Source organism: Coffea arabica, chromosome 1e, assembly GCF_036785885.1.
Source record: "Coffea arabica cultivar ET-39 chromosome 1e, Coffea Arabica ET-39 HiFi, whole genome shotgun sequence".
In the NCBI taxonomy this organism is placed as follows: domain Eukaryota; kingdom Viridiplantae; phylum Streptophyta; class Magnoliopsida; order Gentianales; family Rubiaceae; genus Coffea; species Coffea arabica.
The window spans coordinates 46270052-46375329 of NC_092311.1; the positions used below are offsets into that span (position 1 = coordinate 46270052).

A 105278-nucleotide genomic window follows, 5' to 3' on the forward strand; every position below is an offset into this window, starting at 1 on the left:
TACAATCTTAATTTTTTCTTGATCAAATCTTTACAAGGAGTTATAATAATTTATTTGAGAGTCATGGGAATTATAATGTTGGGAGTTACAATACATTTTGAGTGGAGTTATTAAACAATTCTTTGAATAGGAGTTGCAAATGAATTACTTGGTCAAATGAAGAGTTATTGAATCATTATAAGCCATTTAAATATGAATCATTTTTTAGGTTACAAATTCTACCAATTAACTACAATTTAATATGAAAAAAACTGGTTATACATTAAACTTGGACTTGCAACCTTTTTTCTAAAGGTTTTTGTAGCCTATAAATAGTGAAATTCTTTGGAGAATTTTTGATACACTTCTCTTAACAAAAGATTATTTTAAATATTATTTTCCCTACACTCATTTCTTTCTTTCTCATTTCGTTTTTCTTTGGGCAAAGTAAAATATGGGGAAGCTTCTGCTTCTCTTGGTTGTGCAGATCAAAGGGAAGCAACAACTATAGAGTTGGACCGTTGTATTCTGGAGGCGGTGCGCTAGGCCTTCTGCATCGATAAAAAAAATACCGTAGGGACGCATATTGTTTTAAAAAGAGCATTCTACTCGCCTCAACCCTACCGGACTTCTTAATAGCTGTCAAATTCAAGGTGGTGAGGTTGAAGATCAGAAGTGGTTCGTGTACTCTCCTCTCAACTCACGCCAAATTAATTTTTATGGTACAAATTATTTACATTTTTTAATGAAATATTGAGGTATGAAATTTTTGTTAATTTCTTTGTTAAATTTTATTAGAGAAATTATTGTTACTTATATGATCTATTTTGGTCGAGTACCAACAATGAGTTCAACAGCTTGAGAGGATTGAATCGATCGCTACTCTGACTACACTAATTTTTAGTGAATTCAATGAGTTACCTTGGGGACATATCCTCTTCGAATGATGATCATATATATATATATATATATATATATACACGCACACACATACGTGTTTGTAAATAAACTCACGGACTTTAAATACTCGCGAGTTCAAAGTAAAATTGGTATTAATTAGTTGCCTTTTCTCACCATTTTGTAACTTTTGAAGATCTTATTACAAGAACCAGAAAATTTTGGCACTTTCGGAGGGATTAGGATAGGGCTACAAACAAGTTAAACTACTTGAGGGTTGCGGATGCTCAACTCCGCACTTACTTGGCGTTGGTCCAAGTTCAAGCAGCTGCAGCTTCTAAGTAAACATTGCCATATCATAAATCTCAGAAAAATGTGTGTCCTCTAAACTTTGTAATCAGGTATTGATGCATGCGTGTACTTGGTATTCCAATGACAATTACAAGATTTGCAGGATAGTCAGTCCAGTTAGATATCGGGGATGTTATTTTGCTAAATCTAATCAAGTCGAGCTAATTGTAAAATGTTTGAGTCTCTGGTGTAAGCTAGAGTTTGTCTTAGTCCATCTTGAGACAATTTACTGGGGTTTCCGTAGGTCTTTCAATTCAGGAACAAGTGCAACGTACGTAAATCATATTTAACAAATAAATAAGAGTGGCTAGAATTAAGTTTTGCACGTAAATGTTAATTACCAAATGAACAAATGCCTAGAATTGTAGATAAATTTTACTCGTAAATCTTATTAACCAAATAAACAATTGCATGGAATTAATTCTGATTAGAACATGCCCAACTTCCATTGGCCAGGAAAAGGCAGCCTGACATTGGCAACCCAAGAAAGATGGTGAACAACACATAGTGGTAAGCTTGAAAAGAGGATGAAAATCCCCAAAAAATAAAATCTCTAAGGTACAGTAGTACTAGCTATTCTATAGTACTATGTTTTAGCAGCTCTTGACCATGGTTTTAGTACGTGACCAATCAGCATTAGCTCTTGAATCTCTTCCGTCCACCAATTTCTCAGCCAATATCCTTTCCAGCTCGCTTGGCCTGCAAGGAATAGTTAATGCACCTTCTACGTCGAAGCCATATTCTTCAGCAGCTTGTTCCAAGAGTCTCAAAAATGTTGGATGTGTTAGATAACTCAAGGGGACAACAAATCTCTTCAGCTCATCATCATCCACAGCCATGACAGCAAAATGCCCTTCCTTAACATCATCAGGGACATTTGTTGAATCATTAACTTCTTCGAATTCGTCAGCTCGAGAAGCTAACTTCTTGCCTAATGAAAGACTCTTCTGTAGCTTCTCTGCGACTATCTTGAGCTTCACAATGCCATTCTTTTTCTTGCCATTTGTTCTAGTCATTTTCGCCATGACTCTTTTCTTTTCCTTTTGTTTTGCTTGAAGTTTGAACAAGTCTTGGTGCTTTTTCTGCGCAAATTAAACCTGCATATTTATAGTGGAAGAGATCGGGACAAAGATAAGGTCAGGTCATGTTTGTCGGGTTAAGATTAAAGAGATCGGGACATGGGAAGGACTAAATGAGAGTCGTGTAATTATGGGAGACCGCTGCATGTGCATGAAGTTTCGACTCAAGCATGAAAGGTCGCTTTTAGCTAGCCATTCCTGCCTTCCAATCATTCATATCTGTGCAGTTTTCTTAGCTTGCTTCGTCTAGGCTTTATATACTCAGGAAAACTTGCTCAATCTCATTAAAAACCCTGTAAGGGAAAGTTGCATACTCTAAGTTAGTGCCTAATACGGATTGTACAGATTGCGGAATTGATTCCCATTAAATCGTTTGTGATGTCCCGTCTAACAGCTGTAATGTGCCAAATATATCCCATCAACCAATGACCAGCTTGTTTTAGATTTTCATTTTGCTATTCATATCCAATGAGTAGAAATTACTTTTTGGATTAATCTTTCTTATATTACCAGTTTATACCCTAATGAAGTCTTAATGAGCATGTCACGTAATCAAAATTTCAAATTGAATTCTAAAAATTATGTACGTGTGACATGTATCTATATCTATATACTATCAGGTATAAAAAATTAATCTTACCTTTAATTACTTGCACCTCTTACTTTCTTTCTGAAACTAGTGTAGCACATAAAATCTAAGATAGAAAAGTACCAATGAAAATGTAGTTGCATAATATGCACTAATTTGTAAAATAAACTGAGTACTGCTTTGTCTACATCAAAAAAAAAAGGGAACTTGACATGAAATTAAGCATTTTAGTTGTCTACTCATGAAGTTTTTTGTGCTTTCACAGGCATTTTAATTGTCCACTCATGAAGTTTTTGTACTTTCACCATGTGTATGTGGTTTGTGCATGGTTAATATAGAAGGGTGGTTGGCTTCTCCTGTGCAGTTTTGTACCCTCTACATCTGCTGCCACATGATATATGGAGAACTTTCCGGAACCGTTGATGAGTAGTATCTCTCGAATTCAGAGATCATGTGGCACATCTATGATAGAACAGATCAGCCTCAAGCATGTTAGTTTGCTCCTCTCTTTCAGCAGCTTATTTCTGTCTTTACCCCACTTGCATAACAAGCATGGCATACTTCATACACGGACGGCTAACTTTCACAAGAATATGCATCTATAATTGTACTGGCTATGCCCGTGACATCTGACTAGATCCTTCCAATGGAAATCCAGCTGCATGTGTAATTAACCTACTAGATTTCTCGTACTCGAAATCAATAGAAGATGAGTAGAATGCCTGATCAATTGCATTGAAGTCTGTAATTAATGTTGGACATTAGTAAATGCATTGGCTTAATTTGATTTGATCATTTTTGTTTGTAATTTTGATTTCTTGATCACCTCAAATGGGTATGATTAACTAAGTAGCCATGAGCAAAAAGGGCTTTTTCTTTATTTTGCCAACGATTGTTTAGTAATTTTATCTCTGCAAACAATCTTGTAAGTATTAATTACGTACCAATGCAAGGACTCAGCAGTTTTCAGCTCTCAATGGCATAATACCTCATAAATTTAGGGTCACGCAATTTGTAGTTAGAATTTGAAGAATAAGAAGTAAAACACACCAGCCTACTGCAGATGTGATGATATTTGGCTATTTGCACATTTGCAACGACAATGGTGTAAAAATTTACATAAACCCTTGTACTTCCACATGTAAGAGATGAACAAACTGCTGTCCACAAAAAATTCTATCATATCCAGACTATTAGTTAGTTTGAATCGTAAAAAGTTTGCATGAACTGTACAAAATTCGTTCGATATCTAGTAATGATCGTTTGTTTCAATCGCATTGACTTTTTTTTTTTTTAAATTTCGTGTCAGTTTGGACTTTCTCTACATGCAAAGGAAGACCATTTTTTCTTTTTGATCAACAAACATTTAAGGGTCGCTAAAGCTGTAAATTTCAAACCAGGTACGTACCTTGGACTGAAATCTTGAACTGATGGATTTACGTACCTCAGAGTGCAGCAATATTGAATTAATAAAAAAAAAAAAAATATCGTTACTGCTGCATGATTAGAAAGGGAAGAGGGAACAGTGAAAATTAAGGGAGTACAATTCTATCATGGTATGCAATGTCGGCTAAAGAAATGGCTTGTCATAACTTGAAATCTCTTAGAATTACAATTTATACCCCCAATGAAATGTGAAATAAATCCTACTATATATTATCCTGGTTGCTATGATAATTTCGCATAGAATAATAAATGAAGAGAACTAATAATGTATCAACAAACAAGTTCTAACAGTTTAGAACTCTTAATTAAGTTGCAATTTGATTTTTCTTGATCCACAACATTTTACCTAGTATCATTTGGATATCTTGACTAGGAGTTACTATTTCTTTAGAAGGATTTGAAAAGTTTTGCTTGTTAATTTAAGGCCCCACTGAAAAATATTTCTTGCTAGAGATATTTTCTTGAGGCCTTTGCAGTTGAAACCAGACAAGTTTATTAGCGTCTTATCCTTGTTTGTTATGTTGAACAGTCATTTCCCGAACCATCCCACATCTTAATAATCTATAATATTTTAAGCTAGCCTGGCATGTCCATGCTCCTTTCCTTACTTCACTATCGACTTCATTATTACTTGCATATGGTTCAAATTAATTCTTCACCCATGGTGATGAAAACAATATACAGCCGCTAGCTTTGGACTTCAAACCTGCATATATATTATCCACTTAAACCTGAAATTATTACAATTTATTTACTTCAAACAGTCAGTTCAATGAAGAAAAAAAGAATGTATATATATATATATATATATGTTGAACGGTTGATACTGCATGACTAAAAAAGAGCTAGCGAATAAGGAAAAGCCAAAGACATTAATTTGCAACATGGCATGAAACCACAACAATGAGAAGATATTGTTACGTCCAGTTGAAACCAGACAAGTTTAATTGCTAAGGAGTTTTTTTAATCCTTGTTAATTTGTGAAGATGAATAGTCCTTCCCAGAACCATCCCAGTTCTTATGCGAGAAAGATCAAAAAGGTCAGCAGGAGAATGATCGCTCTGCAAGTTTATTGAATCTCTGACTACATTATACATGGCTCATCTATGATCTACCCCACTGCGAGGCAGGAGTCTCTTCGTTTTTTCTTTTGGGAGCTGGCATTCAAAGTACATAAACGAAGAAAGCGCATAAATTCAGGGCCCATAATTCAGTTGCCACGTGAAACTGTTCTCATCCCTTCATAGTCTTTGAGCATTTTAGTCTGCTTCTCGTAGATAAGAGCTCAGGAAAAAAAAAAAAAAGGTTCCACCTAATATATGTATATATATATTAATATTATAAGCTGGAGGAAAAAAACCCCAAAAGTTCATGATCAAATGCTTGATGTGGAAAGCACATTTTCTGTAGGGAAAATATTTTCTGGACGAAAGTATTTTGCAATAAGCAGTCAGAAACAAAATTAATGAGAAATGGTCCACATTATTCTAATGAGTTGAATAGAGCTAATTAATGTGTAACTTGTCCCACGTATTACTAACTAATATGGTATTGAAGTATTGATGGTTCTGCAGACAGCAGCCCCAATCGAGTAGGAAAAGAGAGTTGATTAGGTTTCTGTTGCTTCACTTTCATTTGCTTAAAATTTGGGTGGGGAAGAATGCCACAGGGTTATTCCACATTACCTGCATCAGATATTTATTCAATTGCAATTAGGAATAGGCTTTGTTATTACTATGTTGTAGAGTATTTGCTCAAAAAAAAAAAGGAAGAATTGTAGAGTACTTAATTAATACATGTGGGCTGACGTTAAGTAAATCTTTTTTATTAAAGAGGTCTTGATTTAGTGGTTAAAATTGAGACTCCAAATCTTAGAGGTCCTGATTTCTAACCCCTTTCCAACTTCAAAAATCTCATTTCTTCCTTACTAGAAAAAGATTAAAATAAAAAAAGTCCTTTCTATCCCATTGGGCCCAAGAGTGCTGAATTGAACAACAACATGTGTTACATGAATTTTTTGTCAGATTTTTAATCCATTATATCTTAATATGTATGCATGTTGGTATGGTTCCATTCACCGCCTTATATGGTTTTGATTAAAAAGGGAAAAAAAAAACAAAGATTTTTCTTTGGGGATAATTTTAGTATTAAGAGGACTTACATGAAAATAAGGTTAACAACGATGGATAATGGTTAGTTAATAGAGCTAATCCACAAGGACCACAGCCACCTTTTCTATGGTGTCTAGTCACTGGTGTTTACGCTTAAAATGAGCATTATGACTACATATCCGCAATTCGACACTGTATTACTAGTTAGAATTTCCTTTTTCGGATTCAATAATGTTTTAGCAAATTTTGGTTCAAGTCATTTTCACGAGTAAATAATCACATTGTTGTGGGGTTTTTTTTTTTTGGCCTGTTACTCTGCTAGAGACGTGTTCTTGAAGGCTGACTATGATCTTCTCCTAAATATGCTCTACAGGTTATGAAAAAGAGTTCGAGAACAATCCAAACAGAAAATAGAGCAAAAGTACTTAAACAAAGAAGGTTGTATTGGCATTTCGGGCAAATAGTGGTTTCTTCTCCTAACCTTTGAATTTCGTTCTCTGGCAAAGTTTGATCAATCCTGGACTAGTCTTGACATCAATGTCTTAGCAATTTTAAAGTCCATAAAATTTTTGAAATAAGTGCACAATCAAGAAGAAAAAGATAATAGCATTTGCTTACAAATTCAAATTATGTACAGGGAGAACTAATTTTTAAACAGTAAAAATTATCAAGGATCAATTTTCAAGTTTCAATTGTTGTGAATCAATGTACTTCTCAAAACAATTATGGGCTCAAAGATGAAAATGGAATTGAAAAAAAGGAAAAAAAAAAATAGAGACTGCAAAGTTGAGAGCGAAAGTGGGAGAGACAAAATGGAGAGAGACTAATTTGAAAGTGAATCACTTTTGAAATATTTTCTTATACTATATAAGAATGAGTTTAGATCGAAGGGGTTTTGAATTTCAACTGGAAGGATAGGGGCATTATGGGATTGTGAGGCTGTTTGGAATGTAGTTATAGTGCAAAGTACAATTTATGGTAGAGTTTGTTTTCTTGTACTTCCGAAAATGGCCTTTTGTTTTGTAAATGCTATATGGTTCAATTTATGTTTTTGAAAATATTTGGACATTTCTGAAATGTGTGGGTATCGTGGTTGTCTTTATAGTAGTGACTAGGGGAAAAAGCCCACGTCACGCGCGGGAGTTTAGTACCTGTAATTAAAGATAGTTAATAATTATTATTTGGTATTTTGTAGTATAAGAATTGAAGTATGATAATTTTATTATGTGATATTAAACAGAAAAATTATAAATTACATATTGAGTCAAAAAAATATAATATGCAATGAAATGTAATTATAAGATACGATCAAGCACTTTGCGTTTAATCTAATAGAATAAAAGATCTACTTATATTTGCTCATGCACTTTAGGAATATTAAAATTTGTTATTTAGTTTGAATTTGATCTTGATATGAGGGCAATTCACCACATTATCTAGTCATATAAGTGAGATTTGAACAATTAGCATACTTGAAAAAATCACTGCCAGTGGAATTTTGGTTCTTGCAAGCCAAATTCTTGAATTTATATTGATTCCAAGGACATATCATCATGAAACCTCCACATTGACCAATCAATCAATTATGATTTATTTTATGATTTAGGACATATAGCAAAACATCTCCTTCTCGATAGGGGTTACAATCACAAAACATCAATTTTTGACCTAGTTGCAAAAATATACAATAACTAACACGCTAATCTAGATAAATAATTACCTAAAAAAATACTAAAACATCTTAATCCACTCAATTCAAGAAAACAATTAAAAGTAATGAAGTACATACTTTTAAGTAGATAGTTAAACATATGGCATATCAAATGAAGTGAAAAATTGCCTAAATGGAATCATCAATAAAGTAGCAAACAGTTTGAAAATTACCGTAACTAATAGTTAAAACAACAAAAGAAATAGATGCAATCTATAAATGGAAAAATTTATGATGATAAACTTATTTTAAACCACAAATAACAATTAACAAATGTGATCTCCTTCCTATCAAGTCTATCTAACATGGACAATTGAATTAAAACACTAAAAAAAGTATTGCACATACAGCTTGCAAGATCACAGATTTCTTACAACCAAAAAAGTAGATTAGCTACAGAAAATATACCTATTGAGAAAGATGTTGCCAAATGGGAAAGAGGAGTAGCTAATACAGCAATATCCGAATTCAATAGACTACATGATTGTAGTGGAACAAAGTTATAAGTAAATGAAATGAATTTGAATAGATGGGGGTTACTATGGTAACGGCTAAGAAACCAAACTTCTCTACTAATCGACATTAATTGTGTCTTAACATCTATATATCATAAGTTTGCAAATAACTGATGAGAAAGGCTTTAAGAAATTAAGAGACTTGGATGTTAATACAATTAAATAATTAAAAGGGTTTTTATGTAATTCCACTAAAACACAAGTTGAATTCAATTGTACCCAATGTTCAATCGGATGTCGAACACTGTCATAGGTTAAACTTACCCCTAGCTTTAAATGTCTGAGAGGACATTTAAGTAATTATAAAAAAAAACCAAATTAGCTATAATGATTCATATTCAATACTCCAATTGCACTTTATAATACTCTCATATTCCCAAAATAGCCCCACCATTGCGGTTGAAATCTTTGTCCTAAATTCATTCTTATATAGTATAAGGATACAAGTTATAATAGTCTTTGTGTTGCTGTAATGACCTAAACGACCTCAATTATCTATTAGTCTTTGTTCCTTCTGCGTTTTTTTCCTTTGTTTTTTTTTTTTTTTGTAGATATCCTTATCAATCTGTGTCCTTCTATTTCACAAAACGTAAGTGTATAGGATATTTATGAGTAAGAGAGATGTGAATATATATAATTAATAGAAATCATTAGGATATTTATATTGGATTCCCATAATCATAATATAACACTCAACTGGTTCAACTTCTTCTTCTTTACTATCACTTTAATAGTATCAAAGTTGAGGAGCTTATCAATTAGATTATAGTCCTTCCTGATTAGTTCCTTTAAAACATTTCCTTTAATTATCAAAACTTGTTTCTTTATAACCCCCTCTTTCCTTCCATTCCTTTCACTTTAATACCCAACTATTGACATGACAAAATTCAAATGCAAAATTTCTACCTATAGCTTCTAATTCCAATTTAGGGGAGTAATTTATTCTAATTTTGGCTTCACTGTTTCTAGACTTCAAATGTAAATCTATGATTAATTAATTTTCGCTCCAAACTTCATATTTACTATTTCTTTAGTCTTAGCATAACTATTATCAACTTTATTCAAATGAAGAACAATATTTGGAAACTTACTCAAGTTGTCAAAAATCCAACTACTCGCTCACAATTGGAGCACTATTATTCAAGTGATTGAAACATGAAAAATCACAGTACTCAGAAGATGCAAAATGCTGTCCAAAATTGCTCTTCGCCAATGGTTAGGTAATGTACAAAAATCCCAACCATACAAAATAAACTCTATCTTTTATTATTCCTACTTTGATCACTATTAGCCCAATCATTGACATGTATGATTTCAGCTTATATATTTATATCATTATTCCTTGTTTCTCATTTTCAAACAAATGCTTTATGTTAGTTTTAAGAAAAAATAAAGGTTATAATGTAGTGAAAAAAAATCTTAATTTATACAAGTAACTAACTTGAATTTGTGATAATTTGTAAAATATATATGCTTCTATCAAGTAGGATAAATTATATTTTTATTTTTTTAATTAATTCTTTCTTCATTTGCTTTATTCATGGATTTATCCATATTTTTTTAATTCATTCAATATCATTAAGGAATATGTGATTATACCATGGAAAACTCATTTATCTTCATTATGCAATAAATATTATGTGCTAATTGAGAAAGTTTTGGCCAATGAGTTGTCTGGTCAAATTTTATACGTAACATTTTCTTCTAATACATTTTCGCTATACAGGGACAAAATGTTGAAGCGCTAATTTATTGTATAGATATAGAATTTTTTGACACCTATAAAATATACTACATCTCTAATGCAAAAGTTCAACCCATTTTGACCATAAGTTCCACCCAAAAAAAATGAAATATTCATGGATCATTAACACCACAACTATTGTCCAACAATTGTAAGAAATTAACAGACCACTCTCATTTCAGATGCCTCCATCTCCCACCTTAATAGAAATTACAAAATATGTACGATCCAAATTTTCTTTCAAAAACTAACAAGTATGCCTCTTAAATAACGCTATTAACAAATTCATATGTTCAAACTTTCCTACAATTGCTATTCACATTCAATCACAACCTATAATAGCAGATCTACATACCAGACAAATCATCATTGTTGATCAACTGTTTGACTAACACCTTTCCAATTAATAAAATGCACTATAATTATATTCTCATTAACAATTTTACACAATTATCAACTAATAGCACTAACTCTTTGACATGTATATGACAACAATGAGAACCAACCAATAGTTGACATTGCTCTCTCCCCTACACAAGCATCCTACGACATTAAATATTACAAATATTACAAAAATTACAAATATTCAAGATGGATTATTACACTCAGAAATAGCTTCTAATAAAATATTCAAAAATTTTGCAACTCTTAACCTATCTATAAGATTAGAGACAACCCAAGGAAAGACACTCCTACAATAGAGTATTGCCATCTACAATAAAAAGTTAAATTTAACAGGCTACTACTTTAACTTCATGCAAATACGAGAGGCACTATGAAGGAGATTTATGAATTCCGCTTTTATCTAATATTCCATTTTTATATAGTTTAATATACAGTTACACTTAATCTTCTAATAGTAATAGTTCTCTTTTTCTTATTACAAATTACACTTCTATACTATTACACCAAACAAAAACTATAAGGTATCTTAAACCATAGGTGCTAAATTCCTGTGTGATACATGGGCTCTCCCTCTAGTTTTTCTAAAGAAAAGTTACTTTGGCAAAAGACTCTTTGTTTTTTTTTAAAAAAAAAAAATAAGGTCATACAATTATGGGACCCATGCAAGAGATTACAAAAGATTTTGATTGTACTTGTCCGCTTTTATTATCTCTTATTACATTTTGCCACTTTTCTAGTTGGATTGAAATCTATCATAAAACAAAAGTTCAAAATGAAAACAAACAATCATCATGGAAACATATCTTTACGAGTAATTAATTCCACAGTACGTAAGTACGATTGGGATATCATTTCATTAGTTAAATAATTATTAGTTAGACATATGTTAAGTAAATGATTTGATTACATTGAGATAGCTAGTATACTATCCTAACATCGGTATAAAATTCCTCAACCTTTGTCACATTAAATCTAATTAGAAAAAGGAAAGTAAAAAAAAAAACATATCTTGAGAAAAAAATACCAGATTTATAGCCTTAGTCCATATCATGCAAATGGATTAGATACCAAGCCGAGTATCTATTAGATTTTACCCTATCCATTATTATTTGTTAGCCTCCTACCTATTGTTAGCACTTAAGAAAATCATATCATGAGAACAGATAAAAGACAAAACAGATCCGATGTTCTTGGTGGTTTGGTACGCTTTCAAAACATATCCATATATTCTTGTATTGAGAAAACTCAAAATCCTAAGTACTTTTTTTGTGCACAAACACTAAAGGATCTCAAATTAACAAAAGAACAAACGGGTTTAGTTGCCTTATAAAGGGAAAGTAGCCCTTGTTTCTAAAATACCTTGTATTTGGACTCTCTTCATTAGTACGAGAATGACCCGCCTCATCCTATCAGGTCGGACTCGCTCCACGAGAAGAACCTGCCACATCCCTATACGATGACTTGTAGGAATATTGTTGCTCTCTCCATGTTTAGCCATCCCATCCCTATGGAAGGGGCGAAGGACTCGCCATACAACCGCTTGTAGGAATACTGCTATCCTCTCCATGTCTACCAGCTCCAAAAGGAGAACTCGCCACATCCCTATGGGTGGGGGAGGACTTGCCATTTGACTTCTTGTAGGACTTGTAGGAATATTGTTGCCCTCTCCATGTCTAACCGGGCCATGTAAATTACAAAATGTAATAATAATAATAATAATAATTTGTAAAATCCATGCCAGCTATTGTCACTGAAGTAATAATCTGTTATATATTTTAAACAATACCTATTTGGTGAATCATGAGTTTGTGTTGCCCCAGCACCATGAACAAGAGGTTCCCTGTAATAAAGAATATCCACAAAATAAAAAACAATTTACAATTGACAGTCACAATCGACAAATGTAGTACGTCTTAGACAAAGTACTCATCTGCCAACCTCTTTATCCATTATCATCATCAAAGAAATACCATATCATGCATGCCAAGTTAATGGCGGTTTCCACAAGAAAAGTCCAATATGTGCAATTGATAGTTTATGTTCCCTTTGTCCCGCCCCAGTTATAGTGAAACTGATAGCCGTTGCATTTAAATTTGTTGCAGAAAAAATTTAAAAAAATGTTCATAATAAAATATGGAATGCATATTTAGTGTTAGTTCCTGGTCGCGCTTAGGATTTTTTTTTAAATTTTTTTTTGGCAAACCCGATAAACATGTAAGTAATCTTTCCAAAAGGTCACTTACATATATATATAACAAGCCAAATATTATGGAGTAACTGTCCAAATTCAAATGGGATGTACTTGCCCCATCTGTCTGCTAACGTGTCTTTCTCCTGCTCTTATACATTTTCAGAGAGGCCACACGTTGGGAAGCTCTATCACCAGTAGTTGTAGAGGAACCGTACGAGATCAACGAGCATATTAATACTACCATGTGTCGCGCCCCATTTTTTACAAGATGGAAAAAGAAAGTGTTTTATAAAAAGATGTGATTTATTAATAATAAATGAAAAAGGACCTAGAATGGGACTTAAAAGTATGCGACAATTTGGGTCCAAAATTTAGTCTAAAAGGGTTTTTAAGAAAAAAATAGGAGTCGCCACTTGGTATGGAGTTTTGGTGTACCAAGTCACCCAAAAATAAAGTAAAATAAAATAAAACCCTTTTTGACAACTCCAGGTCTTTGAAAACAAGAGAAAATGGGTTCGGGAGTCACGGTTGAAGAAAGGGAAGGCAAAGGTTCAATTGACTCAAACCTAAGGCACCCTTTCAACCTAGTCTAAGCTAGTTGCGAGGTTTAGTCAAAATTTTCCTAATCTAACCCTTAATTTTATCATATTTGGATGTTTCCTATATGGATGCAAATCTAAATATATCGAAAGGGACAAAATGTTCATTCAAGGGGTTTAATTGAACCAATCGCATTAATTGCGAAGGCCAAAATGATTCCTTGAAAGTGTCACGAATATGCAAATGATGAAATTAAAATAAAAGAAAAGAAATTAAATTATATACATATATATAAGTGATCAAAGAAAAGGAGAATGCAACATAAAGGGTACGGGAGGCAAAACTCGTGACATAATTTTCTTATACATGGATTAATAGGGTACTTAAACTAGAAAGTTATAATCACCCATTTCCCATGTTTGAAAAAATAATTATCCTAACATGAACAAGCAAATGAACTAGCTTAAATGAGATGCAATTCTAAATGACATGATTAGCACCTATAGCGGGTAGGGGATAATATAATAGGGAATATCATGCAAATGAGAAAAGATCCTAAAAATGAAAATATGCATGAAAATGTAGTGAATAGCATACAAAGATGAATCTAGCGCAAGATGACCTAAATGGTCTAGCATTGGACTAGCCCATTTCTAAAAGTCCTTACTAGCGTTGGACTAGCAAGTAAGCGGAGGGAGAAACCACAACTAGCGTTGGACTAGTGTGGTGACGTCATGCATTAACAATTCATAGTGAAACAAATAAAACATAAATTAAAACAAATAAACACATAAGAGCACGTAGCACATAACACGTAAACATAATATCTAGATGCCAAAATCCTAAGAAAAGCGGATAAAACACATAACACATAAACCACATAAACACGCAACCTATCTATTACATCGGGGAGCGCCTAACTACAATCTAGAAGGGAAAAATATAATAAAACAAATCTAATTATCCTATCTATTACATTTTTGAGGTATTTAAATACCTCTCGAATCATTATAAAAAACTAACTAACATATATAAGAAAATTTGAATGAATATTTAAATCAAATAAATAAAGCATATAAAAATATAAACACATAGGAACACATAAGAGCACATAAGAGCACATAAGAGCACGTAATTGATATTGAAATAATAAAAATAGGGGTACCTCCCGTTTGAAGTGGTAACTAAATGGAGTCAAATTGTCCTATTTATACTCACAATGAACAAAAGAGTCATGGCACCAATTTAATTGAAAAAATCAATAATAATAAAAGTACTAAGCTCACGCTAATATGTCAAACATAAAGAAATTTAAAACATCTAAAAATTACAGGTTGAATATGTTCAAAAGTAACATAATTAGTTATTGAAGAAAATAAACAATCATAATAAAGAGAGCCAAAATTTGCCAAGGACTGAATTGCAAAAATTGAAAACTTTTGGGGGACAAAAATTATATTTTTCAAAGTTCAGGGGTCAAAATTAAATAAAAGATAAAATTCAGGGACCAAAGTGAAATTAATTTAAGGACCGAGTTGAAAGGAATTTAAAATGTTCTGGGCCGCAGTGAAAACTACTCCAAAGATTAGGGGCCAAAGTGCAAAATTCGGTTTCTGATTTGGGAGAAGAAAGGCCATCGGGCCGTTATTTTTATTTATTTGGGCCGGATACTACCTAAGTCCAACCGAAACCCAAAAGAAACGAGCAGGCCAGCCCGTCTTTTTATCCCTCAAGCCCAACCAAAAAAGAAGCATGAGTCTGACCTTCTAGCCCAACCGAAATTAAGAAACAAGCCTACTAAAAATTTTAGCCCAACCCACCTTCTTTTTTTTCTTTCCTTTCTTTTCTTTTTCTTCTTCTCTTTTCTTTCTTTCTTCTTCCTCCACTTCTTCTTCTACCATCCCGGTTCTTCTTTTTCTTGCCTGGCCGGCTGAAGCTCCTCGCCACCGCCAACCATGGCTGACATGGCGGCTGCCGGCGCCGCCACCACCGGTCGCCGGCGAATTTTTTCCGATCACAAAAATTATCAAAATACACACCCCAACTCGATTTTTCGCGTAGAATCCAATTCCGGAGTTAGTTTTTACAAAAAATGAGCCGAAAGTGGTCAAAATGCCAAGAAATCAGTTCAGTTTTTATTCTTTTAAAACCCTCAAATCTTCACCAAAAATCATAAAAATTATACCAAAACCCTCCTTATAACTTCCACAATACAACTATAATCTTAGTTTGACAAGTAAACAACAACAAAAGGATGCATTAAATCAAAACAGCCCCAAAAATGAAGAAAATTATTCTAATGTCTTTAAAGCTCAAAACTCCAAAAAAATTAGATAAGCACACATTTCCAAGCCCGGTGCTAGCTAACGGTCATCCGTTTTGACAACAACATGCAGAATATTCAGCTTTTTAATCCGTTTTTCCATTTCGGCATTTTATCAAGCATTTGGCATGCATTCACAGCATCGTTTCTTTTTTCTTAATTTCATCCAGGCTTGTCCCAAAAAAACTTCAACAACACCACAATAGCAACAAAATCAGTGAAAGAAAGAGACAAATAGGTAGCCAAACATGCATTTAATCTAATTAGTTAAAAAAAGGAAAAGCTGGAAAGAATACCTCAATGAGGTTGTGGTCCTTTGACTAAAATTTCGAGGAAGCTCCAGGCTCTTTGTCCAACCGGCGGCTGCCTCCTTGTTTCTGAATTGTGTGTTGAGTTTGCTGGAAAAAAGAGAGGGAGCCGAGAGGGAGAACCCAGGGAGTTTTCTTTTCTTGTTGTGGCTTGTCTCCTATGGCAGCCAAAGAGAGCCGAGAGATACTTGTAGCCAAAATGGAGCTTGTGTGCTCAATCTTTCGAAATGATGACTTCTGCCAATGAAAAGAAAGGTGCATGGCAATTGAGTGTGGAATGGGTTAATAGTTGTTTTGGTAGAGAAAATGATTATGATGATTTTTTTTCTTTTTGTTGTTTGTTGTGTTTTTTTTTTTTTTTTGTTTGGTTTGTTTTTCTTTTCTTTTCTCTCTTTTTTTTTCAAGCAAACCTGCAAAAATGAGAAAAATGCACATTAAAATGTTAGAAAATAAATAATTCATTAAATAGAAAAATCTTGAAAAAATATTAAAAATTGACAAAAATTTGGTGTCTACACCATGTAAGCACTTGTTCGCTTTTCACATGTTGAAATAGTTGTTGTGGAATTGTTATTCAAGTTTTATGACTAAACAACTAACAGGGAAACTTAAAATAATAATAACAAGGGCAAAATGCTCTAATGACCCTCAAACAATTACGAAATTTAATTTTTGATCCTCAAACTATTAATTGATAAGTTTTAGCTCTCCAATTAATTAAAACATATAATTCAAGCCATTCCATCAACTTGAATCGTTATATCTATCCCTAAAAAGGTAGAGGAAAGAAAACACATAAACAAAACATAAACCACAAAATTCAGCAATAGCAAGTTGTTAGGTCCTAGTACTAACTTAATCGGTTCCGTTTGATAAAACTGAATCTGAATTTTGAAGTCTGAAATCTGAATACTGAAACAATTAATTTACTGAATTTTAAGCACTGAAAAGAAATATATGAATCTCTGAATTTTAATACTAAATCTATTTATACTGTTTAATAAACATTTATAACTGCATGCTTAATAAGTTAAATTTGACAATTTTACCCTTATATCTTTTCATCCAAGAAAGAAATAGAACCTATGATTTAATTAGTTTAAAATTTTTAGGTATAAAAATGACAATATTTATTTTTAAATCAAATTAATATAAAAGATGAAATATATTATATGAGGAGTATGGAGAAGATGTGAAAGTCATTAAAAAGGGAGAAAAGAGAAATAGAAAATCATTAGATAGAGAATATTACGTTATTTAATTAGATAAGAATTTTGAATATAATTAACAAACAATGGTAGATTTGGTAGATAAGATAAGATAGTTGAAGTAATTCTATTGATTCTTATCAGAATTAAACATTCAATTAGAATTCTTGTGCTACAAAAAATACACACAAGTTCAGCACTACTTAACAAGTTCAGCAAATGAATTTTCATTTATCAAACACTCAAAACATCTGAATGTCTGAAAAAGTTCAGATTCAGCACTTTTTTATGTTATCAAACAAAATCTGACATGATATCTTAGTACCTTGAGAACGGCATTGGTGAAAAACAAACATGGCTCTCTCATATGATCTTCGTAGTCATATAGAAAAAAACAAGTTTCTGACTAGCTCTAACTTGGTGTAGTATGAATCCACAATTCCATGGGGCATATACATCTCTGGCTCATATAATTGTTCAATTTCCCACGCTTTAGCCATTTCTACACAAGCCAATACCAATTAAACACTGAAATCAATTATACCTTTTCATTTCACTTATAGATAAACAAGAAGAAATAAGACATACCATATACCGCTCACAAGATAAAATAAAGAAAAAATCTAAATAAAAATTTATCAAATGAATAAGGAAAGTAGGAAGAGCAAAAGTTTTTGGAATTCACCAACCACCACGTACGGCTAAAATGTTGAATCAATCAAATTTTACTGGTCAAAGTATTGTTGTGTCGTTCTGTTACGTAGAGTAGTAAAGGTGTAGGAGAAAATCAAATCAATCAGGAGCTGCTAGACTTGAGAAAGCAACTTGAGAAAGAGAGGCAATATTATTGAAGATTCAAGAGAATGAATAAAAATAATGCTAATTTTCAGATTGTTCTACCCCCTTGTTGCTCGTCCCTTTTATACAAGAATTACAAGTATTCCTACCACCGCCTTTCTAGTGCTGCAATTCAGCTCTAACTGATTTGATTCTTGCTAACTTTCATTAGGCTACAATCACTACTACTTTACTATTTTTTTTTTTGGGAGGATATTATACAACGCCATTAATAAAGTAATATAACTAGTGCAAAACGGGAAAAAAAAAAAAGAAACAATAAGAACTGAGATGTGTGCATAATAATTACAAGGATAAAAGGAGTAAGAGGATGATCGTCGTTAAAAGGATTGATCCAAAGATGTGAAGTAACTGCAACTTGTTCGGAGATATTGAGATTTTCTAGAGTGAACAACCTCATTTTTATACTAAAACTTAACTGACAAAGAAAAATACAGTTTTGGTTTAGATCCGTATGACTTTAGTTTAATATTGGAAAATAAGTTATTCGAAACATTGATGAAATATTGATTTTAACCTGTCAAACTTCATTAAATATTTGTTTGGATTGGTTTAAACTAGTGGAAAGTGAGAATGACAAGGGAAATATAATATAGAGTTTTTTTTTTTGGGGGCTAGAATGTAGAGTTATACTGGTTTAAATTTTTTTAGTTTTTAACTTTTCCTAACCAAACGTAGAAACTTAATCTTCAAAGGAGTTAGCAAACCAATGTGTCAAGATTTACTCAAGAATCATAAAATCGGCGTAATACTTATTTATCAACATAAATAAGTATACCATCACTCGGTATTAACTTAAATAAGTTGGTTACAATGTTATGCTCACCTACACACACACACACAAAAACAATAATGTTATGCTCATCTTTTCTATACATGGTTGGAAAACGTGGTTGATTAAGTGGTGATAAGTTATTTTATGCAAAACATTTTTTTAATCCGTAGAAACTTTGTAGTTCCCATAATTTTTAATAGCATTTAGTACCATTTTTTGAGTGGAAAGCTTCTCTTTTGATAAGCCATAGTTACAGTGAAGAAAATATCAAATCTGTTGCATTGTCCAGTTCTATTATTTAAAAAATAATTATTTTTTTCTTTTTTTTTTTTGAACTTTTTTAAGTGAGAAGTCTTGAATTCAAAACCTCTACTTATAATCTCACTCACCTTAGTACATTACCACCCAATCCAACACTCCGTCCCTCCCTCCCTCTCCCTTGGTGTTTGTTGGTTAAAGAGTGGAGGTGCTTTTGTCAACTGAATGGAACTTGGAAATTTGAGAAATTTGGAGCTCAGTTTTCAAAAAGCCAATTGCTAGTACTCACGCGATTTTGCATTGGACACATAAATAAGCTTCCCTTGATTCTTAATTTAGATCTTGAAACTGACACTTTCTACATATGTACCACCCCAAAATGTTCCGAGATGAAACGAAGGAGGTATTTGAGAACTGGGCAGTCACTTTGTTTTGTGGATCCCTTGGGGAAGTTTTCGAGTCTTTTCCATTGACGGTGAAAAAAAGTAGATGTAAATTAACTCTTCAGGCCAAACAACCTTATGCAATGCTTATGTTTCACGCTCCTGCAATTTGCAAAGAACTGTGCCTTGTGCAGATACATGCCATTAACGAACAGCAGTGAACGTGAGAATGAACGGTATCAACATGGGTTCTACATATGAATAAACGGAAGGAATTGCAACACCAGCTAATATGTCGCAACATTTATCTGCATTGATTGCAGAACTTCCAATATACACTGCTACATGAGTTCCCTAAATTTGACTCTGCTACATCATGATGCGAAGTAAAAGCTGTACATGGAGTGCTTATTCCTGTACAAATACTAATGCGACATCAAAACTGGGACAATGATACAACATCAAAACTGGTTAACTCGGCCTCTTGCACGATGAGACTAACCTATGGCCTAACGGACAGGTCCATGTCATTAACATCTACGAACTGAGTGCTCAATGAAGCACAGAGTCACAACTCACAAGTCAGGAACACTACCCAGAAAATTGGTTGTTGGCCGTCAATGGGTTCATTTATGTTACTTCTGATGCATGACGCAGTCACATTACAGACAAAGTAGGCTGTAGAAAACAAGAGGTATAAATGCATTATCAAGCTGTGCTGTATAGGCCTCCAACAGCCCGCTAGTGGTCACTGCAACAAGTAGAGAAAACCAGTGCTGCACAACACAAACACGGAGAAGTATGATAAACCAAATGGACTATTATAGTTCTCTGAAATAAAAAAACTCAAATCATCATGATCCATTCAACTTTCTATAGAAACAGCTAAAGGAAAGTGGTCATGAACTGAAGCTGATGAGGACTATGGAAACATTAGATAATTCTTAATCATCATCATATGTGAGAGAGAGAGAGAGAGTGAGACCTGACTAAAAATGTACCCAGTTGTAGCTAAAAGGGGAAGCAGCACAGAACATGCGACCAAGACAGAAGTTATACCAGCTGCAGTTCCTTCAATTGTTTTCTCTGACAAGGAGAGAATATAATACCCTAGTTTACAGATAAAAGAAGAATAAAAAAATGAAAAAATTTGAATGAGCACTTACTGCCAGTTTTGCTCCATCGTAGAACCCCATACTTGTGGCCAACCATTGAAGCCTAAAGGGAATTTTAAGTAACATAGTCAGGAACAAAACATTCTAGCAGGCTTGCCAGAATGTCAGAGGTAAAAAAGTTCCATAGTCAAATGTCGAACAGCAAGTTTAGCAAATGAATTTGAAAAAAAAATGGAGAGAGAGAGGATAGATGCCAAACAATTTATGTCAAGGATTTAACCTCATAACTCGATCTTGCACTTGAACATTCTAAACCAATAATTTAGGTTCATTTTTTATTTTTTTTGGGGTTGTGGGCAGCGTTGAGTGGGGAAGCAAGTGAATGTTACTCCATTTAGTCAAGAAATGTACCCTTATTCAACCATTTATTATGTGAAGCATTGCTTTATATTAGAAAAATGCCTGCCTACAAATGCCCTTACGTGAAAGCTTGCTCTACTTCTACAAATTCATGGCCTACTCTCAAATGAACCCCAATTTCATGTATAAATCTATATCAACTGGCAAAAACTTATAATAGCAAGAAGTGGGTTGCTCAAATTAAGTACCACAAACTCATTAAGAGAATATAAAAAAATCTTATGTGGATATAGCAAGAAGTAGGTTGCTCAAATTAAGTACCACAAACTCGTTAGGAGAATGTAAAAACATCATATATGGATATTGTTTGAAGAACATTTTGAGGCAAACAAATTTGCACAATGTGCAATCAATTAAAAAATTTTCAGCATTGAATCAAGCATTGTCATGACCGAGTAACAATTGAAGTAAACAAAAGCAACAAACAGTTGACAAAAATCAGAAACTGAACCAGTCTCACCATTGTATCTCCGATTCCGAGGCTCAAAATTCCAGCAAAAGGGGCAAGAGGTCGATCATTAAAGCCAGAAGACAACCAAATAGGAAGAGCACAGCCCAACAATAGCGAAAAATGGCTGAAGGGAACAATGAAAACATGATTGAAACTTCAGAAGAATTATTTGCAACACAGCTTGCAAACGTAGGAATCATTTCAAAAATAAAACCTGATAACAAGAATCTCTGAGTCACGGTGATCCGTAAAAGCATTCATGAATTGATGCACAAGTTGTCCTAGAGGCCAAATTCTCCATACCTGCCTAGAGAAAATGGTTAATTGCAGACATAAAAAGAAGTTATCCAATAATGGAAAACCACAAAAGTCTAGCATGTTAAAAGCTGGAGCATTGTGGAAACCGATTGAGAATTTTATTGTCAGGGGAAAAAGGCTCAAAATAAGTAAGACCCCTGATCAAGATTAAATGTCAGATAAAACTCCAAGCAAGCCCCGCAATTTCAATAACTTTTTCTTGAGCCCTCAAACTTTGATTTGTTTCAGTTAAGCATTGTGTCTTTCAGCATTTTCAATTCTTTATAATCTAAGGCAATGACTTATTATGACTGGAAAAAACAAAGGCATAAAATGATACTTATTGAGAGAAGTTTGAAGATAAAGTGAAACATACTTTAGCATACTCAGAGAACTAAAATGAAAAGTAATCATAAACTTACTGTAGTCCGAAAGCAGTGGAAGAATATTTTATTTAATCATTCTAACACAATTTCCAAAGTCTAAAGCAGAAAGACTGTATGTTCTGGTATTCACCATATTAATTGTTAATAATTCTGAACTACTACAAGTGATCATTGAGCATCAAAAATTCGCACCAAGGTGTTACTGGTAACAGTCACCATTTCTTGTTCAAAGAAGAATTTAGAAGCAAACATGTAGTTTCAGAGTGGAACTTACTCGTATGATTTCCAATATCAAGAAAACTGCCAAAGCTGCACCGAATGCCAGGTCAAGAAACTCCGGCTGCATGTCATTATATGGTCAACACAAATTTCAATATAATCTTGATATGCTAAAAGATCACTTGAAAATACAAGTATACCTTGTTGTTTTGATCTCACCTGAAGTATAAGAGCAGGCACAAAGATAACAACTGCCATCAGATGGTAGTATTTCCGAAGAAGAATCCTCTCAGTCTTACTATTCTTTGATATATCATAAAACCGTGTAACTGATGCATATATTAGAGCTATCCAATAGGTACATAATGACAGTGTCTTAAGTGGTTCTGAGAATACAAAGTCAAGCACCCTAGCATGAATCAGAATAAGCAAAGTCAACATGTTAAACTCAGATGCGAAAGTACACTTACAACACAACAATAATACTAAGATAAACAACTATTATCTGACAGAGTCCATTATGAAGCTTTGTCTCAAATAATAGGTATATTCCTCCGTATGTCCATGTATCAAGGAGTAACAAATTACATATTACACTCACATTTCAAGAGTGAGGCCATTAATGAGATCTCATTTCCAAGTTTTGCTGATAAACTAATGAGATTAGTATTACCAGTCACAAAGCGAATGAATTTCCAAGTATTACCAGTCAATTTGCTTTCATGGTTAGTGAACATCCAAGTGATTGATTTAAAACACCACTAATGGAATCCTTAACTTTCCTTGATCAAGTTCACTTGTATTGCCTGATCAAGTCGTAATTTGTACTTCAAAGGCTTTTTCAGATTTCAGGTTCACCCAACCAGGGGAAAGTAACTACATGCTACTCAATTTATAACTTTCTGAATAAATATGTTTCTTCAAATACATTACGCAATGTACTAACACACAATATCTAATGCATTTCCATTGACTAACTAGCAGTATTCAGTTACTAAAGATAAAGCTCCCTACTTTTCTGAAAAAAGATATGATGCACACAATCATCACACACCTTCTACTTAAATTTCCTTCCCTTAAGTGCACGAATAGAGATCCAAAAATGGAACAGCCACCAAGGTAGTGGCTCTTTCATCAAAGTTAAACTTTAAGTATATCCAACTCTCATAGAAATTCCTCCAGCTAACAAATTTCTGATCTACTAAACCTGAAATGCACTAGAGGAATGGGAGAGATGGCAGAGGCTTAATTGGAAAATAAGTGGGCAATTTAAACACCCATCCCTACAGAAGACAATCTGATGACCATTTACCAGGAAACTAGCTCCACAGGAACAACCCAAAAATTACCTATCTGCCTCCGTAATAAGTGAATGAAGAAAAAACTAAACTACCAATATGACATGGAAACAAGTTGCAGAAGGTAGTACCAGAACAAAGGATGCATGTGAAAATCTTGAACAAACTGCATCCATAAAGGAATAGCCACAATCAACAGAAATGCAAGGGAAGCATAAAAGATGAAGGACTTCTTCATCTCATGGTTTGCTCTCTCCCTAGAAATGTCCACAAACTTGAAATGTCCAGAGATTTGAAAAATCAGTTTCAAAAACAGAGGAAAGAGGAGGAGGCCAACTGTCATGCCCTGCATCAGATACAAAAGTTCTCACCACAAGGTAAATATCATTTATAATGCATATCTCTGCTCCAAAGGAAAGAGTAATTTGGCAGTGCTTTACCTGAATAATGGTACTTATCTCACTTCTTTTGACAACATATTGCACAGGAAGATATCCTAAGGATGCCCAATACCCAAAAATCTGTTCAGTCAGAGAATTGCTTCTTGTAAGCAAAAATAAGGAAAATGAAGAAAATAAAGTTATATAATCTGGCTATTTTTGAGAAGCAAAAAAATCAAACTTACCTTTGCAACAGTGTTTTGAAGCATGTCTCCAAAATAGATAACAAGGCCAGAAGTAACCAAAAGTGCTTCTCCTAAATATAGAGATAACAATCCCACCACTCAGAAGATCAGGCAATCAAGCATATTAGAAAATCAGAGAATTATAGCATCCAATTCTAATTCAAAGTTGTTAAATGAGTACCTTCTGAAAACAAATTAGATTAAGCGCAGACAATGTTGCTAAAGAACAGCTAGAATATCCTATAATTAAGAACACCTATCATTCTCGAACAGTGTATCGGATTAATACTGAAACTCATTTCTGTACTGAAAGCGAATTAGACACCAACAATATAGAGACAACTACCAAGTTGAAACACAAAGAAACATTGATATTTGTGCCATTACTAGCATTTTAAATGGTGATTATAGTTTTCCTAAAGGTAAGGCTAGTAAACACTTTTGTTGAAGGTGAAAAAATATAGATTACATGTTTATAGCTGGTTGTGCAGTTCATCAGCTAAAGGTCAAAGATAAGCTTTTTATATCTCATAGAAGACACACATTCCTGTAAAATCTTAAAATAGCCTAATGAATCACAAAAGTAGCAGTATTAATACCTATATAGTCTTCTCAGTTATTTTTGTTTATTAAGAAAAGGGCTATTTTGCACCCTTCAATTATACCTGAATTTCCAATGTGGTCCCTACACTTTAAAGTGCGACACTCTAGTCCCCAAAATATAAAATCTTTCCCACCTTAGTCTGTGAAGTATATAATTTGTCTGCTCAAGAATAAAATCTGTCCCAACTAAAGTATAAAAAGCATTATGCTCTAGAGACTGTAGTTGAATAAATTTTAAGGGGTTAAAGTATCCTGCGGTAAAGATTAGGGACCAAAGCCGGAATTTGGGTATAGTTGAAGGGTGCAAGGTGGAATTAAACATTAAGAGAAAGGCTGCATCCAATTAACAAATCAATACTTCACAGTAACATAACCTACCAATGGAAACGCAAGCTGGAAATGTTCGAAGAATTCTCTGAATTAGTTTTGATGCCACTAGTCCGTGAAAGACCACCCACAATAACATAAATACCATCTGCCACCCTGTGTAGATAACGCAGGGCGAGGGAAGGAGTGCCACCAAGAGAAGAAAACAAAAGATCAACAGAAACAAAGTATCTATCAGCATGGATTTTTATCACTTAAATCAGGATAATCCAAGCTAAAAGAATGTATACAGTTCTTCCAGCACCCTAAACTTCATAAGACATTCTCAAAGACCTATCAGACACCTACCAAACTGATACTTAGCTGAGAAGGCAATGCAGCAGATTCCTGCACACAAGGCTATGCAGCTTAAGCTAAACTTTTTATTCCAATTACTGCAACTATCAACAGAAGGAACACCATTGTCTTGTCTCTGAAGAATAACATCGAAGCAAACTAGCACACTGAAGCAACTGGCAAAGGTAGCCCAGTATTGCAATTGTAGATTTTCAAGGTCTGTATAAGGTAGAAGAAAAAACCAGTTAATCACGTTATAGGTCTTCTATGCTAATGCAAAAGACAAAGTATACAAATAATGATGGCAAAAAATGATTCTGTGATTCTTGTTCATTGTGGTAGTTTTCTGTTTTAATACCTTGCATCCTGAGAAATTCAAATCCACCGAATTCATACATCAGTTTTGCAATATTACTGGAAAGAAATTATCCTGAGACTCAATGTGATGGTTTCGATTTCTTGTCAAATAAATGCTAATCCTCCTAATGTTACCGTACTCATTTTTTTCTTAGTATAATCCTATTCTTGCCCCAAATTATGGATAATCACAAAGTATAATGTGAATGCTGGTGTTTCTTCAGCTATCTAACTAAGATTGAGTTTTAACTTTGTGCTACAAAGACAACCCTAAACATAACAAAGCTAGGCTGACCTGTTTTCTACAATCCTAAGGTTGCAAGCTTTAAGTTTCTTTAAGCGATATATAACAAGAAATAGATAATGCTAAAGCCAAGAAACTTCTAAAAGCTAATAAAGACCATCCAAATTTACCCTACTATTATAAAAGTCTTCCCTGATCCAAAGTCAAAATAAGTAAGATCAGGTAATAAGGGTAGTATACAGAGATAAGAAGATGGGAAATTGCACCCATAAAGAACAGCAGTTTCTTGAAAATTCGTCTGTGGAAATCACTTATTTGCTTTTCAAAATGTAGACAACCTTAGCAAGTAGCTAGCAAAGTTGACACTACACAGGATTTTTCCAATTTTTTGGCGATTGACCATTTTGTTACTCAAATTTCCATATCTGGTTCCTAATCCAAATCCGTTCATGTTTGAAATATCAAAATTTTAATTTATTCCAGAAACGTCACAAAGCTTAGGTCTTGTGTATGCAACATTATAGTATACCTGCAACTCCAACCTCATTTAAAGATAACCCTCTAAGCATTTGTATCAACCTTGACAGCATTAATCCCGGAAGTGTCACTGCCCCCAGCAGTATCCCAGACGATACACCTGGCCTACACAACAATCAATTTCACCCAAACCAATAAATGCAATGCAAAATCACCTCTAAAGTCCAACTTGAATATTAAAAAAATGTGGATTACAATTTATTTCACAATTACAAAATTCTGGAGCTTCAAGATTCTGAAGTAAGCCCCCCTATTTCAGCTAACAATTGTTAGGAGAAAAAACACAGAAATGGAATAATCTAACAGTTAAATATTGCAGAATCCAGTTAAAACCCTAATTCCGCAATTTCTGCCATTTGTGAATGGACTGATGCATAAAATACCTGGTTTTGAAGAACCGAGAAAAGGGATCATGATCATGATCATGATCGGCGGAGATTTCCAGGGATAGGGCAAAAAGAGAAAGAATACCCAGAGCAATGGATTCAGCCAGGAGAGAAATGGGCGCGGCGTAGAGGATCCTAGCTATGTAAAGCACCAACACCCCTCTTTCGCCGTTCATCCACTGCAAAGCCGCCGGCACCGCCATTCCTCCCAGCTCCTCCTCCAGGCCAATGTTTCGTTTTTCCGGCTGAAGGTGGGAAATTCCGTTTACCGGGAAATTTTTTTTTTTTTGGAAGAATTCTGGGAAGAAATTTAAAAGCCGCGTTTTTAAGGTGAAACAAATGGACTAGTAGACGATGGGGACTTGGCGCGCAGGAGGTTTATCTATGCCGTTGCCGTTAACAGTACGTTAAGGTTGGCCCACCGTTTTGGTTGGTTCGTTTCCCAATGCAGTCAATGATTTCGGAATATTCCGAATCAGAGGCTTCTGCTTCTACGAGCAATTTACATTTAGAACAATAAATACTAATAAAAACACTACAACAATAATATGTAAAAATTTAAAAAAATTAAGCACAAATTTCAATGAATGAGAAGATTTATTGTATTTTTATATATTGCTATATTAATGCGCACATTTATATTTGTTCTAGTAGTGTACTAGTGTCTATACTGAACTATATAACGTGGCAATCTTGATCCAATGACCTTCGATTGGAGCTGCTCGAGTAGAATTAGATTGAAATAGCTTAATAAGGTGAGTAAATGTTTTAAACATAAGTGTATAATTTATGAGAAATAGATGAATACATACATAATTTTAGGAAAAAACTAAACTCTTCAATTAGTCTATATTTGTAAATGGATAATATTAAAAAAAAAAGTAGGATCCCACTATTTGTTATCTTATTTTTATTCTCTTTTATCTGGTAAATTTCACGACTCTAATATTTTCTAAAGCAATATCGCAACCTTGCGTTGCATTGTTTGTTTGGATTACCATTTTTCTTCAAAAAAAATTTTCATTTTTCGTGAATATATTTTTTAATGACTTTTATATACCATATATATCAAATCGCTATAGTACATTTTTCTATAAAAACTCTAGAAAATAGCAATTCAAAGGGACTAAATATCTATAAATATAAGATCATATGCTAATTCTGCATTGACATTCTCCTGATTTCCACCTCTAGATTAAAAAGGGTGCACTACTGCACACTCACCCTTTACATTTAATAGAAACCATATATTAGTAACAATTAATAGAAGGTAAAGTTTCAATCTTGACATCCCACCCTATAAAGGGCTTTAAAACCTTTTTTGCGGTGTCCAACGACCCAACAGCCATTGGTTTCGTCTCCTGTTTCTAGATTTGCTCGAATAGATTTTTTTTTGTTTTTGTCAAGGTCAACTTCTGTATGTATAATTTGCTCGAATAGTTGAATTTGCTCATTTCCAAATTATATTCTGTCTAGAGCACTATTATCTTTGGAGGAAGATATGTTGCAATTACTATATACAAATTAAAAGTGGGTAATTCGATGGTGGTTCAGTTTAGTTCGATGGTAATTCAGTTCCCATCGATTTTTTAATAGACCTAGTTGGACCCTCCTCCTTAGAACAGGTTAGAGTAGGAATATGAGTAAGTGTAAGATAAACAAGTGACTATTGATAAAAAAAAATGGAATTAGAAGTGGCTAATGAGAAATAACTTGTACTTTAGGAAGACTAATGTCTATGACTTTGCAACCTATATATCAATCAACGATGTGATTATTATTAGCAAAGGGAAGGCAAAGAAAAGATGTTATTATTGTTACCCATGAAACGCCAATCTTGGTTGTATTCGCTGTGTAGTTAGGCCTGTTCTCTTCAATGTGCCTCACCACAATTGAGCGGATTAGCATCTTAATTGGCGCCCCAATCGGGGTTCTTATTCTGCGTACAATTTCGAGTTTTCAAGAAAATATGAAAGAGGGAATGGTGTCAATGAATTCAAGAGATCCACAGACCATGCCAAATGGAATTCTATGAATAAGATGCAAAGGGAAGAGAATTTCTCAAGATCAAATGTATTACATTGGCTACTTGTTTAATTAACCAGCCTCCCCTGGCAACCTGAATGCTTGTAAAATATTCACGCACTCCATTTTCGCCCCTTCAATTGCTTGTAAAATATTCAATTTGTTCCATTCCATAATGTTAATGTCAAACCAAATTAGGTTCCAAAATCTTTTTGAAACACTAATTAACTCTCATTCCTTCACGTATATAATTTTCTGGTGGTTTTGAACGAAAAGAAGAGTAATCAAACAGTTGGGAATTTTTACTTTTATATAAATTGAGTTAATTAAAGCCCGACTTTGCAGCAATATGGTATGTGCTTTCACTAAACTAAGTCAAGAATCTTGATTTACTTGAGTATTTGCCTATTCACACATAGGACACCATTCTTTGTCAACACCAATTGTGTGGAATAAATTTTTACAATGATTGAGAATGTATTGGATCAGTGGCTAAACTTGAGAATTGAGGATTTACAGTTTGGTCTCAAATGTCCCCTTCTCCCTTTCTGTTCTTTAAATTCCATCATTCCTCTACTAAAATAATTTTAAAAAATTAACAATGGCGTAAGTACCAAATTAACATGCTCAAATGATTTTGACTTGGCTCAACTGCTTAGAATTGTTTCTGAATAAAAATATCAGGGGGCCTATGATGTCCGTTCACGTTGAATAAAAAAGCATTTTCGTCTCAAATCCTCAATGGTCTGCCACGGCTGAAGTTTCGATCAACTTTCATATATGGTACATTGCATTATTCCACAAAGAGATCTTCCACACATGAAGCAACTTTTTCTATAGTTGGCAATATATATTGAGTCCCTCCTCCGGAAAGAAGGCTTCTTCGGTCATACCAATCTTGATTATGTCCATAGACTCGATTTAGTATATTTAGTATGAGATTTTCTAACCCTATAACTTCTACGTAAGAAAGCCAAGTACACCCTAAACATCCTCGCTAACTCTCTTCCATGCTCTTTCTTCTTCCTTTCTTCTTTCTTCCTAAAGACAATTGATCAAGCTCAAAAAAATGGCAATTTCTCCCCAAAAGCCTCATGCAATCTTGGTTAGTTATCCTCTACAAGGCCATGTAATCCCATCGGTCCATTTGGCCATCAAGCTTGCTTCAAGAGGTTTCACCATCACCTTCATCAACACTCAATCCATACATAACAACATTACATCAGGAGATAAAAACATTAATGGCCAAGGAGATATCTTTGCTGAAGTACGAAAATCGGGACTCGATATTCGTTACACCACCGTGCCCGACGGCCTTCCTCTAGGGTTCGATAGGTCACTCAATCATGACCAGTTCATGGCTGCTTTGTTGCATGTCTTCTCAGCTCATGTTGAAGAGGAAGTTCAAAAGATTGTCAAGTCTGGACCTCCTGTTAGTTATTTGATCGCTGATACGTTCTTTGTATGGCCTGGCATGTTGGCTAAGAAATATGGACTTGTATACATTTCTCTTTGGACAGAGGCGGCTTTAGTTTTTTCATTGTATTATCATTTGGATCTTTTGAGGCTCAATGGCCACTTTGGTTGCATAGGTACGTCAATTTTCCTGTCATCTGGATCTTTTTGGGATCTACAAACTACCAAGATTTAAAAAGAAAGAAAGAAAAAAATTACCAACTTCACTATGTCAGATAAAATGAAAACAAAATAATATTCTGAACCAAGTCAAACTTTTTCTTTTTGGCCTGATCACACTTTGATACTCCTCCAGTGACTGACTTATAAGAATATAGCGGAAATTCAATTTATTTATAGCTACTTGTTGATGGTTGAATATTTGTTTTGTCTTTTTTTTTCCTACTAGACATGCGTGAAGACCCCATTGACTACATTCCTGGTGTAAAACCATTAGAACCCCTGGATATGCCATCATATCTCCAAGAAATGTACCCAACATCAGTATGTCACAAAATTATCTATAAGGCATTCAAGGATGCACAAGATGCAGATTTTGTACTATGTAACACAGTTGAAGAACTCGAGCCCGAGACCATATCTGCTCTACAGGAGAAACTTCCAATTTTTCCAGTCGGACCCATATTTCCATCAGGGTTCACCAAGAGTTGTGTGGCCACGAGCCTGTGGTCCGAGTCAGACTGCTCCCATTGGCTAGACACCAAACCTCCTGGCTCAGTTTTGTATGTTTCATTCGGTAGCTATGCTCACGTCCAAAAAAGGGATTTGTTGGAAATAGCAAAGGGTATACAAGAAAGCAATATTAGTTTTGTTTGGGTGCTTCGACCTGATATTGTTAGCTCGGAGGATCGTAATCCGTTGCCTGATGGATTCAGAGCTGCGACCAGTGACCGAGCGATGGTCATACCTTGGTGTTGTCAAATAAATGTGTTAAGGCACCCTGCAATTGGAGGGTTCTTGACTCATTGTGGTTGGAATTCAATTTTGGAAAGCATTTGGTGTGAAGTTCCATTATTATGTTTTCCTTTGTATACTGACCAGTTTACTAATCGGAAACTAGTGGTGGATGATTGGAAGATTGGAGCTAATCTTTATGATAGAGTATCTGTTACTCAGGTTGAAGTTTCGCAGAAGATCAACCGTTTGATGAGTAAGAAATCAGGGGATGAGTTCAGAAATGCAATCAAGGTAGTGAAAAAGACATTACAAAAAGCATTAAAAGAAGATGGATCGTCAGAGAAAAATATGGACCGATTTATCAGAGATTTGAAGATCACTCTTGAGAAGAAAAACCAAACGCAGAAGGTTGTTAATTAGTTCCCGAGTCTTTTTAAGTAGTTTAAAAATATAAACTAGGTTTCTTGATAGTTCGTACTTCTATACTGCAGGTTGTATGATATTTATCAATTCATGAAAACAATAACGCATACATTCTATTGCGTAGGATTATGTTGTCCGTGTATCTATATACCTGTAACAAATTAATGCTCAATCAATATTCAATGAAAATGAAAGCTCAATCAACATAGTTATTAGCCAAAAAAGTTCATCTCGGACATTCCAAAAATAGAAAATATGTTGTATACTTCATTGTTTGTAATCAAATAGATCTAGGGGTGTTATCAAGCTGAATCGAGCTCGAGTAGCACCATGCTTGAGATCGAACTCGATCACTATCAGTGCTACTTGAGCTCGAATTCGAACGAGTATATAAATTTGAGTTTGAACTCGACTCGACACAATGAAAATTAAGCATAAACTCGACTCGTTTGAGTTCGAGTAAACTGCAAACCTTATCAAGCTCGAGCTCGAGTTTTTCTTTTCTTTTTTTAATTTTTTACATTTTAGATTTGTGAGAACTATTTTGTCATCCATCACTTTTTTAATTGAACATTACTTCATGTAAATTTATTAAAATACGAATCCATAATAGTCATTCAATAATTATAATATATAATATATAAATAATATAAATACTCGATAAAACTCGTCAAGTGCTTAAGTAGTTACTACTGATGCTCGAACTCGACTCGTTATACAGAAGTGAGTATCTTGAACTCGGTCAGCCAAGCTTTTGACGATGCAAGTTGCTTGACTCTATGTCCCGAAACTTACCCAAAAAAAAAAAAGAAAAAGAATAAGTGTCTCGAAAGATGAACCATGTATTGGAGTTTGGAATATACAGTATGGATAAGAATATCTCCAGTCTGAAAGAGAAATCTGTTGTGTCATCTGGATTCCCCACCACTTAATTTAATTTACGCGATAAGCTTCTCCTGCAATTTGATAAATTAGACATCTCTTTACGTTACTGAACACATTTTGTCTCATCTTTGGCCTCCCTTCAACCTCCGTTTGCAACTCTACTACTCAATCTAGCTCATTCACAAAAAAAAGGTTCATTGTTAAGAAAAGATTTAAAAATGGATTGTATACAACAGAAGCCTCATGCCATCTTAGTATGCTTTCCACTACAAGGCCATCTTAATCCAGCAGTCCAGTTAGCGATCAAGCTAGCATCAAAAGGTTTCACCATAACCTTCATCAACACTCAATCCATACATCACCAAATCACATCCAACACTCAAAAGGACAACGATGAAGACATCTTTTCTGATGCAAGGAAATCAGGACTTGATATTCATTACACCACCGTGTCCGATGGTCTTCCTCTAGAGTTTGATAGGTCACTCAACCATGATCAGTTCATGGCTGCAATGTTCCATGTCTTCTCTGCTCACATAGACGAAGCTGTTCAAAGACTTATGGAATCAGGACCTCCAGTGAGTTGCCTGATTGCTGATTCATTCCTTGTGCAGCTTGGGCGTGTTGCAAAGAAACATGGACTTCTGTATGCTTCTTTCTGGACACAACCAGCTACAGTTTTCACCATTTACTATCATCTGGATCTTTTGAGATTAAATGGTCACTTCGATTGCATTGGTAGTCTCTCTCCCCCTCTCCCTATAAGCGTATTATTACTTGTGCAAAATTCAATCGCATCAAAAAGTATATTCCGCCAAGACTTAAGCTTTCTTGTGATCAGACAGGCGCGAGGATGCAATAGACTACATACCAGGGGTTCAATCCATTGAGCCTAAGGATTTGACGTCATATCTTCAAGAAGAAGAGACAAACACAATCTGTCAACAGATCACTTTCAAGGCAATCCACGATGCAAAGAAAGCAGATTTTGTGTTAAGCAACAATGTACACGAACTAGAACTCCAAGCCATGACAGATCTCCGGAAAAAAGTGCCTTTTTACGCTATAGGACCCCTATTGGAATTCACCAAATGCCGTGTGGCAGTGGCCACAAGCCTTTGGTCCAAGTCTGACTGCACTCAGTGGCTCGATACCAAGCCTACTGGCTCAGTTTTGTACATTTCCTTTGGAAGCTATGCTCATGTTACAAAGAATGAACTACAGGAGATAGCTGACGGTGTTAAACTAAGCCAAGTAACTTTTGTTTGGGTGCTTCGTCCTGATATTGTAAGCTCTAATGATTCTGATCCATTGCCTAAAGGGTTCAGGGAAGAAACTGGCGACCGTGGGATGATCATACCCTGGTGCTTCCAGAACCAAGTTTTGAGTCACCCTGCAATTGGGGGATTCTTCACTCAGTGTGGTTGGAGCTCAATTTTGGAAAGCATTTGGTATGCAGTACCTTTAATGTGTTTTCCACTCATCGCTGATCAACCCACTAATCGCAAACTAGTGGTTGATTGGAAGATTGGAATCAATCTTTGCGACAAAAGCCAGATCACTAAGCTTGAAGTATCAGAGAAGATTAACATTCTTATGAAATCAGGCAACCATGAGCTCAAAAACATAATCAAGGAACTAAGAAGGACAATGGAACACGCACTGTCAAGAGAAGGATCATCGGAAAGAAACATGGATCAGTTCATCAATGATTTTCATCAAGCTATTCAGAAGAAAACTCAGATTCAATCATCCAACTGCATTTCTTGACTGTCTAATCACCAATGTGATATGTATACAAGAAAAAAGGATGATTGGTTGGTGGCAGTTGCTGCCAGTGTTCAAGTAGAAGCATATTCAAAAATGGTATCGCTTTGTTAGCTTGGGTCACTGTTTTATTTCAGTTGATAGATAGCATCCAACAATTTAGCTGGACACCTCGAATGCAACCATAACTTAAGGTTTGACTTGGATTATGCTGTGATATTAAGGCTGCATTAGATCCTTTTCTTTGGGTTATGTGTAGCTCGTGTTCGTTACAGATTGAGCCAAAAAGATGATTCATCACACTTATCATGCCAATTGCCAATTGCCAATTGACAACCCGCATTTTGAGTAACATGTGTATAAAATTATGGAGTTACCATGTCAATGATTTTCTCTGAAGATGAATGTAGATGTAGGTCTCGCTGTACAAAAAGCACAACTGGAGTGGACAGAATTTATAGAAGCTCAGAACAGTGGAAGTGGGGAGTACATTGAGCAAACCTATCAATCAACTACTGTAGAAAGCTGGAAACCACCAAGCAGAGGAGTCGTAAAGATCAATGCAGATGCTGCCTTCTCAACAGGTCTGGACAGAAATGGAACGGGAATTGTTGCTAGAGATTGGAAAGGAAGACTACTGAAAGCATGCGTAAGATCTGAGGCATAATCAAGCGAACCACTGGTGGAGGAAGCTGCAGCACTCAAAATGGGAATGATGATGGCCTCAGAAGCACAATGGAAGGAAGTGGAATTCCAATCAGATTGCAAAGCGATTGTGGACATGATCATGGAGGAAAAGGGGGCTCGTGCGGACAGCAGGAACACTCTTCTGGGCGGGTATAGATGGGGGGAGCCAAGAATAGTCACCATTCATGGAAGCCAACCCAATGCAGTCCAAGACACATGCCATTGATGCCAAAGGAAGTCAAGCGATAAAGAAGTTCCAAAAGTTTACCAGAAATGAAAAAAGAGTTCCAAAAAGTTCCAAACTCCCAGTTTTCAAGGTTTCAACTAAAATTTGAGAGAGGAATCTCAAACTTGACATGCCATCTCCTGTGTACCGCATTCCTAAGAATTAAGTCTCACCATTTGCTGAAGCCATGGCGCAATGATTTAATAATTCAGGCAAGCGGCCTAAAATGAATTACTATATTTCAGCCATGGAATTTCAGAAGACGAAATCGCCAAAAACAATGATGGATACTTCGCATTCTGAATTCTATATATCTTCATTTTTACCTCATACAAAATTGTCTAAAGACGGAAGTATGCCCAGATAGGGCATACGATTTATCTCGGATTGTTCGTTTCTCGATTACACCGGAAAAATCTACGACCAGGGAACTTCTTTCTAACACAAAATTGTAGCAACGCGAATACAAGAATACGATATCCAGCACACATCAGAAACAGAACGAGTAAATTTTCCCACTTTGAGCTACTGCTGGTAGATATGTCATATACGTTTCGAAGTGCTTGGTAACCAGAGATAGTCCGCACCTGCCCAACTGCATAGGAACTTCCAATATACTCATTCTCCAAGAGCCCCTGAAGCCAAAGAAACAGAACTTTTGAAGTCAAATAAAGAATTGGATTAACATCAATTTGTTTCCGACTACAAATTTTTTTCAATTCTTATAATCAGACAGGAGGACTGGGGGAGGAAGTAAAGTTGAACATTCTTTCACCTAGAAAGGAGGACTTGGAAGTGCACCTAAGGTTTATCAATCGTAATTGATGATACAACTTTGGGCATATCAGAATGATATCAACTTGCCTGGATAGAATAAGTATGGAACGACACATAGGATATGGGATACATCCATATTGGCCTGGGCAAAGCACTGCGAATTCTGAAATAGCCCGCTGAGAGCATCATTATCACCTGCAGCAGAATCAGTAGCATTTATCATATGGGAAAAAAGCCAGAGAATCAACTTGGGCGAATATAAGCGCAAATCAGTTCAAAGGCTCATGTACGGGTCTAAGAATGACAAGATACAAGCAACCATGCCCTAGAAATGTTCTCGATAACTGGGTCTATTGGGTATTTTGAACAGCTGCAATTTAGTAATGTGCACAATGGTGCTCATTTGTGTTGAACTGATACTCAGAAATGGTTTAAGGTGTTAAAGGAACTAGTGGAAAAATAACTTCCAGAAAAAAGGGTAGAGCAGAACTCACATGTACTGACACCAATGTTAAGATGCTCCAGTAGACCTCTTGGCAAATGGAAACAATCAGCAGTACCATTCCTTCATTTACTAACAGGCACATGAAGAAGTTTAGCACAAAATACATCAAGAAACTGAATTCATCCCGTAGGCCTACAAGGAAGTAGAAGACGAGACTTGAGGAAATGGAGATGAGGAACAAGAATGGGATGCCGGAAAAGAGCTGCCCAAGTAAGAAGACAAATGTCCCAGAATGTAAATTCGATTCTTCACAGGCATATATCTGCATAACATACAAAGAAATAGTGCAGATGAGTGATGAGCCAAAAAATTACAGGTAAAAGATATGCAATGCTCAGGCATAAGAGATGATGAACCGAAGAATTCTACATGCCAATGTCGTCCAGAACTATAACATTGATCACCATATTATCAACAGCTGCACCAACTGTATTGCATGCATATAAATGTTACCAAATGTATTGGCTCTTGGATTTGGCCCCTTGAATCAGGGGACACAGTAAATGCTGATCATGCTCACCTTCTGACTGATAATGATGTCATGCAGCTTGATTCTGTAAATATAACACAAGTCATTTTTCTCCACTTCTATTGAAGTCTAGTGCATTTGGTTTCTATTTCAATGTCTTATTATCATGGCTGTCTATGCATCCTATCGATTGCCTTAAAGAGCGTAAGTATCTTACTCAAAATCTATTTCCCTGAAGGTATAATGCAGTCAGTGCTATTAAACATCAATATCCAGCAGTGAATTCACGGGGGTGGATGATGACATATATATGGGTGGTAATGGCAGAAATAGGCGTTGATTGGGATGGGGTGTGGGGTGTCTGGGGGGAGATGATGCATGAGAATGGTTGGGAGCATCTTGCTTTCATGAGGACAAGAATGGAACGGAATTTTTGGGAGCAAGTAGACTGTCATGGTGAATCCCTCTTGCTGAAAGGTGATCAATCTCACCACCAGCAACAACACTTAAAAACTTATCCGAGTGAAGAGTACTGAACATAGTTAAGATAATCAAGCAGACAACTTCACAGAACAAGTGCATTGGCTTTGCACCCACACTAGCATTAAGAGGAGCAACCCCATTACCTTAATTTCTTTCAGGTGTGCAGGTACTCCAGCAACACTTAGAAGTGAATTAAACGACACAAACACAAATATCGCTGCAACTCTTGTCTGCAATTTCAGAAAAAAAAAAAAAAAGCTAAACAATCCTTCTCACATGTGGAATAAAAATAGCACTAGTAAAAAGCATTTTGTGATACAAATGTTTTCCTACATATAAAGAGAGAATAACAAATGGAGGAGAAAAAGGAGGACCAAAAATAATTTTTATTATTTGCTTTAGTCCAGCCACAAGTCAACGCCATGCAATAGCCATTCCCTCTTTTGTTAGGTGAAATGTCACAACATTAATTTTTGGAAATAAGTTTCACAGATGTTTGTCCTTAGATGCATGCAGGTAGAATTGTCTATTCTTGATGAACTGAAAGAACATGGCTAGGGAAGCAAAAGTAGCAAGAGATCCCACATCCTTGAAAAGCCAAAAACATCAGTAATTGAAGCTTCTGCATCACAAATCATACAGTTTGTAACGTACTCATGAAACAAAAACTAACAACAGGTCACTTGTTTGAATATAAGAACTGAGTTGTATACTAAACAGACCAATTCTAAATAAATATTACAAGCATAAAACTTGATTGTATCAGTAAATACAAGAAAAACCAAGAAAGAGAAAAGGAATAACAGGTTAACTTGATAAAATAAGATTAATCCTCAGAGAATGCGTCTTATGCATGTCAAGCCATTCGCCAATTAAGAAAGATTGAACAAAAGAAGGAGGCTATGCAGAAATTCTCAAACTTACCACAACAGACGACAAGGAATGACCCAATCCAGAAAACACAGTACCAATACAGAGTGTAAGAAGCATATAAAGTATCAGTCGGAACCAATAGTATTTCCACTCTCTTGACATAATTAACAATGATCTCCATGTCAATACTGCAATTCGTGTGGGATTGCTTGCCTTTCCCTTGCTTTTGAGAGATGGGCCTTCCTGTAACATAAGCATGAAAAACCCACTCTAGAAATTTGCTTGGTGGAAGTATTACATATAATGCACCTGATGAAAAATTATAGCTCAAGCAAAATCTAGTGAAATGAAAAAACAGTAGCACGTTAGGAAGCAGTGAAGTGATGAGTTTTTATAATAACCTACTACTTGTTTCTGTAGATTGTAGGATTATGCCCTCAACAGAAAAATCTGCAATTTATCCTGACTTTGGGTCACAATTTGCAATGTGTTGATCATATAGGCAGACTAAGTACATGTGACACTAAATTTATCGTATGTGAAACAAAGAAATGTACTTTTGCCAAGACACATCTTCATCACTCTTTTAATAAACGATTTTGTGGAAGCGCTCAAGAAGTTCCAGCCTTCAACAACCAAAATAAGTTCTTAAATTAAAGATCTTTAGCCTTTGCTGGAAGCAGAAATTAAGGGTTGCATGCACTAAGAAATTTACTACCAAGACTATTAGCAAAGCACTTTTCTACATCACAGTTACCTCATGTTGCTGATTGAGAAACCAAAAATAAAAAAGGAATAATATTGATGCATTATTTCTGAAGTACTCTGTTTTCCTCTTCTTCTCTTTTTCTTTCAGTTTTTCTTTTCCAAAAGGATAGTGGAAGGAACATACTGGCAGAAGTAGAAGCTAAAACTAAGGTTTAAATTGCTTAGGAAAAATTTGACATTCATTCATCAGACCTTCTCAGTAAGCTTTACTATCATAGTCTCCGCAGCAGCAGCATCAGCGGATGATTTATAAGTTGTTTCAAGAGTACGTATTGCAACAGCAGTGTCCATATTCACAGACGAAAGATCTCCATGGTCGTCCTGTACAAATTATCTAAGCCATTTATTCCAATTAATACCAAAAAAGTAAAGAAATGCTCCGATATGTATCTGAACTGTGATAACTTGATACATGATGAAAATGCATGTATTTGTTTAATATAACCATATCTAAATAATGTATATATTGTAGAAATGTAGGCCTACTTCCATACTGGATACATCATAGTCTAATAGTTAAAAGTCACAAAACAGATGAAACAGTATCACATCAAATTTCAGAACAAACGAGAATCAAATACCATGAAATTATTTTGTCCCTCGATTTTGTATGCATCACTTATCCATGAAGAAGTTCCTATCCATGGATATCTTTCCTTAATGCATTAGCATAAATTTCATGAAAAGTAATCCAAGCAGTAGACTTAGAATTTTGCAAGGTCAAAAGGATGTACCTGCCAATTTTTGCACATTGCAATGATTCTGTCAAAGTCAGTATTTATTGCTCGAAGAAAATGATCAGAAGGACTTTGCATAATTGGGCAAGGAAATCCAGCATTTGAAAAATGCTTCACCAACAAATTATAAATTAGTCATGGAAAAATATATAGCCATGGCAGATTTAAAAGAAATAAGATTTACAGATGAAAACATAAACAAAAGTAATAATTTTCCCTTCCCAACACCAAATCCCAGACCAGTAAACAAAGGAGATTAATATTTCATTTATTCCATTGGGACATTTTAGTAAACTTAATACTCTGAACTTATCATAAAGATATTTTTACAGTATAATATCATCTAAACTTGATTATTAGTGAACATCCACTGTAACATGTGATTCAGATACTCACTAGTAGATGTTATATGAGGCAAAAAAGGTAACTAGTTTACAAGTTTACAATACTACTTTTTGCCCCAGAAGAATCCTGAACTATAGGATATGAAACAAGAATTTTCCCCACTCTCCTCCCTCTAAAACTTCCTAAAAAAATTCCCTAGCTCCCAAAATGTATCTTCACACAAATCCAGCATCCCCAACCTCCAAATCCTAGATTTGCCAGTGCATAGTCTCAATCCACTAAGTTGGAAAAGCATTTGTTGTTACTATCAGAGGCTTTCTGATTTAAATTTCATAAATTGTCTCAGGTTGTTGACAATTCAAAGTCAAATGAGTTCTTTGCTGATATGAAATTTGCTTGTGACAGTTAAGATCATTTCAAGAGTTCTGTATCGAAAAACTCCTATTATGATATAATTCTTTACACGTAATATATGAGACAAAAGAGGAGAAGGATCATGTATCAAGATGAATCACCTGCAGACAAGCCAAAGTTTCCCCAAAGAACAATGTGTTTCCATTTGAAAGGAGACAAATTCTGTCAAAAAGGCCAAACACTTCTGTGCTGCTTTGATAAATGGTAAATATCAGGGTGCATCCAGTGCTAGCTAGTTTCTTCAGTGTAACCATCATCAGGAGTGCAGAGACACTGACAATAGAAAAATTAACCAGCAGTTAGGAACAATGCATGGTGGAGTCCAACAGAGCAATTAAATGAATGAGCTTTTGATGAGTAGGATACTACTGGGGGGTGCGGTGGGGTGGGGGAATTTATTGCTAGTGCAACTCAATTCAAAATTGAGCTGCTTATGATTTTCATTAAAACTTCATTCAAATTGAGATAATTGTGAGGTACCTGTCAAGATGATAAAGAGGCTCATCAATAAATAAGACATGAGGTCTCATTACAAGCTCCCTTGCAATGCTAACACGCCTTCTCTCGCCACGAGGAAGACCCTTCATATAGCAGTGACCACCTATCAGTTTGTTTGCATAATCTCCCAATGACATAGCAAGGATGGCATCCTCCACCACACTCTTTTTCTGACAAAAAAAACCAGGAAGCTGGAGCAATGCTGAGTAGTAGAGGAACTCACGCACTGTCAAGGATCCAATTAAGGTGGTTTCTCTCTCAACATATCCCTGTGAATAGGCAAAAGTCAAAACTGTATCTAGTCAAACCACACATATAGAACTAGTGAAAGATGTATATCCATATTATACCAATTTGACTTTTAACTTGCACCGAAACGTAATTAATCTATTTTTAACTAGTTCTGATGAAAAACAAGTTGGTTACCTGTAATGACTTGACCTAACACATAATCCAATTCCCCAGAGAGTTAGCAGATTGTATCAGTATATTTTTCAGAGAAAATTGCAAGGGTATTTTTTTGTTCTTTCCTTTCATACTTCCTTTTAGCATACATGTCATGTGAGGATGACAGCTTACTTTAAAATTAACCAGATTAATGTAAAAGATAACTAAGAGAGAGATACAAGTTGGGATGGTTTACCCATGTTCGATAGATACATAAGTGCAAAAGTACAGATATCACACTAAATGCATATTGTGTCACTGCCAGAGGAAGGAGACACCCAATATTACTCTAAAACAAGCTGAAAGAAAAGCAACCCAGCCTGTGATTTGTCACAGATTTTGCTAAGAAACATGGAGATAGACTACTTATATGATGAAAACCAAATAATGGAAAATGCCACATAGCATAATTGAAAACTTACATAGGATGCATATGGCAAGTGCCATTTTGACCCATTCACAAACACCTCACCATACATTCTAGCTGAATCAGGAAGTCGTCCTGAAGAAGAAACAAACTCTTGAGATCATATTTGCTCAGAAAATATAATGTGACAACATGTAACATTACATGTTAAAAGTAAAAGCTCTTTGAATCCAAAGCAATCAACCTGCAAGGGCTCTCAAGAGAGTTGATTTTCCTGACTTTGCTGGACCCATGATAACGGTCATTGTTCCTGGTAATGCATAACCATTTGAGCTCTTTATGACCTTATCAGAATACTTCCTCTTTCCCTTTATGGTAACAGTCAAGTCCTTCCATGCAAGTGAAGCCCCTGAGATCTTTCTAGCAACTACTGCACGCTCTGGTAGTGGTGGGGATGGCAAAGATCCACTATTAAGCTTTGAGAGGGATGGGGAGGCTGGAGTAGTCGCAGCATTAATGGAATCACCTCCTTCATCCACCCGAACCTCAATATCAGTATCATCCCAATCTGGTGAATCCTCAAAAGATATTGGTTGTCTAAGAGAACCAGGTTTTCGCAGGTAGAAGAAATTGCTCGAGGGAACTCTACTAGCTGGACTACTAGCTGAAGATGATGAAGACCTATAATGATCTGATTGAGACTGTATTTCTTCCATCTTAAGATTCTCTATATCAGTTTAACTGGACTAAATTGCATCATCAGCACATAAAACATATTTCAAAAAATCATTACATTCTCCTGCAACTGCCTTGAATCCCTGACAAGTGCTTCACGAGCAATAAGCAACCAAAACTGCAATAATATACCATCATAAACTTAGGAACAAAAGGGAAAGAAACTTAAGTAGCAAGAGAAATTACGAAAAGATCTCATTTTCAAAGTCTGTAGTCACTCATAAAAACTATAAAACTAATACACCGAGAAAGAAATAAACTATAGTAAGCAATTAGAGCACTAGTTTCTTCCTATTAATGGAAAGATAAGCAGGCTATTGCCCCCCCCCCCCCCGCGCCGCGGGGTTGAAGGCAGTAGTAACTGTTAATCTGTAAGGAAAGAATCCTTTACCAAACAAGCAGCAAGTTAAGCAAATTTTAGCTCATCTGAGGCCCCAGAATCATAAAGCTGAGAACTTTTATCCTCTTTTCTATTCAACTAAGCAACTAAACTCATTGAACTCATAACCCCATCAACCCAAAGGTTCAAATGCGATAACTAGAAAAACGACTCAACAGAATAGCAATACAAATGAAAAGGACAAGCCTATTGATAAATACAACAGAGGCCCTGAAGCTGGAAGCTAGAAGCAATGATCTTTTATCAAAAACAGTAGTTCAAGAACACCCCACAAGCAGTGATAGAGATAGACATAAAAGAGGATGAAAAAGAATAAAATTAAAAGGCTTAAGGGATGAGACAGAAGGAGAAAACAAACCTGGATCTGAGTTAGATAAAGTAAAGGGCAAAGAATTCAAGAACTGAAGTGAAGACCGCTGAAGAGGGAAGAGTGAGGAGGCAGTGCGAAGACTGCGGAAAAAGGATGCCTCAAGTCTGGAGCGAAGAGTGATGAGGACAGTACTACTCAAGTGTTAAAAGTATATTAATTTACTTACCGTCGCATTCACTGAGAATTGATTGTTTTATTCGCTTCCGAAGTTCAAACAATTAATTAAATCAATGGTTTGCCTTTTTAGCCTTTTGCTAGGTGCTTTACTTTCAAATGTCTTGTTTATCTTTATGCAAATTAACTCCACTGAAATTTTCTTTCCATTTTTGGTAAGCTTTAATTCCCTTAGTCTTTATATCCGTACCTATGTAACAAAGGAACCAAATTGTAGAGATAGTTTTCTTTTCTTTTTCTATTGAAGAAACAAAATTAAGAATTTCATAATCCACAGGTCAGTTTTCCAACCAAGCCCTTCATTTTTCCATTTTTGTTCTTTTTTTTTCTCCTTTTAGAAAATTTTTTGTTTGTTTGTGTTTTTTACAAAGTCTCTTCGCGTAATTTGCTCTTACTAGTTATTGTGCTTGCATGATTGGTGGTATCAGGCATATAGCCAAATGACAACTCATCAAAATTGAAAATACAGGAGTGTAAAATATGGTCAAAAGAACTTAACTTTATCCCTTTTGTCTTTATATTTCTCTTACATCAGTCTACTTTTGTTTGGAATTTGTATGTACAGAAATTGTCTATTGGAGATATATAATAATTTTAATGGTTAATGAGAATCTTTCACATAAAAATTAATCCAGCCAAAAGCTTTCTTAATGCTCGTATTACTTAAATTTGAACCACTTGCTGCTTGCTTCTACAGCTTATGACTTGTTCTTGCTCTTTCTAAGCAATTATTACACGGTTGGATTAATCTTTCTTACACTGTTAGAATTGAATGAATGATAACTATGTAAAATTTGAATTTGAAAATCAACTTTTACACACATGTCATGAAGATTTACTCTTCCAGTTTTGTAGCACCTACTTTTTTTTTTTTTTTGGCCACAGGAATGTGAAATTGTCTTTCTGGGACTTGAACAATGACACAAATGTGGGTTTTTATGTGAAAGAAGTGAAAACCATAAAAAGGGTATCCTTCTGAATTGGAGCTTGTTTATTAAAGATCGCCTAATCACTAGAATATCAATGCCAATTCATGATTTGGATCAATTTTGGAAATCTGCTTAGCTAACAAACGTTTACAACCCTGATTAGGAATTTTGTAATTTATGCCTTTATTTTGTTATATACCACTTCAAGAAATGGTCCTACCTGGACAAGTGCGACCAGCTGAGATAATTCTAGGGGTGTTCACGAATCGACCCGATTGCGAGCTGCTCGAGTACGAGCTCGAGTCAAGCTCGAGCTAATTAAGTCGAACTCGAGCTCGAGCTCGAGCTCAAAAACATTAAGCTCGTTGGCTCGCGAGCGGCTCCCGAGCTCAATTATATATATTTTTTATTTTAATAGTAAAATTACACATATATCCCTAATATTTTATTATTTATTAAAAAATTATTATTTTATTCATTGTTAAAAATAAATAATTATTTTTTATTTTTTAGAAATAAATTTATTATTATTATTTTTTTATTTTTTAAGCTCGAGCCCGAGCTTGACACTTTGAGCTCGTCGAGCTCGAGCTCGAGTTTGAGTTTCACAAAATTAACTACAGGCTCGGCTCGATTAGGCCAAATCTCGACTCGACTCGGCTCGGCTCGTTTGCATCCCTAGATAATTCATTACGTCGAGCTCGAGCTCGAGTTTGAGTTTCACAAAATTAACTACAGGCTCGGCTCGATTAGGCCAAATCTCGACTCGACTCGGCTCGGCTCGTTTGCACCCCTAGATAATTCATTACTTAGCTTTGGAAATTTTCAGTTTATACCAATCTTTTTTGAGAGAGAGCAGTCTGATTCTCAATCATTCCCAAAAAGACCCAGACTCAGTTTGTGATCATCATATCTCACACCATACATATCCCATCATGGCAGAGAAATCTTTTCTGTTTTTCAACCTAAAATAGGCATTGAAGCAAATTACAGAAATTGGGTTTCGGTCACCAAGAAAATTTTCACGAAAATATGAGGCATGCATACCATGGCATGAAGATTAGAAAGTCTTGTGCAATTCACAAAGTTTCATAGAATAGCATAATATCACATTGATGGTAAATCTATCCCTGTGATTACTTTTCTTGTGTGTTAACTTTTTCTTCCTTTTAGGTAGGTGTTGGGCATCATTTTAAATACTACTAATTCTCAGGACTCATTTGTCCTTCCAAGGCAGCCGAGCTGGTCTTACTAAGGGTTAGTACACCCGAGATCCAGTGTTCGAGGCTTGTAATCAAAATGGAAAATAATCCAACAATCCGAATAAGGGTTGAGGCCTGAAGTGGGGCTAGGTCCTTTTGTTTGTGGAAAAAAATAATAATAATTCTCAGGACTCATTTAATTTTGCCTTTTAAGATTGAAATGAATTTGACATGATAGATGGGGTACGTATTTATTTAGTGCTTAATACAAGTGAATATTGTGTCATGACTTGGCTAATCATGATAACATCAAAATGGCCACAGCAAACATCCATCATTACTAGTGTGCTTTACTACTTTTGACGTGCATTTCCTACCTTCAGGCTTCAATTTGAAGCTGTTCTGATTGTCTGTGATCGACTAAGTACTCGGGCCGACAGCAATACACTGTCTTTCTTGACCTTTAAGCCACAATCATGTCTTCTTAACCATCTGCGTGTATTAGTAATAGAATATGAAAGTAAAAGATATATACTGACTGACGGTATATACATCACTACATCAATAACAATGATAGTATATACACACATATTTAATACTACTGTCATAGAAAAATTAGTACAGCGGTAATCTAATTTTTGTTCCATTTAGGGTGTGTATTTTTTTTCTCTAGGTTACATTTGACTTGTAATTATGGAGTCAATATGACAATTTACAATTCATCAAAACTATATCTAACCTACACTTGGTGGGATAAACGCAAACACATAGTTAAACTAAATTCACAAGTCGTGAGATTTAAATCTAGTATTTTTATCTCATATTTCACGGAATGTTTCGTACTTTTCCAACAAAAATCATGTCCCAATTATCACACTTTTTTTTTTTGGTGAAAATGGATTTGAAGATCACATTCCCTTCTTCTCCACAAAAATTGTTTCCCTATCACCGGAGAAATCATTTCTCCATGGAGGAGGTCTTGTTCAAGTAACGAGCTACTACCAGCTCCGTGGTCCAGAGATTTGTGTTTATGATCCACGAGTCTGTAATCCATGGCCCACAGAGATTGTCCGTCTTAGTATTCATTAGCTGGGCCTACGAAAATTAGCACTTTGTCGGCCCACTTAGTAGAGTACCCGGAATATCTCACGAGGTCTATCTTTGCTCCAAAGAGGGAGGGTAACCTCTCGGTCCTCTCCCAATTCTTTCACAGCCTTGTACTTTCCTGTTCACCACCAAGGGCATTTATGATACTACAATATGAATAGACTAAATATTTTCGGCAAAATTTTATTTATAATTTTTTGATATTACAACAAGTAACTCATGATAGTGGAATAAGACTTAAATTATTATACATGTTATAGGAAAATTACGAATAATAACTCATAATTAGTGGAATGAACATAAACAAGTTAATAAACTAAACTTGCATTTAACAAAAACATTGAAAATTATAATTTGGTAGAGAAATACTTTCTATTCGTAAGAAATTTAAAAAGGAAAAAGGACTTTTTTTTTTTGTTTTTAACAAAGAGAAGGGTCAAAACCTCTAAGTTTTGAGATCTCAAACTTTAGCCACCAAATCTAGCGACACGAAGAGGACATTTAGTTCTTCTTTTGAGTTTATATCTTTTAATTAGATCAGATGATAAAGTTCATATTGGCAATGGTCGTATAATAATTAATCAATGCACATATTAATAGTGACTATGGTTCAGGTTTATGCAACGCTCGAAAAATCTCCAAAAGAGTAATTGATATAATTGTATCCCTATCCAAAGAAGGCACCAAAAGATAGCATCATATAGAAATTGTACAGCTAAAAATAAATTGGTTCCACAGGGAACGCATGCTTTGCATGCACATTTTATCTCACCCTAGGCAAAAACTTACTATCAAAAGATTGGAAGATCAAGCTGTTAATTAAGTTTTTTCTCTTTTTTTTTTCTTTCTTTTTTCTTTGTAATTAATCTTTTACACACTTAGCTATTAGTACATGATTAGGCTGTCTCATTCTTAACAACTGGCAGCCAATCTCTTTTCATTATGATACTTTCTCATTTAATCCCTCTCAACTAGTGTATTTAAATCCTGAATCCTGTTTTATCATCTTTGATTTTGTTAATGATGCTTTGCTTGTTATGTTAAAGTTGTTCATATGTTTGGACGGACCAAACCACATGGATTCCGGATATTTGGTCATTGTGAAAATTATTCCAACATGTAAAATTACACCACTTATATAAGATATGTACAAAAGATGAATAACCACAAGTTAATAGAAATAAAGGTTTTTTTGAGGATCCCATTTTAGAAAAAAAAAATTCATTATGCCCTATCTAGGTGGGTTTAATAAAACTGAAATTTGAAATTTGAAATTTGAAATCTAAATTTATTAAGTTATAGAATTGTTAAATATCAAATTTGATGCATTTGAGTGCATATCACATTAAATGATAAGCGAATAATTTATCACTTATTTTTTAGAGCAAATTTTGTCTAGAAAATTCAATGTCATTTAATTAATTCAGATGTTCAATTTTTACTTATTAAACGCGTCTGAACACGTTAAGATTTAAATTCATTAAATTTAAATACTGAATTGAATTATCAAACAGGACTTTAGTGTAATAGATTGTAATTCCCCAGATAAACAAAAGAGAGATTAAATCCAAATGAAAACAAAATTAGATTTTCTCTCCAAGAAGGAGTAACAAATACTAGGGCAAAGAAAACAAATTCAAAATAAGATTAGGATTATTAACTAATTACTTTATTAAGGTACTACTATTAAATCAAGGGAAAAAAGTCCCAATGGCTCTCAAACTATTAGTCGGGTGAACTTTTGGCTCCCAACAATTAAAAGTAAATTTTTGGCCCCGATCTATTCAAAGTGCAAAATGTTGGATCTTCTGTCAAGTTTAGTAGTTAATACTGACGAAACCAGAACCACATGAGACGCACGCCAAAATATGAAGGGCGTTTTTGTCTGCGATGAGTTGTGTTCCACTGGATAAATATAGGAGTTATTCCTGAACAAAGAAATGTATGAAGAAAAACTCCATTGCAGCCAAAGAGCTTGCTGAACAAAAAATGTGAGGGATCATCAATCTCCTTTTCCTCTTTGTGTAGGTATGAGAAAGTGACGAGGATCATAGCTTTATGGACCTCAAGGAATTTTGGGCACAGATTTGCGGTGTGCACAGATGGTGCCTGCAGATTTTGACAGTGGATCGATGAGGAGATGCGACAAGGAGATGGTATATCTCGCAGGTTGAGAATGTATTGTCAAGTGGATCTATGGTGTTGAGAATGTGCATGGATGGTAGCTCCAAGTGGATGGTGTATCTCACGGGCTGACAGTGAATATATAGTTTTGTCAAGTGGTTGACTAATTAGGCTGTTGAAGAACCAAATTTCGTGATTGTTGTGATGGGCTCTTAAAAAATTGAGAACTTTACTGCTTGATATATAGGGGAGGATTATCTATTGGAGCTGCAATGTCGATTACCAGTGTGGCTCTTACTCTTGTTTATGAAGATTATTGGAACTTCCCTGGTCATGTCTTAGGTAGAAATAGAGCATTTTCAAAATGATTCCATCGTAATTTTCCTTACAATTGGAGGTTCTGTGATTCTTATGCAGGTAATAGGGTCTGATTTTATTGCTTATATAGGCTTAGTTTGGGAGTTTAGGATAGAAAAGAAAAGAAGGGAAAGCTTAAGTTATGAGAGAAGAGAAGAGAAGAGATTGTTGTGTTGTTTGGGAGTTTTGAGAATTAATGGAATGATTTTGGATATGAAAGTCATTAAATATTTGTTCAAGGCATTTTTAAGGACAAAATAGGCATTTTAGAAAAATTAACAAGCTTTCTCCAAACTTTCTCTCCATTTCTTTTCAATTTGGGAGGAAACATTTTTGTCACTATTCATCCTCCCATTTCCTTTCTTTTCTTTCCTACTTAAAACTATCAAACAAAGGAAAATCAGTCTTTCTCTTCTTTTCCCTTCTTTTCTATCCAAATCATTCACTCCCAAATGAAGCTAAGCTCAGGACAAAGAACCATAAGGGATTTTTTGTGAAGAATTAAAAACTTGTTTTTGATGGGAAAGAATTAGCGCAAAATAATTCCCATGTTCAGGACTATGGGGTCACTGATGGGAATGTGTTGCATTTGGTCCTTAGGCTATCAGATCTCCAGGCAATTACTGTTAGAACTATGTGTTGGAAGAGTTTGAGTTCCATGTTGAAAGAAAGAAAAATGTGGGCTATGTGAAATAATAGATTGCTAAAAGGGTGAATGAATTTCTTGAACTCAAAATAATGGTAGAGAGAGAGATATAGTTGTAAAAGCAAATAATTAGGTCAAAGTCATTTCTACTCCATTTTATCGATTGGAACATAGTTTGTGGTGGACAAAAATGTCCTTAGTATTTCAGTTTGCGCTGTTGAACTTGACAAAGGCCCAATATTTTGCACTTTAGATAGATTCGAGGTCAAAAATTTACTTTTAATTGTTGGGGGCAAAAGTTCACTCGACAAATTATTTGAGGGCCATTCGAACTTTTTTCGTTGAATCAATAATCGATGGTCCAAAAGGGGTGGGTAAATCCGGAAGTATACTAGTAAGGATGAAATCTACTACAGTATATATTTAGCGAACGAAATTACTCTGTCCACTTCTCGCTTGTTATCTTGAACTCGAAGGCTCTCTATCTCGTTGCTGCCGCCTCCGATCAAAAACCGATAACACAAAGAGGGAAATCCGAAGACGATGAGTCATCAAGCTGAGTCATCTGACTCGTGAGTCCGCTTGTTCTTCTTCCTCTTCTTAACGCTATTAAAATTGTTCCTCATGTTCCTTAATTCTGGAAACCCTGGAGGGGTTTTGTATTTTTATTTTTATTTTGCGCTCGGATTTTGATGGGTTTTGTGTTTAATTTTCTCTCAGGAAAGGCGGGAAGAAGGACTTCTCCACGGCGATTTTGGAGCGGAAGAAGGCCCCTAATCGGCTCATCGTTGACGAAGCGGTCAACGATGATAACTCCGTCGTCGCCCTCCACCCTAATACCATGGAAAAGCTCCAGCTTTTCCGTGGCGACACTATTTTGATTAAGGTCTTCTTCAATTTTTCCCCTTTTTCTCTTCGTGGTTTACGTTTCTAGGGGTTTTGAGTTTTCTTTTCTTTTTTTTTTTGGCTTATTTTAGCTTGTAGAAATTGTAAGCAGCCAAATTTTGTCAGAATTTTGGTATATATTTGTAGTTACGTGCGTAAAAACTGGATTATATAGCTCTGCGTGTTGATTGATAAATCATATTTGATTATGTAAACCAAGAATGACGTTGATCATTGCCTTTTAAACAAAAAGGGAAAGTCTGCAAATTTTCTGCTGGGTGTATAACATTATTCCTAGTGTTTATGGTCATCTTTTGAAGTATATCTGTGCTTGTTTACTAAAGCTGCTTAGCTCCAAATGGCCATGATTATACTGTTTGGTATGATCGTGGCTAGAATTTGGAAGGTCTGTACAATTGTTTGTCATTCTCCTTTTTTCTTTTTACACTAAAGTCCATCTTCAACCGTGTTGATGAATAACAATCTATGTTGCCTTCTACTATCTTGTATGAGGTTGAAGTATTGGTCGAGCTTTACATGTTTGATTGTTTCATGAGAGCTTAAAATTGATATTTTTCTGCTCCTCTTTGGTCTCCAGGGTAAGAAAAGGAAAGATACCGTCTGCATTGCTCTTGCTGATGAGACATGTGAGGAGCCTAAGATTAGGATGAACAAGGTTGTCAGGGCAAATTTGAGAGTTAGACTTGCAGATGTTGTATCCGTGCACCAGTGCCCGGATGTCAAGTATGGGAAGCGTGTTCACATTTTGCCCTTGGATGATACCATAGAAGGTGTTACTGGAGATCTGTTTGATGCATTTCTAAAACGTAAGTTCTTATTGCTCATTAATTTGCTTGTCTCATGCTACTCATGGTAATCTCTTGCATCTGGAAAATGAAGATTAAAGTAATCGGTTTGATTTTATTTTACCATCCAAATTTAAGTAATTGGTTTGATTCCATTAGTCATGCAGTCTTTTGTTTATCTCACGAGAAACTTTGCCTTTTGTGACTAAATTGTGAACATATTCTGTCTGCAGCTTACTTTCTGGAGGCATATCGTCCAGTCAGGAAAGGAGATCATTTTCTTGTTAGAGGAGGGATGAGGAGTGTGGAATTCAAGGTTATTGAGACTGATCCAGGGGAATACTGTGTTGTTGCCCCTGACACTGAGATATTTTGTGAGGGTGAACCCGTGAGGAGGGAGGATGAGGACAGACTAGATGAGGTTGGTTATGATGATGTAGGTGGTGTCAGAAAACAGATGGCTCAGATCCGTGAATTGGTTGAGCTGCCACTAAGGCACCCTCAACTTTTCAAATCCATTGGGGTGAAGCCGCCAAAAGGAATCTTACTTTATGGCCCCCCAGGTTCTGGAAAGACCCTAATAGCAAGGGCTGTTGCTAATGAAACGGGGGCTTTCTTCTTCTGTATTAATGGACCTGAAATTATGTCCAAATTAGCTGGAGAGAGTGAAAGCAATCTTAGGAAGGCATTTGAGGAGGCTGAGAAGAATGCTCCATCTATCATTTTCATTGATGAAATTGACTCCATTGCTCCTAAGCGAGAGAAAACACATGGTGAAGTTGAAAGGAGGATTGTGTCACAATTATTGACTTTGATGGATGGCCTGAAATCCCGATCACATGTTATTGTTATTGGGGCAACAAATCGCCCCAACAGCATTGATCCTGCCCTTAGAAGATTTGGTAGGTTTGACAGGGAAATAGACATTGGTGTTCCTGATGAGGTTGGACGCCTTGAAGTTCTTCGCATACATACCAAGAACATGAAACTTGCTGAGGATGTAAGGCCGACTTATTATTTAAGATGGTCTTGCTAATTAATGAAAGAAATGAGCAAAAGAGAAACTAATAGGGTTGACAAAAATATTTCTTCTGTGCAGGTTGATTTGGAAAGAATTGCTAAAGACACCCATGGTTATGTTGGTGCTGACCTTGCTGCCCTTTGCACTGAAGCTGCCCTTCAATGCATCAGGGAAAAGATGGATGTCATTGACTTGGAAGATGACACCATTGATGCTGAAATATTGAACTCCATGGCTGTAACAAATGAACACTTCCAGACAGCACTTGGTACCAGCAATCCATCTGCTTTGCGTGAGACAGTAAGTGATTTTTAGTTGTAAACTTTTTGTTTGTAACATGTTAATCGGTTCTGATATGCATTCCTCTTGGTGTGTCTTTTTGCTGAAAACTTCAAATTTGTTGTGTTGATGAGCAGGTGGTTGAAGTTCCTAATGTTTCTTGGGAAGACATTGGTGGCCTTGAAAATGTCAAGCGTGAACTTCAAGAGGTATGGGAGTTACTAGAAACTGCCTTAATTTTTTATTGGATTGTCAACTGCATCTGGTAATCTTTGTCAAGGTTGTACACGCCTAACTTCTCTCTTCATCTTTTAGACTGTCCAATATCCAGTGGAACATCCGGAGAAGTTCGAGAAGTTTGGCATGTCCCCTTCAAAAGGTGTCCTTTTCTATGGCCCTCCTGGATGTGGGAAAACTCTTTTGGCCAAGGCAATTGCAAATGAATGCCAAGCCAATTTCATTAGTGTCAAAGGCCCTGAATTGCTTACAATGTGGTTTGGAGAAAGTGAAGCCAATGTACGTGAAATCTTTGACAAGGCTAGACAGTCTGCGCCATGTGTTCTCTTCTTTGATGAGCTTGACTCCATTGCTACCCAGGTACCCCTCTCTCTCTCTCACGTGTAGAGTGAAGTAAACCTACCCATTGCTATTAATATATTTCAAAATTAGAGTGTGTGTGAATTGCGATGAACTTTGTCCAATTATATTTGTAATTATATCCAGAGTTTAATTTCCAATTTGCCATTGATTAAATTATGAAATTTTGTTGCTATAAAGGTGCTTGTGAGATATTGAAAGGTGTCATTTATTTTTCATTGGAGTGAACTATAATGAAATTTTGGGATAACTTCAAAATAGGATCTTTTATTTTTTAATTTGTTTAAATGATGGTCATCTTTGTGAAGCTTTACCTATGTTGCTATAACGCAAAAAGATTATGTAAAAGCAATGAATGGAAGAAGATAGCCTAGATCCTGCAATTTTGCCTTGTTTACATATTTTGAAATGAATACCTTACAAAGCACCTTCCTGATCATGTTAACAGAGAGGAAGCAGTGTGGGAGATGCTGGTGGTGCAGCTGACCGAGTTCTTAACCAGCTTTTGACTGAAATGGATGGCATGTCAGCTAAGAAAACTGTTTTTATCATCGGTGCCACTAACAGGCCTGACATAATAGACCCTGCACTTCTCCGGCCTGGCCGTCTTGATCAGCTAATTTATATCCCTCTACCAGATGAAGATTCTCGTCTCCAAATTTTTAAGGCCTGCCTCAGGAAATCACCAGTCTCCAAAGATGTTGATTTGAGAGCTCTTGCCAAATATACTCAAGGATTTAGTGGGGCTGATATTACAGAAATATGCCAGCGGGCTTGCAAGTATGCCATACGAGAGAATATTGAGAAAGTATGTGTTTTTACCCTCTTCTATTTGCAGTTTTAACTTATGAGCTAATGACCTGCTTGCATTTATCTTCTTCTTTTGAATACCCTAAGATTTGTTATTTTTGTTATTTTTTATTGGTCAATGTGTGTTAGACGTGTAACAAGTAAGGTAAATGCTCTCTGTTCTCTGTATAATACAGATGCTCTGCTGTAAATGGACCATCAAATGCTAAAACTGCTGTTGAGGAATACTTTCCAAAGAAGAATTTTTTTCCGTTCTTATTTAGGACTTTACGAGAATCTCTAGGATTCAACTAAATGAAGATAATAATTCAAATCCTTGTGAGCAGGACGTTACTTCCAACCTAAGGCACGAGGGTTATTAATCTCATATGAAGATTTATTTGTGGAACTTGTGAAGGATAGAACCATATAAAGCTGAATGTGTGCATGTGTGTGTTTTTGTGTCTTTCTTTTTATGTAGCTAGTCTTTTAGAGATTTCAATTAGAATTAATAATGTTCACAATTTGCTCTCTTGATGGTCATGTTGTGTGATTGCCTTTTCTTTGGTTCTCTTGCGTCCTACTTTATCAAGGAGGATTTTAAGCACCAAGCCTTATGGTTCCCCGGGTGATGGTATTGTAGTTTGTCCTTTGGGATTTTTACCCTTTTACTAGATTTCATTTCTTTGATCTTAAATCATTGTAAACCCAAGGTTTTGCCTGAGTCTTGATGAATCAATTTGTAATGTTTTGTGGACACTGCTTGAAATGTTAATCTTAGAAGTCAGGTTTGTTTTTGGTGGTTTCCAACCTTGTCATAATCTATTTTGGCCTTTCTTAGCATCTCTAAATTTGTTTTTGCTTATTGATGATGATTTGATGTTGCATATTTTCTATTGCAGGACATTGAGAGAGAGAAGAGGAGAAGGGAGAATCCTGATTCAATGGACGAGGATGTTGAGGAAGAGGTTGCAGAAATTAAGGCTGCACACTTTGAGGAGTCCATGAAGTTTGCTCGCAGAAGTGTGAGTGATGCTGACATACGGAAATACCAAGCATTTGCTCAGACCCTACAGCAGTCTCGAGGATTTGGAAGTGAATTCCGATTTGCAGCGTCTGGAACTGAGAATACCGGATCTGACCCATTTGCAACCTCTGCTGGTGGTGCTGACGAAGATGACTTGTATAGTTAGCCATATAGATATCCTGCACTTGCTTTTGCAAGTGATGCTATCCCCTCTCTTCATGCAATTCTGGTTACACAAGAGGAGGTGATCCTCGCTTATACATTGTGTTTTAATGTATTTTAAAGGTAGAACTTGAGGAGTTTGTGGGATTCTGGGTTGACATTGACAGTTGGGGTCTCAACCCCTCCGAGGATTACTGTTCCTTCAAGCTTAACTTATTTTGTTTGGGAGATTCTAGAATTAAAATCTTTATCTTCCTAGACTTTTTTTTTTTTTTGAAGGATTTATCTTCCTAGACTTGAGTACTTTAGTTGACCTAATATCGAATAAGAGTCAGTAGTGGCTCTGAGGGGACTAACACCCCAAATGGAAATCGGGAGCGTGACTGGTGTGAAAAATATTATGCTCTCCCATTTTGTTTTATGGAGGACGCATTTGTCTGTGCGTCGTCATTCTTTTCCCTCGAGTGCGAGTAGGAGAGGGTTCTACTCTGGTGGGATTTTAATCTGTTTTCGAGTTGGAAACCGATACTTTTTTGGTGGCCTTCTTGACTGACTTTTCAGGATGTGAATCCGTGCCACGAAGTTGTTATTTTGTGATGGAGCTTTGTGCCGTTTCGGTGGAGCAGGATTCCAAGTGGAGAGAGTCGTCGTGTAGGTTAGGTTAAAGAATATGTACGTGTCTATTTAGGATGGTTTTTCCCCAGAGAAAGGCGACAATCCATTGGAAATTGGCTACAATATTTGGGTGAACTGCTGCATTTTTACCCCATCTTCTTCATCCTTTCTTCATGGCTCCCTTCTTTTCATGGTATAGCTTCTTCTCCCTCTGCTCTCCCAAATCACCAGATCTCCAAATTCAACCCGAGTGCTTGATAAATATGTAGTAATCCTCAAATCTCCAAAGTCAACCTCCATGTTTGTTATATACGTGGTCCCAAAAAGAAAAGTAAAAATATCTAACTAGAAATTATTTGAGAACAATTGTTATGAGGCTTTTGATGAGAAAGATTAGCCAACTTGGGAGAGAGTGACGGAGAGAGAACCCCATCCTGTTCTTGTTTTTTTGGCCTCTCTATTGGTGATCGATGTTGCTTAGATTAATAGAAGTTAAAACTTAATTAGGAGTCTTACAACTGAATGTTAGTGTGTGCAATATAGGTGTTACACTTATGACCCGGATTTTACTTGGAAACAATTGGCGTACTGGTTGGAAATCGGCTACTTTCTGGTTTATGTGAAGCAAAGACGGCAAAGATGGTTTGAACCTTTCTTCAAAAAGTTGATTTATGTGATCTGCACTGGGTGCGGCTGCACTCAGAATTGCATGGTTGCAGGGCATGATCCTCAGTAGCCCCGTCCTTTGGACCCTTTAAAAGTGGACTCTATGCTGCCAACGTATAAAGGATATTGCTTTATCAGCGATTTTTCATTAGGAAGTCTTCCCATTGCCGGGGTGATGATGAAAACTTTGTAAATGGTGTTGTGGAGTAGCCAAGCGGAGCTAATCTGTCTTCCTTCTTTAGCACTGCACCATGTATTTTACTGTGTTGGTGTCATCTTGTCGGCATTTCAGATGCTAGGACTGGCTTCATCTGGATTCTACTTAATGCATTCACGGTTTGCCTTGCCCCTTCGCGTAACATGGCAGATATACGGGGGTAATATTGTGGTCCTACGACTCCTACCATCCTGGCGCAGCTGTATATGTGGCCTTTAATCAGATAATCAAATCACCATAAATCTGAGTTATGATCATTAACAGATATTTTAGGTCAAAGGTCATTTCAAATTGTTTGATATAAACAAAACTGAAACAGAAGTCTGAACTCAGTGTTCTTTTCCACTTCCATTCAAAGGCACACGTTTCCTGCAGGAACTAAAAGTTCAGTAGGTTTGTTTTGTACATAAAGAATAAATCTTCATCTTTGCTTTGCCTGGCTGGAAGCCCGGAATGGAATAAGCCGTATGCTTGATGTTTGCAAATTGTAACTATCCAGAGGATATAGTCTGCAGACTCTAAATAAACAATGAGAAATCTAGAGCAAAATTTAGCAGTCCTGTTTATAAAGGTTTGATAATTTGATTAAGCATTGAAGCTCTTCAGTGATATAATCTAGTTTGAGTTTGCATATCTCAGAGCACATAGCTTACATGCACACACCACAAACTCAGATACAGATTCGAATCATATACAATACATAGTTTGAATCCCTGTAGGCAGAAGCAAAACTGCGCATATATAATCTATATTTCCCAGTTCATAAATTCCCCGACTTCAAAACAACCATTCCTGAATCCCACCTCCATTGCAACTCGTTCAAGGCTGAAAAGGGTTCCTGGTGAAGCACGGCAATCCAAAAGGGTAACTGTTTGCGTACCGACTTGGCGCTGATGAATGCCTAAGTCCCTTTGGCATGCAGTGTTTTACTACCCTTCCATAGGGAAGCCCTTTTCTGTGATGCAACGGGGGCGGCTTCATATTGACATAGCCTCCTTCCGGCCTTCTTGTTTCTCCATATATCATCGTGCTCGGACCGCTATACGGAAAGTTTCTTGCTGTTGCATCATTAGGAGTAGGCAACAATAACAGCAGAAATATGATCGCAATGCAGAATGCATTAGTACCAGCCATCTCTAAGGTTGGATAGAAGTTTTGCAATGAATTGGTAAATTTTGTGCTGCAGAAAAGAAGTGAAGAGGTCCTTAAATAGGCTGGTGAGTAAGACTTGAGGAAGGCAGATGCTGAGATGCACAGCTCAGCTGAAGTAAGAAGAGTACGTGGAGTTATCACTATTCAGCATTCATGCAGGCGGGGGGATTCAGTCTTCAGGACACAAAGTGTGGTCATGATGAGTTGGTGTGGTGGGTGCTCTTTTTGAACTGTGAAAGTCCCTCTGTTGAAGGCCAGGATGCCCGTGATTTCCCGTCAATGCACCCAAGTCAGATACCTCTTAGTACATGATATTTCCTCGTTTATAAGTTAGCAAATTGAGTCGTCTGAATTTGAGCTACTATACTTTATGAAAACAATACATCTGACCCTGTTCAAGATTCTGGGGTTTCTTTTCTCATCTTGTAAAATTCGTTCGTTCATCTGCTATCAGTTAGATAGATGTATCTACAGTATAATAAATGATTCGTTCCCAAGAGGAAACAGAAATTGCTAAATGTCTGACCGACGAACACAAAATTGATGCTTCAATGATTTTCCTACAACTCCACGTATTGTTACTTATCTTTAATGAGCATATTTGGTTAGAAATATTTTTAACTCTTCGGAAAGTTTGTATTTAAAACCTATTAGCTACCACGAAAGCGTTTTTAAGTGCAGCTAGGCCGTCCTGGCGGGCAACGTTTAAAAGAGCATTTATGGAGCTTCAATAGGAGAAACTGAATTGGTTTACTCTTATAAAGATCAAACACTGCCCTGGCCACTAGCATTAATTATTGTCTATTAACATCTTTTTAACCTTTTTGAAGACCTTGGAAGAGCTAACGTAAGTTTCTAATGATAATGCTTAGTCTGGGAGTTTAGGATAGAAAAGAAAAGATGAGAAATATTAAGCTACGACAGAAAAGAAGAGAAGAGAAAATAAGGGAAGAGATTTGAAATGATTCTAGACATGTATGCAATTACAATTTTATTCAATAACTATCTAAGGACAGAATTGATATTTTCATAAGATTTATCAAGCTTCTGCCAGCTTTCCTTCATTTTCCCCCCATATTTGGACAGACCGATGGAAACTTTATTTAACTGTAGCTACAAAACTCTCCTTCCAAATCAATCGATTTAAACTCTCCTTTCAAATCAGTTGGTTTCTCTTCTTTTGGATCCTCAAAAATCTTCCAAATAACAGAAACCTTCCTCTTTCTCTCACTTCCCTTCCTAAACAACAAAAATCTCCCAAGTTACATTGCCGTTTGACGAAAAAAAAAATGAAAATCTCTCAAGTAATGGTCTGTTTGATAACATAAAAAAGTGCTGAATCTGAACTTTTTCAGACATTCAGATGTTTGACTGTTTGATAAACGAAAATCCATTTGCTGAATTTGTTAAGTAGTGCTGAACTTGTATGTATTTTTTTCAGCACAAGAATCCTAATTGAATGCTTAATTCTGATAAGAATCAATAGAATTACTTCAACTACCTGATCTTATCTACCAAATCTACCCTTGTTTGTTAATTATGTTCAAAATTCTTATCTAATTAAACAACCTAATATTCTCTATCTAATGATTTTCTATTTTTCTTGTCTCCCTTTTTAATGACTTTCACATCTTTTCCATACTTCTCATATAATATATTTCATCTTTTATATTAATTTGATTTAAAAATAAATATTGTCATTTTCATACCTAAAAATTTTAAGCTAATTGAATCATAGGTTCTATTTTTTCTTTTGGATGAAAAGATATAAGGACAAAATTATCAAATGTAACTTATTAAGCATTCAGTTATAAATATTTATAAAAAAGGTATAAATAGGTTTAGCATTAAAATTCATATATTCATATATTTCTTTTCAGTGTTTAAAATTCAGTAAATTAATTATTTCAATATTTAAATTTCAGAATTCAGACTCCAAAAAAATTCAGATTTAATTTTATAAAACGAAACCTAAAGGTCATTGAGCAAAATAAAAATGTAACCATAGTCGACTTTCCTAAGTCAACCCCACAAGCACAACCACCCCAACTTGTGGAAGGGTGGAAGCCCATGAACAAGACCTGACATGCAAGGCTTTTTCTCTTCTTTAAAGTTCACACGTGTTCCTCTTCAATACAACTTGGACAGGAGATCAAACAATTATGCCGCGTGGCAAAAATCCAACAATGCCAAGCTGAAATTTTTGAATGATCATAATAAGGTTTGCCACAACCACCTTAACTGGTACAATACAAGTGTATTGCAAGTTTGCAACTTTGTAATATTAGTGTACGGTGGCTGGGAAGGTGAAACGGAACAGGTTTTGGTATAACAATAGATAGGATTTTGGTAATGATTTGGGCGGCAAATCAATAAGTGTACAGACTTCCTCTTAACTAACCCTTTCCCCTTTCCACCCTTCTCAGTTTTACTTTTATGCATTATGTTTTGGAAGTTGTAGTCTTGGCTAAACTAGTAAAAAAAATTACTGGTCCGCCAGAGTTCTATCCGGATAGAATTTTAAGCTATCCACCAAAAATTTTTAATGCATAATTTACCACATGCGCCTAGCAACAAAGAGATACAGGTAAGCATAAATTCGGAAGCAGAGCTTGAGTATTTACTTCTCATATCAAAGTGAGCAAGGGTAAAATTTCATTCTCAAGTGTGTGTTGTATCTGATAGAAAAGGGGGTGAATTTTGGAAATTAGAAAATTAAACATTGTAGAAAAGGAATACCAGTGGTTAAGGAAAACAAAAGCACACTTGGAGATTTTGATAATAATACAGGGATTTGTAATTTTGTCTTGGAAAGTGCTAAAAAGGCAAATTAAAATTTTTGGTAAAACTGAGGGCATTATGCAAATCATATACTGCTAGTCTTTCTTGATACTCCAAATCCTGATATCAACAGCCGAAGGCTGAAGGCAGAATTCCTAAACCATTCCAAGATAAGGCACTTGATTGACACACCGGGGAGAAAAGGAACCATTCCAAAATGGAGCTCAGGTTGCATAGTACGGTTGTATCAGTTGCTTCCTTCGACAGTAAAGATAGTAAATTTTCTCCTTAATGTCCTTTCTTTTCTTTAAAATCCCATCTGGATAAGTTGAGAATTTTGTAGCATATGCTGGGAGATACTAGTTTGTTTTTTAATTGTGACTTTCTACTTACCTTCTGCCTACTACTGCCATCTGTTGAACTTATCCATTGTTACCCATTGCTGCTGGCGGCGGTAGTTGAGTGAGTTGTTGTATAATATGAGCGTACTGTCTAGTTAAAAATGGAATCTTTGATGCATGTGCTGTAAATGGGATTCTTGAGTTCATTATAGATTGCAGTAAAAACTTCACCCGAACTTATAATTAGTGGGATTTATTTATTTATTTGGTAATAACTGGGATTGATTTAAACTTTTAGGATACGCCATTTATGGGTAGATAAGGAAGTTAGATATGGTGCCTTTTGTTAGGTTTTTTCAAGCAAGTGTTGAATTTGAGCGCAATTTGAGGTTTGGTTTCTGGTTTCTAATTGGTTGAATCACCAGCGTCAAGTAGTTGCAACTTATTTAAGGATAGAAGGGGATATCTATTGTGCACAGTTCTAAACAATAAACAGATTAGATGGCTAGTTAATTTCACAGCATTAAAATGGGGCAAGAGGTTTGCAGTTTGTTGTTGTTGGGTGGTGAACAACACTTCAAGAGGGTTGCTGATATATTATGAATTCAAGATATAGTTAGATGCACATTGTGGTAGGTTTTCTCTTATATACCTTTTAATGACTGTATATGTTTGTTGATCCTTGAAAGTTGCTGGGGAGCAGAGCTGAAGAAGAAATGTGAAAATGCTGTCAATAAAGATCGACACTTAATGAGGTGTAGTTTGTTGGAGGAAACTGTCCCCTGTTTAATACTCTTGATTAGTAAGATGAAAATTGAAGCGTGGTAGAAGGATATGGTCATATTTAATGGTGAGGCATAAAGTTTCAATTGATAGTTGGAGACTGAAGTGTCTGTAATGAATAATGAAACAGTTTGGATGTCCATTTCCTTATCATAATTTGGTTTGCAATGAAAGGGAGGATTAAAAAATAACTGACAATGATGTAATGCCATGTCTTGATTTAATGAGAAAACCTTTTCTTGTGCTGTTTTGAGCTAATAATATCTAACTTGTCTAGGATTACTGAATGGTCACAGTTAAACAAGTCTCTCTAATGGTTAAAGATTTCTAGTTCTATGCATGCTCACCATTCTCTGATAAAAAGACGGTACCTAGATCTACGAAATCCCAATTTCTATAGGTTGAACCGAAGACAATCAAATTTAAGAATAAAATGAAAACTGGGAAGACAAGCTGGGATGGAGCTCTGTGCTTTATGCGAGAGATAAAGGTTTGCTAGTGTCCACAAAATTGCTTTTTCTATGATTCCTTTAAACGCCACCAAAATGACAGAGTGCTGACTGAGTATGAATCTTTGACTTTGGTGTTGTGAAATACACAGAGATGACGATAACTTCAAGACGATCATTCTATCTTTAGTGCAAACCTTGTTTTCTTCTATTTAACTCAGAGAATGTCTGATACTTGGTGCTACGTCCTTGCTGATGAGACCAGGTAAACAGATGCATGTTCGACTACCCTCAATTGCTAGACCATAAATGTGAACTTGGACACATAAGACAATTTGATACATGCTATTCAAAATGTGCTTTGATGATGTATTGCCAGTTGGTGTCACAAACATGCATTTGAAAGTTCTATATCTTTGTTAATTCTATGCAATACTCACAACATGAACTTGCTCATTCTGATGTGTCTGTCAGCTCACAGCTCATTTATAGTTGGCTAGAAAAACTGGATTGATCTCTGCGCTTCTGATCTTGCTGGTGCAATGAACTCCGCTTGACTGTGGATAATACCTCTACTGCTATATTGTGAAAAATTGATGTCTTTGAGGTTTGGTTAGAGTTGCTAAGGTGTCCCTCTCGTGACAGATTTCCTGCATTTTTTTTCTTTTCATTTTTAACTTTATGGATCTCTGTTTTACAAGATTTTGCACTATATCTTGTCAACTGCTCAAAATCATCAGTGGCTGTTGCTGACCTGACTTTTGATATTATAAGCAGCGAGACAAATCAAACGCAATAGCTGTAAAGTGCTCCAGAGAAGTATTTATTCTCCTTCAGTGTTGAAGTTAAACCAACTAGAGTGCAGAACATGCAGAATATTCTGTGCTCTACCAGAAACAGCTGCTTCTATTGCAGTTGCTGCTACCATTGTAGGTACGGCAGCTACTCTTCTTAAAAGAAGAACGGAAGCTTCTGAAACAACTGAGGTGTGTATGACAACTAATCGCAGTTCTTATGAGACTTTTAAGAGGCCATGTTGCGCATAGCACTAATCTAACCTGAGAAGTAGAATATCTATTAAGAACTTGAATAACAACTAATCACAGTTCTTATGAGACTTAAGAGGTAATGTTGCACATAACACTAATGTAACCAGAGAAGTAGAATATCTATCAAGAGCTTTTCAAGTTCTTGTGCATTGCTAAATCAAATGTAAGTCGTTCTTATAGATGTGATTTTTCCATTATGTCTGTTGAAAGCTTAAGCAAAAAAACTGTTTATTTTTGTGAGACTTATTCCCATCTATATCAAAGTGAAGAATTTTATCATATGGGATAGATAACCTCTATGCATCTCAGTAGTCTATGATTCGAAATTTAGAATATCTCCTATTTGGTTTAATGGGTATATATTCTGCCTTGATCTATTTCCTCTGTGGAACTACAGAGACCGTCAAAAAAAACCTAACCCAACAGTTAAGGAAAAACAGGAGACCATTAGCTTTGCAGTTAAATCCTGCCTTTACTCATGCTGTAGGCAGGCATTTCTTTGAAGTGTGATCCTTGTTATTGGTACAGGCCTCCACAAAAATTTGTGATGACTGTGGCGGTTCTGGTGTTTGTCCAGAATGCAAAGGAGAAGGCTTTGTGCTAAAGAAACTCTCAGAGGAAAGTGCTGAGAGAGCAAGATTGATGGCAAAGAACGCAGCTACCAGATACACAGCTGGGTAAAATTGATGTACCTCCTCCCTTCTCTTTCTCTACAAATTTCTGTATTTTGGAAAATAGTAACAAGAGTCATGTGCTTCAATTCAACAGGCTTCCAAAAAAGTGGAGCTATTGCACAAAATGCTCTTCTTCTCGATCTTGTAGTAATTGTGGTGGCACAGGGAAGCTTAGCTTCAAGATTAACTGAAGTTTCGGTGGTTCTAATTGAGCTCTGTTTCTCATTGCATCAATCAGCTAAACGCCATCAAGACTCGAGAAAGTGATTCAAGCAAATCAATGCCAGTCTTTTTCTTTATTTGAAGTCCCTGGAAAAGCCAGTCTTTTTACGCGCCTAAAAAACAAAAAGGACAAGTCTTTTTGTATGTAATTGCGTGCAATTTCTATGTATTTGTAGGAGCTTGAGTTGCTTTTACCTTTTTCCTTTTCACAACGCTACTTTAGTTGTTTCATGTTTACAAGAAACGATTTGCTGTGCATTCATTACATTTTTTGAAGCTTGAAATGATTTGGTGTATATATCCGGGGCTCTTGAGACATGGCATCAGTGCTCAGACAGATTGAGAATTGAGTACTGTTCAGTTCAAAACTTGGCCGTGGCTGTTGTAGTTTTTTAACTGAATGCAATTTGTATTGAGATATAATATGCTACTACCTTTGCTTTGTTCAGTACGAATGAGAATCAAACCCTTTTGTAGTTTTGTTACTGAAGTTGCCCAATGCAGACCCTCTATAGCCATTCATAAACGACTTCAGGTGATGTATCTTAAAGCTGGTAGTACAAGCGTGTATATGAATCGGTGCAACTAAATTAGGAACTATAACTTTAACTAGTTAATCTTTCCTGTTGAAGGCACCCTTTCCTGCAAGTTTTTCATGCCTCAACTTCTGACGGTGCTTCCTAAATTGTGAATGACTACTGAAGTAGGACTAGCATAAAATATCATCAGCTTGATTAGCCCATAGGCTATATGAGGAAGCAACTGAACTATCAGCTGTCCTGGTGCTTCTTATAATGAAGAAATGGTTTAAAATATGTCGACATAATGACATTATCTTCATGTCTCCAAGGGTGCCAAAGGATCAAGAATATGCTTTTTCAGTTTTTTGAACGGGGTATAAGCCAGTTCATGTATGTGATTTAAGAATGCTAGTCAAAGAAACAGGCTTGCAATTGCAATAATCAAATCAAGCTGACAAGAGCCCTTGAATCATGCTAAACTTTAATGTTAATTAGTTGGCAGGAATCGTAGTGAGGACATAAATATAAGTACGGATGAATGTGCTGAAATGCTATCAGGGTATGACCGTACACCTGTTTGGGAAACTCTACATGTGGAGCAACCTATCAGATTTGTAACAATTCTTTTCTTCTTCTTCTGAATCTTTTGAGTTTTGTCTAAGACGGAACTTTACATGGTATTTAGCTTTTAAACTCCACTTGGTGTAGAATTTAATTTCTCACCATGCATCAGCATCATTTTCGGCTGAATATATGCTGAAGGATTCCTCCCACAACTTTAATAAATTCATTGCTGACTGTAAAGCTCGTCTGCTTTCATGGAGTTGTATTCTTAACAAAATACAGGGTCTAATACTTCAATTAGTCCCAAGGCATGATAAGATGTGCTTTAGCTTCACTTTCTTCAATGCAACTATGATGCTTGAATCACCAATTTGCAGTTTTTTTTTTTAATGGTTGAAAGACTCCAAATCCACCTGCATCTGTTAGTTCAGATCAAATTTGCTTACTAGATCCAGTGTAGATTAAGGAATGACATCCTCTCAAGACTTCTACCCTCTATTGTAATTGTAGCTGCTTTTCGAAAAAGGGTTCCAATTTCTAATCCTTAAAAATGACAGGCATGAGATATTACTGAAATTTATATTTTTTTTCAACAAAAAAAAAAATTTCCTCCTACCACACCGTCCAACTTGCCATGGAATTTGGGAAATTCTTTTTTCATCACAGAGAATTCACGTTCAACCAAACAAATGTTTGATTCGAAAAGTCAGAGGATGGCTTTACACAGAGGAGAATCACATTGTTCCTTAATTTCTTTATCTATTTTTTTGGTAAACGGCGGTTTCTTTATTGACTGTCCGAGGAAGAAATGTGCGAGTGTAATGAACGGTGGACGACGAACGCAGCTAAGCATGCATGTTCCTTGAAGTTCCTTTAACTTTTATTTGCCCCATTAAATGGGTCTTTGTAGTATCTTGATCTGGTGGCCTGATCCAACCGCTTTATAATTTATAGGGTTAATTCCACTTTGTCCCCTTAAACTTTGGACGATAATCCACTTAAGTCCCTAAACTTCAAAGTGGGACACTTAAATCCCTAAACTTTTAATTTGCTCCCAGTTAAGGAAAATTATTGACAGATTCCTGAATGCCGTTGGTGGTCAAAGAGCGTGGCAAACACCAGATTTTGACCGAGGGCAACAATGAAAATTCACAAAAATCACATATATAGATTAAAAAAGGTGGTGAAATATGGAGGGAAGGTTTCCCTCCATGCAACCCACTTCAGATGGATAATGTAGACCCGATCCAAATCATAAAAGGGCACTTCAGGTCGGTATGCTGAGAGACCCAAGTTCTCATTTTGCTATCCACAAGGCAGGAAGAAGAAAAGGAGAACCCAACGCATGGTTCAACAAACAAAGAGAAATGGTGAGGCAATTTTGTGATTGTGGGAAACCAAACATTGATGATGACATCATGGACTGCCATGAACCCAGGAAGAAGGTTTTGTCGATGTGCCAAGTACAGAGTAAGGGAAATTGGGGTTTTGTGTTTATACTTGTTTTTTATTTTTGGTTTGTACGAATTGTAGCCACCTAATCTTGTCTGCAAACATAATGTTCTTGTCAAACTAGGAACAAGGAGGCTGCATATACTGGGATTGGGTTGATCCTGAGATGTGTCAAAGGTCAAAAGAAATAATACCTGGACTGCTAAGGTCGATGAACAAGATGGAAGCTGAGTTGGACAGGTTGAAAGAAAATTCAAGGTGCCAACAATCGAAAGTGAGGAAGCTAAGGATGTACTTGATTATCCACTGGGTTGTCATTGTCATGTGGTTGTTTTTGTTCAAATCTGGGGGAGAACGTCCAAAATGAGTTTTCCAGAAGAAGCAACCGCTTATGCCGGACTGCCTGTTTTGTTTGCTCAAATATGGGACCACCTTTGTCTGTCATTGCTAAGTAGTGGACCTTTTGAGTGGTGCAGGAAGGAAATTCTTACTTTTGCTGACTATGTAATTACCAGCACTTTCCCTAAAAGTGTTGGTTTTATATGTACTGTATCAAATTTAGGGATATAGTGGACCTGCTATGTCCCATAATTGTGAACGTTGGACCTGCTATGTAATCAGAATTTGTTGTTTAGGGATTTTAGTGTCCCAATTTGTGAAGTTTATTGTAAGTAGTTTATGTCACATTAACAACAGCAAACAATAGTCGTACCAGAATATAAAATTTTCAGCAAAAGCCTTTGATCATTCAACAGATCATCCAATACACAATAGCAATACCAGGAATGACAAAAATCCACATTAACAACCTCTGCATTTCACCTATCTAGACTAGCAGAACAAAGGCTATATGAGTTCCAAAACAGAGGCTACCAAAAACAGAGGCTAACAAAAATTCCATGTTAACAAAAAAAATCTTAGTTCCAATGGACTATATGAGTTGAACAAAAGTTTGCCACATCTGGACTAGCAAAACAGAGGCTTTTAGTTGCCTAATTTGATTGTATCTACAAAACAAAAAAGGCTATATGCCTGTACAATTCTTGAGTTGGTTTGTCCAGCATCAGTCAGTTCATGCTTGAAGGCTATTTGACATGTTGCTGCAATTTTTCCAACTTAACAGATTGGTTTCCATCCCCATGGAGCTGCACATTTTCAATTCCAGGTGACTCCTTCGCGTGTCCAGCAGCTGTCTGTAATGTAGATAGGTTAACACACAAATTCCCCTGCCATGTGAATTGTGCTGGCTTAAGTCCACTGCTGGAATGAGAGGCTGTCCCCAAGTCCACGTATGAGTATGGTGCTCTCATCGTTACTCCGTGGCTGTGGGAATAAAGTTTGCGACCATTAGCTTTGGAGCTTAACTGCAAACAAGCACATAACATGAATCAATAAGCCGTGACACCCATAAATAAAGACCTGATATATGGAGACCACTTACATGAGTTGTTGTAGGACTCTTTTCCACATGCTCAGAACTTTTTTGAGCATGTTTATATGGGTTTTCCAGATCATCAGACCGTATTTTTACAGTTTTGAATCCCAAGTCTCCAGTCATGTCCAGTGAGTTGCTAAAGGTCCATTGCCTCAACTTACAATTATTCTTTGAGTGACCAAGCTTACGACAGAATGAGCATTTTCTTCCTTTCTTTGTCACTGGTTCTTGTGCCCCATGTTTTGGCTGATTGGCATTCAAATTTTGAGATGGACCTGTGTGACTCTGTTGCGTACTTACTCCAACAATGTCAATGGTCACATCACTTGGACAAGCCTCTTGTATTTGGCTGCATAGATGGACTTGCATATCCAATATCACTATTCTCCTTTGCTGAACTTGTAGTTGTCCTCTCAGTAGTTTGCTTATTTTTATCCGGACATCCTCTCTTGTTATGTCCGTATTTTTTGCAGCAGCTGCAGCTCATCATGGTGCCAACCTTGCTAACCTTGTGAGGTTTAATTGGATTGACACAGTTGTCCCGTCTTTCTTCTTCTGAAGCTTTTTTTCTCATCTTCTTCGGCCTTCCAGCAGATCTTCTGTAAGTCGGAGGCTTCATTGCTGGAAGATCTATGTGCTCCCACAAATTAGGACCATTGATTGGATTAAGTACAGGTTCATAACTTTGTAGATACGTATTCTTCAAGTAGGTGTTGGAAACATACTTCTCTGGTGCATCATGTCTCCTGTTGATGGCAGCTACAGCATGGCCACATGGTATTCCCCTTAATTGCCACTTTCTACATGAACAGGTTTTGGCAGCCATGTCAACAATGTACTGTTCCCCAAATGGACAGCTTATCTGATACTTCATTGTTCCAGCATATGACGCTATGCACATACACTGCTCTTGTTTAGCCTTTTCCAGTATCTCAAATATTGCTGGACAAAGGAGACCTGAATACAAAATGAAAACAACAAATTGGTCATAAATTTCTCAAAGTAATGAACTGAACTTAATACTAGTAAATTAAATGTTTCTTAACCTTCGTGCTTGGACATTGATTTCCTGTTCCTCTCCATCCTCTTCAGTAGGTACAAATAAATGGTCTGCAGCATAGATATGATTGGTAGTGACCTGGCCTTTAAAATTACTGCATTAAAGGACTCACACATGTTATTCACCAAAATATTACAATCCAATCCACATCTGAAATGGGCTCTACACCAAGTTTTGGGATCTTTTTCATCAAGCCAAGAATGCGCAGCTGCAGATTCTTGCCTCAACTGCTCCATTTCGACTTTCCAGTGGGTAACATATGAAGCTTTTGCGCATTTCCAAAGTCTTTCTTTTAAGGCCAGGCCTCTATGAATCTGTTTGAAATTGGTGTATAGATGTTGCACACAACACCTGTGCTCAGCCTGTGGCATTTTGTCTCTAACTGCTTGAAGTAGTCCCTATACACGTTTGAATACATCTTGGCTTAAATAAAAAGTTGTACCTCAATTATTAAATAAAAAGTTACTGTATAAATAAATGCTAATACAATTCATCATACCTTTTGCTTGTCAGTCATGACACACCAATTACTGGAATCTGAAATTTCCAAATCTTGTACAAGCAATCCCAAAAACCAGCTCCAATTGTCATAATTTTTCACTCTAACAACTGACAAAGCTAATGGAAACATTTTGTTATCCCCATCCATGCCCACAGCTGAAAGTAGTTGTCCACCATATGTATCCTTTAAGAAGCACCCATCCAACCCAATCCAATGCCTACAACCCTTTAGAAACCTGTCTTCAATGGCTCTAAGCACATGTAAAGCCTTTTGAATATGACAATCCCATCCTCATCCGTATCAGTCTCAACGAACACTGTCGATCCAGGATTTGCTCTCCTCAATTCACCACAAAAGTCCTCTAGCAATGCATACTGTTTTTCATGACTGCCTTCAATCATGTCTCTTACTTTTTTCATTGTCCTATAGCCTTGTTTACGACTAAAATCTACATTTAATTCTTCAGTCACCCTAGTCATGAGCTCTTGGACTGTCATGGATGGTGTTTTTCTCACCTCATCTGCAAACAACCTGGTGGCTAGTTTTGATGTCATGTTTCTATTATGGAAGACACGTCCACATGTATGCTCCTTGCTAAGTGTCTTGATCTGGAAAGTGTTTTCACCTTGCATTTTTTAGCCAAAAATTTGCCATTCACAGCCTCTACATTTCACCCGTACCCTATATGTGTCATTTTTTATGAACTGGACATCCCTTCCCTCCATAATGGCTTGGATTCTAACAGCCAACCTAAAAATAACAACTGATGAAAACCTCTGGCCTACCTTAAATCTTGGACTTCTCATTTCAGTTTTCTCATTAAAAACTGAAAATTTAGGCTTCTTATTCCTCTTAGGACCATCTTCATTTTCGGATTCACTCTCACTCTTCAAATCTGTAGAACAATCTGTTTCATATTCTGACTGCATATCCTCCACATTAACCATGTCAGGCTCATCACAAACATTTACTTCATCAACAGTTTCTCTTTTCCTACCTGCTCTCTTCTTTCTTGTGTCTTTGCTGGTAGAAGGTCCAACTTCAGGTGCTCCTTTATGTACACCAAACTGTTGTCCAATCTTCAAGGCTTCATCAAATAAAACATCCTCCTCAACTTGCCCCGTATAATCTGGATCATCGAACTTGTCATCAGCCTGCACATCAGTCTCATCAGCCTGCATATCATTATCAGTTGCCATTTGTGATTCTTCCCCTGCATTATCTCCCTTGTTGTCCTTCTCTTGTTGCAAATTAGGACTTTTGGAATCAAAATTCTCATGACTGTTTGCAGCAACTTCATTACTGTTGTCATCAGCCACATTTTTCCTTCTGTTGTCCACATCGTTGAAGTCAACTTCTTCCAGTATTGCTATGTCACTGTCCATTTCAGATGTTTCTTTCTCTTTTGTAGCCTGCTTGGTAGAAGTGTTGTGGCCTTCAGGCATGTCTCCATCATCTATTTTTTGAGTTTGAAGCCTCACTGGATTACCATCAGTTTCAACTCGTAGATAAACCTCTGCCACTCTATTGGGTGGCAATGTGTTTACAAGTAGATCACAATCCCAATCACACATGCAAAAATATAGTCCAGTCTCAAGCGGCATACCAGGAATCCTACCATACCACCCAAAACGAGCATCTTTCGGGTATCCTAGTCTTACTGCACATTCATCAAGCACCTGTAGTGACCATTTTTCAGCATTACAGTTGTCTATATAGTCTACCCTTCCCCCCACGTATTCTTTGCTGGGAGAGCTTCTGAACTCACCCTGATGGTGTATCGCCAAAGAAAATGAGTCGGGCCAAATGTCATTTGAACCACACTCTGGTTAAATAAAAAAAAATCATTAATAATTAACCCATTAATTATTTACAAAATTTTTAGCATTTGGGACCACAATGTCTTCAACAGAAGGAACATTAGGGTTCCCACAATACTCACTTTTCAGTAAATTATGCAGACCCACTAACAGTACCATCGAAAATATATAATGCCTTGGACATGCATTCCACAACCATCCAAAACCTTAACTTTTCAACAATCCCTACGGCTTTAAAACGTTTTTCTACTGCTACCCCAAATTCTTACCCAAATTTCGATTCTTAAATTCAATTAAAGTACACAAAAAGCTGTAAAATATTTTTCTCATACCAGTACTTGTCTTCTCTTTTGCTTTTTGTTGTTTCGCTGCGGATCCGGACGCTTTTTCTCTCACATTGACTCGCTTCCTTCCCATTCTTGCAATCTTCAGTGTTTTTCAGCAACAATCATTCGAATTTTTACACACTTTGGTTTTTCCCCTCCTCTCTATTTTTTCGTCCAAGACACAGGAAAGAAATGACCACTATCTGGGTTTTTCCCTCCTTTGCAATTTTTTTCCTTTGTTTGTCCTTAATTTACGACCCAAATTTACGTTTATGTCCTTGTCATTTTCAGTAACAATATTTCCCATCTTCATTAACGGAGAGTGTTTGCCACGCTCTTTGACCACCAACGGCATTCAGGAATCTGTCAATAATTTTCCTTAACTGGGAGCAAATTAAAAGTTTAGGGATTTAAGTGTCCCACTTTGAAGTTTAGGGACTTAAGTGGATTATCGTCCAAAGTTTGAAGGGACAAAGTGGAATTAACCCTAATTTATATGACTAAGTCAACTTATCAATTTTTTGCATATAATAAGTTGCCGTACGAGAGGGTGGACTTTTGATACGTCCTTATCTCTAAGATAAGAGTAAATTTTATATATATTGTCAGTGAATATATTATTATGATTGGATGGATGATACACGGTCAGTTTCTGAGATCTTAATTGCCATCTATATCATTTTACTTTGTGGGTACTTTCCGGTGCTGAAATTTTTCCAGTTTTTTTGGTAATAGAAGTATCCATAATAACATTATAGATGGTATTAGTTCACATCTGGAAGTATGCACAACATTTCAGATAACGCATCGCATTAACTGTTAGTAGAATTTACTTTCGTACAATAGTTATTAATTATGTAATAAACTTAGGATTCTATTAGTATAATAAACTATGGAACTTTGATAGTTATAGAATATAGATGCATACCATTTATCGCCTAAAATTTTTAAAAAATTGCAAGTGTCTAAACGATAATATATAACACTCTCTCAATCGTACTTTTTGTCACCTATAATTTCAAATTTTACATGAATGTCTTTTTACCAAATACGTTTTTTTTTAAAAAAAAAATTTTGTGCCTTTAGAGCACAGGATAAGCATACAAAATATAGAGCATGGACTCACTTCAAATTTTAAATATTATCATCCATCACTTGAATTTAGCAAACTTTATCCAAAAATTTTTTCTACATAACTAAAACCTAGAACCACCTTTTATCATGCGTGCTAAGGGCACAGGAATAGAAATACCCAAATAAATATAAGAAATAGAGACATATAAAATTTAGGAATATATAAGAAGATAAAATGATGATAGGTTTGAGAGAATTAATGGTTCATGGTAGGTTCCCAAACTTTACAAACTAGATAGGTTCTAATTGATAGGGGCAGCCGTCCTCCAAACTTTTCAAAAATTCTTCATAGAGTATTATTTTTTAATTAGAACTCTATCACTTTGCCTCCCAACATGTTTATCGTTAATTATGTTATTTATTTTATTACTCCTTCAAAAGTATCCCATAATATACTAAGGATTAATTTTTTATATACTGACATTATAGTGTTTTTTTTATACTAGCAGCTATGGATGTATGTCACATATGTATGAATTTAAATTAAATTTAAATTCATGTAATGTGGCAATGATTTAACCCTGCTAGTGTAAAAAAAAATTGTACACTAACAATGTATAAAAAATTTACTCGGAAGCTAACTCCACTGTCCTTATATTAAAAATTTACTCTAGTTTCTACTTTCTTGTAGTTTAACATAATTGCAACTATGATATTAATATCAGCAAAAGTTTCAAACATTATCTTAGCTAACTTCTCTTTATGTAAGTTCCTAAAATAAATGAACTCTTAGTTTCTTGTTATGATTTTTTTTCTAATGGGTGCCCATTAATCACGCCTAAATAACTATGTAAATACACACATTCATATTTATTGCACCCTTGGATTGTGACACTTTTCTGAATTAACTATACTTTTCTAAAAAACTAACACTTGAACCTCCTCTTAGAGTGCCTAATGGGCACTCATTAGCCAAACCGTTTGTTTACGAGTTACCATTAGGAAAACATTATACAAATAGAAAACAAATGACAAATTAAAGGAAATTCAATCACAGCTAGAATTCTAGCTGTACAAGATTAACTTGAATTAAAAAAGAACCATAGAAGTAAAAAAAAAAAATCATATAACTCATTTCAAACATTCAATCTTCCTAAAGACAAGTCTAATTTTCATGTTTTGCTTTAAACAATGTCTTCTATTATTAAAAATATTTATTTGTTAGTTATCATTTATTTAATTTTTGTTTTTAGTGTGCTTCATTTGTTATAATTTTTTTTGGGTTATTCTTTGCTTCACTGTTCGCGGGCCCCTAATTTAAAATTCTGTGTCCGTCCCTATTCATGATTCTGTAAATTTCAATCACAAAGTGTCTGCAACGTTCATATTTTCTATAAACTAAATCGTCAATGTGTACACTCTTCCCTTTAATTTCAAATTAACTCGATTGTGCAGAGCAGAGTACTTTCTAGATTAGAAGAACCAGAAAAAGGGAAAAAATGTAAAAGAAAATGGAAACAAAAAATGGTAGATTGGTTCTTCTCATCCAAGGGTAAAATGGTATCAGGATTTCTCTCAGCATCCTCCTTCTGTTCAAATTGGTTTACCAAGATACCTAAATACGTAAAAAGATAGTAGTAGTACTTCAGTTTAGCTCATAATAGGAATAAGACAAACCAGTCAACGATTCATATCACTATTGGAAGTTACATAACGAGGCAGTAATACATAGGAGAAAGTTGAAATACTCCGGCAGATCGATCATGGATGTATGTTGCAAACAACTAGCTGCAGATACACTCTCTCGATCACTTCGATGCTTTCAGACTGGTTAATTAGCGTCTATAAGCAACACCAGCAATTTTACAAGGTTTGTTTACTTATTCGTATGGAATCCAGAAGATCCTTAATTTTCTTAGCTTACTTTATCATTGACTAATTTCCATGCAACAAACGTCACGCATGGTTAGGTGTGGAATGAGGAGGTGTTGCCGCTAAGGCAATCACCTGCCTCTTCCCACGTTCTGATCTGCTATTCTCAGCAAACTTGAGACTTCCATGGTGCAGCCCTCTTTGTTTCTCATCCTCATTCCACTCTGATTCATAGTAATATTCTTCACTATACTTTGCATCTTTTGAAGCTGGAAAAAACATGCTTCCCCACTGTGGAAAGTGGACAAGCGCCACAGGAAGAGTGCACGCCACTGCCATGACACCCATCCAAGTTAGGCCTGTGGCTGTGGAAAATGTCGAGCTTGAGAAAAAGACTAGTTGGGTCAATCCACCTCCAAAATTTCCACCTGCACCGGTTAGGCCGGAGATTAGGCCGAGGGATCGTCGAGAAATGAAGGGGATGATTCCATATGCTGCCCCGCATGCGGCTTGAGCTCCAATAGAGAAGAGGATCATGGCTAAAATTGCTAGCGGAAGTGAATTGGCGCGACCAAGCCAGATGCAGAAGGCTCCTCCCAGGGTTTGGACGATCCAAAGAACCCATAGCCGACCCCTCATGCCGAATTTTCCTGCCGCAAAGTCTGAGGCAAATCCTCCGAAAGGACGAGCAGCGAAGTTGGCCATGCCAAAGCTTGCTGCTATGATTCCCGCAGTGTGTAGCTTCAGGTTAAACCTGATTAAAGTGCATAAGATTTTAGTGGTTGAGTTTATGAAGCAACAAATGGATATCCGATATATTGAAGACAAGGGATTAAGAATAGAGCAAACCTGTCAAAAAAGTATTCTGCAATAACATTGTTTATGCATAGCTCAACTCCCATGGAGAAGCCGTAGATGAGAAAAAATATCCACGTTCTGTAATTTGTGACTGCATGACGAAACACCTAAAAGGAAGTGGAAAAGAGATTAAAATTTTCATTACTTTATTTAGAAAGTAAAATCTCCTATATTTTCTTTATCCTTTTTTAATTGTTTCATTCTTTGGGTTTGATCAGATGGGGTTTTGTAAAGGTCCAGTCTAGGTCGATCATAATTTTACATAAATATAATGTAGATATGTGTAAAATATTTGTACTTGAGAAGAGTACAAACATTTAAAATTATAGTCACTTTGACTAGAAAAAAAAAATAGTGCTCACTTTGGCAAATTTGTCTTTGTGGACATCACCTCTCTTCTGGAGCGTACTGAGATTACCATCAGGCAAATCTTGGCCAAGGGTCAAGACCATAATCCCTGTGATAATATGAAGCCATCCAGGGATGAAAAAGGCAATCCTCCAGGCAGTAAATGGGGTGGCACCCAACATTTTAATCAGTTGAAAAAGAAAAGGCATGAGAAGTTGGGTAACACCGCCTCCCATGTCACCCCATCCTGCTGCAACGCCATTAACAAGCCCGATAATCTTACTATTAAACATAATACTAGTCCAATATTGGCAAGACACAAACGTAGCCAATGAAAATCCAATCATGAACCTCACGGCTATGTATCCTTCGGCTGAAGACACAAATGCAACAGAGAAAACAACAGGAGCTACTAACAAGTTAACAAAAGCGCAGCCGTATCGCGGCCCGATCAGATCACAGACTACTCCCATTACTAGCCTGGAGAAAATGCTTCCCGAGACAGAAGCAACTCCAGCATTGCCTATGTCTGCTCTGGTTAGGTCAAGATTGTCCCGGATGATGGGAACCAGAGGAGCAGCGGCGAAAGTTGAGATGAAAGTGGTGAAGAATGAGATCCAGGCAAGGTGGAAAGATCTCATGTGGGGCTGAGCAAAAGAGAAGATCTTGAGTTCTTTTGCCTTGTGCTCAGAATCCACTGGCAAAGCAAAATTTGCTGAGGTTTCAGCAGGGACAGTATCAGGCGTAGCCACAGAAAAGGCAAAGCATTGTTCTGTGCCAGTTACTCCATGCATGGAGCTTCCAAAAGGAGCTTCAATGTCTGCCATTGACTAGAGGAGTTAGTATGGGAGAGGCTGAAATATATGGATGGGAAGAAGAAGAAAGTAAAGGAGCAAGTGCTATTAGCTAGCTGCTTTGGCTTGTTGATGGCTTATGGGAGGTGAGAAACTGTGGTATTTATAGTGTTTCAAGCGTTGACATTTTGGAGGTAGCCTACGTAAGGAAGACATAGGAGTAGGACTCACATGATCTGATCTATAACTTCTCTGTACATATAACTGCACTGTAATAGTAGTGTAATTAACATCTTGGACTACATATTAGTTTTGTTTTTGTGGAATATGTGCGAGTATAATGGAAAGATTCCTGTTTCAACAACGTGAATCCCTTTTCATGTGGAAGAAGTACTTAAGATATATGGAGTCTTTCGCCGAAAAATGTTGTGGCAAGTGCAATCGTGTTAATTACCTTCCAAGCTGAAAATTCTCAGATTCTGGAAAAGATACACGAAGTTAAGTTTTTTAAACTATTAATTAAAATTTGTTTTTTTTTTCTTTTCTAGCTATATGCATCTCACAAATTTAGATGTACATATGTAAACTGTAGCTTTGCTTTTGATACTCCAATTTGTACACGTCCTACTCAATAATTTTCACAGTCTGATTTAGATTATTAATTGGGTGGAGCGAAATTTGTGTTAATAAGCTAAAACATTTTTTTGAAGGAAATGTTATTTACACTCTATTTTTTATTATTTGCACTCCTACCATTTGTTTTATCATATAATCTAATAATGAAAACTATATTATTAAAATGATAGTGGGAGTATGAATAACAAAAATGGGAGTGCAAATAAAATTTTCCTTTTTTTATATTTGATATGAATTGCACTTTTAAGGACAAATAACAAATGGTAAGGTGGACAAACTTTGACGGGAAAAATTGGATTTTATGACATTCAACGTAGCCAATTTCTCTTTTCACTATCACTAGCCAGTTAGCTATTTATGAACTTGTAAATTATAGTAATCAATTGCATTCTGGCCACTAAAAAGTTTATCATTGCTGTGACATTCAGTAGTCCTTCAACTTGTACACATGATCCTATTTGGTCTCTCAACTTTTAAAAATGTCAATTACTACATCTCCTTAATTATGAACTCGGGTTCTAAATGGTCCCTCTAAGACAAATCTAGGCATGATTATTTTCATTTTGCCCATTGAGGTTTGATTTCATGTCTATTTTCACCCTCTAAATTCAGATATAAGTCATGTTAACGCCTTTTCATAGTGTTGGTTACGAATATAATAGTTGACTAATTTCACTAACAGGAAGAAAACGAAACTACACCCAAACCAAATAAACAATGGAAAAGGTACTCCTTGACAAGGAAGCGGTACAAGTAGTTCCGCTGGTGGAGCCGTGAATCTTTTCAAGAGGGATTTTGGAAATTGAGCTCTAATTCCTCGTATATCTCCAGTTCGTCTTTCTTTCTCTTGCTTACCAAATGAACCAGGAGATTACCACTGCTTAGTAATATTCCGTTCAAGAGAAGGGTGGTAATGGCAGCGGCCGTGGTGGTGGTCACTGGTCAGGGGAAGAGTTTTGGAGGGAGTAGTGACAGCGGTGAGGGAACGTGAAGAGTATTGCGGGTTAAATGAACATTCTAATAGAGTTGGGCTGAGGTAATACAAGAAGAAGGAAAGGAAAAAGGGAAAACTTGAAAATGTAGAACAAAAGCCAATGGCAATATAAACCTACGCAAAAAAAAAGAAAAAAGAAAAAAGAGCAATGGTAATATAAACATTTGAGAGAGGTAATTGTTGGAATTTCATGCACTTCTGTCTAACATATGGGTCCGGTCCAAGTTCATAAACCATTTTAAAGCATAGGTAGATTCTTAAGATTTTTTTTTTTTTTCAACAATAAAGGTATGATAACTTTAGTGAAAAGCATAGGAGGTTTTTAGTATTTTACCCTTTCAATAAATAAAGTTAGCAAACTTCCGTTAACATAAGATAATATTACTCTTGATATTTGCTAAAGAGTAACTTTTTTTTTTTTTTAAGTTTATGTAAATTGCTAGAAAGATACAATTGTTATTTTTGGTTAGCCAAGTTAGCTAACTAGTATATACTTAATCAAACCAATTAAAAGGGTGTAATATGCCTTATTTTTAAACGCAGGGAGCAAAGCAGATATAAATTCAAACGTAGGGAGTAAAAGTTATCATATTTAAATTTGGCTTTGGATGAACCATGTATAATCAAACTTATTAGTTAAGGAACATAATAGATACTTTTACAAGCTGAGTAACTAAATACGATAGGACTATTGAAATCATTAATCTAAGAAAACTTCAAATATGGTATGATCCTCATAATCGTCAATGAAGCTTGACTAGTATCATTTCCTTGGTAATATGTTTTTGACAAATAGGACTTTAAACTCACAAAGTAACCTCCAATAGTATGGCAATGTTGACCTTTTCCTATGACGAAAACAATTTTGTTTTTTTCCTTTTGATTGCAAGGTGTTTGTAATTTCTCAGAAATTTCTGGGCTCGAGCGTTGCTGAAATTTTGGAATCTTTTTGCTGCATGTTGGCTTGATCGCGTAGAAAACTGTACTGTACTCCACCCACAAAGGTCCCTGTCATGTTTAAATAGGGTTTTGTGAAAGCTCAGAAAGAAGAATGAATGAGGCATCAGAGGAGTACCGGACTTCCTCATGGGTAGCTGTCCCCGGACTTGGCTTCGGATTTTCTCTTCGTTTCTCACAATTCATATTTGAATGTATGATATGTGTTTTTATTTATTAATAAGAATTATGATTAATTAAATTTAAAATGATCATAGATTTTACTAATAAATAAAAATACTTATCTTTATAATGAAAGAAGATACAATATCATGCATCTAGATGTGTATTGTCGGGTATAAAGAGAAAATTTATTGTAGAAGAGTCAAATCTGGTTACCCCCCTCTACGTTGCCTATGATTTGGATTACTTAAAACCAACAACCATTTAAAACAGATCGTGTTTAAATATCTCAAGTCAACGAAAAGTACGGCCAGCGCAATACCGTACATTTCAAAACGCCTAGTACTTTTGGAAAGGGACCTTTTGTGCAACGACAGAAGGAATTGACAAAAAATGTTTCTTATCTTTTTATTTTCCTATTCTATTGGAAAAGTAATAAATACAGATCCATCACCTATTGCATGTACAAATATCACTAATTTAAATAAATTCCCTTTATTCCTTCGAACAAATACTTTTATATCCCGCTCTTAACATATAACATACAACATAGGAGTTTAGCGGGAAAAATATATATATATATATATATATATATATATATATATATATATATATATATATATATATATAGAAATATAATTTCAAATTTTGACAGTTTTGTAGTATCAATTTGCAAGAATGGAACATGTTACAATTCCTCTTGGGCGTGGTACTCGTGATTCGAATCCACTTATATCTTATCACATCATTTTTAATGATTTAAATTCTTAAAATAATTTAAGAGTTAATAACTCTTATTTTATATCCAACGATAAATGTAAACTCATTGGTATAGTACCCCAAAGGGGAGAGGGGCTGTAGAACTCCCCTGAAAGAATATGTGTGTGTGTTCTCAAAATTATTAAGCTAAAATTTACAAATAACAGAAAAATACCTGGCACAATTATAACAAATTTGATGTAGGAGAATTAATAATTACGTGTAGGTGAAATTTTTTTGTCCATGATGTGCGGTTGGTTGCCTACAATCCGCGACAGCACTCAAAGCATAGGGAGAATTGACTTTTGCATGAGCAATCAAGAGTAGCCAAGGGTGTGAGTTCCATTTCATGTGGAAGAAGTTCTTGACTGACAAAACTGCGACTAGGTCCAAACTCATCAGTAAGTTTAACGGTTTGGAGTGAAATTCTTCTCAACAAGTTAAAACTTCAGATCAAAGTTTGCGAAATAAATTGATTCTCATTGGATGTCAAATAACAAATGGTAATTAAGTTGGACAAACTTTTACGGGTAAAACTGGATCGTATGACATTTTCAACTCAGCTGACAGCATTTGGCCTGTTTCTCTTCTCACCATTAGCAGCCTGTTATCGTCAACTGACGCAGCCATTTTTGAACTTGTTAACTATAATCAATTGCACTCTTGACACTGACACTTAAAACGTTTATCATTGCTGTAATATTCAAGTCTTTATGTCCGACGGCTTCATGCACTTGGAAATGGCAGAGGGGGACGATGGCAGCTTTGGAAGAGATGAATTCGGAGGCCCTCGTTCTGTATTATTTTATCTATCTTCATCAGCTATAAAAAAAATTATTTCTTCATCAGACTGGATTGAATACTACCATTTATCTGTAACATTTTGCTTTTAGTGGCTTCATTGACTTTTTTTTTTTCTTTTGCTTTTAGCGACTTCATTGACTTTTTTTTTTCGACATAGGGGTATCCGACTTTTCAACCCGACTAATCTCTTACGGTCTGAGAGGAGAGGCCCATTCCTCTCATACACCTTAACTTCGGAATTCGATCCTTGGTGATCATATTCTAAAGAGGAGTAACACACGAGACGAGCTACCTGGGCTGGGCAAGCGACTTCATTGACTATTATTTCATTTTTCTTACTTTTATACGTCTACGCCCTTGTGATTCATATAAAGAAATTTTTAAACACGGTAGGTCTGTTATGATAGATAAGCAAGGACCCTTTCATAACCCTTATAATCGTCATTGAAGCTTGACTAATGTCATTACATTAGTAATACGTTTCTCTAGAATACAACTTTAAAATCACCTCCAATTGTACTGCAACGTTGACCTTTTAGCATGAGGAAAACAAAAACTTTTTTAACATATTGAGGTGTGAGAAATTTCTACGCTCAATGTTATTGAAATTTATTGCACCCTTGGATTGTGACACTTTTCTGAATTAACTATACTTTTCTAAAAAACTAACACTTGAACCTCCTCTTAGAGTGCCTAATGGGCACTCATTAGCCAAACCGTTTGTTTACGAGTTACCATTAGGAAAACATTATACAAATAGAAAACAAATGACAAATTAAAGGAAATTCAATCACAGCTAGAATTCTAGCTGTACAAGATTAACTTGAATTAAAAAAGAACCATAGAAGTAAAAAAAAAAAATCATATAACTCATTTCAAACATTCAATCTTCCTAAAGACAAGTCTAATTTTCATGTTTTGCTTTAAACAATGTCTTCTATTATTAAAAATATTTATTTGTTAGTTATCATTTATTTAATTTTTGTTTTTAGTGTGCTTCATTTGTTATAATTTTTTTTGGGTTATTCTTTGCTTCACTGTTCGCGGGCCCCTAATTTAAAATTCTGTGTCCGTCCCTATTCATGATTCTGTAAATTTCAATCACAAAGTGTCTGCAACGTTCATATTTTCTATAAACTAAATCGTCAATGTGTACACTCTTCCCTTTAATTTCAAATTAACTCGATTGTGCAGAGCAGAGTACTTTCTAGATTAGAAGAACCAGAAAAAGGGAAAAAATGTAAAAGAAAATGGAAACAAAAAATGGTAGATTGGTTCTTCTCATCCAAGGGTAAAATGGTATCAGGATTTCTCTCAGCATCCTCCTTCTGTTCAAATTGGTTTACCAAGATACCTAAATACGTAAAAAGATAGTAGTAGTACTTCAGTTTAGCTCATAATAGGAATAAGACAAACCAGTCAACGATTCATATCACTATTGGAAGTTACATAACGAGGCAGTAATACATAGGAGAAAGTTGAAATACTCCGGCAGATCGATCATGGATGTATGTTGCAAACAACTAGCTGCAGATACACTCTCTCGATCACTTCGATGCTTTCAGACTGGTTAATTAGCGTCTATAAGCAACACCAGCAATTTTACAAGGTTTGTTTACTTATTCGTATGGAATCCAGAAGATCCTTAATTTTCTTAGCTTACTTTATCATTGACTAATTTCCATGCAACAAACGTCACGCATGGTTAGGTGTGGAATGAGGAGGTGTTGCCGCTAAGGCAATCACCTGCCTCTTCCCACGTTCTGATCTGCTATTCTCAGCAAACTTGAGACTTCCATGGTGCAGCCCTCTTTGTTTCTCATCCTCATTCCACTCTGATTCATAGTAATATTCTTCACTATACTTTGCATCTTTTGAAGCTGGAAAAAACATGCTTCCCCACTGTGGAAAGTGGACAAGCGCCACAGGAAGAGTGCACGCCACTGCCATGACACCCATCCAAGTTAGGCCTGTGGCTGTGGAAAATGTCGAGCTTGAGAAAAAGACTAGTTGGGTCAATCCACCTCCAAAATTTCCACCTGCACCGGTTAGGCCGGAGATTAGGCCGAGGGATCGTCGAGAAATGAAGGGGATGATTCCATATGCTGCCCCGCATGCGGCTTGAGCTCCAATAGAGAAGAGGATCATGGCTAAAATTGCTAGCGGAAGTGAATTGGCGCGACCAAGCCAGATGCAGAAGGCTCCTCCCAGGGTTTGGACGATCCAAAGAACCCATAGCCGACCCCTCATGCCGAATTTTCCTGCCGCAAAGTCTGAGGCAAATCCTCCGAAAGGACGAGCAGCGAAGTTGGCCATGCCAAAGCTTGCTGCTATGATTCCCGCAGTGTGTAGCTTCAGGTTAAACCTGATTAAAGTGCATAAGATTTTAGTGGTTGAGTTTATGAAGCAACAAATGGATATCCGATATATTGAAGACAAGGGATTAAGAATAGAGCAAACCTGTCAAAAAAGTATTCTGCAATAACATTGTTTATGCATAGCTCAACTCCCATGGAGAAGCCGTAGATGAGAAAAAATATCCACGTTCTGTAATTTGTGACTGCATGACGAAACACCTAAAAGGAAGTGGAAAAGAGATTAAAATTTTCATTACTTTATTTAGAAAGTAAAATCTCCTATATTTTCTTTATCCTTTTTTAATTGTTTCATTCTTTGGGTTTGATCAGATGGGGTTTTGTAAAGGTCCAGTCTAGGTCGATCATAATTTTACATAAATATAATGTAGATATGTGTAAAATATTTGTACTTGAGAAGAGTACAAACATTTAAAATTATAGTCACTTTGACTAGAAAAAAAAAATAGTGCTCACTTTGGCAAATTTGTCTTTGTGGACATCACCTCTCTTCTGGAGCGTACTGAGATTACCATCAGGCAAATCTTGGCCAAGGGTCAAGACCATAATCCCTGTGATAATATGAAGCCATCCAGGGATGAAAAAGGCAATCCTCCAGGCAGTAAATGGGGTGGCACCCAACATTTTAATCAGTTGAAAAAGAAAAGGCATGAGAAGTTGGGTAACACCGCCTCCCATGTCACCCCATCCTGCTGCAACGCCATTAACAAGCCCGATAATCTTACTATTAAACATAATACTAGTCCAATATTGGCAAGACACAAACGTAGCCAATGAAAATCCAATCATGAACCTCACGGCTATGTATCCTTCGGCTGAAGACACAAATGCAACAGAGAAAACAACAGGAGCTACTAACAAGTTAACAAAAGCGCAGCCGTATCGCGGCCCGATCAGATCACAGACTACTCCCATTACTAGCCTGGAGAAAATGCTTCCCGAGACAGAAGCAACTCCAGCATTGCCTATGTCTGCTCTGGTTAGGTCAAGATTGTCCCGGATGATGGGAACCAGAGGAGCAGCGGCGAAAGTTGAGATGAAAGTGGTGAAGAATGAGATCCAGGCAAGGTGGAAAGATCTCATGTGGGGCTGAGCAAAAGAGAAGATCTTGAGTTCTTTTGCCTTGTGCTCAGAATCCACTGGCAAAGCAAAATTTGCTGAGGTTTCAGCAGGGACAGTATCAGGCGTAGCCACAGAAAAGGCAAAGCATTGTTCTGTGCCAGTTACTCCATGCATGGAGCTTCCAAAAGGAGCTTCAATGTCTGCCATTGACTAGAGGAGTTAGTATGGGAGAGGCTGAAATATATGGATGGGAAGAAGAAGAAAGTAAAGGAGCAAGTGCTATTAGCTAGCTGCTTTGGCTTGTTGATGGCTTATGGGAGGTGAGAAACTGTGGTATTTATAGTGTTTCAAGCGTTGACATTTTGGAGGTAGCCTACGTAAGGAAGACATAGGAGTAGGACTCACATGATCTGATCTATAACTTCTCTGTACATATAACTGCACTGTAATAGTAGTGTAATTAACATCTTGGACTACATATTAGTTTTGTTTTTGTGGAATATGTGCGAGTATAATGGAAAGATTCCTGTTTCAACAACGTGAATCCCTTTTCATGTGGAAGAAGTACTTAAGATATATGGAGTCTTTCGCCGAAAAATGTTGTGGCAAGTGCAATCGTGTTAATTACCTTCCAAGCTGAAAATTCTCAGATTCTGGAAAAGATACACGAAGTTAAGTTTTTTAAACTATTAATTAAAATTTGTTTTTTTTTTCTTTTCTAGCTATATGCATCTCACAAATTTAGATGTACATATGTAAACTGTAGCTTTGCTTTTGATACTCCAATTTGTACACGTCCTACTCAATAATTTTCACAGTCTGATTTAGATTATTAATTGGGTGGAGCGAAATTTGTGTTAATAAGCTAAAACATTTTTTTGAAGGAAATGTTATTTACACTCTATTTTTTATTATTTGCACTCCTACCATTTGTTTTATCATATAATCTAATAATGAAAACTATATTATTAAAATGATAGTGGGAGTATGAATAACAAAAATGGGAGTGCAAATAAAATTTTCCTTTTTTTATATTTGATATGAATTGCACTTTTAAGGACAAATAACAAATGGTAAGGTGGACAAACTTTGACGGGAAAAATTGGATTTTATGACATTCAACGTAGCCAATTTCTCTTTTCACTATCACTAGCCAGTTAGCTATTTATGAACTTGTAAATTATAGTAATCAATTGCATTCTGGCCACTAAAAAGTTTATCATTGCTGTGACATTCAGTAGTCCTTCAACTTGTACACATGATCCTATTTGGTCTCTCAACTTTTAAAAATGTCAATTACTACATCTCCTTAATTATGAACTCGGGTTCTAAATGGTCCCTCTAAGACAAATCTAGGCATGATTATTTTCATTTTGCCCATTGAGGTTTGATTTCATGTCTATTTTCACCCTCTAAATTCAGATATAAGTCATGTTAACGCCTTTTCATAGTGTTGGTTACGAATATAATAGTTGACTAATTTCACTAACAGGAAGAAAACGAAACTACACCCAAACCAAATAAACAATGGAAAAGGTACTCCTTGACAAGGAAGCGGTACAAGTAGTTCCGCTGGTGGAGCCGTGAATCTTTTCAAGAGGGATTTTGGAAATTGAGCTCTAATTCCTCGTATATCTCCAGTTCGTCTTTCTTTCTCTTGCTTACCAAATGAACCAGGAGATTACCACTGCTTAGTAATATTCCGTTCAAGAGAAGGGTGGTAATGGCAGCGGCCGTGGTGGTGGTCACTGGTCAGGGGAAGAGTTTTGGAGGGAGTAGTGACAGCGGTGAGGGAACGTGAAGAGTATTGCGGGTTAAATGAACATTCTAATAGAGTTGGGCTGAGGTAATACAAGAAGAAGGAAAGGAAAAAGGGAAAACTTGAAAATGTAGAACAAAAGCCAATGGCAATATAAACCTACGCAAAAAAAAAGAAAAAAGAAAAAAGAGCAATGGTAATATAAACATTTGAGAGAGGTAATTGTTGGAATTTCATGCACTTCTGTCTAACATATGGGTCCGGTCCAAGTTCATAAACCATTTTAAAGCATAGGTAGATTCTTAAGATTTTTTTTTTTTTTCAACAATAAAGGTATGATAACTTTAGTGAAAAGCATAGGAGGTTTTTAGTATTTTACCCTTTCAATAAATAAAGTTAGCAAACTTCCGTTAACATAAGATAATATTACTCTTGATATTTGCTAAAGAGTAACTTTTTTTTTTTTTTAAGTTTATGTAAATTGCTAGAAAGATACAATTGTTATTTTTGGTTAGCCAAGTTAGCTAACTAGTATATACTTAATCAAACCAATTAAAAGGGTGTAATATGCCTTATTTTTAAACGCAGGGAGCAAAGCAGATATAAATTCAAACGTAGGGAGTAAAAGTTATCATATTTAAATTTGGCTTTGGATGAACCATGTATAATCAAACTTATTAGTTAAGGAACATAATAGATACTTTTACAAGCTGAGTAACTAAATACGATAGGACTATTGAAATCATTAATCTAAGAAAACTTCAAATATGGTATGATCCTCATAATCGTCAATGAAGCTTGACTAGTATCATTTCCTTGGTAATATGTTTTTGACAAATAGGACTTTAAACTCACAAAGTAACCTCCAATAGTATGGCAATGTTGACCTTTTCCTATGACGAAAACAATTTTGTTTTTTTCCTTTTGATTGCAAGGTGTTTGTAATTTCTCAGAAATTTCTGGGCTCGAGCGTTGCTGAAATTTTGGAATCTTTTTGCTGCATGTTGGCTTGATCGCGTAGAAAACTGTACTGTACTCCACCCACAAAGGTCCCTGTCATGTTTAAATAGGGTTTTGTGAAAGCTCAGAAAGAAGAATGAATGAGGCATCAGAGGAGTACCGGACTTCCTCATGGGTAGCTGTCCCCGGACTTGGCTTCGGATTTTCTCTTCGTTTCTCACAATTCATATTTGAATGTATGATATGTGTTTTTATTTATTAATAAGAATTATGATTAATTAAATTTAAAATGATCATAGATTTTACTAATAAATAAAAATACTTATCTTTATAATGAAAGAAGATACAATATCATGCATCTAGATGTGTATTGTCGGGTATAAAGAGAAAATTTATTGTAGAAGAGTCAAATCTGGTTACCCCCCTCTACGTTGCCTATGATTTGGATTACTTAAAACCAACAACCATTTAAAACAGATCGTGTTTAAATATCTCAAGTCAACGAAAAGTACGGCCAGCGCAATACCGTACATTTCAAAACGCCTAGTACTTTTGGAAAGGGACCTTTTGTGCAACGACAGAAGGAATTGACAAAAAATGTTTCTTATCTTTTTATTTTCCTATTCTATTGGAAAAGTAATAAATACAGATCCATCACCTATTGCATGTACAAATATCACTAATTTAAATAAATTCCCTTTATTCCTTCGAACAAATACTTTTATATCCCGCTCTTAACATATAACATACAACATAGGAGTTTAGCGGGAAAAATATATATATATATATATATATATATATATATATATATATATATATATATATATATATATAGAAATATAATTTCAAATTTTGACAGTTTTGTAGTATCAATTTGCAAGAATGGAACATGTTACAATTCCTCTTGGGCGTGGTACTCGTGATTCGAATCCACTTATATCTTATCACATCATTTTTAATGATTTAAATTCTTAAAATAATTTAAGAGTTAATAACTCTTATTTTATATCCAACGATAAATGTAAACTCATTGGTATAGTACCCCAAAGGGGAGAGGGGCTGTAGAACTCCCCTGAAAGAATATGTGTGTGTGTTCTCAAAATTATTAAGCTAAAATTTACAAATAACAGAAAAATACCTGGCACAATTATAACAAATTTGATGTAGGAGAATTAATAATTACGTGTAGGTGAAATTTTTTTGTCCATGATGTGCGGTTGGTTGCCTACAATCCGCGACAGCACTCAAAGCATAGGGAGAATTGACTTTTGCATGAGCAATCAAGAGTAGCCAAGGGTGTGAGTTCCATTTCATGTGGAAGAAGTTCTTGACTGACAAAACTGCGACTAGGTCCAAACTCATCAGTAAGTTTAACGGTTTGGAGTGAAATTCTTCTCAACAAGTTAAAACTTCAGATCAAAGTTTGCGAAATAAATTGATTCTCATTGGATGTCAAATAACAAATGGTAATTAAGTTGGACAAACTTTTACGGGTAAAACTGGATCGTATGACATTTTCAACTCAGCTGACAGCATTTGGCCTGTTTCTCTTCTCACCATTAGCAGCCTGTTATCGTCAACTGACGCAGCCATTTTTGAACTTGTTAACTATAATCAATTGCACTCTTGACACTGACACTTAAAACGTTTATCATTGCTGTAATATTCAAGTCTTTATGTCCGACGGCTTCATGCACTTGGAAATGGCAGAGGGGGACGATGGCAGCTTTGGAAGAGATGAATTCGGAGGCCCTCGTTCTGTATTATTTTATCTATCTTCATCAGCTATAAAAAAAATTATTTCTTCATCAGACTGGATTGAATACTACCATTTATCTGTAACATTTTGCTTTTAGTGGCTTCATTGACTTTTTTTTTTTCTTTTGCTTTTAGCGACTTCATTGACTTTTTTTTTTCGACATAGGGGTATCCGACTTTTCAACCCGACTAATCTCTTACGGTCTGAGAGGAGAGGCCCATTCCTCTCATACACCTTAACTTCGGAATTCGATCCTTGGTGATCATATTCTAAAGAGGAGTAACACACGAGACGAGCTACCTGGGCTGGGCAAGCGACTTCATTGACTATTATTTCATTTTTCTTACTTTTATACGTCTACGCCCTTGTGATTCATATAAAGAAATTTTTAAACACGGTAGGTCTGTTATGATAGATAAGCAAGGACCCTTTCATAACCCTTATAATCGTCATTGAAGCTTGACTAATGTCATTACATTAGTAATACGTTTCTCTAGAATACAACTTTAAAATCACCTCCAATTGTACTGCAACGTTGACCTTTTAGCATGAGGAAAACAAAAACTTTTTTAACATATTGAGGTGTGAGAAATTTCTACGCTCAATGTTATTGAAATTTTGGAATCTTTTGGCAATTTTGGCAGCGTGTTGGCATGGTGCATGAACATGAAGAAGCTTATACTAGGAGACTATCCTCAAGTCACTATCATATTTAATATCTCAAGTCAACCAAATGTACGGTGGCTACGGTACCGTACATTTGGCTTGGTGCAAAGAAATTGACAAAAATGTTTTGTTTTTGCCCCTCCCTCTCTCTCTCTCTAGGTAAAGCAATAAATAAAGATAAACCACCTACTGAAATTACAATGTTGACTAATTTAAATAAAATCTGTTTATTCCTCGAAAAAATATTTTACATATCACACTCTTAACATGTAACATATAATAACATAGGATTTCCAATTTCCAAATGGGAGTTCGATTTTTGACAGTTTTGTCCCTACAATTTGAAAAAAAAGAAAGGGCAAATTACACTTTACCCCCCTGTAGTTTAGTATTTTTTGTACATAACCTTCCATGGTTTCAAAACTATACATATCTCCCTCATGGTTTGGATTAAAATGTCAAAGTAACGGAATATAAAGTTGAAAATTATTTATTAACCAAAGGGGGGGTTATGTGTATATTTTAAAAACTATAAGGGGGTTATATGGTAAAGCATTAAACTATAAGGGGGTTATATGGTAAAATATAAAATCATACGGGGTTAGTGCGTCATGTATATTATGTTTGTATATTTTGGTCACTTTAACCATTTTAATTTTTAAATAAGGGTAATTTTGATATTTTTAAAGGTTCCATTACGAATGATCATTTTCGTCACTTTAGTTCAAACTATGAGGGGGTTATGTATGATTTTTGAAACCATAGAGGGGTTATGTACAAAAAACTAAATCATAGGGGGTAAAATGTAATTTGCCCAAAAAAAGTATTAGGGAATCTTGATATTAGTAAGACGAATTTTTTATATAGATTTATATTTCAAAATAATTAATCTAAATATTTACAAGTAATATACAACCTAAAAGCTTTAAAAATGCCTAGCGCAAATTCTCACAAATTTGAGGTAGGATAAAATATATAATTATATCTGGTGGTGAAATTTTCAATCCAGGATGTGTACATATCTCACCTAATGCCACGATGATTAAATGATTGTATGACTTGAACATATTTCAAATGAATTAAAGATTTGTCAATTTGTCAAAGGTAAGTGGGTACACTATTGAAAAAAAAAAAGAACTAAAATTATCGTTGCAAAATTTAAAGTAACTAATTTTCAAACTCTTTTAGTTACGAAATTCTGTAGGTACAATATTGACTTTTTATTATGGCGCACGTCATGATCAACCCGTCATATTGTATCAGAGAATTGATAGTTAATCTAATCTGAGTGCTAATGGATATGGATTGAATTCGTATTCGATCATATTTGGATTTTGGATCAGATTTGGATCGGCAGCTTACGGGACTGGGGGTCTCCGTGGCTGATTTTTATCTAGTTTGATCCGATTCATGTAATTATAATAATTTTTGTTATAATTTTGGTGTAATCATGATTTTTTTACTCTAATTTAATTGCATGAATTGACAAATTCATGTTTATATCAAAATTATACCATTTTATACTAAATATTGTAAGAATTTATATAATCTGATAATAAATAATTCAACGGGAGAGCCCTTGATCCCAACTTACATTGCCAACTTGTCTATTGATGTGGGGTTATGCAAATATTTTTTTTTCCGTTTTCTTTTTTCTTTTCTCAATATTGGATTATGCAAACTTGAAAATGGCTTTCCACATCTTTGGCATTTTTTATTTTTATTTATAGATAGTTACACGGACTTTTTTTTTTGGTCAAACGTTAACATTCTATATCTATATTTATATTTACTCTTATTTATTTGTAGGGGAAGGGAACAAGTTCAATGGAGTCATTAGAAATTTAAAAGGACTAAACCACCTCTGGATGAGACAGTGCACCAAACAGCCCTAATTTGAGAAGTTAGAAATTCCTAACATTTAATGTTAACAATCGGATTTGATCCCCCAATCAAACATTGGCCAAAAAGTGTAACTTTGTTCGGTAGTTTTTTGGCAGGAAAAGTCAGTAAAAAAAAAAAAAAAACAGATAAAAGAGGAAAGAGGAAACAGAGAAGGAAACTATTCAAAATGGAATAATAAACCTTGATTTAACTTGGGTTTCCTTTTTTTTTTGGGCTAGTAATCTTGAAAATATGTGGAACAAGTGCAGAGAAGAGTCTCCACAAACAACTAGTACTTCTCCTGAAAGTTAAGAGTTTCTGGCAATTTAGATGCACATTACTGCCCATAATTCCTGAATAATAATGTATATACACTTTTGCTTCTGTTTACATAAAAGGGTTTATCTGTTAATATCCGTTATCCTTTTACTGTAATTTTTCTGTACTTTGTGACCTTTAAAGTCCACAAAAAAATTTATCTTTTGATGTCTACAGGTTTTTGTTTCAGGCCCATTGCCTTTTAGGACTATCCATAACATGAAAAATTAGGCTTGGACGTATTTGTAACCGTCCAAAGGGTGTTGTTCCACGAATAAGATGATGCAGCCCAAAGATTAGGCAACTGACAAAATGAAAGGGCAACTAGAGAAAAAATGAAAAATACGTGGTTTATTCCAGTGTTTTGAAACTCAAACCGGATAAAGACTCAGTAGAGTTCAGGGTCAGGAATCAATGGGTCTAATCGGATTTGATTGGTGTCAAAAATCGGATGACGTTAGCATGATGTCATTAATATAATTTAATTAAAATTAAAGTATTATGTAAAATGTCTACCCATAGGTTAATATCAAGCAAGGTATATTAGTACATGTTTGATGTTTCAAAATTATTTAACAAGAAATACAAAAAAAAATAGAATAATCAACTAGTATTTCATATGATTTGATGTCTATTTCATTGTTTAGAATTAATTTTGGAGATTTATTTGAAATACAGCACTAAAATTTAGGACTATCTATAAACTGTAAAATATTTCTGAGTATGTCAACAATTTTGAGATACTTTAGAGGTCAAAACATAAAATTGTTTCAAAATATTTCTTGTATTTCTTCTTTGACTCTAAGCCTAAAGCACTCACGTTGCAGCACTCACGTTGCCATTCTTGTTCTGCTTCTATCTTTTCTTCCCTTGCAACTTCTTTTTCTTCATACTCTTTCTTTCTTTTATTTTTTTCCATTTTCCGTTCCAGATTTCATAGTGCTAGTCTTTTCTCCTCAAACTCACAAAATATAAAATTTTTATCTTTTTTTTTTAATTCTTTCTTCTTGAACTCTTTTTTTTTACTATTTTATTTCTTTTTCACTTTTTTAATACGACTGTGATTAGATTTTGTTCAATAAATGCATTTAAGATTAGATATGATGGATCTTGTTCTAAGGAGGAAGATGGGTTTGCATGTTAGAGTGAAAAGGAAAAAAAAGGGTAAGCAGAAAAAAGAAAATGAAAAACTCCGGTTCTCACCAGTTTCATTGGTTTCTGGTCCAACCCGATTTTTGACTAGATTTGACCGAATTTTAAACAAATGGTTTTTTAGAAACACTCGGATCAGACATCTAGCTGATTTTCCGGTTCAACTGGTCCGAGTTTGAAAACATAGGTTTACTCATTATCATAGCTCCTAACTCTAGTATTACTTAGTATCCTTGGTAATTACAATTCAAGTAAGGATGTATGCAATAGTATAACTCATTGTTTTGAAAACCGGACGGACTGCGAACCGGTCATAGCTCCAGTCCGATACATACCTTGGCTTGACTGGACTTAAAAACTAGTAAAAACCATTTGAACCGGATTGAACCATTGAACTGGTGATTTTTTTTGTTTTTGTCTATTAAGTTGAAATATATATATATATATATATAAAGAATAGGTTTTTCCTTAACCCTAAAAACTAATTATTAAATGCCACATTCACTTACTTTCTTCTCATTTTTTGCCTCTTATCAAGTTTGCATCTCTATTTTCTATTTTCCTGAATTCCTCTAAACTCCAAACTTCTTTTTTTTTTAAAAATTTGCAATCTCTAAATTCCAAAAATGTGAATTAAAAATTTAAATTCACAATGTCTAATTCCCATGGACGTGAATTTTGTATAATTTTAGAATATTGTGGTATTTTTGGGTTGGATTTAAGATTATTTTTTGATAGATACAATTGAGACTAAGATAAAATTTATTTGTTGTAATTTATAATTTAAAATTTTATTTGTGAAAATCCAAGTTCTTTGAAAATATTAAACTTTTCATCATATAAAGTCTTATTTGTACATATATATTTATATAAATTAATTTTTAAAAAATTCATTGAACCATGATTAAATCGGTCCAATCGATTGAATCTTGATCCAAACACCTCACCGATTCAATTAACGGTCCGAGTTTCAAAACATTGGTGTAACTCCTCCAATCTACTGGTAAATTTCTCTTTTAATCTCCTTAACATACTAGTTTGGCTTTCCTGTGGCATAACTCTAAGAATAATGTAAATGTTACCATTGACTTGTGTATATATTCTGGTAGCCGCCCGTTTCTACTCTCAACCCCCCCCCCCCTTTTTTTTTCTTCTTTTCCTCTGAATTCAATTCCACTCATTTTGCATGTTATAGAATAATCAGCTTTTTTCTACTAGCATTACAAATAAAACAGAAGCTGCATAGTGCCCTTTGTCGAGGACCATAGACTGATCAGAGCCCTTTGCCCCGTAGACTGATCAGAGGGCCAGGGCTGATTCAATTCCAATTTCAACTATCATCAAGAACTACCAAGAATCATCTAGAAATGAATTTAAAATGGTTTTTCTGTGATTCATTTGGATACTTATTTTATACTCTTGTGCAATGCATACTGCCAAGGGTCGAAACTTGATAATTCTTCTGGAATGCCAGCCTCAGAAGTTGCTGCTTGCCGCGTAACATTAGCCCAAACAGCCTCGAGGTATCAAGGAGGTGAGTAGGCTTGAAACCTCCTACATTTGATATAAACTATAAATTCTCAGGCTTGCCTGAATGATTATTTTAATGAAGAAAAATCATTTCTTTGCCAGTTGTTAAGCCCTCAAGACTTGCAGCAATAACTCAGGTATATAATGTCATCTCTCCAAGAACTCTGGATATAACTTCAAATAAACTAGTCATGCATCTTATTTTAATAATTTCTGATTAATCACAAAAAGTCAACTCCTACTTTCGGATATATAATTGAGAACCTTGAAATATTCTACTTTATTTTCTCCACCTGTATTCGACTGCCATTTCAGTAGCACATATTATTAGTTTAGTTTATTGAGGTAAACCAAACCGCGTAAATTGAGATTTAATATCTGAAAGATTCCAGGATCGAATATTCACATGATTCTGACAATTTCGGAAGCAAACCAGATTCCTTCATGCAGACATCTCCAATTGACACATCATGCCATTGCAAACAAGTAGTAACAGTAGTAATTTCTAGCTTGCTCGAGGGAGTATATGGATAAGGACACAATTTTTACTCATGATGAGTCATGAGTTCTTGTTGTTTTTGAGTTTAGACATGAGTGCTCTTCCCAGTCTTTGAGAAAATCTAATCAGTAAACTTTTATGTGGAACATATAACATTTTTTGCCACCATATATGCAATGGATTTAACTCGGTTGTCTGTTACAAGAACTGTATTGTGAACACAATGAGATAGATCATAGATGAAGCGAAGATGCAGAAACAGTCACACAACCTTGGTAATTCTATGGTTTTACTAGTACAGATTCTAGTACTCCTGATAGTGATACATTTGATCCTGTTCTAAGTGTTGGATGGTGTTGAATTCGGGGGAGTTGGTGAGGGTGCAACCATGGTTCAAAGTCACGGTCGCGGTTTCGATCGCGGCTTGAACCGTTCCACATCGGTCTCGGTATATCGGTTGCGATCTCGGCGAGATGCGAATTTTTTAAATATTTAATATTCTAAAAATTCTAAAAAATAGGATAAACAAAAATAATTAAAAATTTAGTAACAATAATAAAAATTCGAGTTGATTCGGGATGATTCGGAGTGATTCGGTGTGACTCGACCGTTTCAACCCTCCACGGTGACATCTCGGCGAATTAAGTGTCTCGGTATCGTTTCGTCACAGTATTGCACCGGCGAGGGCCGAGACGGTGACGCTCGGCTGAGTCTTCGAACCATGGGTGCAACATGTCTCCCACCCTCAGATTTGCTATTCTCTGCAAACTTGAGACTGTTTTGGTGCATGCCTTTCTTCTTCTCTTCCTCAGTCTATTCGGATCCACAATAATGGGAATGATAAGAAAGGCACGTCCATATCTTGGCCCTAACAAGTCACAAACTGCTTCCAGAACCCGAAGCAACTCCGGCATTACCGATTTCTTGTTTTGTCAAGGTTATCCCGGATGATTGGAACAAGAGAGCTGCTGCAAAGGTTGAGAAGAAACAAGTGAAGAAAGAGATCCAAGAGAGGTGAAAGGTTCTCATGTGGGGGTTGGCAAAAGAAAAGAACTTGAATACTTTGGCCTTATGTTCAGAATCAATTGGCAAATGAAACTTTGCAGTTGTATCAGTCGGGACATCTGATGAAGCAACAGAAAAGGCAAAAGTTTGTTCTTTGCCAGTTACTCCATGCATAGAGCTGCCTGGAGAACCTTCAATATCTGCCATTCTTACTGAGAATACTAGGCTAGAAGTATGGTGGCAAATGTTAAGAAGTACTATATGTTAATTACTGCCTTTCTTCTTGCTGATATTTAGGAAAGCAGCGTTTCTATTTGTACTGATTAAGCAGTTGATGTTGTGAAAAGATAGCCTATAGATAGTTACTGAGCACAGTAATATTTTTTTGGTATTGAAACTAACAAATGCGAAAGAAAAACACATAACAATTTCATAGTCTCATCAGTTACCTCAAAGGATGGGATCACGGGATCAATAAACCCTTCGAAAGCATCTCATCAAACTATTGAATGATCAAAATGAAGTTCTGCCGCGTACCATTTTGACTGCCTTAGCCAACTTTAAGGTTTATGCTAGTTCAACGATGGTAAGTTAAAAAAAAGGGGGGGGGGGGGGGTAATAAGTTTATTTCATGGTTGTTGACATATATGCTTTCACATTAGAACATTATCCTGCTTATACGAATTCTATGTCTGTTCCATCATACACTTGGATGAATTGGATTTTCTTTTGAGAAAAAAGTTGTTGAATGAATTTGTTATTGGTGAACTTTATTCATCAATGATAGGTGTTTACAAATTGTTATTCTTTTTTTTTTTGGAATAGGGTATTTATCTTCTTTGCTATTTCTTTTTGACGAGGGAATATGCGTGGTAGTTGGTTGACTTAGATGTTTCTTGAAACAATATACTCTATGACAATTACCAGGTTTGTCGTTAAACTGAGCATCCCTTAAATCCTCAATCATCTATTTTGACCACTATCTTACTCACAAAAAAAAAAGACCACTAGAATTTTTTGCATTAAGCATCATAAAACTCAAGTATTCATTTTGATTTGTAAGGATAAACAAATGGTGGTTCATGCCAAACCTTCCACCATATCAAAAGTTGGTTTTATTTTTTTATTTTTTAAGAAAAAGTTATGCAGTTCATAAATGAATTTATATACTGCAATTGTAGTTTCAAATAACATGCTCATCGAAAAATTTCCTTGAGCCTGTTTTGGGACTTAAATTAGCAGTAGAGTGGTTTTTAAAACTAATCACGATCCTTCACTGGGTATCATTTTCTCCGTTCGCTCTAAAGTCTGCATACTATAGACTATGGTACTAATAGTGCTACACTTTTCCGCGTACCAAGTCAATAATAGTTGTTGGCCTATCCTATTTACAAGAAGCCGATCCTCAATGCAGATTTCGACCAAAAAAGAAACTAGGAAGCTGCCGTGTTGTATATGATCTAAAATTGTTGATCATAATTGTACCACATGATGTCTAACCTCACACATTTATCTATGCTTTTGTATAATTGTTGATCATAATTATATTACTGGATTTTTTTGCTGCTATATATGTACAACTGTAAATATACATGTATTTGAAATATTTTGAGTTGTTGTTCCAATTATTCGCGTTTCAGATTGAGACACAAAAAGTGCTTTTTGATGATTCTTATTAGGACCTTTACACTTTCATGAATTCAACGGTGATAGTGTATACACTGTCAGTGTATATAAGATTTACTCTTAAGTTTAACAATTTTACAAGCCCTAATCCAACTTAGAAGGGCTGTATGGCAATAATGAAGGTCTAGTAATTGATCATGGAGTAGCTGCGACCTGTGAAGATACAAGTGTCTATTAAGTTTTGTAATTTGATTCTCTAGTCCCCTCCTTTCTTCTTTTTCCTTCAGAAGGTTTAGAGTCTCCCCTTGAATTAAAAAAAAAAAAAAAAAAAAGGATGTGCAAAAGAAAAAATAATTGATCTAAAAATTTTCTCTGTTAAAAGTATTTAGTAAAACTAGTAGGTAATTGACGGAGATATAATTAAGTGATTTAGTGCATTGTGTAGTGCTGGTTGAGTGGGTCATATCTCAACGATACAGAGGAGGCGAGCATGTATACATTTCCGGCCGCTTAAGGAGAAGAAGTTCACATTTCCGTTTAGTTCCATAAATTAAGTAGTAGTTAAATTAGTGGAAGGATGATCCTACATTAGAACGTGTATACAAATTACTTAGTCAAACCAATTGCAAACTCTTTGGTTAATATTAAGAAAGAAAGTAAGAATCTTGATTAGACTAATTAGGTTCCCACTTGTTCTTTCTCAAGAACTATCAAAAGGGGCCTCTTTTCTTGCATCAACATGTAGTAAGAAACAACAATTTGGAGGTAAAAAATGAGCAGATTTGTTCAAGTTACTTGTATAGTAATCAAGGGATTACGTACGAAAGCATGTGTCTTGCAATTTATATGTCGATGTCTAGTTATTTCTGAAATGATGACTGATGCACAATACTCATGACAATATAAAATTGTCAAGTTTGAGTAGTTTGGGTCGATACATTGGAAAGATAGTAAAACCCCGAGTCAGCTATAGGTGTAAGCATCCTTAAATTACCCCACACCAATGTATGGTTCGAGGTGTCCACCTGCATCTAAGTAGTATTTAATATAGTAACTGATTAAACATGGTTTGGGGTTGAATTTGGTGGAGTTGGTGCTGAGGCAACACGCTTTCCCCTCTCCGATCTGCTATTTTCAGCAAATTTGAGACTCCCTTGATGCATCCCCTTCTGCTTTTCCTCCTCAGTGTATTCAGAAGAATAATAATGTTCTTCAGATCCCTTGACCACATCTTTTGATGGAGGCAAAAACATGCTTCCCCATTGTGGAAAATGGACTAATGTCACCGGAAGAGTGCAACATACTATCATTATCCCCATGTAGGATAGACCTTGTGATGTGGTGTATTTTGAGGTTGTGAAAAAAATCAGCTGTGTCAATCCAGAGCCGAAGTTGCCACCGGCTCCAGTCATTCCTGATATTATGCCCAATGATCTTCTGGAGATGAAGGGAATGATTCCAAAAGTAGCACCACAGGCGGCCTGTGCTCCTACAGAGAAGAGGATCATCATTGTGACGGCAATAGGAAGCGAATTAGCCCGTCCGAGGAGGATGCAGAAAACCCCACCCAGAGTTTGTAGAATCCAAAGCGCCCATAACCTCCCCCTCATCCCAAACTTTCTTGCTGCAAAGTCTGAAGAAAATCCACCGAATGGACGAGCAACAATGTTAGCTAAGCCGAATGTGGCCGCGATTACACCAGCAGTGTGAAGCTTGAGATCAAACCTGTTAGGAATCATCCATTTTATTTCAAAAGTTCTCGCATATTATACCAGACAGATCGTGGGATTTTAAAAAAGACAAAAAAAAAAAAAAAACTACTTACCTATCATAGAAGTATTCTGCAACTACATTATCAGTTGACAATTCAACTCCCATTGAATAGCCATAAAGGAGCGCAAAAATCCAGGTTCTGTAGTTTGTTACAGCATACCACATCACCTGCGTTACGAAATTACAATTTTACAATTAGTCAACTTATAGACAAATTAATTCACATAAAACTACATAGGTAAGTAAGAATAATATTTAATCAGTATGCTGCATTAACTGACCTTGGTAAAATTGTCTTTCTTGACTTCACCCTTCTTTTGTAAAGCACCAAGATTCCCATCAGGCAAGTCTTGTCCAAGAGTCAGGACCAAAATCCCCATGATCACATGACACCAGCCAGGAATGAAGAAGGCAATCCTCCAGGCAGTAAAGGGAGTAGATCCTGTTTTCTTGATCACATCATACAGCAGGGGCATTATAAGCTGAGTTGCGCCGCCTCCCATATTACCCCAACCGGCTGCTGTTCCATTCGCCAGGCCTATAATCTTACTGTTAAACATCGTGCTCATCCAATATTGGCACGACACAAAAGTAGCCAATGAGAATCCAATCATGAACCGGACGGCAATGTAACCGCCAGCATCTGACACAAATGACATGCAAAATACAGATGGAGCTGATAACATGATGAGAAATGCACAGCCGTATCGCGGCCCGAGCAAGTCGCAGATTGCACCCATGCAAAGCCTGGAAAGAATACTTCCAGAAACGGAAGCAACTCCAGCGTTACCGATATCCTGTTTGGTTAAATTCAGGTTGTCCCGGATGATGGGAACAAGAGGGGCTGCTGCGAATGTGGAGACAAAGCAAGTGAAGAACGAAATCCAGGAGAGATGGAAGGTTCTCATGTGAGGGTTGGCGAAAGAAAGGAGCTTGAACACTTTCGCCTTGTGCTCAGAATCCACCGGCAGGTCAAATTTTGCTGTTGTATCAGTTGGGGCCATTGGGGATGCAACTGAGAAAGCAAGGACTGGTTCCCTGCCCGTTACTCCATGCATGGAGCTTCCTGGAGAACCTTCAATGTCGCCCATTTTTTTGTCTTGAAGAAAGAACTAAGAACTGATTATAGGCTGCAAATATGGCGTATGGTTAGCTAATAGACAAAGAGAAGAATCTTTTTGCCTTGTTGTTATGTTGCTGTGGGAAGAAGTCATACATATGGGGCTTATATAGTGGTAGGAGTTTGACATTTTTCATGGCCTCCCTGAGCTTATGGAGATTCCCAATGGCTACTTTGAAAATTTGGAGATTAAATAATAGGATTCCATTTCGCCACATCCATTCTAATGAACAGTATCAGTCTCATCGTATATCCCAAAGGATCCATTCTTGTGAAGTGCCGTATCTACCCTTTTGTTTCCTTGAATTAATGCAGTTTAGGATTGAATTTTTCTTTAGAAACCATTTCGCTGAGAATAGTAGTAAAATTATCAGCATATATATGGAGATATATTGGGGGAGGGTAGGCAACTTGCAAGTCAATTTGCCGCTGGGGTTATGAATCCTACAAGTGTCAAAAATAATGGGTTTGTTTGGATATTGTAAGTTATTTGAGATATTTTTACTGTAGCATTTTTTGTGATGTGATGTATGTGAGATAAAAAAGTAATTGAGAAGATAAAAAGGTGTATTGGCAAAATAATGCACACTCAAATTACGACATTATTTTGGAAATTGTCAAAAATTTCTCCCAGGCCAATCAAAAAATGCACACTCAAATTACGGCAAAATAATTGCATAGGAGAGGTTTCGAGCATAACATCAATTAATGAATGTAGAATGAAATTTAATCGTTTTATCCGACGTCATTAATTGTGCCACTATATATATATCTTTTCAAAGGTCAAATGAAAGAAGTTTGCTTATTAGCAATTTGTGTTGTTGACATCATGTTAGGTTGCCGGGTTGATGCAGACATAAATCATATCAAATGTGTTTCCTTAACCTTTCACAACCCTTTAGAGGTTTTCAATTGTAGTATTAATTATTAACTTAAAAATTGCTCAGAACCGACTCAAAATGCGGTTGTGATTGTCTGGAAACTGTAGGGGCAAAGAGTTGATTTTTTTCGCGTCTCACAAATTATACGAGTTTTGGGTTTCGGCCTTTAATTTCACACTTTTGGGATTCAAATCAAAATGTTCAAACTCAATTTACAATATTATATTATTAGTTTTTGGGTTCAAATCGAGGTCAGTCCAAACTTATAATTAAATACATATTATATATAATATATATTTTATAATTATGAATTACTATATATTTATATATAAATTATTAAAATTTTATGTAATAATATGTATAATTATAAATTATAGATATTAGTATATATTTTATATATACAATTATACTCGTATATGAACCCAAACCTTACCAGATTTGAGTTTGACATGGCCTCACACTTAATTCGCATTTAATATTTAAACCCTAACTCTGCTCAACCCAATTAAAACTTAAACTCAATAGACTTCTTTTGAGTTGAACGGTCCAACGCCATTGACAGTCCTATCAATATTACACTTAAAGATGAACATGTTATCCACTTGAGCTTAGTATATAAACTCTTCACAGCATATGATTATTGTATAAAATTTCTCCACAAAGTCCCTTCAGTTACCAAGTATAAAGAGGGACTTTTAATTGAATTTGTTCTTTTTTTTGTAATTTTCTCTTGGACTATGGAAAAGAACGGATTTCTTAGTTAATTTTTATATCTTGGCTCTGGTTTGTTGATAGCTATGCTTCAAAATTGATATTTGGGTGACGTTCATAAAATTATATACCACATATTATTCGATATTGTCTATAAAAAGCTTTGTTTATGTTCGTCAAATACTCGAGGAATCTTGTGCAAATAATCTTCTTAAGAGAAAAAGTTTGAATGATCCTAACTTTCAACAAATGTGCACCCCCAAAACAAAAAAAAAAAGGATATGTAGAGTAATTTTGAAGGCTAATGATCACAATCAAAGTTCTCTTTCCCTGTTCCAGTTTTTATTGTGTTTCTCTTGAACTGTGGAGATGATAAAGCTTACATTATCATATACTGGAAAGATAAAGGCACAACTTTGATTGTCTCATTCGGCAATACTTTCACACTACATATTACGGATATAGGTAAAAGGGGTTACATTTTGCACTTAAATCAGACATGACTTGGAGTAGAATTTGGTGGAGTTGGTGCAGAGGCGACGCGCTTTCCCCTCTCTGAACTGCTATTTTCAGCAAATTTGAGACTCCCCTGATGCATTCCCTTCTGTTTTTCCTCCTCAGTGTATTCAGAGGTCTAATAACGTTCTTCAGTTCCCTTGGCCACATCTTTTGATGGAGGAAAAAACATGCTAAAACGATAATATTACAGCATCCACCTATTGTAGACAGATTCCTAAAACGATAATATTGTTTATACCTCAATAATGTGCAGCATATTACAAAAATCAAGGGTCAAATGAGTTGTATAGAATCAGCTATTTCTCTGACCATTTCCTGTGTACGGAAATAATGGATATATTATCTGAGATAAGAGTTTGTTCCTTGGAAGTCTTGAATCTTTTGGGATGTGTAATTTCAAGGTCAACTGATAAACTTATCATCAAACATACATGTTGGCTGCTTATCATCCTTCTGTGCGGGAAGGTAGATGTAGACATAACCTATACGATATGCCACATTGTACCCTTTCGTAAAATCTGAGAGTTCTTTAGGAGTATATAAATTTGAGAATTTGGTCTGATTGGAGATGAAGAAGTTTGAGTTAGTCATGATGACATGTTTACATTATTGTTTGCATTGTTGTTAGGGGCTGGGAACTGCGTAAAGACTTCCATGCATGATCCTTATGTCCTTGTGCATATACTTGCTCTTATCTGAAGATAAGAGTGAAAAAAACACTATCTACAGAACATTATTATTCTTTGGCCGAATCATTGCTCTATTATCATAGAAAGGCTATAATGTTCAATTAATAATGGCCATAATATTGGTACTAGTCTACCACCTTGAATCGGGGGAAAAAAAAAAAGCCATAAAAAACCAGAGCAGGATACTTGGATGGCTCTCTCTTTCTTTGTTTTTCCTTTCTTCACATTATTCTTTCTATTCCTTTTTCTTCATTTAAAGAAAAAAAAAAAGAATCCCTTTAAGTCCTTGTTTTTACCCGGTGAGCATGACATCATGTCGGCAAAATAACCGTGAAAATGCTTAATCATTTTTTCTTCACAAGTCATTTGTATGGATCATGTATGTATCAGGGTCTTAGAAGATTTCATGGTGTTTTCTGCAGACCTAATCCCCTAGAGACACACTGGAAAATTTTCTGTTTCAGGTAAAGCAGAGTTACCGAAAATTATACAACGGAGATCAGTACGTTAACTTTATTTCTTCCAATTTTTGGATTGTTTGATATGCAAAAAATCCTTCAGGACTCTATTTACTTGCACAGAGATAGCCAATCTTCTCTCCTTACCCAGTAAACAATGGTCTATGCTGCATTGCCGGAATCATGGTAATTCGACTAGAAGTTCATATACAATCTGAGGATACATGTTCCTAATCCAATTCGAGAAAGCTGGAGAGGACAAATTTAAGCATTCGAACTTATAGATGCCATGCAGCTAACAGCATTAAACTCTGCTTTCTTAAATTGGAGCTATTATCTTTACAATCCAATACAAAAAGTCTCCAAGAATTTGCTGCCAATTCTATTCAAAACAGAAATACGTCTCCAGCAAATGGCAGCAAACACTCTCTGTTTTTTGAGAGAACTTTGCATTGATTAAGTTTGTCATTCCACCACCACATCCACACTCAGGTACTCCCGTTGACTTATCTGTTTTCTCCACAATCATTGCACGACTTCATCCCAGCTTTTGTCAAGAGGACCGACAATTGCAATATTGCATCGACACGTACTAGCCTCTTATCCACTTCATCTCGTAGCATTGACAATTTTCAGAGCACACGTAAACCTCGTGGATGACTAATAGCCATGCTGGATCAGTTGAAGAAATATA

The 105278-nt window shown here is 35.7% G+C and overlaps 11 protein-coding genes and 1 long non-coding RNA gene across 18 annotated transcripts; 4 read left to right on the top strand and 8 right to left on the bottom strand.

The window, feature by feature from the left end:
* Nucleotides 1-1589: 1589 nt before the first annotated feature.
* On the bottom strand, nucleotides 1590-2309 carry LOC113689609 (protein SMALL AUXIN UP-REGULATED RNA 51-like). The gene has a single exon (XM_027207363.2). It carries the CDS (start codon nucleotides 2250-2252, stop codon nucleotides 1821-1823), a length of 432 nt encoding a protein of 143 aa, XP_027063164.2. The 5' UTR covers nucleotides 2253-2309; the 3' UTR covers nucleotides 1590-1820.
* A 9725-nt stretch (nucleotides 2310-12034) lies between these two features.
* LOC113689620 (uncharacterized) lies at nucleotides 12035-16543 on the bottom strand. The gene is made up of 3 exons (XR_011818071.1): nucleotides 14724-16543; nucleotides 12614-12667; nucleotides 12035-12500 (listed from the first exon to the last, which is right to left on the bottom strand). It is a non-coding gene; the product is annotated as an uncharacterized lncRNA (long non-coding RNA).
* A 3358-nt stretch (nucleotides 16544-19901) lies between these two features.
* Nucleotides 19902-27773, bottom strand: LOC140010890 (dolichol kinase EVAN-like). 2 transcript variants are annotated; one of them, XM_072058498.1, is made up of 14 exons: nucleotides 27270-27773; nucleotides 26879-26991; nucleotides 25761-25967; nucleotides 25464-25568; nucleotides 24483-24553; nucleotides 24298-24378; nucleotides 23989-24203; nucleotides 22779-22968; nucleotides 22615-22680; nucleotides 21872-21960; nucleotides 21667-21781; nucleotides 20838-20889; nucleotides 20657-20781; nucleotides 19902-20447 (listed from the first exon to the last, which is right to left on the bottom strand). In XM_072058498.1, exons 1-14 carry the CDS (start codon nucleotides 27473-27475, stop codon nucleotides 20334-20336), a joined length of 1749 nt encoding a protein of 582 aa, XP_071914599.1. In that variant the 5' UTR covers nucleotides 27476-27773; the 3' UTR covers nucleotides 19902-20333. The 2 variants fall into 2 exon arrangements, with proteins under 2 accessions (XP_071914599.1, XP_071914605.1); XM_072058504.1 differs by having other exon boundaries at nucleotides 20657-20757; nucleotides 27270-27772.
* Nucleotides 27774-30366: 2593 nt separating this feature from the next.
* Nucleotides 30367-32172, top strand: LOC140021541 (UDP-glycosyltransferase 86A2-like). The gene is made up of 2 exons (XM_072072629.1): nucleotides 30367-30889; nucleotides 31162-32172. The coding sequence occupies exons 1-2, from the start codon at nucleotides 30367-30369 to the stop codon at nucleotides 32088-32090; spliced, it is 1452 nt and encodes a 483-aa protein (XP_071928730.1). The 3' UTR covers nucleotides 32091-32172.
* An 830-nt stretch (nucleotides 32173-33002) lies between these two features.
* On the top strand, nucleotides 33003-35130 carry LOC113707296 (UDP-glycosyltransferase 86A1-like). Its single transcript, XM_027229564.2, has 2 exons — nucleotides 33003-33716; nucleotides 33820-35130. The coding sequence occupies exons 1-2, from the start codon at nucleotides 33197-33199 to the stop codon at nucleotides 34746-34748; spliced, it is 1449 nt and encodes a 482-aa protein (XP_027085365.2). The 5' UTR covers nucleotides 33003-33196; the 3' UTR covers nucleotides 34749-35130.
* A 796-nt stretch (nucleotides 35131-35926) lies between these two features.
* LOC113707286 (ABC transporter G family member 3) lies at nucleotides 35927-43991 on the bottom strand. 2 transcript variants are annotated; one of them, XM_027229544.2, is made up of 12 exons: nucleotides 43835-43991; nucleotides 42586-43194; nucleotides 42397-42476; nucleotides 41510-41796; nucleotides 41131-41302; nucleotides 40268-40381; nucleotides 39726-39854; nucleotides 38817-39008; nucleotides 38036-38122; nucleotides 36930-37202; nucleotides 36523-36630; nucleotides 35927-36293 (listed from the first exon to the last, which is right to left on the bottom strand). In XM_027229544.2, the coding sequence occupies exons 2-12, from the start codon at nucleotides 43055-43057 to the stop codon at nucleotides 36036-36038; spliced, it is 2172 nt and encodes a 723-aa protein (XP_027085345.2). In that variant the 5' UTR covers nucleotides 43058-43194; nucleotides 43835-43991; the 3' UTR covers nucleotides 35927-36035. The 2 variants fall into 2 exon arrangements, with proteins under 2 accessions (XP_027085345.2, XP_027085353.2); XM_027229552.2 differs by lacking the exon at nucleotides 38036-38122.
* A 6806-nt stretch (nucleotides 43992-50797) lies between these two features.
* Nucleotides 50798-56211, top strand: LOC113707304 (cell division cycle protein 48 homolog). Its single transcript, XM_027229576.2, has 9 exons — nucleotides 50798-50957; nucleotides 51106-51271; nucleotides 51869-52097; nucleotides 52310-53076; nucleotides 53176-53397; nucleotides 53514-53585; nucleotides 53692-53973; nucleotides 54422-54781; nucleotides 55665-56211. Exons 1-9 carry the CDS (start codon nucleotides 50929-50931, stop codon nucleotides 55953-55955), a joined length of 2418 nt encoding a protein of 805 aa, XP_027085377.1. The 5' UTR covers nucleotides 50798-50928; the 3' UTR covers nucleotides 55956-56211.
* A 4633-nt stretch (nucleotides 56212-60844) lies between these two features.
* LOC113707312 (uncharacterized) lies at nucleotides 60845-65218 on the top strand. 5 transcript variants are annotated; one of them, XM_027229586.2, is made up of 5 exons: nucleotides 60848-61188; nucleotides 61516-61657; nucleotides 63730-63941; nucleotides 64533-64681; nucleotides 64773-65218. In XM_027229586.2, the coding sequence occupies exons 2-5, from the start codon at nucleotides 61600-61602 to the stop codon at nucleotides 64867-64869; spliced, it is 516 nt and encodes a 171-aa protein (XP_027085387.1). In that variant the 5' UTR covers nucleotides 60848-61188; nucleotides 61516-61599; the 3' UTR covers nucleotides 64870-65218. The 5 variants fall into 5 exon arrangements, with proteins under 5 accessions (XP_027085415.1, XP_027085387.1, XP_027085409.1 ...); XM_027229608.2 differs by adding an exon at nucleotides 63108-63220 and having other exon boundaries at nucleotides 60849-62996; nucleotides 63733-63941; XM_027229614.2 differs by having other exon boundaries at nucleotides 60845-61657; nucleotides 64533-64692.
* Nucleotides 65219-69194: 3976 nt separating this feature from the next.
* On the bottom strand, nucleotides 69195-70988 carry LOC113695333 (uncharacterized). Its single transcript, XM_027214384.2, has 4 exons — nucleotides 70670-70988; nucleotides 70432-70589; nucleotides 69919-70330; nucleotides 69195-69829 (listed from the first exon to the last, which is right to left on the bottom strand). Exons 1-4 carry the CDS (start codon nucleotides 70986-70988, stop codon nucleotides 69195-69197), a joined length of 1524 nt encoding a protein of 507 aa, XP_027070185.2.
* Nucleotides 70989-75321: 4333 nt separating this feature from the next.
* Nucleotides 75322-77649, bottom strand: LOC140010903 (high affinity nitrate transporter 2.4-like). The gene is made up of 3 exons (XM_072058531.1): nucleotides 76747-77649; nucleotides 76376-76491; nucleotides 75322-76280 (listed from the first exon to the last, which is right to left on the bottom strand). Exons 1-3 carry the CDS (start codon nucleotides 77557-77559, stop codon nucleotides 75611-75613), a joined length of 1599 nt encoding a protein of 532 aa, XP_071914632.1. The 5' UTR covers nucleotides 77560-77649; the 3' UTR covers nucleotides 75322-75610.
* A 5595-nt stretch (nucleotides 77650-83244) lies between these two features.
* Nucleotides 83245-85572, bottom strand: LOC113695343 (high affinity nitrate transporter 2.4-like). Its single transcript, XM_027214397.2, has 3 exons — nucleotides 84670-85572; nucleotides 84299-84414; nucleotides 83245-84203 (listed from the first exon to the last, which is right to left on the bottom strand). The coding sequence occupies exons 1-3, from the start codon at nucleotides 85480-85482 to the stop codon at nucleotides 83534-83536; spliced, it is 1599 nt and encodes a 532-aa protein (XP_027070198.1). The 5' UTR covers nucleotides 85483-85572; the 3' UTR covers nucleotides 83245-83533.
* Nucleotides 85573-99264: 13692 nt separating this feature from the next.
* LOC113689630 (high-affinity nitrate transporter 2.1-like) lies at nucleotides 99265-101392 on the bottom strand. Its single transcript, XM_027207378.2, has 3 exons — nucleotides 100488-101392; nucleotides 100259-100374; nucleotides 99265-100158 (listed from the first exon to the last, which is right to left on the bottom strand). The coding sequence occupies exons 1-3, from the start codon at nucleotides 101295-101297 to the stop codon at nucleotides 99492-99494; spliced, it is 1593 nt and encodes a 530-aa protein (XP_027063179.2). The 5' UTR covers nucleotides 101298-101392; the 3' UTR covers nucleotides 99265-99491.
* Nucleotides 101393-105278: the final 3886 nt, after the last annotated feature.

Coding starts and splice junctions, on each gene's coding strand:
- LOC113689609 (XM_027207363.2), bottom strand. CDS start 2,252: ATGGCGAAAATGACTAGAACAAATGGCAAGAAAAAGAATGGCATTGTG.
- LOC140010890 (XM_072058498.1), bottom strand. CDS start 27,475: ATGGCGGTGCCGGCGGCTTTGCAGTGGATGAACGGCGAAAGAGGGGTG. Junction 22,681..22,778: donor TGCCTGCTCTTATACTTCAG/GTGAGATCAAAA, acceptor AATGACATGCAG/CCGGAGTTTCTTGACCTGGC. Junction 21,961..22,614: donor TGATATTGGAAATCATACGA/GTAAGTTCCACT, acceptor TTCTCTAGGCAG/GTATGGAGAATTTGGCCTCT.
- LOC140021541 (XM_072072629.1), top strand. CDS start 30,367: ATGGCAATTTCTCCCCAAAAGCCTCATGCAATCTTGGTTAGTTATCCT. Junction 30,890..31,161: donor TGGCCACTTTGGTTGCATAG/GTACGTCAATTT, acceptor TTTTCCTACTAG/ACATGCGTGAAGACCCCATT.
- LOC113707296 (XM_027229564.2), top strand. CDS start 33,197: ATGGATTGTATACAACAGAAGCCTCATGCCATCTTAGTATGCTTTCCA. Junction 33,717..33,819: donor TGGTCACTTCGATTGCATTG/GTAGTCTCTCTC, acceptor TCTTGTGATCAG/ACAGGCGCGAGGATGCAATA.
- LOC113707286 (XM_027229544.2), bottom strand. CDS start 43,057: ATGGAAGAAATACAGTCTCAATCAGATCATTATAGGTCTTCATCATCT. Junction 42,477..42,585: donor TCTCTTGAGAGCCCTTGCAG/GTTGATTGCTTT, acceptor TTTCTTCTTCAG/GACGACTTCCTGATTCAGCT. Junction 37,203..38,035: donor CACACCTGAAAGAAATTAAG/GTAATGGGGTTG, acceptor TATGTTATGCAG/ATATATGCCTGTGAAGAATC.
- LOC113707304 (XM_027229576.2), top strand. CDS start 50,929: ATGAGTCATCAAGCTGAGTCATCTGACTC. Junction 52,098..52,309: donor GTTTGATGCATTTCTAAAAC/GTAAGTTCTTAT, acceptor TTCTGTCTGCAG/CTTACTTTCTGGAGGCATAT. Junction 53,586..53,691: donor TCAAGCGTGAACTTCAAGAG/GTATGGGAGTTA, acceptor TTCATCTTTTAG/ACTGTCCAATATCCAGTGGA.
- LOC113707312 (XM_027229586.2), top strand. CDS start 61,600: ATGGAGCTCAGGTTGCATAGTACGGTTGTATCAGTTGCTTCCTTCGAC. Junction 61,658..63,729: donor TTCCTTCGACAGTAAAGATA/GTAAATTTTCTC, acceptor TGATATTATAAG/CAGCGAGACAAATCAAACGC. Junction 63,942..64,532: donor AAGCTTCTGAAACAACTGAG/GTGTGTATGACA, acceptor TTATTGGTACAG/GCCTCCACAAAAATTTGTGA.
- LOC113695333 (XM_027214384.2), bottom strand. CDS start 70,988: ATGACATCAAAACTAGCCACCAGGTTGTTTGCAGATGAGGTGAGAAAA. Junction 70,331..70,431: donor TCATGACTGACAAGCAAAAG/GTATGATGAATT, acceptor AAACGTGTATAG/GGACTACTTCAAGCAGTTAG. Junction 69,830..69,918: donor ATCAATGTCCAAGCACGAAG/GTTAAGAAACAT, acceptor TTTTGTATTCAG/GTCTCCTTTGTCCAGCAATA.
- LOC140010903 (XM_072058531.1), bottom strand. CDS start 77,559: ATGGCAGACATTGAAGCTCCTTTTGGAAGCTCCATGCATGGAGTAACT. Junction 76,492..76,746: donor ACAAAGACAAATTTGCCAAA/GTGAGCACTATT, acceptor ACTTCCTTTTAG/GTGTTTCGTCATGCAGTCAC. Junction 76,281..76,375: donor GCAGAATACTTTTTTGACAG/GTTTGCTCTATT, acceptor CACTTTAATCAG/GTTTAACCTGAAGCTACACA.
- LOC113695343 (XM_027214397.2), bottom strand. CDS start 85,482: ATGGCAGACATTGAAGCTCCTTTTGGAAGCTCCATGCATGGAGTAACT. Junction 84,415..84,669: donor ACAAAGACAAATTTGCCAAA/GTGAGCACTATT, acceptor ACTTCCTTTTAG/GTGTTTCGTCATGCAGTCAC. Junction 84,204..84,298: donor GCAGAATACTTTTTTGACAG/GTTTGCTCTATT, acceptor CACTTTAATCAG/GTTTAACCTGAAGCTACACA.
- LOC113689630 (XM_027207378.2), bottom strand. CDS start 101,297: ATGGGCGACATTGAAGGTTCTCCAGGAAGCTCCATGCATGGAGTAACG. Junction 100,375..100,487: donor AGAAAGACAATTTTACCAAG/GTCAGTTAATGC, acceptor TTCGTAACGCAG/GTGATGTGGTATGCTGTAAC. Junction 100,159..100,258: donor GCAGAATACTTCTATGATAG/GTAAGTAGTTTT, acceptor GATTCCTAACAG/GTTTGATCTCAAGCTTCACA.